Genomic DNA, 144,179 nt, shown 5'->3' with positions numbered 1-144,179 from the left:
AAATCCAAATAAAGCAGGAAGTTTAGTTAATAGTTATTTACAACGTTGTTTTCTTAGTTGTTACAAATGTAGCAAAATAGTGTAAATTGTTAACAATAGAGAAAATTTGGTCCAAGATAGGTGGAACTCTTTGTTTTGTTTTGTTTTTTTCCTGAAATTATTAGTTTATTAGTATCATCCAGAACTCATGTTCAGTATTCCTCCTGAAATTACATAAATGCAAATGGAAAGAATCCAAGTCAAAATTATATAACAAAACAGCACTCCATCACAAAAGCGTGTAAAATTACAAGAACACTGTTTTAAAACAATGGCACTTTAAAAGAATGATAATCTCAAAAACCACAAAACTGCCAAATTGCTCCCTAAACTACTAAGCAGGTAGACATGACTCTAATGAATGAGTTTGAGTTTTGCAAAGACAAATCAGTTTCAAGTAAGTCGGATAATTTACTGAGACGCAAAGTTTACATGTCTTCTTTCCTCATGTCTATTTGATTTATAAGGGGGCAAACCACGATATAGGTAAATATACCTATTTTAAAAGCTGGCCCCAACAATTAAAAAATACTTTTAATGGAAAGTCTCAAGTTTCCTGAATAGTCTGTATTTAGATAAACGGGAAAAGAGATTTACAGCCAGCACTTTCATAGCCTTCACTGGGACTAACAGTAACAAAAATATTATATGGCAGTCTTGTATTTTAAGCTCACACTTTTGGGGATACATTCTAAGGTCTTCTTTAACTGGGAACGGCAAAATATAATTGCCATTACATGGTAATGGGAGTTAAAGAATAGAAAGTCCTCATGTAGAGATTAGAACATACTTCTCTATTAGTCCTTTGAAAGACTCCCGCAGTGGGTAGTCAGTCAGTTCAGGGAGACCCTCCCAAGGAACAGCGAGACCACGGCTTCGGATGCAAAAACAAGAGGTTTATTGAACACACAGGTACCCGGGCGACTCAGTCTTTCGAAAGACTGGCGCGCCGAGTAGAGCTCCTGGGTCCTTTTTATAGCAAAAAGCGCGGGTACAGAAGCGAGAAGCAAGGTAATTGGTTAGTTTAAATCAAGCCAGGGGTGAACTTCGGTCAAGTGGGAGTCCTTGAAACAGCTGAGGGGCACTCTTGAAACTTTAACTGACTTGTCTATTTCTGGGAACTATCCGCCCTTTGCCTCGGGCCGGGGCCCAGGTGCATAACCACAGATATCCTGTTTGACTCTGTTCCCCTTGTTTCTTAACTTGACTTTTTGGCTGTATTTTCCCTATACCCTTGTAAAAAGCACTTCCTTCATTCCCCCATTTCTCTTGTGGATCGCTCTAATCTTAGAGCGGAATTAAAAGTTATCTTCGCCATTTAAGGTTTGGTATTTTTGCCTAAGGACCAGAATCTTAACTGCACTTACCCTATCATTGATGAATTGGACTAGTCTATTGATGACGTAGGGCCCAAGGGTGAACAACAGAAGGAGGAGTAATAGGGGCCCGGCGATGGTTGACAGTAGGGTGGTCAACCAAGGGGAGTTATTTGATCTGGTTATAAGCATTTTCATAGTTTGAGTCAGGAGGCCTGACTCTTTTAGAGGCCGGTGCATCAATTTCTGGAATATCCCAAGCCTCGAGACCCGCCGCCAGGGCACATATATCAGGGGTAAGGGAGGGCCACCAAGTCCAAAGGGGGTGGACTTCTGTCTTGAACCAAACAACCTTTCCAGTTTGGGACAGTACCTGCCAGGTGAGGGTGTTGGGCTGGTTAGGGTTATTACTTGGTAGGCTTGCTCCGCCGCCGCCGAATGCGCAACTTAAGAGGATTATCAGTCCTCTCCAGCTCCCAGGATTCATCTGGTACGGAGGGTGGCGCAGGCTTGAGGTGAGAAGCATGTACCCAGGCTGCAATGCCATCAACTTTTACTGCGGTCGGGGTGGTCAGCAATACCAGATACGGGCCTTTCCACCGAGGCTCAAGGTTGCTGGGTCGATGGCGTCTGACCAGCACTTGGTCTCCGACCTGGAACGGATGAGGGATGGCCACGGCACCTGGCTCGTATACCTCCTTGATCTGGTCCCAGATCTGGGTTTTTACAACTTCTAAAGCCTTTAAGTGAGTAAATAAGACAGGAAGAAAGTTATCATCGGGACCCAGTGTTCCTCCCAACTCAAGTATGGGGGGGGGTCCCCCGTGGAGGATTTCATAAGGGGTCAGACCAAGCTGGCCAGGGGTATTCCTGGCTCTGAACAGCGCTAAGGGAAGGAGGGCCACCCAGTCTTTTCCACCGGTCTCTAAGGCCAATTTAGTTAAGGTCTCTTTGATGGTTCTATTCATTCTCTCTACTTGACCTGAGCTCTGGGGCCTATACGCACAATGTAATTTCCAATTTATTCCCAGTTGTGTGGCCAGTCCCTGGCTTACCTGAGCAACAAAGGCTGGGCCATTATCTGACCCGATCACCTTAGGGATCCCGAAACGGGGCAGGATTTCTTCTAGTATCTTTTTACATACAGTCAGGGCCGTTTCAGTTTTGGTAGGGAAAGCTTCTACCCATCCAGAGAAAGTATCTACAAATACTAGCAGATACCTGTTCCCATACCGGCCAGGCTTTACCTCTGTAAAGTCTACTTCCCAGTATACGCCGGGTCGATCTCCCCGTTGTCTTTTTCCGGTCTCTCGGTAGGTGGTAGTCGCATTAGTCATGGCACAAGCCGGACACCGATTGGCGACTTCTTGAACGGTGGACCGGAGATTCGGGATGGAGAGGCTGGTGCGGCTCGTTAGTTGAAGGAGCTTTTCTGGTCCTAAGTGTGTTAGCTGATGTAACCGCTAAATGAATTCTTTTCCCTGGTCAGGAGTGAGCTCTCTTGGCTTGGTCCTAGCTTGAGCAGGCTCGATTGGCTCTTGAAGCTTTATAGTTTCTGCTAGCACCCTGACCGACAGGGCGGCTTGTTTTGCAGCCTCGTCGGCCCTCCGGTTCCCGGCCGCCACAGGGTTATTTCCTCTCTGGTGGCCCGGGCAGTGGATAATGGCGACCTGCTGTCCGTGTAGATGTTGATGTTTTTTCCTTCGGCTAGGCGTAATGCCTGCGTCAAGGCGATTAGCTCGGCCTTCTGGGCTGATGTCCCTTCTGGCAGGCTGCTTGCCCATACCGTCCGTTTGCCATCTACGATGGCGGCCCCTGCTCTCCGCTTACCTTCCACAATGAAGCTGCTACCGTCTGTATACCAGGCAGGCACTCCGGGCAATGGCTGGTCCTTCAGGTCCCGTCGAGTCCCAGCTTCTTCAGCAAGGATTTCTGAGCATTGGTGTACTGGGGTGGATTCTGACTCGACTGGTAGTAGGGTAGCTGGGTTCAGGACAGCAGGGGGCGCGAAAGATATCCTTTCGTTTAGCAGCAAACTCTGGTAATGAGTCATTCTGGCATTGGTCATCCACCGATTGGGGGGCTGCCGCACAATACTTTCGAGGCTGTGGGAAGCAATCACAGTCACATTTTGCCCCAAGGTTAACTTATCAGCGTCTTTGAGGAGGAGTGCCACTGCAGCAACCGCTTTTAGGCAGGTTGGCCACCCACTGGCCACTGGATCCAGTTTTTTTGATAGATAAGCTACTGGCCGTCGCCATGGTCCTAGGGTCTGAGTAAGCACTCCTCGGGCTACACCGGCTCTTTCATCTACGTATAGAGTAAATGGTTTGGTGAGGTCTGGGAGAGCCAAGGCGGGGGCAGACAGCAAGGCTTTTTTTATGTGGTCAAAAGCCTTTTGATGCTCCTCAGTCCAGGTAAAAGGAATGTTTTCCCTTGTCAGGGGGTACAAGGGTGCAGCCAGGGAAGCAAACCCAGGAATCCAGAGCCTGCAGAATCCGGCAGTACCCAGAAATTCGCGGACCTGCCTGGGGGTGGTGGGAGTAGGGATCTTCATAACTGTAGCTTTCCGGGCCGGGGTCAGCCATCTTTTTCCCTCCTTGAGCAGGTACCCCAAATAGGTGACCTCTTTCTGGCATAACTGGGCCTTTTTAGCTGATACCCGGTACCCCAACTTACTCAGTTCCTGCAAGAGCTTTTGTGTCCCTCTTTTGCAGCCTTCATATGTGGGAGCTGCCACTAGGAGGTCGTCCACATATTGGAGTAATATGACCTGGGGGTTGAGAGCCCTAAAAGGAGTTAAATCCCGGTGGAGGGCCTCGTCGAAGAGAGTGGGTGAGTTCTTGAACCCCTGTGGCAGCCGTGTCCAGGTCAGCTGACCAGCGTTACCTTTTTCTGGGTCTCTCCACTCGAACGCGAACAGTGGCTGGCTGTTGGGGTGTAGTTTGAGGCAAAAAAAAGGCATCCTTGAGATCCAAGACTGAGTACCAAGTGTGACTAGGCGGAAGGGAACTCAGGAGGCTGTATGGGTTTGGGACTGAGGGATGAATGTCTTGCACCCTTTTGTTAATTTCTCTCAAGTCTTGGACTGGCCGATAGTCATTGGTCCCTGGCTTTTTTACTGGTAGCAGAGGGGTGTTCCAGGGCGACTGGCAGGGCACTAAGACCCCTAGGTCTAAGAACCTTTGGATGTGGGGTCTGATGCCTTCCCGGGCTTCTTTAGTCATTGGATACTGTCGGACGGCCACCGGTGAGGCACCCGATTTCAGCTCTACTACTACTGGTGGGACGTTATTGGCCAGTCCCATACCTGTCTTTTCTGCCCATACGGTGGGAAAAAGTTGGAGCCAGGATGGGTCGATGGAGGGAGAGGCCGGCTTTTCATACAGCCGGTATTCTTCTTCTAGGTTTAGGACCAAGCACATGGTAGAGTGATCTCCCCATGTTACTTGTGGGCCCTCTGTAGAAAACTGGATTTGGGCCTTTAGTTTGGTCAGAATGTCCCGGCCCAACAGAGGAGCAGGGCACTCAGGTATGACCAAAAAGGAATGGGTCACTTGCTTATGTCCGACCCTTAAAAGTCTCTGTGTGGTCCAGGGGTAGACTTTGCTGCCGGTCGCTCCTACTACGACTGTCCGCCTGGACCCTACCTTCCCCATGGGTTGGGTCAGTACCGAATGTTCAGCCCCGGTATCGACCAGAAACTCGATGGGGGTCCCCTCCACTGTCAATGTTACCCTAGGTTCGGGGAGGGGGTCCGAACCTTGACTCCCCTAGTCGTCTAGGGATAGAACCCTAGCTTTTTTGTCGTTTTTCTTTTTTCGGGGGCATTCCCTTGCCCAGTGACCCTTCTCTTTACAGTACGCGCACTGGTCCCTGTCGAGAGGAGGCCTTTTGTCCCTAGGTGTCGGTCTTGCCCGGTTGCTCAGGGTCCCTTTCTGCTTATCTGTAAACCCTTTATCACTTACTACTGTGGCCAAAATCCTAGTTAAATTTTTTTCTTGGCGTTTATCACGCCGTCTCTCTCTCTCTTCTGTCTCTTTTTTTTCTCTTTCCTGTCTTTCTTCTTCTGTTTCTCTCTTGTGGTACACCTTTTCTGCCTCCTTTACTAAGTCTTGTAAGGAAAAGTCTTGGAGCCCCTCTAGTCTTTGTAACTTTTTCTTGATATCTGGGGCTGACTGGCCGATAAAGGCCATGGCAACTGCCGCCTGCTGTCCCTCAGAAGAGGGGTCAAACGGAGTGTATCTCCTATATGCCTCCATCAGGCGTTCCAAGAAAACCGAGGGGGGTTCTACCGGTCCCTGCAAGACCTCTCTTACCTTAGCCAAATTGGTGGGGCGCCGGGCTGCCCCTTTGAGACCTGCCACTAGAGTCCGGCGGTAGACCAGAAGACGCTCCCTACCTTCGGCCGTGTTGTAATCCCATTGAGGTCGATTGAGGGGGAAGGCCTCATTAATGAGGTTCTCGAGTTGTGTAGGGGCCCCGTTGTCCCCGAGAACGTTCTTGCGGGCCTCCAGAAGAATCCTTTCTCGCTCTTCAGTGGTGAAGAGGATCTGGAGTAGCTGTTGGCAATCGTCCCAAGTGGGCTGGTGAGAGAACATAAGGGACTCAAGAAGTCCCGTGAGTCCTGCTGGTTTTTCAGAAAAAGACGGGTGGTTAGACTTCCAATTGTAAAGATCTGCTGAGGAAAAAGGCCAATACTGTAGAGGGACCAAGCCATTAGGCTCAGCTGGGGGCCCTATGGCTCGGAGGGGCAAAGCTACGGTGGAGTCAGGACCGGAGCCGTCTCTCGGACTGCGAGGTTGGCGGCTCCTAGTCCCCGCAGCCGGTCCCTCAGGGCTAGGATCACCGGGCGCTCGGCCTGGTGCCGATCTGTTTCCCTGAGGGGCCAGAGGGGGCAGCGGAGCCGCCGGGTAAGGTGGGGTTTCAGAGAGAGAAAATAGGTCATCTGGTGTCGGGAGGACGGGGGGTTGGGGAGGGGCGGAAGGCTTCCTTGTAGGTGGCCTTTGAGTATTTTCTGATCCCGAAACAACAGCGACTTTGCTGGAGGGTGGCACCCAGGGAGGGGGATTCTGGGCGAGGTCTTGCCATACCACGACATAGGCAACCTGGTCCGGGTGTCCTCCGGTCTCCTGAAAAACAATCTTTTTAACTGCAAAAATGACAGTAAGATCAAAGGTTCCCTCTGGCGGCCAACCTACGCCGAATGTGGGCCACTCAGACGAACAGAAAGTCTGCCATTTTCCTTTTTTGATCTCCATGGACAGATTGTGAGCCCTGGCTTTGACATCTTTCCAATGATCTAGAGTAAGGGAGAGGGGCGTAAGGGCACTTTGCCCCATCTCGAAAATTTCCAATAGGGGAACGACGACGCAAAGACCTATCACAACTAAGACAAAAAGAAACCAGAAACGGCGACGAGACCGAGTGCCGTAGAAATAGAAGAAAGAGTCCGATGGCAGAGCGCGCCTCCCGAGACGCGGTGAGACCAAAACACAATAATCCTCTGCCAAGGGGTCCACCAGGCGTCCCTGGTCCTCCCCTGATCCTGGGACGTCTCCCAGGATTGCCGGGTGGCGAGCCCCCGAACACGTCTGTTCGCTACCCGCACTTCGCTCCCAGAGCGACTAACCCGGAACAAACTGAAACCAAAATGCGCGCGCTCAGAAAAGACAGTCGAAATCACTGAGTCAGACACAGAGACGAGACACAGAAACGAGACACAGAACGACTGCTGGCCAGCTTACCTCCCGTTGGTGGGTCGGTGGTCCCTGGGTGGGGGTCTCCGATCCCGGACGAGCCCCCAAATGAAAGACTCCCGCAGTGGGTAGTCAGTCAGTTCAGGGAGACCCTCCCAAGGAACAGCGAGACCACGGCTTCGGATGCAAAAACAAGAGGTTTATTGAACACACAGGTACCCGGGCGACTCAGTCTTTCGAAAGACTGGCGCGCCGAGTAGAGCTCCTGGGTCCTTTTTATAGCAAAAAGCGCGGGTACAGAAGCGAGAAGCAAGGTAATTGGTTAGTTTAAATCAAGCCAGGGGTGAACTTCGGTCAAGTGGGAGTCCTTGAAACAGCTGAGGGGCACTCTTGAAACTTTAACTGACTTGTCTATTTCTGGGAACTATCCGCCCTTTGCCTCGGGCCGGGGCCCAGGTGCATAACCACAGATATCCTGTTTGACTCTGTTCCCCTTGTTTCTTAACTTGACTTTTTGGCTGTATTTTCCCTATACCCTTGTAAAAAGCACTTCCTTCACCTTCAAGGACAGACTTTCAAAATATTTGATTCTAATAATCCCATGCTGTGACTACATTGGTTAGTCTTCACTTGTTAAATGTAAATGGGCTATGTGAAATTTATCAAATGATCAAGATTTTAGAGTTCAGTTATGAATGAACATGGTCTCAATTTAACCTTTATTACCCCATGATGATATGCAGGGTGTGTAGACAAAAACTTTTTGTCAGCTAACTATACAAAAAGATAAACACTGTAATAATTCATGTGACCCAAAACAGGCCAAAACAAAAGATTAGCTTCCCCTCAAGAAAAATTTCAGACCTATGAAAAGGATAACAATACTAATTTAAAAAATTGTCTTCACTTAGAAGCATTCAGAATGTCAACAAAACAGCTGTAACTTTTTTTTTTTGTAATTACAGAGTGGTATTCAGTTAACAGAACATTTATTTCATATAAGCTGCATCAGAGACAACTGAAAATGAAAAAACTACCTTCCCCATATATAACTAATTTGTGCTGTGCACAAACAAGAACTGCTTTAAATTTCCATGCCAATTTACAGCCCCCATACTGTACCAGGTAGGTCAGTGGCTATTGAAAATACCACCAGGACAGGGCTAGCTAAAGACACACTCAGTAGTGTGTTAATATGGGGAAAATAGCATAATTTAGTCAGGCTCCCTCAACATTTCTTGTAAACAAGTTGTGTGTGGGTGGAGTTAGTGCGCATATGCACCATTGTATCTTTTTAGTTAATTGCTTTTGTGTGTTCTTCAGTTTGTGAAGCAGGAGCTGGTGGGCAGAGCTCGTGTCTAAAAATAGAGCATGTTTACTCTGCTGGCAGCGGCTCAGTTTCAGTTTCTCTTTGAACTTTGCCCTTAGCAGTTGAGTTTCTGAGTTTCTCTTTGTACTGCCTAGCTCTCAGACGTGTGTGAGCTGAATAAAGACTATTCCTACTTCAGCCGAGGATCCAAGGACTGTTTTGTCTGGTTACCTAGCTCATAGACCTGTGTGTGAAGGGTCTGTGAACGGGCTGGAGGGGTCTGTGAGCTCCAGACCCAGCTCTAGCTCTACAGTTAACTATACAAAAAAAGACACTATAGTTTAAAAACAAATCTTACACAGCCTTATGTTTCAATTTTTTTCTTTAAAAGGAGTGAGTTGTACACAGGGGAGTTAAATGCTTTATAGACAAGGAAAAAAAATTGTGCTAGAACCAACATATTCATCATCATTATCTTCCTCTTCTTCATCTTCCTCCTCATCCTCTTCATCCTCCTCATCTTCTTCCCCTTCCTTCTTTTTCTTGCTTTTCTCAGCCTTGACAACTCCCTTTTTTGCTGCATCTCCCTTTTCTGTTGGCTTCCCTTTAGCTTGGTATGCAGCAATATCCTTTTGATATCTTTCCTTCAGCTTAATAGCCTTCTTTGCATAAGGCTGCTTATCATCTGCGGCAGTGTTGATCCACATCTCCCCCAGTGTCTTTACAACATCACCAGTGAATAGGCTGGGATGTTCTTCTTTGGTTTTGGGACAATACACAGAATAAAACAAGAAAATAGTTGAAGGAGGCCTCTTGGGTGCCTTGGGATCCTTGAACTTCTTTTTTGTTTCCCCTTTAGGAAGGATATTGGTTCTCTTTCATAACAGGCCTCTCTGCCTTTGCCATGTCTTCAAATTTTCCTTTCTCTTTAGCAGACATGGTCTGCCACCTCTCTGAGCACTTCTTAGAAAACTCTGAGAAGTTAACTGAAGCATCTGAGTGCTGCTTCTTTGCTCCTCCTGACAAGTTTGCACAAAGAATGCATATGATGACATTTTGCTTCTTGGCTTCTTAGGCTTTCCTTTGCCTGTGTTTAGTTATTTTTGCACAGTGCGGCACAGTCGCCTAGTGCCTGTCTGGTTCTCACTTGCCCTGGTGCTGTCTCTATGGAGTTTAATGTACTGCAATGGCTGTCAGGTGGAACTCTTTGTACTATCTTTGCTACTTTTCTGTAAATCTAAAATTATTCCAAAATAAACTTTTTATTTTTAAAAAGGGTTAAAGTAGGTTAATCCAAATGAATTTTCACTGTTGAAAACATCAATAATAATATCTGTGGGACTATAAATCTATATTTAATATTATTTATAATTAAATTATATACATTTAAAATGCTTATAAATAGAAACACACATAATTATATAATAATATTATGTATATAATTAAAATACACAACAATAATAGCACCCAAAAAAGGGATTAATGGAGTTAGGATATTCTAAGACCCTTGCATTGTCTGGGAAATTGTAAAAATATTTATTTATATTAGATCATAATAAATCAAGAATACATTTTGTAACTTCTAGGTTCATCACTGTAGAGCTAGGGCTAGGGTCTGGAGCTCACAAACCCCTTGAGCCCATTCACAAACCCTTCACATGCAGGTATATGAGCTAGGTAACCAGCAAAAAGTTCCTTGGAGCCTTGGTTGAAGAAGGAATAGTCTTTATTCAGCACACACACATCTAGGAGCTAGGCAGTACAAAGGAGAAACTCAGAAACTCAACTGCTATCAGCAAGGTCCAAAGAAAAACTGAAACTGAAGAGCTGTCAGCAGAGTAAACATGCTCTATTGTTAGATGCCAGCTCTCTGCTGGCCAGCCTGCTTCAAACTGCAGAACACACAATAGCTACAAAACTAAAAAGATACATGGGTGCACATGTGCACTGACTCCACCCACACACAACTTGTTTACAAGAAATGTTGAGGGAGCCTGACTAAATTATTCTATTTTCTCCACAATCACTAACAGAATAGTAACTGAATGTGTAACTAACAACTAGTAGAGAAGAAAAATAGAATAGTAAAAATACTTGATATAAAAGAGAATAAGAAAGGAAATGGAGAATAAGAGAAGTGGAACAAATAAAAAACAAATAGTAAGTTGCAAGGCTTAAACTCAAATATTAGTTGTAACATTAAATATAAATAAAGAAAATTCTCCAATTAAAAGTCTAAGACTAGATTTAGAAACAACAACAGCAATAATCAAATGTTGCTTTAAATGTAAGGATGCAGAATTATTAAAAAAAATAATAGAATGCAAAAATATTCTGTTCAAACACTAATTAAAAGTAAGCTAGTGTGTCTAAAGGGACTCCAAAACAAAGCATTACTAGAGATAAAGAGGGATAATGTTAAAAGGATCAATCTACCACAAATACACAGCAATGCCAAATTTATATGCACTTCATAACAGAGGCTCAAAATATAAAAAGCAAAATTTGACAAAACTAAAAAGGAAAGAGACAAATCTACAACTATAATGGGAGATTTTTATTTGCTCTCTCAGGAACTGATAGAAAAAACAGAGAAAAAAATAAGTAAGGATTTAGAAGATTTGAACAAGAAAATTATTAAAAATTGACCTAATCAATATACAGAGAATGATGTTGTGGGTTGAATTATGTCCTCCAAAGTCCAGGTGTTAGAAATTTAATCCCTACTGTGGCAGTGTTAAGAGGGTGGGAAGTCCTATTATGGTAATTGAAAGATGGGGCCTTGAAGAAGTGATTAGATTGTGAGGACTGTGCCTTAGTGAACAGATTAATTCATTGATGGTTTAATGGTGACCATGGGCATGGTTCTGATGGCTTAAAAATAAAAGCACATGAGAAACTCTCTCTCTCTTGCTCCACCCTCCACCATATGACATCCTGAGTCGCTGAATAAAGTCACCAACAATAACAAAGCCTTCACCGGATGTGTTCTCGGGACTTTGGGCTTCCCAGCCTCTGAAACTGTAAGCAATAAATATTGTTTCCTTACAAATTACCCAGTTTGAGTTATTTTGTTGTTAGCAACAGAAACAAACAAATACAAATACCACCTTCCAACAATGAGAGAATGAACATATATTCTTTTCAAGTGCATATTAACATTTGCCAAAATTGAACATATGTGAGCCATAAAACAAATTTCAAAAAATTTCAAAGAACTGAAATTATTCAGATGATATTCTCTACCTACAGTGGAGTTAAGTTGGAACTCAATAACAATAAAATCACTACAACATCCTCAAATGTTTGGAAATTAAACAATATACTTCTAAGTAAATCATGGGTCAAAGAAGAAATCACAATGGAAAGGAGAAACCAACTGAATAATAATGGAAATACAACATACTAAAATTTGTGGGGTGCAGTAAATCTGGACTTAGAGGGAAACGTATATCCCAGAATTCATGTAAGGGAAAAGAGGAAAGAACATCTATTTCCAGGAAGTTAGAATTATAACAGCAAGTTAAAGAGTTCCTCTTTCTTGTAGATGAAGTATTTTACAGCAAGGCAATGCTCCCACTAAAATAACCTAGAGACATCAGACAACTTATAAAATCATGTATTCAAAAGCAACAGAGAACAGCATAGGCATTGGAGATTAAAGGAAGTAAAATTCCACTAAGCGGAGAATGTTTCAGGGTCAACCTGAAGATTTGCTTCTATCTTCAGAGTATTCGTAGATCCTGGGCACAGGTCATAAATGGAGAATCTGGGCGAGGCTCTGGCAGAGAGGGCTTCCAGGAGCACAGAGAGCTGTGGAGTTTCAAGAAGTCACATGGAACTGAATGACACAATTGGAGCCCTGAGGGGCCTCAAACACATGGTTGGTTTCCTTCCTGAGACCTTAGCTAGAGTCCTAAACTGCACAGGTCAGGAGGCTAAATAATTAATTCAAATCCTGGAAAGGAGTAGAATTTTCTGCAGTCTCAACATGCTTAGTAGACAAAATTTGGTTGGTCAGCGAGAGATGAGGAGATAAAGGTAAAAGCCCTAGGAATGATGGGAATTGACAATGATAATCTCCCACGCCCTCTCCTGGGAACACTAGCAACTGGACATACCTAGAGGCCAAGAATGCAGACTTGACCTCTGGCAGAAGGCTACCTCTGTGGGTCTGAGAAACCAGCCCGTGGGTATCTGGAGAGCCTCAAATACATCATTGTTATCCCCTTCAGAATCATTGCAAAATTCTGAACACAGGAATATACCCAGGTAAGAGGCTAAAAATTTAAGCCAAAAGCCTCTCAAAAGCAGAGTGAAAAGCCCCCATAGTCTTTGGAGACTGGGGGGAAAAAAGACACAGCAGTGTCTCTCAATTGAAAATTCTGGAGGGCCACAACCTAGGAATAGGTACAAACCAGAGAGGTAAAACGCACTGAACCCGATGTGTGCTATGAGTATACCAGAGTGGCATGAAAGGAGAACTGTAGCAAATGCGATTAGTGATGCTTAGCTTCCTCTGGCCGTATTACTATAGTGCAGACTGAGCTGACTTCCTACAGGTGGGTGGCTTTCTCTGTGTGCTGGAGCCCACTCTGCTCAGGCCAGAAGGGCCAGAGAATTAATAGCTCCTGGGAGCAGTCCTCAATCAATGACAGATGGGAGTTAGTCAATAAATATCTCAGCTCCCTCATTCCTCAGATGGGTAAACTCTTAGCCTGTATTCTGCACTGACTGAGCATTTCCAACCAAAATACTCACAGTGGAAACTTGCTTGATAATGGACCTTTTTTGGCTGCCTTTGCTTCCCTGTCTCACTCACCCATTCCATTGCTGATGTTTTCTGGTATTACATTTTAAACAAACTAATTGCTCTCAAATCTTATTTCAGGGTCTTCTTCTGGAAGGAACCCTAAGTAAGAAAGCAGAAGACAGGACTGATAAACTGGAAGACAGATTAGCAGAAAATATCCAAGCTGAATCACAGAGAGAAAAAGAATCGGGGGTGGAGGGGAAACGAGGACCAAGGGTGAGAAACCTGAAGAATACAGTCAAAAAGCCTAACATGTGTAATTAAATTTAAAGAGAGGAGAGGGAGAATGGGGCAGAAGCATTATTGGAAGAACGAATGGCTGAGAATTTTACAAGCCTTATGAAAGTATCAAACCACAGGCTCAAGAAACTTAGTAAAACCCAAGCAAGATAAATACAAAGAAAATCACACCTAGGTGCACTATCATAAAATCGTTGAAAACTAAAGACAAAGAGACATGAAAGTAGACATTGAAAATAGACGTATCATCCTCAAAAGAGCATCAGTAATATGGGGAGATGAGTTATTAACAGAAACGAAAATCCAAAGACAATGGAATTACATCTTTGAAGTGCTAAAAGAAAATAATTGCCAACCAAGAATACTATAGTCAGTCAAAATATTCTTCAAAAATGAATGTGAGGAGTTCTGGCTTCTGGGATCTTTTAAATCCAGACAAATTTTAAAATATAATTATTTAAAGGTATTGGAAAGCGAATAAACCAGACAGAAACTAAAAAGACATCTACCCTTGAAAGATGAACTGTAACAGATGAATAGTGAGTTCACTCAATCTATGTGTGGTATACGTGGCAGAAATCCACAGCCCTACGGGCTTGGGTTGCTAGAGAACTAGTGACTAATCTTCTCAGTTTTCCCAGAACTTTCTATCAGAGCTAAAACAGGCACAGCCCTCAGCAAACCAGGACAGTTAGTCACCTTACAGACTTCAGTGATGTCAAAATACCCAGAGAGGTAGATAGAATCTTCAAAAGAGGGATTCACAGAGGAGGTGAGCCCCAAAATGTGCCCATAAAATTAACCCAAAATCAAATGAACTCCTTGGCTGACTGTCTATCTGTATATGGACAGGGAATCCCTAGAAGACCCAAAGAAAAAAGCAGCAGTTGGAATCTGAAAAAAGTCAACAGAGATTCTAGATGCTGTCTAGCATAGGAGAGAAAGAGTTTGGAGTCTGAGCCCAGCAAGTTAACTGTTTTCTAGAAAAAAATTAAAATCTTCAGAGGAATATAACAGAATTTCAAATCTCTACAAAATACTAATTATTTTGTTCACTGCTTAATCAAAAATCAATAGACCTGTGAAGAAACAGAAAAATAAGACCCACAGTGAAGAAAAAGATCAGTTTATAAAAACCAACCCTGAGATGACCCAGATGTTGCAAATGATAAAGTCTTTAGATAACTATTATAACTAAATTTAAGGATTTAATGAAGATGACAAACAAATGAATGGAGAATCTCAATAGAGAAAAAGAAAATATGAACAATACCCAAATTAATATTTTGGATCTGGATAGTACAATAACTGAAATGAAAAAATATATTGGATGTGCTTGGCAGCAGATTGGAGATGGCAGGAATGAGGATCAGTGAAATTCAAGGTAGAGCAATAAAAGGCATACAATCTAAAGAAGAGAGAGATAAAAGAATGAAGAAAATGAACAGAAATTGAGAGACATCATCGTAGAATATCAAGTGGTTTAGTGGTTTAACATACACATGTCATGTAATAGGAGTCACTTTAATTGCTTACATTTAAAAAAAAGAAGAGGAGGGCTTCCAGTGAAGATGGCAGAATAGACAGTCCCCAGTGTCACTCTCTCCCACAAATCAACCAACTTACAGCATTGAAAAGCAACAACAGCCAAGCTGGGGCGGCTGGAGCTCTGTGGAAGAGGAGGAGAGACCTATGGAGTTCATGAAGGTGGGAGAAGCCACGATGAGAGAAAGAAAGGATCACTCCCATCATTTCAAATCCCAACTGCTTCGGGGTTGGAGCTGGTGAGCACATGGAGCAAGAGCTGGCAAAAGCCACTGCTGTGCCCTTCAGATGAAGTTGCTTGGAGGCGGCAGGGAGAAGAGTGCCTTGGTGCTCCTCAGGCCAGCAAGATCACTAACAGGTTTCCTGTGGACCCATACAGGAGTGAGGTGCCACAACAACTGAAAAAGGAGCCATTCAGAGGCTGGTGAGGGATCGGCACACAGTTGGTCCCATGGGAAGGAACTAGCACATGGCCCATCCCATGGGAAGTGTTTGGAGTATGGGAGGTGGGGGAGACAGGCCCACTGGGGTAACATTGGGGTACAGCAAAGACAGCTGATCTGCCCCCAATCAGCACAGGACCACTCAGTGGAGACTGGTCAGGAATATAGAACTGCAGGGGGGGCAGTTTGCTGAAAAGGCTCAGGCTTAGACCAGAGTTTCCACACAATTCAGGTGTACCGGACCTCACAAGACCCAGAAGTACATACAAGGTCAACAATTTAAACCTGAACAAAAAGCCTTCCCCAGAGAATCAGCAGCAGAGCAGCAATTTAGCTCAACCACAGGGCTCAAGTGCTGGTCCCCACAGGAAGTTCCCCCATTTTAGAAGTAAGCAAAGGACAACAAATTGGTTCCAGTGTAGAGTTTAAGTGGTAGGAACAGCAAATAATCCAACACAGAACTGAAAGAAAAAACAAAATACCCACAGACCTGAGACAAAGTTTGATATTAACTAGTAAAGGTCTCACATCACCAAAGAACATCTATGAAACCTAGAAGGACCAGATGATCGCTGAGCTTCCAGCCAGGGAGAGGGAAGGGCTGGAGGCCTCAGTTATGTTTCTGACACCCACAACCAGCTATGACCACCAAGCCACTGTAGGAAGCACCCCAGGCTCCTGAGCAGGGGTGGTGGGTTGCTGAGGGCTTCCGCCACACACCCCTGACATCTGCATCCAGCCCAGCAACAACCTAGCCACTGCTGGAATCCCCCTGGTCTCCCCTGCAGGAATGAAGGGGGTGCCATGGGCCTCAACCATGACCTGTCCTTTCTCCTTCTCCCACTTTCTCCTTCTCGCATTTCCTTGCCCCGTCCCCTTTCCCCCTCCCCACTAACTGCTCTGCAACAACATCTTAGAATGTAAAAAAATATTAATAAATAAAATTTTTAAAAAAGGAATAAAAACTTAAAATAAGTGATTTAAGTTTCTACTTTAAGAAACTTAGAAAAAGGACAAGCCAATAAAACCCAAAGTAGGTAGAAAAGGAGATGATAAAGACAAGAACAAAAGATCGATGGAATAGAAAACAATGAGTAGAGAAAATTAGCAAAGCCAAAAGTTGGATCTTTGAAAAGCTTTCAAAGTTGATAAATCCCTAGCCAGACAGATGACGAAAAAAGAGAGAAAGCACAGTTACCAATGTCAGGAATAAAAGAAGAAACATCACTAAGTTCTTATAGACATTCAAAGGGAAAAAAGGAAACGTTATGAATAACTTTATGCAAATAAATTTGATAAGTTTGATAAAAATGACATGTTCTTCATAAAATACCTTATGCCCAAACTTTCACAGAAACAAAAAAAAAAAAAGAATGGTGTTTGCCAGCGGCTGGGAGGAGGGGGAGCAGGGAGTGGGAAACTATTGAATTGCACTTTGGAAAGATGAAAAGTTCTGGAGATAGATGGTGGTGATGGTTGCAAAACAATGTAAATGTATTTAATGCCACTAAACTGTACACTTAAAAATTGTTAAAATGGTACATATTATGTTATGCATATTTTTCCACAATTTAAAAAATGATTACAAATAATGACACAGATCAAGTTTAACATTTTACTACTCTGTATCCGTCAAAGTGGTTGAATTTGTTATCAAAGCCCTTCACACACGCACACGCACACACACACACACACACACACACGTAAACACACGCATGCTCATGCACACATCCCTCTAGATTGAAATGATTTCACTGGTAAATTCTATCAAACACTTAAGGAAAATATAATGCAAATCCTGCATTAACTCCTTCAGAAAGTAGAAAAAAAAGAAACACTTTTGAACTCATTTTATAAGGCCAGAAAAATCTTGATAACAAAACCAGACCAAAATATTACCAAAAAATAAAGTTATAAATATCTCTCATAACAACTGATGTTTAAAAAAAAAGTTAACATAATTTTAGCAAAGCAGATCCAGTGATATATAAAAAGGATAATACACCATGACAATGTAATTTTTTTCCGAGGGATACAAGGTTGATTTCATATTCAACAATCAGCTAATTAATTCTATCATACTAACAGAATAAAAGAGTGAAACCATGTGATGATCTCAATTAACATAGAAAAAGCATTTGACAAATTTCAACACCCATCCATATTGAAAATTCTCAGAAAATTTGGAATAGAAGGGAATTCCCTCCACTTGATAAAGGTCATCTACATAAAGCCTACAGCTAACATCAAAAATTTTCCCTCTATAATAAGGAAAAGGTGAAGATGTCTTCCCTCACCAGTTTTAAAGACGTAAAACTGCCCCATTCTCAGAGGACATTATTTTTTACCAAGAAAAATGTAATAAATTAATAACAACAAAACTACTAAATATGATAAGTCAGGTTTAGCAAGGTTTGAGTATGAAAGTTCAATATACAAAATCCAATTGAATTAGCAACAAATAATTGCAAAATGAAAGTTAATTGCATTAAAATAGTGTCAAAAACTTAAAATACATAGAAATATATTTAACAAAAGATGTGCAAAACTTTTACCCTAAAAATTACAAAACACTGCACTGAGAAATAAAAGACCTAGATAATATGATAGATATACCACATTCATTGGTTGATCAATTTAATTTTCAGTTATTAAGTCTCCTCAAATTGGTCTATAGATTCAAAACAATCCCAATATAATACCAGGCTATTTTTAGAATAGAAATTAAAAGCTGATTCTATAATGCATGTGAAATTCAAAAGGCTTAGCATAACCAAAATAATCTTGAAAAGATGAACAAAGGACATACATTACTTGAACTGAAGGACTTATATTACTTGACTTCAAGACAGTATAAAGTTATAGCAATCAACAAAGTTTAGTGCTGGTACAAGGACAGACAAATAGAACAATGGAACTGAACAGAGCATCCAGAAATAGAATCACATTTATATGGTCAATTCATTTTCAATAAAGGTACCAAATCAAGCCTATGGGGAAAGAGAAGTCTTTTTATCAAATGGTGCTGAAACAACTTTATATCCACATGGGATAAAATACCTAAATATACCTAAATCCCTACCTCACACCATACAAAGGATTGAATTTGCAATGGTTCATAGACCTAAATGTAAAAGCTAAAATTATAAGCATATTAAAGAAAAAAATACCTTTATGACCTGAGACTGAGCAAAGATTTCTTAGATAAAACCAGAAAGTTGTAACAATAAAGGAAATCAGTGATAAAATGGAATTTATCAAAATTAAAAACTTAGGTCCATCAAAATATATAGTAAAGAAAATAAATAGTCAAGCCACAGACTGGAAAAAAAATATTTGCAAGATACATAACTGGAAAAGAACTTGTTTACAGAGTACATAAAAACTCCTACAACTAAATAATAAAAAGGACAAATGAACCCATAAAATGAGAAAAAGGCCTGATAGACACTTCACAAAGGAAGATATGTGAATGGCCAATGAGCTCATAAAAAAGTGCTCAACATTAAAAGGCATCAGGAAAATGGCAAGAATGTGGAGCAACCAAAACTCTCATGTTGCTAGTAAAAACATAAAACAGTACAACCATTTTGGAAAAACTCTTTGGCAATTTCTTATTAAGTTAAATATGCACTTACACTTTGACCCATCTATTCCTATTTATCCAAGAGATATCAAAACATATGTCCACAAACTAACTTGTGCAAGAATGCTCATCTCACCTTTATTCACAATAACCAAAAATCTGGAAAAAATAAAACAAAAACTAAATATTAATTAACGAGAGAATGGATAAACAAATGATGATATATTTATACAATTAATATATTCAATAATAAAAAGAAATTAGCTATTAATACACACAGAAACATGGACTGATCCTCCAAACATTTCACCGGGCAGAAACAACTGAGCACAAAAAAGACATACTGTATAATTGCATTTATATGAAGCTCTAAAACAGGCAAAATTAGTCTAAGGTGAAAAACATCAAAACAATGGTCACCTCTCTGGGTGGGAAGGGATTCAAGGGAACTTTCTGAGATGATAAATATGTTCTATATCATGATAGAGGAGGCATTAAATAGTATATCTATTTGTCAAAATTGTACTGCTAAAATGTGTGCACTTTCATTCATGTACATTTTACCTTAAAATAAAAGAACTGTTAAAAATTATCATCATCAAGTTGGGGAGTGGTTGGAGTATAGAAGATGCAAGAAGGGCAGAATTTGATAATTGTATAGCTAGTAAATGAATACATAGGAGTTAGTTATACTCGCCTCTTTATTTTGTAAGTGTTTGAATTTTTCCATAATAAAATTTCTTGTCAACAAAGGTAAAATGAAATTTTCAGACAAACAAAAACTGAGAGAATTATTTGCCAGCAAGCCTTTATTAAAAGAAGCATTAATAGTAGTATTAATTAGGAAAAAGAAGTGTAATTCACTTGGAGACATAGATATGCAAGGGGGTAATAAAGACCATCAAAAAGAGTAAATATAGGGGTAAACATAAACTTATATAACTGTACAAAGTAATCCTAGTAATGTCTTATAGAGCTTACAATATATGTGGACTTAAGGTTCACAGAAACAACACAGAAGTTGGGAGAGTAGTTGACAAAGTTAAAATATTTTAAAGTCTAGAAATTATTGAGGAGATGAGGAACACAATTTTTTGGTAAATTATCAGGGATGCATCTGGTAATATCTAAGGTAATCACTATAAGAACAGTAGCATATTGTACAGTGACAAATTGATAGAAGGAAAAACTGGGATAATAAAAACATTTTATTCATCCAAAAGAAGGTTAGAAAAGAAGGTCAGTTAGAAATCAAATGGTTAAACAAAAAAAGAGGGGGAATCAAATGGTAAGATGGTAGATATTAACCCAACTATAAGAGACAGACCTAAATATAAGGACCCCAAATTTTTAAACTAAGAATTGGAAAAATATACAAATCCTAAAAGAAAGCTATTAAAACAATATTATTATACTGCAGTGGATTGAATTGCATCCCCCCAATCTCATTGGAGCTTAATCCCCACTGTAACTGTGAAGGTGGGAAATCCTCTTATCGTCATTGAAATGTGGGGCCTCAAAAAAGTGACTAGATTCTGAGCATCATGTGCGAGTGAGTGGATTAATAATGGTGGTCATGGGCATGGTTCTGAGAGCTTTAAAAGGAGAGCACATGAGAGTCTCTCTCTCTCTCTATGCTCTGCCATTCTGCCATGTGAGACTCCTACATTACTGCCAGTGAAGACCAGGTGAGGACCAGATGTGTTCCTTGAACTTTGGATTTCCCACCCTCCAAAACTGTAAGCAATAAGTTTCGGCTCTTTGCAAATTACCCAGTTTCAGGTATTTATGTAATAAGCAAAAGAAATGGACTAATACAGAAAATTGGTACCAGAGAAGTAGGGTGTTCCTTATAACAAATACTTGAAATTTTTTAAGTGGCTTTGGAACTGGGCATTGAGGAGAGTCTGGAAAAATTTGAATGAGCAGGCTAGAAAAAACCTAGATGCTGGTGAGAGTTTAGAAGGTAAGAAAACCGTGGAAAATTTGGAACTTCTTAGAGACGGGTTAAATGGTGGTGAGCAGAATGTTGATAGAAATATGGACAGTAAGGCCATTCTGAGAAGATCTTACATATAAATGAGAAGGGACTTATTGGAAACTGGGGCAAAGATCACCCTTGCTATGAAATGGCAAGGAACTTGGTTGCATTCTGTTCATTCCCAAAAGTTTTATGGAATGTGGAACCACAGGTCCTGACCCAGGGTATTTGGCAGAAGAAGTTACTATGCAGCAAAACATTCAGAAAGCTACATGGCTACTTGAAACAGCTTACACTGAGTTGGCAGAAAAGGCATGACATAAAACCAGAATGTATAATTAAAAGGGAAGCAGAGCATAAAGATTTGGAAAATTTGCAGCCTGGCCATGTGGTAGAGAATCAGAGAGCATTTTCAGGAGAAAAATGCAATGGTTCAGCCCAGTGACCATTTGCTAAGGAGATTAGTACAAAAGAAAGGGATCATCAGGAGAAGGGGGAAAAGGCCCCAAAGGCATTGCAAAAGTCTCTGGGGTCAACCCTTCCATCACAGGCCCAGAGGCCTAGGGAGACAGAATGGTCTCAGGGAACAGGCATGAGGTGCCCTCCATTGGCTTGCTACCCAAGGCCACCTCAGGAAGCTGCTCCCTGCTCCAGCACCCTGGCTGCTTTGGCTGCTCTAGCTGTAGCTAAATTGGTTCCAGGTGTGGCTGGACCTGTAGCTTTGGAAAATACAAGCCAAATTCCAGAGCTGTGAAGGCTTGGGAGCCTCTACCCCAATTTCAAAGGATGTATGCAAAAGCCTGGGGGCCCAGGAAAAGATCTGTCACAGGGGTGGATTGACCACGTAGAGCCTTCACTAGAGCAATGCTGATCAGAAAAACGGGGTCAGAGTTGCAGCAGAGAAACTCCATCAATGCCATATCTAGTGGAGCTGTGAGAATGGAACTGACATGTATACCCCAGACTTGTAGAGCTACCAGCATGCAACACCAGCCTGCAAGAGCTAAAAAAGCATGGCTGAAGACCAGGAAAACCATAGGAGGAGAGCTGCATGAAGACTAGGGGACCCAATCCCCACATCAGCATGCAGAGGATGTCAAACATGGAATCAAGGTACATGTTTCACCAGCTGTAAGATTTGATGGCTACCCTGCTGGGTTTTGGATTTGTTTGGGACCTGTTACCCCTTTTTTTGACCTATTTCTACTTTTTTGAACTGGAATATGTGCCCTATGTATCTTGGAAGAAGATGACTTGTTTTGATTTCACAGATGGGAGGGACTTTGGACTTTTAGTTGAAACAAGTTGAGATTTGGGGGATGAAATGAATATATTTGTATGTGAAAAGGACATGAGTTTTGGGAGCCCATGGGTGGAATACAGTGGATTAAATTGTGTCCCCCCACCCCCACCGTCTCATTGAAGCTTAATCCCTACTGTAACTTTTGAGTGTGGGACATCCTGTCAAGGTAATTGAAAGGTGGGGCCTCAAAGAAGTGATTAAATTCTGAAGACCATGCCCTAGTGAATGGATTAATAATGGTGTTCATGGGTGTGGTTCTGGGGGCTTTAAAAGGAGAGCACATGAGAGTCTCTCTCTGCTCCACCAGTCGGCTATGTGAGACCCCTGCCTTGCTGCCAATGAAGACTCTCCCCAGATGTGTTCCCTGGACTTTGAACTTCCCATCCTCCAAAACTGTAAGCAATAAATTTCATTTTCTTACAAATTACCTAGTTTCAGTTATTTATGTTAGAAGCAACAGAAATGGACCAATACACATACCAAATAGATTTTAAGAAGCATTGTCAAAAATAAGAACGAATATTTCATAAGAATAAAGGGATCGGTTTACCAGGAATAGGTCACAGTCCTAATCTGTATATAATTAATAATATGGCTTCAATATATATAAAGCCAAAATTGACAGATCTAAAAGAGAAATAGACAAACCCACAGTCATAATGGAAGACTCTAATATATCATTCTCAATACCTAATAGAGTAATTAGGCAAGAAACCAGTAAGGACATTGAAAATCCGAAAAGTCCAATTAATAAACTTGACCTAATTGACATATATAAAACACTGAACCCAAAGATGATAGAATTCATAGTATTATCAAGTGCATATGAATTTTTTAAAAAGTAGACCCATGTGCTGAACCAAAAAGAATCTCAACAAATTTCAGATGCTTATGATCATTCAGATATATTCTGTGAGTGCAACAGAATTAAGCTACAAGTAACAAGATCCCCAGGTGCCTAAAAATCAAATATGTATTTCAAAAATAATCTATGAGTTAAAGAAGAAACTACATGTGAAATTAGAAAATATTAGGAACTGGATGATAATGAGAATGCCACATGCCAAAACTTGTGGAATATAACTAAATCAGAGGAAAATTTACAGTTCTAAACACATATATTAGAAAACAAAAAAAGTTTAAAATCGATGATCTAAGAAGCTTCTGTCTCAATAAACTATTTTTTAAAGTATGTTTAATGAAAGTAGAAGGAAGGAAAGAATAGAGGCGGAAAATAATTAAATAGAAAATAAACATTAATGGAGAAAATTAATAAAGCTAAAAGCAGGTTTTTTGAAAAACTGATAAACTCCTAGAAATACTAATTGAGATGAAAAAGAGAAATCCCAAATTATCAGCATGAAGAGTGAGAAGGGAGATATCACTACAAATGATATATTGACTCTGTTACTAAGAATCTTTCCACAAAGAAAACTCAAGACCAGATGGCATCACAAGAAATCCATAAAAGCCATTTAAAGAAAAAATATTCTTAATCTATTCTCTGAAAGAGCTTAGGAGCAGAGGAACTTTCCAACTCCTTTTATGAGGCTGGCATAATTTTGATACAAAATCACACAAAGACATTACAAGGAAGAAAAAATACAGACCAGTATTTTTCATGTATATGCAAAGTATAGCAAATTGAATCTACCAAATCATAACAAGAGAATGCATCATGACTAAGTGAAGTTTATTCTTGGGCTATAATAGTGGTTTAACATTAAAAGATTAATCAATGTAATTTACTACACTAAAGAAAAAAGAACAATTATGTGACCATCTAAATATATGCAGAAAAATCACTTAAATAAAATTCAACAGATATTCTTGATTAAAAGAAAAAAAATAGCACATTAGGAATAGAAGATATTTCCTTAATATAATAGACAGTATTTGCAAAAAGCTTACAATGAACGTCATACTTAATAGTGAAACATTGAAACCTTCTCACGGAGATTGAGAACAAGATAAATAGGTCCACTATCATCACTTTAACATTGTAATGGAGATTTTAGCCAGAGCAATTAAGTCAAGAAAAATAAAGGGCATGAGACTGAAAAGAGAAAAATAAAACTCATTGTTCTAGATGACATAATTGGGCAAATAGAATTTTTTTCAAATTTACAAACTAAGCAACAAATTTAGCAGCATTGCTAGATATAAGGGCAACATAGAAAACCTAGTTGTATTTCTACATGCTGGAGAATAAAAAACAGAAACTGAAAAGTTTTTAAATCACAGCAACTTATAATAGTATAAAAAGATCAAATTCCTAAGAAGAAATATAACTTAAGACATGCAAGAGCTTAGCAAAATTTTCTAAGCAAAATTTAAATTTTTTAATTTAAATTTTTTAATTTAAAAAACTTTAAGCACAATTTTAACACACCTACTGAAATGGGGGGGCACTATAACAATTGCATAGATCAGAAAACTCAATATTGTGAAGATATTGATCTATTTGGGAGACAAATAGATGTAATTCTAGCCAAGTAGCCAAGGCAATCTTGAAGAAAATTAAAATTTGAAGACTTACACTACCAGATATCAAGACCTATTATAAAGCTATAGTATTTAAGAACATGTGCTATTGACAAAATAATAGAAAAATAAAACTAAGAAATAGAGTAATGTTATGGACAGAACTGTGCTGCCCTCTCCCCCTGCCACACCTTCCCTCCCAATTCATGTGTTGAAGTTCCAACCCACAATGTGACGATGTTTGGAGATGGAGCCTCTGGGAGATAATTTGGCTTAGATGAGGTCATGAAGGTGTGGCCCTCATGACAGGATTAGTGCTCTTATAAGAAGAGACACCAGGAAGCTTGGTCTCTCTCTCTCTCTCTCTACCATGTGAGGACTCAGTGAGAAGGTGGCCATCTGCAAGCCAGAAAGAGAGACTTCACCAGAAATGGAACTGGCTGACACCTTGATCTTGGACTTTTCAGCCCGAGAAGTGTGAGAGATAACTTTCTGTTGTTTAAGCCACCTAGTCTATGGTATTTTGTTATGGCAGCCCAAGCAGACTAAGACAAGTAGAGAACCTAGAAACAAACACACAAGTAAGTAGTTGTTTTATTGGTGGCAAAGGTGACAGTATAGTGCAGTGGGAAAGAACATTTTTTTGTTAATTGATACTGGGACAGTTGGAAAAAATTATATCTTGATCCTATGTTGTATCATATTTTTGTATTCCAGATGGATTGCAAATTTAAATGTGAAGATAAATTATTTTAATTTCTTTTCTAAAATTATTTTTTATTAAGGTGTAATTTACATATGGTGAAGTACACAGATCTTAAAAGATTGATGACATTTTACATATACCCAGCAGGATTGCTCATGATCCCTTTCAGATACCCCAAAGTAACCACTCTTCTTACTCTGTCAAAATAGGTAAATTTTGCCTGGTTTTTAATTGAGATTTAGAGGGTCTCTATCCCCTTAGCCCTAAAAGACTGTGGGAGTTTCACTTTAGCTCTTTGAAGGTGTGGGGTTTAATTCTTTATCCTCCTGCTCCATACAACTTCAAAATCTGACAATTGTCTTGAAGCCTTTTGAGACTAGCTGGGTTTTTGAGACAGGATCTCTTCCTTGGGCAAGATTTTGTCTCTTGAGCACCAAAATACAGGAAATTTTGTTTTGCCTTTTAGAAACACTCTGCTTAACTCCTCAGCCTCCCATATACAGCCTCAGAACTTAGCAAGTGTTGCATGAAAAATCTAGACATGTGTGGGGTGCTGCAAATTTACAATCTGCCATATAAACACCGTGCAACCATCAAAAAGCCTTGCTGGGTTCTTATTTCCTCAGTAGCATCCCTCTGCATGAGTTAGGTTCAAACCTCAGTCTGAGCCCGTAATCAGCAAATGCCCCTAGGAAAGAAAACTGCTAGTGATCATCAGCTTACCCTTGCTTGCTGCAGTTTAAGTTCATACAGTACTTGTTGCTTCCAGAACTCTTTGATGTTTTTTTATTTTTATTTTTATTTTATTTTATTTTTTGCCTTTTTGTGACCGGTAAGGGGATCGCAACCCTTGGTGTGGTGTTTCCCTCACCACGCTCAGCCAGTGAGCACACCGGCCATTCCTATATAGGATCTGCACTCTCCCAAGTGCGCCACGGGGCCAGCCCTCTTTGACGTTTTTTTTAAAAGCACACAGCTTTTACTAGTGTCACAGTATGACTGTTGAGCTGCCATCACCTACTTATCCTACCCAAAGGATGAAGACTGATAAAACTTTTAGAAAAAAGCATACAGCCTTGGGGCAGGCAAAGACTTCTTAAACAGGACACAAAATATGCTAATCATAGAGGAAAAAACTATAAATTGGACTATACTAAATTTAAGAATTTCTATTTATCAAAAAAAATTAAAAAGCAATTAAGTGGTAAAAGAAATCAAACAATACCTAAATAAATGGGGAGACATACCATGTTCATGGACTGGAAGATTCAACCTAGTAAAGATATTTATTTTCCCAAAATTGATCTATAGGTTTAAGACAATTTCTATCAAAATTCCAGCAAGGGTTTTTGTATATATAGAAAGCTTACCCTAAAATTTTGGAAAGGCACATGTCCTAAAATAGCTAAAACAATCTTAACAAAGAAGAGTAAAGTGGGAGGAGCCACTCTACTGATATTAAAGCTTAGTATGTAGCTCCAGTGATCCAAAACATTGACTGACACTGGCAAAGGGATAGATGCAAAGATCAATGGAACAGAATAAAGAACTCAGAAGTAGACCCTCACCAATATGCCTAACTGATTTTTGACAAATGTGCAAAATCAATACAATGGAGAAAGGATAGCCTTTTCAGCAAATGGTACTCAAGCAAATGGGTATATGTAGGGGGAAAAATAAAAGAAAGAAAGAATCTTGACCTAAGCCTCGCAATTTAAACTCAACTCCAAATCAGTCATAGACTGACATGTAAAACATTAAATATAAAACTTTTAGGAAAAATAGGAGAAAATCTAGGAGAGATCTAGGGCTACACAAAGAATTCTTACTGTGACCAAAAGCATGATCCATAAAAGGAAAAACTGATAAACTGGATCTCATCAAAATTAAAACTTTTTGCTCTGTGGAAACCCAGATGAACAGGATGAAAAGACAAGCTACATGCTGGGAGGATATATTGGCAAATCACAAATCCACAAAGAACTAGAATCTAGAATGTAGAAAGGGCCCTCAAAACTCAACAATAAAAAAATCAGGTCAGAAAGTGGGCAAAAGACATGAACAGACATTTCACTAAAGGGAATATACAGATGGCAATTAAGCACATAAAAATATATTCAACATCAATAGCCATTAGGGAGATTCAAATTAAAACCACAATGAGATAGAATGGTTAAAATAAAAAGTAGTGACAACACCAAATGGTGACGAAGAGGCAAAGAAACTGTATCCCTCTTACATTGCTGAAGGGTATGTAAAATGGTATGGTCACTCTACAAAACAGTTTGGCAGTTTCTTATAAAACTAAATATACAACTACCATATGACTCTGTACTCTGGGGTCTTTATCTCAGAGAAATTAAAACATGTTTACACAAAAACCTGTACGTGAATATTCATAGCAGCTTTGTAATAGACAAAAACTGGAATCATCCCAGACATCCTTCAACAGGTGAATGGTTTAAACAAACTGTAGAACATACATACCTTGAAATACTACTCAGCAATAAGAACAATAAAAGGGAATGAACTATTGATATTGATATTGATAGGACGAGTCTTCACATGATTATGCTAAGTGAAGAAAGCCAGTCCCAAGAGGTTACATGCTATGTGTTTCTAGTTATATAACATTTTTAAATGACAAAATTTTAGACATAGAGGAGAAGATTAATGATTGCCAGGGGTTAGGGATGGAGTGGAGGAAGGTAGGAAGGAGGTGGTTGTGGTTATAAAAGAGCAACATCAAGGATCCTTGTGATGTTGGGACCATTAAGTATCTTGACTGTACTGATAGATACAGAAAACTACACAGGTGATAAAACTGTATATAACTTATATTCACACAAATGAACAGAATAAAACTGAGACAACTGAATAACATTGCAATTTGTATGAATATTGTACTATATTAATACAGTATTTGTATCAGTATTGATACAAATTGATCATTAATTTGTATTGATGCAAAATGATCATTAGTACAGTACAATATTTGTATCAATGTCAATATCCTGGTTGCATGACGTTGTATTGATGTGTGACATTGTATCAATGTCAATATTGTATCAATATTGATACAAATTGATCATTAATACAGTACAATATTTGTATCAGTGTCAATATCCTGGTTGTCCCATTCTGCTATAGTTTAACCAAATGTTACCACAGAAGGGAACTGAGCAAAGTTACAAGGGATCTGTTTGTATTACTTCTTAAAACTGCATATAAATCTACAATCATCTCAATAAAATTTTAAAATAAAAAAAGATATAAAATTGAAAGACAGAAAAGGCAGAGGCAAGCCACAGAGTGGGAGAACATAGCTGCAATACATACAAAAGTCTTGTATCTAGAATATATAACTTCCTCAAATCAATAAGCAAAAGACAACTCAACAGAAAATATGGCAATAGCCCTTAACAGACACTTCATAAGAGCATGTTCAAATAGCCAACAAACATGAAAATGCAAATTAAAGCCACAGTATGGTAGCCCCTACGCACCCAACCAGAATGACTAAAATGAAAAAGACAGACAATATCGAATGCTGTAGATGATATATAGCAACTTGTTTGTCCTGCTTGTGTGAATGTACAGTGGTAAAACCACTTTGGAACATTGGCAGTATCTACTAAAGCCAAAAATAAAAATGATCTGTGTATATCATCTATTGCCCAATTATGTTCTATAAAGAATGACTATAAAACTTCAGAGGTGTACAACAATAAACATTTATTATTGCTTATAAGTATATGATTCATCTGCTCATTTCTATGGTTTTGGCTGGACATACATGGCTTATTCATGTTGTACTCAGCTAAGGGTCAGCCAATCAATTGCTTTTCTTGGTTGGGCTTTCTCAGATTTCTGGGGCCTCTGCTGAGATGCCTTTCTTCTGCTCCTCATGGGATCTTGTTCTCCAGCAGGCTAGCCCAGGTTTTGTCTCAGGCTAGCTGAGCGTGTTTTCGTGGCAATGACAAACAGAGGAGAGACAGGGAACAGAAGTGCAAAATGCCTCTTGAGGCCTACACTCAGAACTGGCACACTATAACTCTATCATATTCTATCAACCAGAGCAAATCACAAGTCCAGCCCAGAGTCCAAGAGTAGGGAATGGAACCAAAGGCACAATCTATAAAAGAAAGAATTGATAAGCTAGACTTCATTAAAATTAAAAATTTCTTCTCTGTGAAAGAAAGATACTGTCAAGAGAATGAAAAGATAAGCCAGAGACTGGGAGAAAATATTTGCAAAAGACATATCTGATAAAGGATTGTTATCCAAAATATACAGATAACTCTTAAAACTAAACAATAAGAAACAAACAATCAGATTTGAAAATGGGCCAAAGACCTTAACAGACACCTTGCCAAGGAAGATATACAGATGGCAAATAAGCATATGAAAAGATGTTCCACACCGTATGTCATTAGAGAAATGCAAACTAAAATGAGATTACAACTACAAACCTACTAAAATAGCCAAAATCTAAAACAGTGACACCACCAAATGCTGGCAAGGATGTGGGGCAACAGGAACAATCATATACTGCTGGTGGGAATGCAAAATGGTACAGCCACTTTGGAAGAAAGTTTGACAGTTTCTTACAAAACTAAACATACTCTTCACATAGGATCCAGCAATTCTGCTCCTTGGTATTTACCAAAATGAGCTGAAAACTTATGTCCACACAAAAACCTGCAAACAGATGTTTATAGTAGCTTTATTCTTAATTGCCAAAACTTGGATGAAACCAAGATATTCTTCATTAAGTGAATGGATCGACAAATTGTGATACAGCCAGACAATGAAATATTACTCGGTGCTAAGAAGAAATGAGCTATCAAGCCATGAAAAGATCTGGAGGAATCTAAAATGCATATTACTAAATGAAAGAAGCTTATATGAAAAGGCTACATATTGTATGATTCCAACATATGATATTCTGGAAAAGGATATGGAAACAGTGAAAAAATCAATGGTTGCCAGGGATTGGGGGAAGGGAGGGATGAATAGGCAGAACAGAAAGTATTTTTAGGGCACTGAAACTACTTTGTATGAAACTATAATGGTGGATATATGTCATTATACATTTGCCCAAACCCATAAAATGTACAGCACCAAGAGTGAACCCTAATGTGAGCTACTGTCTTTGAGTGATAATGATGTGCCAATGTAGGTGATCAGTTGTAACAAATGTACCATTCTGGTGGGAGATGTTGATAGTGGGGGAGGCTGTGTATGTGTGGGTCAGGAGATATATGGCAACTCTCTACCTTCCTCTCAATTTTGTTGTGAAAATAAAGTTGCTCTAAAAAATTAAACTCTTTTTAAAAAATAAAAAATAAGAGGAGAGTAATATATCTTAACTCATTTTATGAGCTAGCATGATTTTGATACTAAAACCTGACAAGGATATTACCAAAAAAGGAAAATTAAGGCCAGCGTCTCTCATGAAAACATTATTGATCTATAAAACAGATAATACATGATACCAGATTGATTTAACACTGAAAAATCTGTGTAACTCACTATATTAACAGAATAAAAGAAAAAATCATGTAACCACCTAAATATACACAGAAAATTCACTATCCATACATGATTTTTAAAAACTTTTTATTTAGGAACAAAAGAAATAGCTATAAAACTCTAATAAAGTATATTTACAAAAACCTACGGCTAACATCATACCTAGTGATAAGATGCTGAAGGCTTTTCATGAAATCAGGAACAAGGGTAATATAATCACTTTTATTCATTATTGAACTGGTGGTTCCTAACCAGGGCAATAAGGCAAGAAAAAGTGGGTATAAGAATTGGGGGAAAAAAGAAATAAAACTATTATCATTTACAGATGACATGATGTGTGCATATAAAAAAATGAAATTTAAAAATGATATTATTTACAATGGCACTAAAAGTATCACCTAGTAATAAATGTGGAAAAGACAAGGAAACAGACAGACACCTAGTAATAAATGTGGAAAAGACAAGGAAACAGATTCTCCCTTAGAACCTTTAGAAGGAACACTGCCCCAATGACACTTTGATTTTAGGACTTCTGACCTCCAGAACCGTGCATTAATAAGTTTGTTTTGTTTAAGCTACTAAATTTGTGGTAATTTGTTACAGCAGTAATAGGAAACAGAGTATCTACTGGTGATTTTTGCCTAATCCAGTCTTCACTATGATTGCAAAATGCCATTTTCCAACTCCAATGCTCCCTTCACATTTACCAGTTGCCACTTAACGTTGTACTTCAGCAAAAAAACTCCTCCCTGCTACCCACTACATATGTATGTACATAAATTTATCTTTCTATTATCAGTATGAACTCATAAAATCTACAAGTTATCCCAGATTTGGCCCATGGGGGTCTCTTCAAACTGGCTCCATTGTTCTTGTAACATGCTCCCATCAGTGTGTTTGTGTGGGTGTGCGTGTGTGTGTGTGTGTGTGCATGTGCGTGTGTGTGCATATGCATGTGTGTGTGTGCGTGCGTGCGTGCGTGCGTGCGTGTGTGTGTGTGTGCGTGTGTGTGTATACTTCCCGACTTTCTAGCATAACAAGATATCTCAGGCTCATCTTGTATACTTCCTGCCCCAGCCCTACAATCAGCCATTTCTCCAAGCAGGTGTGGCTCCTTTCAGGAGAGAATGGTTTTAGAAACCAAGCTCTAAGAACTAGATGTGCTTATTTCTACAGGGGATCTTTCCTTCTTGGCCCTTTCAGCAGACAGAGCTAGTAAATACATGCATGCATATACATGTATGTGCACATACATAGGCATATACACCCACATATTTATATATACCTATTTTAGAAATCATGAGTTCACACAATAATCTCCAATTCCAGTTCATTCCTGTATGGGATTTTCTTGCCTTCCTCCATTCCATAGTTATGTGTCTCTTCTTTGACAGCGAGAACTCTAGCTCCCAATAACATCAACTCATTTACTCCTTTGCCGAAACCTATAATACATCCAAAATCGTTTTAGAACTGATTTTCCCATAACACTATATATAAAAAAAAAAACCTCAATAAAAATAGTTCAGGATTTGTTTGTAATTCTCCCCTGACCCCCTTCCCTACCACAGGCTAAGAGTATCAAATACTGTGTTCATAAATTGGGTGGATTATTTCTTTCTTTCCTCTGCAGTGGGACTATTGTATTCATTAGAAGTACAGATTGGGTTCATGGTTTTACTTTGCTTTCAGTTTTAGGCATTTTTTCCTCTATCTATTCTTATGGATGAAACTTTACTTTTGTCCATGTAGGACATTCACATACTTCAAAAGTCAAAAGTATGCAAAAAAGAATACTTGGGGAAGTGTCGCTCATTCCCTTATTCCTTCTGCCCCTCACCCTTTACATGTAACTTCATTGTTTTACACTCTATCCTGCCTGTGTTTCTAGTTGTATTTATAAGTGGATATATGTATGTTTTCTTATTTTCCCTTTTTTCTTACAAAAAATGTAGCAGACTATATATGCTCACTTGTACTTTGTTTTTTTTTTTCACCTAATACCTCCTGAAATTCACTCTGTATCAGTTCATAGAGATTTTCATCAATCTTTTTTTACAGCACATAGTATTCATTGTATGTATCATAGTTTATTCGATCAGTCTCCTATGCTTATACATTTATGTAGTTGCCAATATATTGCTGTTACAAATAATGAAGCAACAAATAATCTTATGCATATGTATTTTTGTGTTGTTGGAGTTGTATCTTCAGGGTAAGTTCTTTTACTTCAATATTAGAAATTTATACTAAAGAAATAATTAGATATGCACATAAAGATTAAAGTACAATAATGTCCATGAAATTTAAATTCTACAGGCAATATCAGTAATATCCAAAATGCCCTGAAACATGGTATCATCTAAATAAATTCTGTTAGATCCATGTAATATTATGTAGCACTTAGTATCGTTTTTCAAAGAACAATAATGACATAGAAATATGCTTGTGAATTTTCAAATGAAAAAAATTGGGAATAAAACAATATATACAATATGATGTCAATTTTGTTATAAAATTGTGATATATATTTTTAATTAATTAATAGATTGATTAATTTTACATTCTATGATGTTACAGAGCAGTTGGGGGGGTCGGGGGGAGAGGAAAGGAGGAGGGTAATAGGGTGAGAGGAACAGGAAGGAGGGGGAGCGTGGTCGAGGCCCATGGTACTCCCCTCATTCCGGCAGGGGAGACCAGGGGGTTTCCAGAGGTGGTTCAGTCATGGCTGGGATGGATGCAGATGTCGGGGGGGTGGGGGTGGCTGAAGTCCTTGACCCCCACAGCCCCAGCTTGGGAGCCTGGGGGGTTTCCAGCCCTTCTAGGTTTCATAGGTGTTCTTTGGTGAAGTGAGACCTTTACTGATTAATATCAAACTTTGTCTCAGGTCTGTGGGTATTTTGTTTCTTTCAATTCTGTGTTCGATTATTCGCTGTTCCGACCACTTAAACTCTGCACTGGAACTAATGTATTGTCCTTTGCTTACTTCTAAAGTGGTGGAACTTGCTGTGGGGACCAGCACTTGAGCCCTGTGGTTGAGCTACATGCTGCTTTGCTGCTGATTCCCTGGGAAGGCTTTGTGTGCAGCTCAGGTTTTAATTGTTAATCTTGTAGGTACTTCTCGGTCTTGTGAGATCCAGTACAGCTGGGTTGTGTGGGAACTCTGGTCTGGACCTGAGAATTTTTGGCAAACTGCCCCCACCTGCAGTTCTATATTCCTGACCAATCGCCAATGAGTGGTCCTGTGCTGATTTGGGGGCAGATCAGCTGTCTTTGCTGTGCCCCAGTGTTCTGTTCCCCTGGTGGCCCATCTCTCCCACCACCCACACTCCAAACACTTCCCACAGGATGGGCCACGCGCCAGTCCCTTGTGATGATTCACAGTCTCTGAGTGGCTCCTTTTCTCAGTTATCTGTGGCACCTCACTCCTGTGTTGGCCCATGGGAACCCTGTTAGTGATCTTGCTGGCTTGAGGGCCACCAAGGCACTTTTCTCCCTGCTGCCTCCAAGCAACTTCCTCTGAAGGGCACAGCTGCGGCTTTTGCCAGCTCTTAGTCCATGTGCTCAGCAGCTCTAGACTTGAAGCTGCTGGGGCTCAAAATGGTGGGAACAATCCTTTCTTTCTCTCATTGTGGCTTCTCCCACCTTCGTGATCTCCATGGGTCTCTCCTCCTCTTCCCCTGAGCTGTAGAGGCCCAAGCTTGGCTGTCATTGCTTTTTAATAGTTGTAAGTTGGTTGATTTATGGGAGAGAGTGACATTAGTGACTATCTATTCCACCATCTTGACTGGAAGCCTCTGGGGTAAATTCTAAAAGCATAATTGTTTGGTTAAGGGCAAATGCAGAGGTAGTTTTATAAAATGTTATCAAATTTTCCTCCATAAGGTTGAGGCAATTTTTATTCCTACCAATAGCATATGAAAGAGAGAGTTTTTTGTTTTTGTTTTTTTTATGTACAATTTCTTTTTTCAGTCTTACAGACTCCCATCATTTCCAAAGTTACTTATGTCAGCACCACCCCCTTCAGTGAGGTTGTTTCACACATTTGTAAGACAATATTGGTCCATTTCCATTGCTTATAACAAAACACCTGAAACTGGGTGATTTACAAAGAAAACAAAATTTACTGCTTACAGTTTCTGAGGCTGAAAGTCCAAAGTCCATCTGGTGTTGGTGACAGTGACCCAGGGGTCTCACATTGCAAGATGGTGGAAGCAGAAAGAGCAGAGAGAGAGAAAAACGGACACTCCTTTTCTTTTAAAGCCCTCAGAACCATGCCCCTGACCACCATTTTTAATGGTTTTTAATCCATTCACTACTACATGGTCCTACAATCTAATCACCTCTTCAAAGCTCCACCTTTCAATTACCATAATAGGATTTCCCACCCTCTTAACAGTCACAGTGGGGGCTAAGTTTCTAATACATAAAACTTGGGAAACACAGTTCAAGCTTCAGTAAACTTTAGGGGGACACAATTCAATCCACTTCATTAGTTAGATTTTGTCATGGTTTGCATTTGTATCCTGGAATCCCTCAACCTCCTAAATGATAATTTTAAAAAAATTTACATACATCAAGTTTTCACTCTTTGTACTCTAAAGTTCTATGCGTTTTAACAAATCCTTAACGTTATGTGTTCATCATCTCAGCATCATACAAAACATTACGCTGCTCTAAAAAATCGCCTGTGTTTCACCTATTCAACTCTACCCTCGCCTCTCAAACTCTGGCAACCAGTGATGTTTTTGTTATCACTATAATTTTTCCTTTTTACAACGTCAGGTGGTTGAAATCATATAGTATACAGCTTTTTCAGAACTAGCTTCTTTCACTTATTAATATGTATTTAAGATTCATTCATGTCTTCCACGACTTAATATCACATTTCTTTTTATTATTGAATAATTTTCCACTGTATGGATGTACCATGGTTTGTTTGTTCACTCACCTACTAAAGAACACCCTGATTGCGTCCAGTTTGGGGTCATTATGAATAAAGCAGCTATAAACTTCCATGTGCAGGTTTTCATGTTGTCAAAAGTTTTCAGCGAGAGTTTGTTTTCTACAGCTTTGACAACAGAGTGTAGTTTCAAGCTGTTGAACTTTTGCCAGTCTAGTAAATGAGAAAGTTTCTAGCTGTAGTTTTATTTACACTTCTCTTATAAGTGAAGTTGAACATCTTTTCATATTTTAAGTATGATTTTTATATCTCTTCCTGTTAATTGTTCATATATTTTGTGCAACTTTCCAATAGGACTTTTTATCTTTCGGCTTCAATTTTCAAAAGTTGTTTGTTTTTTTTTTTTGTTGTTGTTGTTTTTTTTTGCTATATATTAGGGACTGCTATGAACTGAATTGTCTTCCCAGAATTCATATGTTGAAGCCCCCACTGACTGTATTTGGAGATGGCACCTTTAGGAGGTAATTAAGTTTAAATGAGGTCATAAGGTTGGGGCCCTAATCTAACAGGATTAGTGTCCTTACAAGAAGAGACATCAGAAAGCACACTTTCTGCCCACCCCACCCCCACTCCACACGCCCACACTCAAGGAGAAAAGGCAATGTGAGGACAAAGCAGCTGTCTGCAAGCCAGGAAGAGAGCCCTTACCATGAACCAAACCCTGCTAGAAACTTTCTAGCCTCCAGAATTTTGAGAAAATTAATTTCTATTGTTTAAGCCACCCAGTCTGTTATTTTGTTTTGGCAGACCTAGCAAACTAAGACAGGGACAATAGAGTTTATCTGTGCTATATTTTGCCAATATTTTTTTTCCAGTTTGTTTTTTGACTTTTGACTTTCTTATGGTGTTTTTTGTTTTTGTTTTTTCCACGCTGAAGTTTTGTTTTTGTTTTTAATGTGGTAAAGGAAGGAGTATTACAAGTCTTTTCAGATAATTGTGGATATTGTCCTCTGATTCTATGCTAAAACTCAACAAGTGGCCGGTTCTTAAAGGTTAGTAGTTATGTAGAATTTGAAAACATATCAGTAACTTTTTACACTCTGTGACATTAAATCCATTGGTTTATCTTGCACTTTGAACATATCTTTTTACCAATGCATTATTTTGTGCCATCATTTATTGGTCATTTAGAAAATATTGGTTTACTAAGTTATGCAGATTTTCTAAATGTTGACAGATTTTATTATACAACATTATTAGTTAATACTATCACCGATCTCATCAGAAAAACTAAGTATTGGAAAGCTGTCAAGTTTATGGTGGGCAATACAAGCTTTTAAAATCTTTTAAATTTGTTTCATTAAGGATATTCTTAATTCATAAGTGAAACTAGCTGTGTGTGTGTGTGTGTGTGTGTGTGTGTGTGTGTGTGTGTGTGTGTGTGTGTGTGTGTGTGTGTGTGTGTGTGTGTGTGTGTGTGTGTGTGTGATGAGGTGAAGGATCCCAGGTCTGCTAGTACAGTTTGGGGCTACTGCTTTGATTCATGTTAAGGCACTAACCCTTTACCCACCAGTGCTTATTTTTTACTATCAGTGCAAATGTCAACACAGTGAAAAAGGCAAATAAGGCTTTCATATTATTATAGAAGAGGTTTTAACCCACAGGCCCCATGAAAGAGTCGCAGGGACCCCACATTTGTCTTCGGACCACACTTTGAGTATCACTGCTCTGCAGGTAGCCTAAATCCTTCAAACTGTGTTTTCAATCTAGCTCTACCTAACCTCAGGGGAAAAAATATTTAAATCTAGAGACCCCTATAGGCATGAAAAGAGGTAAGACAGCCCTCTTCCTTCCTACATGCACTCTTAGATGGGTTTCCTTGGCCCTTTTGTTATTCCTCATTAAGGGTAAGTATTCACATGTAGTTCCCTTCTCTAAAGAAGGGCATTAGCTGTTTAACAAAGACAGGATGGGGTGAATGTTGTTGAAAACAAGGGAAAGGATCAGATGTTGCCGCCAATTGCAGATCAAAGAGAACCCATCTCTGAAGTAACCAAGTGAGGAAGAAAGGCTTCAGCCTGCAGAGATGATGAAGATATCTGTTATGTGGATACAGAACTTCAGTTTGTCATTGGGGGCAGATGGTGGTGAGAGAGAAGTACAGAGGTTTCCCAAGGGTTTCTTTCCTAGGATCCCCTGTCCCCTCTTGCACACACTCTTCTTGGTTTGATGTGTGTTGATCAAAAGTTTAGAAACTAGCTAGAGATCCACCCCCTGCCCTTCCACAAATAAGGTCAAGGTAAACAGAAGGAAATGGTGACACCTCCATTGTTTGACTCTCAGATCATCAAAGGTCTTGGGGAACACTCTGGGGGGTTGGTCAGGAGGTAGTGGGGAAACCAGGAATGCTCAGCCCTGCCCATTGGCCCAAACACAGTCTCCACTTCGCTGGAGGGCCATTCTGCCTGGGTTAAAGCTTTTAAACTGGAATCTTTGATCCAGCACTTCCACTTCTAAGAACTCATCCTTGACAGCCAGGTGTACACAGAGGTGTTATCTCTAAGGATAGTCATCATGTCTTTATAATGGAGTTGAAAACAACCTGAAAGAAGAAAGCAAAACAAGATGAAACAATAAGGAGTTGGTTAAATAAATGATGGTGCAGCTCCAGGATGCTGTGGAAAAGTGTTTCATTCTCAAAACCGGAGTCTGCAGAACCCCAAAGGACACTGAGACCCTTTCTGGGGATCCAAAAAATCAAAACTATTTTCACAATAATACTAAGTCATTATGTGACTTTTCACTGTACTGATCTTTACACAGATGATGCAAAAACGATAGCAGGAAAAATTGCTGGTGACTTGGCACAAATCAGCAATGGCATCAAATTGTACAAATAATCATTTTATCATTTATTGCCAAGTACTCACAGAAAAAGAAAGAGCCAGTTTCACTTAAGAATGTCCTTGATGTTAATTTTATTAAATCTCAACCCTTTAGGACACATTTAGAAATATTCTGTGTGACTAAACGGGAAGTAGGCACTTCTGCTATATTACCAACTAGGATGATTGCCTTGAGAAAAAGCTCTCATGTGATTGCGCTGTGAGCTAAACTAGCTGCTTTTCTCATGGAACACCATTTTTACTTGAAACAACCGACTGCAGGGCTGTATTATATTTTTATATTATATTTATATTTATATTATATTTTGCACTTTTTATATCATATTTTTATATTATCTTATTTCTAAAAAGATAGAAAAATTGTATTTTACAACTGTGTTTGTTGGTATAAAGATAAATATATTAATATTATCTGTTAAAATATTTTCTTCAATCTGAAAGAACTTTTCTTTTTTTTCTTTTATTTTTAATAATCTTTGTTTGCTACTTCTGATTTTATTTTATTTCTATTTTTTTGTTTTTGGTTGTTTTGTTTTGTTTTGTTTCTGGTGGCTGCCTGGTTTAAGGATATGAACCCTTGACCTTCTACTTCTGATTTTAGAAGAAATTAAGACATTTTAGTGGGTCCGTGAAGTCCTGTGGGCCTTGACACTGTTCCTAATGGAGAAGTTGGGCCTGACCCACAGATAAACTAAGATTATTCAGAATTACGTGTGTGCAAGACTGAACCCTTGATGAGGTACCGTACAGTTTTAGTATATAGTATATATTTGTCTTTACACTCAAGTGGGGTTTTTTTTGTTTGTTTTTGTTTTTGGTTTTTTTGTTTTTTTAATGGAGGAAGTGGCCAATGGAGGCAAAAATCCCTAAGGTCCCTGAAAGTCATAATGCTGTCCTATGTATGTGGTAGATATTTTCTTGAAAATGAGTGAAATGAAGCCATCACTTCAAAGTGACATATATTGCCACTGTGACATATATTGCCAAATTTGAGCTTTCAAGCAAAAATTACAATTCTGGGAAATGTGTATGTGCTACCATGAACTTGACAACTTTCCAATACTTAAAAACCTTTAGATGAAATTAGTAGTAATATTAATGGATGTGATTTCCTAATATTGCACAGTGAAATGTGTTTACATCTGGGAGAACTGTATAACTCAGTAAATCAATATTTTCCAAATGACCAATGTATGATTTTACCAAATTATGCATGGCTAAAGGACCCACTCAAAATACAAGAAAAACCAATGGATTTTAATATAAATGAGTTCAAAAGTTTATTGACTGGTTTCAGATTCTACATTGCAATTAAATTTTAAGAAACCACGACTTCTTGAATTCTGGTGTAATATCAAATAAAAACATCTGTAATTATCTGAAAAGGCTATTAAAATCCTCTATTCTTTTCCAAACACATATCTGCATAAGGCTGGATATTCTTCATATACTTCAAACAAAACAACATATAGCAGCTGATCGAATACATGCAAGACATGGGACTCTAGCTATCTTCTGTTACACCGGACATTAAAGAGGTGTGCAAAATTGTAAAACAATGCCATTCTTCTGACTAATTTTTTTTGTTCGGAAAACATAATTATTTTTATAAAAATACATTATTTATGTTAACATATAACTTGTTTACATGTTAACTTTTTTAAATGAATAAATGAATTTTTAAAAAATGAATATTTCAATTTTTTTCCTGCTTTAATTTCTAATAGAGAAAATATTGATAGATACAGCCCACATAAACAAAGCTCTTCAGAGTCCTCAATAATTTTAAAGAGGGTCAAGGGGTTCTGAACCTAAATAGTTTGAGAACTGTTATTGTAAACACATGGCAAAATGTTCATAAAGGACCATCAAGTTTAAAAAGCATGTGACAAGCACCAGATAGAGGAGAAACTCATCTATGTTTAATACTAAATGGATATGAACACAAAGGCTGAAAGGGAACAGTTGTTCTCTCCTAGTGGTGTGCTTAAGGTGATCTTAATTTTTCCGAGTATTTTTATTTTCCAATTTTCCCTGGTGAGTATGCATTTATTTTGCAATTGGAAAAAAACAAAAGAACTTTAAAAAAAAAGCAGCAGTAGCAGAAGCTGGTGTACCTCCCTGAGCCAGATTGGGAGAAAAGACAGGTCACTGAGGTGGAAGAACAGGGCACACAGAGTGCAGGAGGAGAAAGGAGAGAGAGAGAGAAGGTGGGGCCTTCTGGAGAGAGGTAGGGACAGGGCTGCTGCATTAAAAAGCTCAAGGGGGGGCAATATTCCTAGTATGTTCTATAATGGCACGCTTTGGAGAGGGATGGGGGTGGAGATGGCACCAAGATCAGCTCTTGGAGGACGGCAGATTCTAACCTCACCTGGTGGCCCCTACAGAACTGAGGGTGCCTGCCCAAGGACCCAGGGAAAAACACAACAAGGGGGAGGGATGTCCCTGTACCTCCTCTGACACCCTTCCCTGGGGAATCCTTATACATCCTTAATACTTTGTTTTGGGATCCAAAGCATCATCATTTCTTGAGCTTCATCTCCTGTTACTTTTCTTCTCACTTATTACACTCCGACCTCACACTCACTGTGCCTTGATGATGTTGGAAATGCTCCGCCTCAGGGCCTTTGCACTTGCTGTTCCTCAGGCTTGGAACATTCCTTCCCCAGATATCCACATGGCTTCTTCCCTCAATTCCTTCAGGTCTTTGCTTAAATGTTACCTCCTCAGGGAGGCCTTCTCTAAAATTTGAAACTTCATTCCTATCTCACACTCCCTATCTCCCTTTCCCGCTTTATTTTTCCTCACAGCATTTACACCATCTGACATATCATCTCATTTGTCTATTGTCTTTCTTTTCCTAGTAGAACTGCAAACTCCAGGAGGGCAGGGATTTTCGCCTGTTCTGTTCACTGCTTGGTATCCAGTACCCAAATTGGTGCACAGCACAATTTGTCCTCAGTGCTTAATAGAATTCATGAATGCATGAATGGCATGTATTGGACACTGCTTTGCAAACTTTTAAAGAGGGTGTGAACCATTATGATGAGGGGAAGGAGGTTACCCCCCTTGCTATTCGGGCGCAGCCTGAGGGCTGGGGGGAGTCTTTACCTCCATAATCCCTAGCAGCGGCACATTAAACTTCACAACAAACCTGAAGGATGTGTATTATTATCCAAATTTAGGCTGGTCGGTTGGCTCAGCTGGTTAAAGCATGAAGTTGTAACATCAAGGTCAAGGGTCCAGATCCCCATACCAGCCCGCTACAAGAAAAAAAAAGAAAAAGAATGGAGGGCCATAACCTAGAAGGGAATTGTCATTCTGCAGTTATGTCCTTTCAGTGTCACTCCAGTGCCTTATTGATGAAACCTCACCCCCTCCCAGCTGGCAAAGGAGAAATGTTTACAGGATCCAGCTCTGGTATCACAAAACCACATAAAGAAGGATAGTCTTGGAGCTGAGAGACAACAAACTGACAACTGGCACAGGCCCTGACCAGTCAGTATAGCTTTACCAGGTGGTTCTAGTTGAATATCTGCCCCCTCACACACACACAAGTTGCACAGATTTTGTATTTCTCCAGACTCTGTCTCGGCTTTCTGATGTATTCTTAGTTTTGATGGTGGAAAAGATGGGGGTATAGGATATAGCCTTTACTCAAAATCAGAGACCAAATATGGGGACATGATTGAGATGGGGTAAAGGCAGGGAGTTGGAAGGATAATTTGTATTGCAGCCATTTACAAAGTACCAACGGTGGGCCAGATGTTGTACTGGACAGCTTATGTGTATTATCTTATTTAAGGTTCACAGCAATCTTAGGAGTCTGATGTTATCACTACTGTTATGCATATAACGCTGTGCTTTAGAATCTAGGTAACGATGAAATCAAACAGCTAGTAAGTGCTAGAAAAAGGATATGAGCTCAGATCAGCTTGATCGTCACCAAAGCCTGCTTGATTTATCTATTTCTTAGGGGGATGTTTGAACTCCTATCATTCTGTAAGTTGTTGCTTTACATGTTTCAAGGCTGTCTTATTAGGTGCATATTTATTTATGATTCTTGATCTGCAGTTCTTTTAACCAACATTTAATGTGCCCCTTTTCCCTTACGATCATTTTTCATCTTAAATTCTATTTTATATATTGTTGAAATTACTACCTCGGCTTTCTTGGTAGATGTTGCTTGTGATTTTCCATTTCTTATTTTCCAACATTCCATTCCCTTTTGTTTTAAATATGTGTCTTGTAGACAACATATTACTGGATCGAGTGGGGGAGAATGTTTTGTTATTATTGTCATTTTTGTTTGGTTTCTTTTTGAATCTGAGAATCCCTGTCTTTTGACCTTTGATTCTAAGGTCTGTGTACTTTAGAATCAAAGAACACACTACATTTCCGCTCAGGCAAGAAGCTGGGGAGATTCAGAAGCAGGGAAGGAGGACCCAGATGTGAGATCAGTGTCTGGATGCCATGCCCTGCAAGGCCTGTGAAGAAAGGACCAAGGTAGGACCTCAATTCTCAGAGAAATAGATACTATACAGGAGAACAAACTAGAGCACAGGACCTCTTCTTAGAGCAGAGGTGAAAGAAGGGAGTTGGATCACGGGGGCACAAGCATCATTAGAGTTATTAGAGCCAGGGACAAAGTGAAATAAAGTAAGAATGTGAAAAAACATGGTGTTCACAAATATTAAAATATTTTACGATTCTATAAAAAAAAAAAAAAATTAGTTCACAGCTGGGTAGAGACGTGGCTTCCCTCTCCACACTTTGGAGGGAGGGGGGTAGAGGGAAAGCACCTATTAAGTACCCAGGATGGGGCACTAATGCCTTCAGGCAAGAAACCAATTTAAGAATACAGAACGCAGATAGGCTTTGTGGCAACCCCTCCCCTTTCTGCTTGTCTGTAGTTTAAAAAAAAAAAAAATGTGTGACGATAAAGAATCACTGCTTCTAACAGTAAATCCTAACTTGGGTCCAATACCGACCTTTCGCTTTACTTAAGTAGTTAGCTTCCATGCGCGAAGCAGGTCCAGACTTAGGGGTGAGGGATCTACTCTAAAGAACCTCAGGGGAGCCGAGCGTGCAGACAAGGGCTTAAGAGTGGCTTGTATCTAAAGACAGCGATGTCTCTGAGGAGCAGGAAGTTTGCATTGATTAGGGAGGGAAAAGCGATCACTGGTAACAGCAATTGTGCCTCCCTCCCTGGGTTAATGGGAAGTTGGTAGGGATGAGGCTGCGAAAGTCCCCTGCTCGGGGGCAGGCACACAGTAGGCGTTCACTCGGGACGTAGAGCCTGGGACGCGCCCTGAGGAAGCGCCTCTCCCGGGGGTCTGACTCCTCCCAAAGGCCCAAGGCGTTGGGTCCCGAGGGCCAGACGCCAGGGCCTGGGTGCAGCGCGGGACAGACCGGCCCGCGTCCAGGGGCAGAGCGCCGGGCCGGGGTCAAGGCCAGGGCGGCCGCTGGCGCGGGGAGGGGTGGCCGGACGCGCGAGGACGGGATGGGATGTGACGAGCGGCGCGCTGTGCATTGTGGGAGCCCCGGGGCCGCGGCGACTGGTTCCAGTTCACTCGGCATCGGAGCCGGGCGGAGGGGGCGAGCGCGGGGCGCGCGGGCGGGAAGCGAGGAGGCGGGCGGGCCAGCGACGAGCGCGGAGAGAGAAGGCGCGAGCGGCCTAGAGGGCTCAGGCCGAGACACCTCGCTGCTGCCGCCGCCGCCGCCGAGCCGCCGCGTAAGTGCCGCGCGGGCCCGCGTGCCGGGTGCCCACCGCACGGGTCCGGTCGCCGTGCGCCTTCCGACCGCGGGTACTGGGAGCTTCCCGGCCTGGCGCGCAATGGAGCGGCGCTGGGCTGGGCTCGGGCCGCGGGGCGCGGCGCGGCCCACACCCGGGCCTCGCGGGCGCTCGGGCCCTGCCCGGGCCGCGCGGGATTCCCTTTGGTTTTGTTCAAAAGCAAACCAGGAAACCAACTTCTGTTCGAAACGCATCCTCTGCCCGCGCCTGGGCGCTTCTGTGGGAAGGAGACAGTTCCGGGGCGGGCGCGCGGGCCGGGCCCGAGGGCGCAGGAGGCCCCGCAGTGCTGGCCGGCCAGCTTGGGCCTGGGCGCCAGGAGCTGTTGTGTGCGGAGTTGTACTTGGTGAAGCGCCCGCCGGACCGCGAGTTGACGCCCCGGCACAATAAGTCCGGCTCGAGCCCCAGGGGGCCGTGGTGTAGGATCAGCTGGGATCATAGGGCTGGGAGTCAGGGAAATACTCATGGGACTGAAGCCAGGCGGGGGCGGGAGCAGGGGGCCGTCCAGGGATGGGCTGGAGAGGGCCCACGGGAAGCCCCGTTGCTGTGGCTCGGCTTGGGATCGGCCTTTTGTTTGCTTTCTGGTTGGGAGGTTGTTTTCTTCTAAGGTAACTGGGGAAGGCCATAGACTCCCCGGGTGGAGAGGGCCAGCAGGGAAGAGACGCGCTGGGGGTGGGGTGGAGTGTGGAGGTGAGTGCGCAGGATGCTGCTGGCTCTGTCACCTGACAACAGGTGTTCGAGATAGCACACCCCACCCCCACTCCTGCAGGGACCACAGATTACTCAAGGAGCTGGTCAGTTCTTTTAGACAAGATGTCAGGGAAAATATTTTCTTGTTTGAAAGCAAGAGACTTCTGTACAGACATCTGAGACAGACCTTGAATTCAACAATTACAATTGCCATGAAGTCCTTGTAAGATTTTAATGACCCAATAAAGAGCATACTTTAAAAGTAGACAATTAGAGGGGCACTCCTGCTAGCTTCCCCCTTTACTTCCACCTTCGTGGTTTGAGGTTTTACCGTTAAATTGGAGGGGGAAATGCTTTGTTCTAAGGCTCCCTGTTCCAGGTTGCTGGGGAGTTTTGAATAGCCTTAGGTTTGACTGGGAGACTCAAGTTGTAAATTAGGTGGAATCCACCTACTGCAGGCCACCTTTATGTTGCTAGTCTGCTGTCTGAAAAGTGCTCTGAAAAGGGCACCTCATGGCTGCAACTGGAATTAATACCCCTTATACACGATTAACCAATGTCGGGCAGCAGCATCTGAATCGTGCAAGAGACCAATGAGGATGAGTAGTTAAACTTTTTTTTTTCTTAAAAACAACAGCAAAAAAACTCTTAAGACTTCACATTCCCCTCCTCCCTCCCCTACAGTTTTACAAGGAGAGAAGGAAATCTTCAATTCTTTTATTTCAACCTGTTACCATTGATAATGCTGATCCCTAGATAACCCATTGAAGGGGAAAGGATATGTAAGTGAAAATTGAGACAGGGCCTTTAAAATGAAGCAGGGATTCCTCACATTTTATTAAACTTTGAGAATTGTCTGGAACTTCATATGTGACAGTCTAATACACAACCATGTCACTGGCTTGGTTTTTGCCAAATGGGCCAGGGTAGGAAGTGCCCCATCTCAGTCTGCTGTTTCTTATGGTCCTAGAGGCAGTAAAACTTGAGGAGAGCCCCTCATTTCTTCTCCATTGAGAGGCTCGGTGTACATGTATTCTGGGACCTGCCTCTAATATCTTCAGAGATAATGCTGTCCCAGGTCACTTAAAGGAGATTTATTTAAATAAAAGCATAAACTGAAAACCCCAAGCTGAAAAACCAAAGCGGTGTTTATGCAGTGGCCTCTGGATCTTATTTGAATGACCCCAAGTATTTGTGATGAACTTTTCGGAGCCCCATTCCTGGAACGTGGGCAGGAAAAGGGCAGGAATGAGTGGGGCTCATGCCTGTCATATAGGTCCTTCCCACCTTCTGTAGGTTTAGAGGTACATTGGGCCCCACCTCGTCTCTTATGAGTGAGCCAGAGTGGGTCAGCTTTTCATTCCAGAGTTGTATAGCTTGTTTGCTTGGATCAAGCCTGCCAGGTCAGTGTCTGCAGTCTTTCAACAAATATTTCCTTAGAATCAATTCTGTTTAGGCACTGGAAACACAGCCATGATCAAGAAATGCTCAGTCTCTGCCATGGGGAGGGTGACATTAGGAGAAGACAGGCTGTTATGAGGTCAGTACAGGAGGCCATAGTAACCCCTAGCAGGGACAGTAACCAAGCCAGGAGTGAGCCCTAATCTAGAATGGAAAGGTCGAGTAGGAGTTGGCTGGGGTAAGGAGGGCAAATGGGGACAAGTGTTTGAGGCCTGGGGAGCCACATGTGCAGATCTTATAAGAAAAGAACAGGGGTCATATGGGAAACTGCCAGAGGCTCAGGATGGTTGGATGCTGGTGGGGAGTCAGGTAAGGCAAGAGGGACAAATGGGCCAAACCAGAAAGGATCCTAATCAGAACCATACTTTGTCTTAAGAGCAGTAAGAAGCCACTGAAGGATTCTGAGCAGGAGAGAGACATGATTGGGTGCTTTTGTTGTTGTTGTTCTTTTGGGGAATGCTTCATCTGTTCAGCATATATTGAGTGGCTCCTAGATACTAAGTCTGGTACTGCCCAGGTCCTGCCCTCTGTAGCTCCCATTTTCACTTTTCTCTAGATGACCTTCTACTGGAGTCATCTTAGAGTCTGGCACAACTTTTAAAAGAGAGAAGAGGTATGTAGGAAAGTTTCCTTGTGAAGCAGGCAGACAGTGACTTGCCATTAAAATGTAGTGCTGGTCCCTTCAGCGCAGCTCAGGAAGCACACCACAGAGTGGGTTTGCAGAGGTGAAATTTCAGTCCAGACTTAGCTTCCCAAAAACAGTTTCCTGCTTGTGGTGAATGACACTTATGTTTGGGTTTGAGTTTTGTTTTTTTCTGCCGCCAAAAACCTAACACATGAATAAGATTCATCTGCTGGAACAAAACACATGGTTTAGGATTTACTATCTCAGTTGGTCTGTCTCTTCTGTTTGCAATCCCTTGGTTCACTGAGGGTGGACTGTAGGTTCTTTAATCATCTGGCTCACTTTATGATGTAGTGGTTTATGAATGGAGACTGATGTTCTTCCTGATTGGCTGTAGTACAACAACTGGTCTCTGTTCCAAGCCAATCGGAGTGCAGCTTGTGAACCCCAGCTCTGTGAGTGATGGTTGTGTAGTATATTCACATGCCTCTGGGGACATGACAGCAGTGACACCGTTAATCATTTGGTGTGATAGAAGTAAATGGAAAAGAATGCTGTAAACAGGATTAGTGTCCTATCCTTCAGAATTAAGTGTCTCAGGCTTGCCTTCATGATTGGAGTTGATGGGAAGGTGACAAATGCATGTGGATACATGGGCACTTATTCTGCTGCAGGGAATGGATGGGGCAGTCTTCCCTCATCATCAGCAATTTGAGCGCCGATAGCTCAGATTGCTGCATCCTCAGGAGCTGGAGATAAGGCTTTCTGACTAGTAGCTCCTCAGTAGTTCTAATAAATATTTCATTCAGAATCAGTATGCATGAATTTGTTGTTTAGATAAAAAAGACTTCACGATTCACCATTACAGAGGTTTCACGAGTACCCTGATTTTTTAAGGGTTTTCTGTGCTGCAGCTTTAACCGGGGTTAGTCTCTTGCAGATGTGAAGAAGGTAAGTATTTTCCTCTGCTCTGTGTTACTGAGCCAGTCCTATGGCAAGAGGAGAGGTCACTGGAGCCATAGAATTGTCACAGAGTCATAAGGCCTCTGTGTGACTCATGCCCAGCTATCAGGAAAATTGGAGTGTTTCCTTCTGGGGAATCTGCACGGTGCCTCCACAAGCTCCCTGAATTTTGAGGGTCTGGGCTCCTGCAGGGATTTGGCCAGGTGTATGTACACGAATGGTCCCAGGGTAGATTCCTGACCTAGTGGTGTCCCACTAGCCACAGCTCTATTTGGAAATGCTGCTCTCTTCTTTGTCAAGGAAACCTCATTTACTGTAAATGGCAACTAATCAGCTATAATCCAGCCAGCACTTGAGTGTCTACCAGGTACAAGGCAGGGTTCTACATGCTTGGAGATACAGTGGTGAGCAGCAAATTGGTCCATCCCATGAAGACAAACAAGTAAATGAGCAATGATGATGTAATGTACCAAGTGCTAAGGATGGGGTATTGGAATTTATATATAAATTGGATCCAGAGTGGCAATCAGGTTGGAAGGAAGGGCTGGAAACTGCATTTGCAGAGTACTTTACATACAATCCAGAAAGTAATTAAATATATTAAAGGGGCAGGCTGAGGGAGATTATAGGCATTTTTAGCTGGGCCCCAGAGGCTACAGCAGACATGTCCACTGAGGGAACTGGGAGTGATTCAGCTTGTGGAGGTCTGGTTGCTGAAAATAAGGGAAAGATGGGTTGGAGATCAGCTGGGCCTTGTGTACAAGGTTGGAATCTGGGCGTGGGGCTACCCCAAACTAGACTGTGACTGGGGGACAGAGGCATAGCCACAGCAAGAATGCAGAAGAAGGGGCTCCTTGATGGGTCTGCATCACCAGAGAAGGCATAGGAATACTAGGTAGGATTGCTGCAGACACAGGGCTGGAGAGGGTGTTCCAGACTTAGTGAGCTGCACGTGCTAAAGGGTGGAGGTGAGAATACAGGTGGTTTGCAAGGTAGTGAGCTGCCTGTTAGGGTGCCTGTTGGGGAGGAGTAGGAGGGAGTGGGAGGACCTCCAGGGCACTTCCATTCTTCACCCCCATTGTCCCTCTGTTCTTATGCCCATCTTATTCACAGGATCCTTCTAGCCAGCCTTCTAATTAGCGCTGTGCTATGAGGACAGATTGCATTGTCCCAGACACATCTTGGTTGTTAAGGGGCCTGTGATCAGAGACTTGCTTCTCACTCACCGCTAGCTCATGTCTCCATATAGCCCCTCTCCAACAGTTTTGTCTTTGGCTAAGCTTTGAGGTTCTGCAAACAAGGTTATGTTTATTGTGATTGATTTATAGTTGGAGGAGTTGCAGAGATAAAGACCACAGAGATCCCTTGAGGATCAGTAACAGAATCTTCATTTCCTAGGCTGATAACAGCCAAAAGGGCAGCCAAGCTAATGTACAAGGATGAATGGACAAAGGGTTGCCTAAAGACCTATCATTGTCTTCAAAGCACATGGGACCCTCAACAGGGGTGAGGGCTTCTGGTTTACTGAACAGAGTGCCTTCCTGGAAGGAAGGACACATCTCTGTTTATTTGACTAGATAGTATAGCTGTTCTCCTGTGAGCAACTTCAGTGCCCTGAAGAAAGCTGAGTGCTTAAGAGGCTACTTTGTCTATGTAGGACTGTCCATCCCTCAGATCAGGCTGGATGTGGGAAACGGGTCAAACAGGGCCCAGCAGGCTTTGGCTAGTCACTCGTACCCTGGCTTCCAGGTCAGATTTCAAATTGGTTTGTCATGTGACAGAGACTGACTGTTTCCTCTTTTCTTCTGCACAAAGCTAGAGTACCTAGCTCTAGCTCTCTTGCAATCAGATGTGGCCAAGTGACCAAGTTCTAGTTGATGGCTTATGGTCAGAAGTGCCCCACTCTCAGGCCTGGTCCCTGAAAACTTCCATGGTCTTTTTCCCTTCCATGGCCACCCTGTGAATCATATATTGAGGATGTCAGAGTCACAGGAGGAGAAGTCTGTATCTATGAGTCACTGTGTGGAGGAGAAGCACCAGCCAACCATGGAAACTTCTTTTAGACCTTTTATGAGTGAGAAATAAGTTGTAGGGACTTACCTTTTACAGCAGCTAGCAATACCTTCACCAGTACAAATGTATAAGATCTGGTCTGCAAGAGGGTGGCTTTTTTTCATCTTGTACACATCATCATTGTTTTAGTTAACTACTGAGCACTTGCTCAGTGAATGTCAGACCTGTTACCTGCGTGCTTTGGTTCAATTCTCTTACCAACCCTTTGAGGTCCCTTCTATCATCATCTCCACATGACAGATGAGGAAATAGGTTCACAGGGGTTAATTCACTTGCCCAAGGACACACAGCCAATAAGTGGCAGAGCCAAAATTAGAATCAGGTCAGTCTGGCTTTGGACTTCTACTACTTAATCATGATGCTCAATAGCCCCTCGCCTCAGAGCCACTCTCTTTCCCTGCATTGGTACTTGGGTGGAGCTTCCCACACCTGCCTAGACCTCTGAATAACAGGATGAACCAGGCACATTCTTGGGTTTATCTGGATAAGGCACATCTACGAGGTGATTTTCGAAAGGATGTTTTAAAAACTACCGTGTGTTGTTGGATGTCATGAGGCTGCATGGCTTGGTCAGAACTCTTTCATAGCTGTGACTGCAGCTTGGAGAGCTGTAGTTAAAAGTGCAGAAGGAACATGCAGAGGGATAAAGAACAGAATCTCTGCAAGGCAACCCCCTTAGCAGGATAAAGACTTGAGGTTGCTTTGTTGAAGAGAAGCCTGACTCAAAATGAGAAGTGAAGTTGTTCTTCTGCCAGCAGGGTGGCCCTGGAAGACCCATGATCTCTCACACCTCTCCTGGGACCCAGGGGCCTAGGATGATTTGACTACAGTGCCTGGCATCAAGGAGCTTGTGGTTCAGTGGAGTTGGGGAGGCAGGCACATGGCATGTTCCAGGATAGATGCTGTGGAAACACGGAGCAGTGAGCAACTCCAGGCTATGCTCAGGCCTAAGCAGCCTCCATGGCAGAGGGGGCATGTAAGCATCAGTTTGGCAGGTGGACAAGAGGACATAGCAGGAGAAACAGCATGTTCAAAGATATCCTTATCCTTGACAGGCTCAGAAAGTTGGGTGGCCCAGGACATCTGAGCCTGGGCCAGGGTAGCAGGAAGCAGTGCTGTGGAAGTAGTTGAAGGATGCTGTTTGTGGCTGGCTTGAGAACTCAAGGTGATGGGAACCATCAGAGTAGGCAGAGGTGACTCTGGTGACTATGGAGAAAGCTGGTGCTGGCGAGAATAGGTGAGAAGTGAAGAGGCTGACTCATGGCAGGAAGGGTGACAAGAAGTGAGGAGGCTTGAGAGGTTTCTGCAGGAGGTTCAGCAGGGCATGGCTAATGCTTGGGTGCTCTGGGGTGGCAGAGCAGTAGGGGCCAGGGGACTCCTGCTTGGGTAGCTTGGTGCATGTTTCCACTGATGGGGCTGAGAGACCCAGAGGAGTTCAGGGTGCCCATGGGGTTGTAAGTGGTCCCTTATCCTAGGCAGTCAGGACAGAGCTCTGGGGCTCTATAAGTCTGTGTAGCCATGAATGCACTGGTATAGAGACTGGGAGTGACTAGCATATTGATGAGAAGACTCTTGGCTAGAGTCAGGAGTGAAGCACAAAGGAGCATCACTTTTAAGGAATAAGTGTGTCTAGGACCTGCCAGGTTCCTGGGTGTTAATGGCCCCCCTCTGGAGGAGAGCACTGTCTAGTTCCTGCAGAGACAGTCCCAGACATACCCAAAAGGTCTTCTGGGGGACAGAGCTGAAGTCTGTGCTCCAGTTAGAAAGGGCCTCAGTTGCTGTTAATAATCACTGACCACAGACCTCCCCTGCTGAAAGAAGGGAGATGTTCAGATTCAAAAGCTCTTAGTCCAAAGGCATTGGGTTGTTGGTCTGGGAAACACATTTGTAGTAAAGCAAAAGACTGCCAGGAAAACCAGTGACAGCTTTCCCTGAAAACACAGGCAAACACACATATACACATACCATTTCCTGCAGAGTGAGCACGGGCACCTGTTTGCAGGGAATGTTTTTTGAATGGAGTTCATTATAGCGAGAAATGGAGCCAACTAATTGTTTCAGAAAAACTCAGACTCTTCTGGGTCTCTCTCTAGCACTTAGTGAGTAAGCAGTTAAGACTTGGTGCCCCTTGACAGGGTGTAGTACATGGTTCTCATGGCAGAGGCCTTGAGCCCCTCAAACATCTGTCCAGAGCCAGGGCTTAAGCCGCCTTACTCTGTTGGGCCTGTTGGCACAGCTGCCCTGGAGTGCCTAGAATTCTGCTGTCTGCTGCCCTTGCAGCCATCTGTTTGTCAGGCAAATGATTTGAGATGCTTTTGGGGTCATAGAGGTGTTAGGTGTAGACCATGGCATATCCCAACAATGTCCCCAGTATAGTGTTGAGTGCCACAGCCCTGTGGCCTCCCTGGTTATAGAGCCATGGACTGTTGGAGCTGGAGGGGCCTACACACCACAGAGCCTGACCTCAGTTTATCAGTAAATGGGAGACCTGCCCATTTGGTTCAATGGTCTTAGCATAGGCGTTCCATAGGGAAGACTTTGAGGGGGCTCCGGAACAGGTGGAGGCACCCTGCACCAGCACCCTGCACTGATCATTTAAATGACAGTGAGGTTATTTATTGTCTCTCTCCCCACCAGCTCTGGGGAGGAGGGACCACATCTGCCCAGCATAGTTCCTGAAGTGAATGCATGAATGAGCAGAATGCCTTCAGTAAACATTTGAGAGCTTACTGGGTGGTGCTACTTACTGGTGGTGGTGCTTGGAATACTATCAGGGGCAGCCCTTCACCCGCTTGCAGTCTGATAGGAGAGACAGATCTGTGCATATCATTGCTGTGGGGTGAAGCACCTGGTGGGTTGAACAGCTGGACCTGAGCACTCAGGGAAGGGTTGGCAGAGGGCAGAGAGCAAATATAAGGGGTAAAGAAGGTCCTGGCACAGGGGCAGGGAGAAGAGAAGTAGAGCACTTGGGGGGGACCTCGTGTGGCTTCCTGTGTCTAAGTTTAGACCATAGGTGGCACAAGGCAAACCTGGGACAGGTGTGCCGGGCCTAGATTTCTGGGGAATTGCAGAGCAGGCCAAGGGTCCTGGTTTTATCTTGGAAGCCATGGTAGCCACATGGTTCACAAAGCTTTTGGACCAGGCCAGGGTGAATTCAGATGAGTGTGTACAAAGACTGCCCTGCCCACAGAGTAGAAAGTAGAGTAGAGGAGAGTGGAGCATTGGTGGGGAGACTTCTTCAGGAGAGTTTTGTGACCCTTTGGTTGAGGTAGTGATGACCCCATTCACAGTGGGGTGGGGAGGAGAGGACCCAAAAGAGGTGTGGAGGAGAAAGTTCCTCTGGACTGAGTGGCTGTTTGGATGGGGTCTAGGGGAGCAGCAGGCAAGGAAAAGCACCTCTCCCTCTTTTCTAAAGACAGGCCCACCCAGTGGACTTGGAAGTGCAGACGGTTTTTATCCAGCCTGGCTAGACTCTGGACTAACTCCTATAAGCTGTTCTTGCCTGTCACAGATAAACAGTTATAAGGTAGAAACGGTGGTTTCATCAAAGACCCTAGGTATCTGGCTTTACATATTAATTCTAGGGGCAGGTAACACAGTTTTCTTTTATGACAGCTTCGGCAAATTTATCAGCCCCAGTCTCAAGTGTAAAAATGCAATTATTAAACAGGTATATAGAACATAGCCAAGAAATCCCATTTTCTTTTACATCATGCAGCATAAAGGCAAGGCACTTAAGAGCAGTTATTGTCAGTGTAACATTTAAATGGAAGTGGCTGATAAAATTGATGTCATGGTATAAAATGTGCAAAGCTGAGCCTTTCTCTTTTCAGGGGCCAACTACTCCAGCAGAGCACGTTAAACGGGGCTCGGAGGGTGCAGCAGCTGCAGGCAGTGGCATCTGCCAGTGGGACTTGTGCCTTCCAGGGACAGGAGTATACCTGGAAAGGGGGGCTGCACTGTCCCCAGCAGACCTGACAGGTGTGCCTCTTGCCTTCACAGTGTGCTTACTGATCCACTTCCAGGACCACCGCCATGTCGAGCCGCGGTGGGAAGAAGAAGTCCACCAAGACCTCCCGGTCTGCCAAGGCAGGAGTCATTTTCCCCGTAGGGCGGATGCTGCGGTACATCAAGAAAGGCCACCCCAAGTACAGGATTGGAGTGGGGGCGCCCGTGTACATGGCTGCCGTCCTGGAATACCTGACAGGTGAGTGCTGAGTCAACTACAGACACCACTAGCTCAAATGTGGCAGTTCTGACAACCTTCCAAGGACTGACAAGTTTCAAACCTACAGAAAAGTTACAAGAATAGTACAATGAACACTCTCACCTAGATTCACCAATTGTCAACATTCTGCCCCATTTGCTATATCTCCCCCTACCGTGTGCATGTGTATGTGTGTATATGCATACACGTGGATGTTTCTATATTTGGTTTTGGCTGTTACATATTATACAGTACATTTTGAAATTTCCTGGATCATCCCAATAATGTCCCTTATAATTTTGTTTAGTTTTATTTCCCAATCCAGGATCTATCTCAGGATCATATACTTGACTGTCAGGTTTTGCTAGTCTCATTTAATCTTGAACAATTCTCCAGCTTTCTTTTTTAATCTTTCATGACATTAACATTTTTGAAGAGTCCAGGCCAGTTGTTTTGCAGAGGCCCTTCAATCTGGCTTGGTTTCATGATTGGATTCTGGTTGAACATTTTGGCAGGAGAAGCAGCAGTGATGTTGGGTTCTTCTCTGGGCATTACGTCAGGAGGCCCTGATGTGTGTTGGTCCCACTGTGGGTGATGTTCAGGTTGCTCATTCAGTTAGGCTGGTATCTCCTGGATTTCTGCATGTCCTGTAGCACAATATTTCACCCAATGGCTTTAGCATCCCTCAGTGATCACTTGAACCTGTTGTTACTTTATGGTATAAAATAGTGATTTTTTCCATTTTTTCATCTCTACCTTTCTTAGTTGGCATTCTTCAGTAAATAAGAGCTTTCCCTCTGCCTTTCCCTTCTTTTTATTTTCTGTGCTATCAATGTTGGCTCATGGATTTTATTATTTAACAGGTTATACTGTATTCATGTCATTACTCATTTTAATGCTCAGATTATCTGAAATTTTACCTTCCAGCTGGTTCTTATGTATGTCCTTTTGCCATGTCTCCATAAGTTTCTGTACATTCCCTTGGTTTCCAACATAATAAGGTGTTCCATTCCCGCTCTGGACTTTCCTTGCCCCAGTCTTGGAATCAGCCATTTCTACAAGGGGTCTTTGGTCCTTTTCATACGTATAGTCTTATTTGTGGCTCTGTAGCAGTTCTAGAAGGCCAGCTGGGCAGGGATGGATGGACACTATCCCCATTTTACATAATGAGCAAACCAGGCCGCAAGAGATAAAGGGACTTGTCTGGGGTTGCACACATCCATAAGAGGTTGAGAAGGAACCCAGATCCTGCTGTGCTATTGTAATACTTTTACCACTTGTTGCTTGATACATGATCAGGTAAGTTTGTTGACAATAGGAGGGAGCACCCTGGATTCTTGCAGCCACCTCTGCTATAGCCAGAAAGGGGAGACTCAGCAAGACAGAGTGCCTCTTCCAAAGTGATACAGCCAGGCTACAGAAGAGCTAGATTGCTTCCTGCTCTCTCAAGTCTCTCAGTAAGGCAAGGCCAAAGGTTCTCCCATAGTGGACACAGTCATGAGGTAGGTGAAGTTTCATGTTCTGTTGAAAGCATCCAGGTATGAAAAGTAATTGTGTTATATTTATAAGGTGCTTTCACATACTGTGGGACTTTGGGCTTTCTGCTTGGCAGAGACTTACAGGTGGCGTGGCTGGTAGTGTCAGCTTCTCTTCTGGTAGTGATTCTTCTCACGTATAGATGAGGAAACAGGCCCAGAATTTAGGTGACACACCCAGAAAATCTCTGTATAGCATTGGCAGTCAGCCAGGGAGACCAGAAGAGAAGTAACTAGATAGGAAGCAGAGGACTTTCTAGTTCTTGCCTAGCAGTTTACATGATGTGTGACCTAGAGTGAGTCATTTAATTTCTCTGGGCTCCAATTTCCTTACAACTCAGATGGAGACAATTGTCTCTGCTCCATCAACTCCAGGCTGCTGTGAGAGCCAAATGGGCTTTAAGCATAATGGGAAAGCAGATGTGCTTGTAAACCCAGCTAGGCCATGATTTTTGGCTCCTGAACACCATGATGCCCCTGTCACTGGGGACCTCACAAACACTATCATTAGGTCAAGTACATCGGTTTTATTTCTTCCATTTAGCTTCCTCGTTTTTGTTTGTGGAACATGAGGGGGAATACCATTGCTCCATCATATCTCAGGCAGTGACTGCCTGTGCCACACAAACAATCTGTATGTTTCCCTTGTCTGTGCCTGGCTGGTTCTGAATATGAGCCCAGTTCTCATGAGGTTGAGGTCAGAAAGTCTGTTCTCTTGGGGGCTGGGGACCTTGACTCGGTCGTACCCACACCCATCATTCCTATCCCCAGCTATCACGGGTGTCTGGTAGTAGTCACAAAGGGGAGTGGGAATGGTCAGGGCAGCCCATCACTATAGCTGAGAAGTAGCTCAAAGTAAATCCTTACCCTGATCATTACACATCAACTTTTGTATATTAAAGAATAATATATATGTTGTAAATTTTATGAAGTCCGTCCAACACGGTGATAGTTAGCTAAATCTGAGCCACTTCCTTTGCCTGCACGCAACTCTAAGTCACTGGCATGCCCAGTGCCTGATGCCTGCCCCTGACATGGAGCCTGGCCCGAGTGACCTCAGGAATAGTCCAAGCCGTTAGTGCTGTGTCCAGTCATTGCTGTGGTCACTTGTGTCCAGTGGCTCTGTGGCCAGGTCCATTGAGAAGGCTGCTCTGCCCTGTCCCTCAGGACAGTGCTGCATAACCTTGCTGACTGCTCTCAGAAGGGGACCAACCCTCGGCCCGCTGGACTGGAATGTGGGAGCACATGGATGTTTGGAAGCTCTGGGCATATGCCCGCTCAGAACTTTGTTTTTGGCCCCTAAGTGAAAAGGAAAGATGTCCAAGTCCTTTTTCTGCTCTGCCCTTTGCTTTTGTTTCACTGAAGGCCTTTTCTCACTCATTCTACATACTTATTGAGCACCAACTGTCTGCCAGGCACCATGCTAGGCTCTGTCTGAGAGCACAGGAGTGAGCAGGGCAGAATGGTCTCTGCTCTATGAAGCTCACAGTCTCATCTGGGAGAAAGAATGACAGCCCAGCCAGTTACAGACTGACAAGTGCAGCAGGAGGCATGAGCAGGCCAAAGCAGGGCTCAAGCAACTGGGAGGCCTGCAGATGGCTGGCCAGGGAAGGCTTCTCAGAGGGGGAGATACCAGCTGAGACCTGGACAGGGAGATGGTGCCAGCCCGCCCTGTGAGAGCTGGCAGGTAGCTCTGCCATCCACTCACCTGTGCTGGGGAAGCTACAGAAAGAGGGAGAAGCTGGAGCACCAGCCTTCCAGCAGCTTAGGGTCTAGTCAAGGACATGACTCAGACATCACTTTCTAATGCGAGACAGATGTCTAAGGGAAGTCCCACCCACTCAGCAGGTCCTCACTGAGGGCTGTGATGTGCCTGGCACAGACACACGCCAGACCCATCCCCACCCACAAAGAGCTTCCTGTCCAGAGACAGGTACAGGCAAGAAACAGGTGGTGATTATGCAAGGCCACCTATGCTGCGAGGGGGGACATGAGACTGCAAGTGGGTTTCAGAAAATGCTACCTGGTGCCTTGCTCATCTGATTGTCATGGGAAAGCTCCAGAAGAGGGTTGCTTTCTTCTCTGCATGGCCCAGACTCTTACAGGTGGCAGGAACAACTGCAGGCCTGGTGATGGGGGTATGCCACGTGGAGGCCCTTTGGAAGGAGCTGGGCCAGGCCTCCTGCTTTCGGAGGCCCCCAGTAGGAAAGATGGATGCTCAGGGGTTGCTAATAGGACTGCTGAGCTGCAGGGCCCACCTAGGACTAGGTGCTTCTGAAGCAGGGAGCTGACATCTCCTTGATGACCAGCCCTGGGGACCACTTGAGGTTCCACTGTGTCCCAGACCTGGGCAGTTAAGAGTGTGGACCTTAGTGCCAGGGCTTCCATTTCTTCCTTGTGGCCTTAGGCAAATCACTCACATCTCCGTGCTGCAGTTTTATCATCTGGAAAATGATGGTCACATAGCTGGCTCATTGGGATATTAGAAGGCTACAGTGAGAGCATGCATGTGAAGTACTTATTCCAGGCCTGCACACTGTAAGTGCCCAAATGTTAATTACTAACACCAGGGTTAAAGTACAGAAGAGGAAGGGAATCCCCAGTAATCCTTTTCTGGCTCCCAAGGTAACTGGGAGTTGCCCACTTCCCTTAGAGATGGTGATGGCACCTGTCACTGCCCACTCATGCGTGTCGTCCTTTCAATTGGTCCAAACCTGCCAGGCTTCCCTGGATGTAAAGAATGTCTTGGCAGCTTCAGGGCCACTCCCTCTGGGCTATTTCAAGCAGTCACTTGACCCTCATCCTAAAGTCTACATCACTGCAACATTTCAGGGTTCACTGTTGCCAAACTCTTCTGTCTGGTGTTGAAGGCCCCTTCTGTCCTGAGCTCCTGGCACATTTGTGGAAACTATGAAGGACTTTACAGGTTAGCCAGGAGCTGAGCATGCCCAGCCTTGGCCCTGTGTTAGGCCAGAGCTGAGGCCAAACCAGCCCAAAGCTGTGTGAACCAGTGGCAGCCCTGCAGGTCAGGGACTGTCAGAGCCCAGCTACATGGTCCCCTGTGAAGAGCATTATTTTGGGGGTTGGGGACCATGCAAATGCTCCTCCTTAGGGCCTGCTCAGGGCTGGAGGGATCTGGGGAGGAGGCTGTGGCCTTGTGTCTTGCTCTGAAACTTGAAATTGGCCTCTGTTTCTCCTCTTGGGTACAGAGAAATCACCTATCAAACTTAAATGGAAAAGGCAACATCTGGAATGAGCTTGGGTCTGGTGACCAGACAGCTCCTTTCCCACATTTCTGTGTGTCTAGCTCTGGAGCCCTACCAGACTCTTCCGAGAGCTCTTCCCGAGGAATGTGGTGCTGCCTTCTTGTCTCCTCAGTGCTCCAAGACTATCTGGGCCTTACTCTGTTCTCCTGCCCCCCTGGCCCTTGGCCTTCTAGTTTAGGGGACTATAGCAGCCCTACCTTGGGGTTGCTGTGAGGATTGATAATGCATTTAAAGCATTTAGCCAGGGCCGAGCCCGTGGCGCACTCGGGAGAGTGCGGCGCTGGGAGCGCGGCGACGCTCCCGCTGCGGGTTCAGATCCTATATGGGAATGGCCGGTGCACTCACTGGCTGAGTGCCGGTCATGAAGAAGACCAAAAAAAAAAAAGCATTTAGCCAGCATTCACAGTAAACAATAAATGGTAAATAGAAACGTGTTGTCATGGGGGAAACTGAGGCAGTCAGGACCAGCCTCCAAACAACCATCATCTTGGTTCCCATAGTACCGTGGTACTTTATTCTTCAGTGATATTTTAAGGAAAGCTAATTCTAGTTCAGTTTAGAAAGCTTCCTTGGCACTTCTCTCCTGCACTTGGCGTGGCACTGACAATGCTGGGGTGTGGGAGATGTGAAATAAGAAACATGTGACATGGCTCTTGCCCCACTGGAGTTTCCATTGATGTTGGGGACATACAAGCCCGTAGACCAGGAAGGGAACAGGCAGAACCAAGGGATAAGTTAGAAGAACCTGTGGCCCATAGTGGGGGAGGGTACATGAGAAGTGTGTAGAAGAGCAAACAGCAAGCATACTAGTGATCTCATGGTCTCAGGTTATGGACCCAAGGCACTCTGGATTGGCACTGCTCAAACTGTACTCAGCAGAACCTAGGAGTTTGGTGACATTTAAGTGGTATTCCACCAAAAAACAGCATTCTATGGCTGAAACTAGGGGACGACCAGATTCACATTCCCTTTTTTGAGATGGATATATGAATAACTTTGATGAGTTCCTCAGTAAAGGAACTTGTTTTAGTTTGGGAACCACTGAGTAAAACAGCTTTCTTTACTGCAGGGCTTATCAGAGCTTTAACATATTGACATCACTGTGAATCCCCAAGGGAAGGAGATGTGCTATGTAGTAGTTTCCAAACTTTTATTACAAAAACCTTTCAAGGAAAACCTATATAAATACTATTCATGATATAGTGTAGTGGACACTGTCATGGCTTAAGCCCATGAAAAATAACACTATGAGGAGGGTTAAGTAAAGAAACAAAATTAAAAGTCACCTTGAAGAATGAACTTAGGTCTGGTTTGTTGTGGCATTGAAGGACAAAGCTTGACTAATAGGTAAGAATATCTAAGTCTTCCTCCTCCATCCAGGGCCTAACACATAGAAGGTGCTTAAATATTTGATAAGCGAGGTAGTTACCTTGGGAAGCTTATTCTTCTAAGTTGAGTCACTCATGCACTAACTTGGGGTGGGCCTGCCATACTCCAGGCCCTATGCAAGACACTGAGATACAAGACAAGCGTTCCTGCCTTCAAGGAACTTACCCTGGAAGGAATTACCTTTGGAGTCATTTGACCGGACCCCTGAGAGAAGAGACCTGGTCCCTTTGTGATGACATCTTTTTTCTGGTTCAGAAACCCTGTTACATAGCCTGACCACATGCCTCGTTCTACCAACTTACCTCCTGGTGACTTAGGCCTGTTTGCAAAAGTCAAATCCACCTGCAAAGGATCTCTTGCCATTAAGGAGGATGGAAGCACTGGCTTCCAGCTCTCAAGACTGAATGTTGACACCTTTGTAATAAGCATGGACACTCCCAAGGTGGCCACTGATTTTGATAGCTAAGCTCTGGTCTGTTTAAAAGCTAGTGTCGTAAGTATTGTATTTCCTCTTCTCGCTGGATAAGATTATGGCTAGAATTTTTTTTTTTTTTCTGTTGCTTGGATCTAATCTACAAAATGATGAAGACATCTGGATTTGTATTGTCCTAATCCCCCACTCCTTCTTTTTTATTTTCCCAAGCCCTACCTCTCCCATCCCCCATGTTTCAGACCTTTGTCTTCTATCTCCTGTTTCTTGTCAATGTCCAGAACCGCTACACTCCTCTAACAGGCACCCAGCATCCTCTGATAGCAGATGCTCTAATTTGAAGCTGCCTGAGGGTTCTTGCTAACCATTGTGAAGTTTACAGGGCCAGCTCCTGACCTGGGGAAGAATGAGGGTCCCCTGGGTGATCTTATGGCCACTTTAAAGATTGGATGAGGCCCAGCCCTTGGGTCTGACTGCATCCTGCAATAAAACCACAAGGAAAAACAAGAGTTGTTAGAAATACACCTTGCCATCTGGTTTTGGCTAACAAAGTGATCATCCTTATCCCAAGTTTCAGTTTGTTTGACTTTTGATCTCTAATTCGGGTCAGATGTTACATATCCCTTTGGTGTTAGTTGTTGGTCCATAATCCATCCCTGCCCCCATCTCCTTGAAATCCTGTTATACAGACATTCATTTCAACCAACATCTGTCACACTTGGCATTTCGGATGTGGGAAAGAAAGAATCCTACTATCTTGAAAGACTGAGTGGGGAGCCTGCAGTTAACCCTGTTACTTACCTTAAAAATAAGTCCCAAGCCTCTTTACCACTTTCCTACCTGGGATGCCCAAGTGCATCCTCGACTCACATGGCTAAAAATAGAGCAGAAGGAAGAGGACAGTCAGGCTCAGCTCTCTGATGCTCTAAGGCCTTCTGAATTCCTATATCCCTTGCTTGTTGTGCATGACTGCCCTTAACTTAGACTAAGTGACCCTTCAGGCCAGGACCCAGCTAATGCTTGCTAGCACTTTCTTGGGCGTTCATGCTGCCCTGGGGCTCATGCAATAGTGTTTACTGTGTTCTTCATAGTACTCCAGCAGTCTCGTTTTTGTTAAATTAAAATTAAAAAAAACAAAAAACACAGGAAAGAGAAAACTAAGAATTTTAAGGAGCCAGAGTGTTGCAACTGGAAAAAGTTGGAAACACTGAAGTTAACACTGTGCTGGGTACCCAGTGTGTACAGGCTGTATTTAAATGTTTGTGCCCTTTTCTGATCATGTGAGTAATTTGTGTTTGAAAATTTAAGAAGCTAAAATTCATTCATAATCCCACTACCCAGAGATAGCATCTGGCAGTGAATGCCTTTTGTGTGCATATGTGTAAAAGACAGTTAGATTTTAGTCTAATTATTTGTTTTTATTAACGTATGTTATTGATGATCTTCACTGTAGCTAATCACAGAAAATCATCACTATACATAATCTTCAAAAGCAAACTGTAAGGAGGTGCTCTCCACATACACTACACTGTCAGTTTTTCTTCACTCTCCCAGGGGAATAGACGATTTTATGGTGGATAAACATTTAAGGAAAACTTGAAAAAGAATGAATCATTTCAATACTATGTGTCTTTGACATTTCCCTGATGATGTAGTGTCACGTGGCCATCAAGTTAACAGACCTAAGTGGGTCAGGCCTCAGGGCTGTGGCTAGATCCTGGAAGCCACCAAGGGGTGCACTTGCCCCAGTTCTTTACCACCTCACCCAGCATGTGCAGGTTCGGCACAGCTTGAGGTTGTGCTTCTTCCAGGACACGTGAATCTGCTATAGAGCTCAAAAACTGAGTTTTTAATCTAGTCCTTTTTTTGTTCCTTTGGAAGCATCCATGAAGTTGTCCAGGAGAGTGTAAATGTGACCGGGGCCCACTTTGTGAAAAAATGGCCCCACTTCCCCCTGTTCTCCCAGGGCCAGGGATCCTACCGCAACACTTGTCTCAGGGAGGGAGAAGGCCTCATTTCTTCTTTTAGCAAATATTTTATCCCAGTCTGTGGCTCGTCTTCTTATTCTTTTAACAATGTCTTTCACAGAGTAGACATTTTTAGTTTTAATAAAGTCGAATTTATCAATTATTTATTTTATGGATTGTGCTTTTGGTGTTGTGTTTAGAAAGTTATTGCCAAACCCAAGGTCATCCAGATTTTCTCCCATGTTATCTTCTAGGAATTTTATAGTTTTGCATTCTACATTTAGCCCTATGATCCATTTTTAGTTAATTTTTGTAAAGGGTATAAGTCTGTGTCTAGACTCATTTTTTTTGTATATGAATGTCTAGTTGTTCCAGCACTATTTGTTGAAAACCTCATTGCTTTCTTGAAGATAAGCCATGTTGCATAGAAATCCTTAATGGTCAAGGGAGTCTCACTGTTGTCTCACAATACCCTTTTGAAGGGCAATATGTAACTTTCATTTCTGCCGTCAGGGGCTGTGGATGGGTAGACCAGTTCCATATTAAGGGTTCTGTTTTTGCTTGGGCTGATAGACAAGCATGCAGCACCACAAGACCTATTTTTGGAATCAGGCAAGGAAGAAGGTGTGACCAAAACTAAGTGTGCCTTCTTTCAACTAGATCTTCCATTTGGTATCAATTTACTTCTGATTGTAGTACATTCTTTAGAATTTCATTTAGTGAGGGTCTTTCGTAGGTAAATGTTCTCAGGTTCTTTTTTTGAACATGTCTTCATCTTATCCATAAAATTTTCAGCCATCATTTCTTCAAACAATGTCTGTATTCTAGTCTCTCTGTATGGACACAAATTAAGCATTAGTGTTTTTTGCTCTATCTTCCATTTCTGTTAATCTCATTTGTATTTTTTATTCATGTCTTTCTGCACTGTTTTCTGGATAATTGCTTTTGATCTGTTTTCTAGAACCATCTTCCACTTTACTAATTTACTCCTTAGCTATATCTAATCTGCTGCTTAATTCAGTCACTGAATTTGTAATTTCAGTTACTCTACTTTCATTTCTAGAAGTCTTACTTGGTTCATTTTTGAATGGTCATTTGGTCATTCTTTATAATCTGTTGTTTTCTCTTCATTTTTAGTTTTCTTTTTCTTCAAATATATTCGACATAGTTGCTGGCAAATAGGAGGGCATTAGCAGTGTTTCAGGGGCTGATTTTGGCTCTGCCACAAAAGCCACTGAGGATGTCTCAGCTCTACTTTGAAAAGCAGAGGAAGCCAGGAACTTCCGAACTGACTAAAGATCGCAGCTTCCCAGAAGGGGTGCTAGAGGTCCCCCAGGGTCCCTCTCTGGATGACCATCAGGAATGGCTTCTAAAGGAACTACAGTTGACCCTTGAGCAACATGGGTTTGAATTTTGTGAGTCCACTTATACGTGGATTTTTTCCAACCAACTGCAGTCAAAAATACAGTATTCATAGGATGCTGAACCCACATGTAAGGAAGGCCAACTTTTCATATCTGTGGGATTTGAGTGTGTGTGGATTTTGGTATACTCCAAGGGAGTGTCCTAGAACTAGTCCCCTGCAGATACCAAAGGACATCTGTACTTACTGAGAGAAGAAGGAAGTGGGTAAGAATTCTGCAAATATCTCCTCTCCCAATATCTTCCCATTAAAATATCAGCAACTAATTGAACATATTTACAGTCCTTTTGCTTTCTTTCCCCTGCTTGAGGGCTTTCATATCTAGTCAACCCAGAATAAAAAATGAAAGCCATAAGCTACTCCTCAGAGCTATAAATAATTTCTAGCAAGAAGACAAACCCAGAGGTTATTAATCACAGTGAGCCTCCCTCTGTCTCTTCCCACCGCCCCCTTCCGGATCTGTTTGCCAAGAACATGACATAAACTCTCCTTAGGTTTGCCAGGCTGCTTGGCTTAGCCTTCTGCCCTGACCCTGGCACCCACCTGCCCACCCTCACTTTCTCCCTCTTTCTTCTCTTCCTTTCCCACGCTACCCCCTTCCTTTTGAGGCAAGCGTGTCTTGCATATAGTGGTCAGAAAATGTGGGTTCCCTGGTTGGTTATTTCAGAGGCCTGTAATGGTGCCTCATGCTGCCATGTCCTCTTGCAGGGTTGACATCACCCCCATCTGTTTATGGGGGACACTGTGGGTCTTTATAGGAGGCTCATTGCTGGCAGGGCTGTGGGAGCCATGTGGAAACCCAGACTCTGGAAATGGCAAATCTGTCAGCCTCCCTTGCCTGCTGTCGACATCCTGATTGATGCTCACTGTGCTAATTGGTAGCTGGGGTAGCCTTTGGTTAATGTTTATCTGTAAACTCTAGAAATCTGGATGTTGACTGCTAAAAGTCAGTGTCTGCTATTCATTCAGAAATTGAGGGCACTTAACTGGAGTAGCATTGTTTTTCTTGCTCTGCTTCCCCTACCCCAGGCCACAGCAATCTCTCTTCCAGATTCAGATTGTGGCTTGCTGTAATGTTGGTTTTGGGGGCATGGGACAGTGAAGGCAGAGCAGTTTAAGTTCTAAAACATCTGCTGTATATTGAGCACTTACCATGTGCCAGGCACTGGTTAAGTGCTTTATATTTAGTAATTCACTGAATCCTCAAACCACCTATTTTGCTTAGGAGGAAACTGAGGCTCAAAGAGTTTGAATAACTTCTCCAAAGTCACTCAGCACAATAAGCCATCTCTAGAGAGCATTTCCTACAGGCTCTCTCCTGGGGCTGAAAACTTAGCAGTTAGAGAGAATCAAGACCTGGAAACACTTTGTCCACTTGGCACTTCCTTTGTCTTGAAGCAGCCAATACACACCTCAGGAGGCCTGGTGTATGCCCAGTCCCCCAGGGCAAGCTCCTGTCCTTGATGATGCCACAGCTGGAGCGGACAGACTCTGAGGCAGTCACAGGTGATTGCCAAAGAGTTCATGATGTGGACCTGCAAAGGCCAGAGACATTCCTGTGGCCTAGTGGGGGCAGGGAGAGCAGGGGTCCCACACGATGGGCCTTGAAGGACAGGTAGCTGCAGACAAGGCTGAAGAGAGTCCCAAGAGCATGCAGGCGGGAGATGGGTGAGCACACAGGAGGGGCGATGGTCCTTGGAGTGACGATGGTCCTTGGAGTGATGCGTGCTGGGCTGTAGGAAAGGGACAGTCTGGTCAGTGTTGGAGGTGCTGGGGAAAGCACCTAAATGTCCAGAGGGCTGCCATGAGAGGCCTCAGAGGGGAGGGCAGTGTCCCGGCAGGTGTGGGGAGGTTGTATCACATGGTGCTGAGGAGGGATGGGGGTTGGGAGAGAGAAGCTTTTTGGCCAATGTCCTTTCATTGTCCCTTCAGTGGAGGGAAGGTGGAATCCTGGGTGAATCCTTAAGTGAGTCCTTAGACAACTGGCCCTCAGCATTGAGAATCCACCTGGGCAGTCAGGACAGGGGCTAGGCTGGTAAAGATGACCCCAGGAGCTGCAGTCCCTCAGGGGACCTCCCCTTCTATGAAACACTCATATTGCTGTAAAAACAGTAACCCTGAAAAAAAACCTAAAAAGTTTTCCTGTGCTCTGAACCTTTTTGAGAAGCGGGGTTAAGCAGGCTGGGACAGATGCCTGAGGGCAGGGGGTGCTTGGGACATGGATAGCAAAGACCAGCTGAGGCAGCATATGCCACAACTTTGTATTTGTTCTGCTGTTTTAATTTTACTTCTTCATTTAGACAAGAAAATGTAAAGAAGATAAATTCAAATAGCACAAAAGAGGGCAGAGCAGAATGTCTCTCTGACCTAGTCCCTGATTCCGCTCCCAGGAGGCAAAGCTGGTCCCTCTCTCCATGAATGCATGTGTAGCCATGGATTGCAGGCACTGCTGCCCCACACATAGCAGCCCACTATTCTCCTCCTTGTCCTCCCCCCTTAAAAGTCCATCTGGGTACCGGGACCATGACAGAGCTCCTTAAATGAGTTTCCTCTTTATATTATGCTCTTCAAATCATTTCATTTCAGCAGACATCTGATTGTTCACCCCTTCCTGAAATGAATTAAGAACAAATGGCTGTGGTTTTCCATATCAAAACAAACATACATATTAGCCATTTCCTTATAAATTAGAGTCCTTGAAAGCAAGTATTGGTGGGTAGAGGGCCCTGCCCAGCTGCCAGCCAGGCCTTGGATTGGAACAGGTTTATCTGAGCCTTCCCCAGGCACCTCCTCTTTTCCTCCCTAGGGCCTTTACTTCTGCTTCCTCACCAGCTGGCTCTGGTTCTGCCATGCCATGGCACACGCTGCTGGGGTCAGACAAAAGACCCAGACCCCATCCCAAGGCAGAGAGTGCCTGTGGGACCGCCCTGGGTGCTGTGTTCCATCAAGGCATGTCTGGCAGCTCTGAGGTTAATCAAGTTCAAGTGCATTTTTCAAACATATGTAAACTGTTAAGTGTACCAGCAAAGAGTAAACTATTGGGGGAGGAAACACCAGATTTCTGTTGCTTTTCTGCTCCTTTTGGTACTCACGCACATCTATCCATCCATTCATCCATCTAGTTATTTAAGTGGAGGAAACTGAGGAAAAGAAAGCATAGTTTTCTTCCCCTAGTAATCAAGCTTGCTATACTTTTTTTTTTTTTTTTAATGAAGGGTACAGTCATAGCCTCACTAATAGTAGCTTGCATTTACTAAGTGTGCTAAGCATATTACTTGGTAACCCATTAATCTTCACAAGCCTAAGAAGTGCAGGAGCTGGGATCCAAATGCAGACTGTCTGACAGCAGACCCCAAGTTCTAAGCATGGTGCCCTTCCTGGCTGCTGCCTTCTGCTGCAGAGAGACAGAGGAGGTAGCTGACACAGAAGCACTGGAGATCTGGGGAAGGTAGAGGAAGGCTCTCCTACGAGGAAGATAGTCAGGCTCATGGCTGGGTTGGTGGGTGAGATTAAGGTAATGTTTGCCAAGAATCGTTTCTCCATTTTGTTAATGTGTATAATATAAAATTACCAGTTCTTTACTTCGAAATATGAAAAACAATTAGCAGCCAATGGAACTTACTTTAGAGATTCCCAAATTAACCTGTTTCTGTCATAGTGGGAGACTTTGTGGGAAGGCAGGACACTGGACCCCTGGCTCATGGCCCTTAGGAGGAGTCTGTAATATGGGCTTAATAGCAGTGGACAAATTTGTGTCAGACTTGGAACCATCTAAGGAGAAGCAACTAAGTGGCTCATTCTTACAAAATATCTTGTATTCAGCACAGAAAATACCACCTTTAATTATGCTGTAGGTTTTATTTTCTCTGTGGTTCTCTTGGTTCCTTTGAAGCCTCTGGGACAGGCAGACTGGGGAGTTCTGTGGCCCAGAGCTCCGAATTGACGGCTCAGCAGGCTTCAGACCCTGCCAGTCACCTCCTGAAAAGGTGGGATTCAGGGCAGTGGATTCCAGGATGCTGCTGCAAACACTTGGGGCCACTGAGGGAACTGGAGGAGGTTGTGGTGTGGTCAGGACTCAGGAAGCTCTTAGCAATCACCCTCCGATTGGGGTTGATTGGGTTAAGGCCTTCCGGAATGGTGTAAAACAGTTCTGAACTCAAAGAACTGCTGATGGAAGGATGATGAATCGAAAGAAATACAATAAACAGATTCCTTGTCGTGTTGTTGGCTTTGTAGCAAATATCTGTTTTCTCCTTGGGATTACATGAACATTTGCTTTTCTTTGATTTCTGGTTGTTATTTTCAATATTTCTTTTGTTAGATGAGATGCTTCAAACAGCTCTGTGAAAAGCCCCTGACTCTGCCATTGCAAGGTTTGTGTTTAGAGTTTGGCTCAGCCTCAAAACATCACCTGTTAGCTGTTAGGAGTCTAATTCTGCAAACCATGACTTCATCTCCCTAAAGGAAGATAGACAGAATGCTTCAGTAAAACAGATATGGTTTAGTTCAAGACGTTTGGGGTGGGGGGGGCGAGTTCCTAAGCCTTTGGTCTCTGGGTGAACTTGGAAAGCAGACCTGTCAAAGGTATTCACATTGAGACAGTTGGTCTATAGTCAAAAAGACTGCCAAATCATGCTGTTATTCAGGGCTGTGGGAATTTTGTCAAGTGGCCTTAAAACGATCATGTTCAATGAGGCTGGGGAACATGTGGCCCAGGGGTGACTCTGCAGTGCTTGCTGTTCTGAGGACAGAGAATAAGGTCGCATTGCTGAGCCAGACCACTACAAATGATGCAGCCAGCCGCTAACTGGCTGCCAGAGACTGGCCCTGGCCAGGAGTGGGAGCCAGAGATGCCGAGGTGTTTTGCAAATTAGGTTTTAAAACAAACTAAAAAAATCTTCAAAGACTAGCTGAGATGGCCAGTGTTGCTCATCATTCAGCTTGTCCCCTTTGTGGTGTGTGTACTTGGGGAGCCTTACCACACTTATGATCCTCTCCAGAGCTGACCCCAAGCGCATTGAGTCCCAAACCAGTGCGGTGTTGGTCATTGGTAACAAAAATTAGACTGTCACTGGCCAAGAAGTCTTGGCTGGAGAGGATGGAGAACCTGGTAAGGGATTCTGTTTCTTCTCTTCATTGCACTTTTCCCAGTTTCCTCCTGTGGTTGCTTATGGATTCCATTTGTTTTGATTACAGCCTTCAGCCCTGTGGCTCCTGAAAATTCCCTCCAAGGGAGGATCTAAGGGTTGAGCTCTGGAAGCCGTGGTGAAGGGATTTTGTGTCTGTAGATCTGATGTTTTCCTGGTTCTTTTTCTGAGAATCCCTTTACTTTTAGACTAGCCAGAGGCAAAAAAAAAAAAAATCTAGGGATGCACAAAACCTTCCAAAATGTGAAATGAACTGAGTGCAGGAAGCCCTCCCTTGTAGGAAGGCCTGGGCTCCTACAGGTTGAGGCAGAGGCTGAAGTGACTCTGGTCTAGCCTAGGAGGCAGCCCCCGTTGTGGTGGGCATGTGGGGCCCATCCCAGTATGCATGGGTGCTGTAGCAGGAATCTCGCCACACCTCTGAGCCTGGGGCCTCCAAGACTTCACCCTCCATATCATTTGCACAGCAGTGAAGCACTTATTGAGAGGAAAACTTCATCAGGTCACCTCCTTTGGTGGTGTGTGCCCTGCCCCAATTCCTCAGCAGCCAGCCCCCCTCCCTCCCCCTCCTTTGAACACAAACGCCCCTGGAGAGCAGGTGGGAATTGTTCCATCTTGCTGAGCTGCTGGCATTTTGCACCTCTCCTCTGCCTTTCCTCTCTCAGCCAGGAAAGCCCTTTAGGATTGCTGTTTCACCCCTTGGCAAGTGGTAAGTGTGTGCTCCGGGTTCCTGCTTTTGTTAGCAGTCAGTGTGTGTCCTCCACCTTTATGGCTATTATAAAGTGCCCCAGCCCTCTTCCTGCTGCAATGCAGGGGAGGAGCAGGGCATGGAACACCTTTCTTATAAAAGGTGTGTCTCTGAGGTGCTCTGTCTTGTGTGTCCCTTGATGATGTGGTTGCTATGGTAACTATCCATCTGGAAAAAATCCAAGAATAAACGGAATAAAGCTCTTGCCCAACTGGCTGAAGTGTAAGTCTGTGCCCTCTTTGATATACCTACTTGACACAGCTCCCGCCTCCTTCCCCACAGGGCTGAGAGCCCATTCTTTGGCAGTAGGGCTCCGGGGTGGGAACCAGTTATCTTGGCCTGCACAGATCAAAGGTGAGCTGGGGTTTTGCAGAAAGGAAGGAGTCCTGGATTTTCAGGTTCCTTGGTAAAGAGGGCAGCAAAATGATACCTGCCCTCATCTTTGTGAGGAGCTCAGATGGCCCCCATCCCTGCCCCTCTACATCCACCTGCTACTCATTGTCACTTCCAGGTGGATCCAGTCTGGTATCTCTGAATCAATGCTGAATTAGCAGTATGTGAGCACATTCCTTGAAATTTTCCAAATGGAGAAACCAAGGCCAATGAACTTTCACAAAGTGAACACTTGGGAGAAAAAAAAGCTTGTAGAAGCCAGGGAGAATGCCCTCTAGCTCCTGGAGAATTGATCTTCAGATTTCTCAGCCTGGGGTGCTTGCTTCTGGGTGACTCCATTGCTTTCTTACCTTGTTTTACATACTGCCTGCCCCCACCCAAATCAGCAGCCCAAACACACTCAAGAGTTTTGCTTTCCTCTCCCCTTCCAGGACTTTTCATCCATCATCATCATTTTCCCTGCACAAAAAAAGTTAGGGCAGCACTGCCGAAAGTAAAAAGACAACACCTTCCCCTCCTCCCCCACCACCAACACCACTGAGGCTTGTCTTGCAGAGGGCCTTCCACTCACGCTCCAGGCAGGAAGGGGAAACAGGCCACCTCCACCTTCCTGAGAAACTGTACTTTCAAATGATTTTCTTGACAAAGTGGTGAGCATAGGACTTAGCAAAACAGGTTACCACTGTGGGTGTTTCTCTCCGCTCCGTCTGCCTTCTTCCCATCCCTCTCTCCCTCTCCCATTCTCCCTCTCTCCCACTCTCCCCCTCTCCTCCCTCTTCCCCCTCCCCTTCTTTCCCATCCCCTTCTCCCCCTCTCCCTTGCATGTATATGCCGCCTCTGCGGATCCTGATGGTCCTGTGCCTCCTTGTGACCTCAAAAATGGGAGGAAGGCTGGGGAGGGGAGGGGATGGTAGAGGCCAGGAAGCCAGCAAAGTGGGCTACAGCTCCATGGTAGGCCTTCCTGCTGCATGGGTTCTGGCTCTGGGACCGCAGTGGCTTGCTGTCCTTCCTGCTCCCTTACTCCCAGGGTCTGCACTCTTGTGGGCTTAGCCTCCTGCTTTGGCTTCCTCTAGGCATAGGCAGGATAGTAGCATTGCTGGACAGTAGTAGTGCTGTCTACTGTTTGAACTCAGGAGAACAAAGGCCCAGTTGACCTGGTCAGGCAGGCATTTCTGCATTCATAGCACCTGGGCCTGAGGTCACATAGGCAAGATGGGCCTATCTCTGCTGGGCATTGGGACACACTAGCACAATCAAATACAGGGAAGTTTCAGGGAAATTGTGAGGTGGGCCATCTCCCCCCACCCTTGGTAAACGAATCTGTATTGAGGCTGTGGGGGGAAACAGAAATTAATGAACAAACAAGGGAAATGTGAGCCCCTCCACAGTCATTCCTTTTAAATACCGACTATCTGGCCTTCCTCCCACATGTGTAAGGGACCCTGTGGCACTCTGTAGCAATGGCATGTGCAGCCCAGCAGTACTCTCCCTGTTGGCGTGGGAACATTGAGAAGGCAGGGCCCTCACGGTGCCTCTGTGTCCCTCCTGCCAGGCACAGGGCTGTGTGTCATCAGTGTGGTGATTACTAAGCAAATAAGTTCCTGCTTTGGATTTGGGGGAACCTGCTGTTTCAAGTATTACTGATTCCCCCCTGCCAATATGAGAGTTTCTATGGGTAGCCACACAGTGTTTCCACTTTACACACATATAGCAGATTTTTGCATTGGGTTCAGCTGTTAGTACCTCTTAAAAATGTATGCCATGTAATAACATAAATTTTAAACACATGATTTTCATGCAGCTAGAATTTTGTCATTAGTTATCTCATAATAATTCCAAATGTTGACTTTGTTGGAGAAATCTAGTGTTTACAACATAACTAGAATATTAGAAATTCTTTAGTACTAGGAGGTCATACTTGAGTTGGGCCCAAAAGGGTGACCTAGAAGGACATGGCAGGCAGGGCAGAATTGCAGAAGTGGGAGTGTAAGATACATTCTGGAACAGTCTGCACACCTCATGAAGGAAGTGAGGAGATGGTGATGCGGTAGACGGGTTACCAAAAGAACTGTATTGCCAAGGAGAAAAAAGTCTCTCGCCAAAGGGCACTTCCTAATTCCTACCCTCTTTGGTCCTGTGAGGCTCTGCCCTGAAGGGCAGGCAAGTAAATCTAACCTAGCATCAACTATGGGCCATACTCATAGCCTTTTAGGTTTTTTTTTCCCCTCAAACTTTTTATTTTGAAAAATCTCAGACATACACAGAATGCTGAAAAAAACCTCTTCTTTATTTTTTTTACTTTTATTAATATTTATTTTTAATTGACATAATGATTGTATATATTTATGGGGTATGATGTGATGTTTTGATATATGTGTACATTGTCAGATGAGTAAGTCAAGCAAATTAACATATCTATCACCTCACATTTTTATTGCTTTGTGCTGAGAACATTTAAAATCTGCTTTTAGCAATTTCGAAATATACATTATTATTGACTATAGTTACCATTCTGTGACATATATCACTAAAACTTATCCATCCTGTCTCACTGAAGCCTTGTACCCTTTGACCAACATCTCCCCTTTTCCCACTTCCAGCCCAAGTAACCACCATCCTGCTCTCTACTTCTATGAGTTCAACTTTTTAGATCCCACATATAAGTGAGATCATGCAGTGTTTGTCTTTCTGTGCCTGGCTTATTTCACTTAGCATAATGTCCTCCAAGTTCATCCATGTTGTCACAAATGACAGGATTTCCTTGAAAGGGGAACATTCTTATATTGTATACCTAGATTTAACAGTTGTTAACATTTTGCCATATTTGCTTTACTCTATAGACTTTTCTTCAGAATTATTTGAGAGTAACTTGCAGACATCACAATGCTTCACCCATAAATACTTCAGCATGTATCTTAAGAACAAGGATGTTCTCTACAGAAAGGCAATACCATTAACACATTAAGGAAATTCATAATTCCCTAGTGTCTGATATCCAGTCCACATTGAAATCTCAGTTGTCTCTGAAATGACTTTTATGGCCATTTAAAAAAAAAAATCAGGGTCCCATTAAGGATTGACACATTGTATTTGGTTGTCATGTTTCTGTAGCTTTTTTTAATCTACAGTTCCCCACCACTTTTGTTTTATGTTTTTATGACATTGACTTTGTAGAGTCCAGTTATATCCTTCTAGTTTTGAATCCCAATTCAACACTGATTCAGTCAACAAAGATTTGTCAAGCCCCCACAATATCAAGCCACCGTCCACTTCCACCTCTGTACCGTCAGATGCAAGCAGTGTGCTCTCGGGGCCACAGTGCTGACTCCGCAGAGTTGGCCCTGGTGACTTTTGTAGTGCTGACTGCATGCAGCCCTTTCTGGGAAATGGGAGCTGGAACTGGGTTCAGATCTCAGCCCAGCCACTTACTTACTGAGTGATCTTCAGCTGGTCCCTTCTCTGTCAGCCTCAGTTCCTTCATCCCCACAACAAAGGGGTTGGACCAGGCGCCTCCTGGGTCCCACTCGGCTTTGCCATTCAACACCTCTGTGACTCCATCCGAAGTACTGCCAGGAAGACCCGCCTGCAGCTTCCCACCTCAGGGCAGCTGCTTCACGGAGCAGATGCTTGCGCCCATTGCCAGCACTGCGAATGGGGGGTTGGACAGGAGGACACACTTGGACCTCTGATGCTCTAATGTGATCATATCTTTTCTCTGCTCCCCACAGCGGAGATCCTGGAGCTGGCTGGAAATGCAGCCAGAGACAACAAGAAGGGACGGGTCACACCCCGGCACATCCTGCTGGCTGTGGCCAATGATGAAGAGCTAAATCAGGTATGGGGCTCTCCAGGCACTTGAGCAGATGGTCATACCACCCAAGAGACAGAAATGTCTGTCTGTCCAGAGGGCTTTGGTGTTGGCTGGTTCTCAAAGGTGTAAACTGTATTTGGGACTACTAGCTGCTTCTCTGTCTCCCATGACAGTTTTTCCTCAAGGCCATAATGGGAGTGTGTGTTGCGGGGGAGGGAAGTGAGAATGAAACAAGGTATTGGGCTGTCCCTGGAGGAAAGTTATTATCTAAATTCCATCTGGGTGATGGACTCTGAGACTTGATCCCTGTGCAGTGAGCCCAAGTCTTGCCACCATCCTTGTAGATGCTGTGTATATGTGTGTGTGTGTGTGTGTGTGTGTGTGTATATATATATATATATATATATATATATATATATATGGAGGAGCTATACAACCAAAGCAAGGACATGCCTGGCCAGGGCTAGTTTTGTGCAGATCAGGAGCAGGGTGGTCTGGCTCACCATCTGCCACTTTGGTTTTCCTGCAAGCTGCTAAAAGGAGTCACCATAGCCAGTGGGGGAGTGTTACCAAACATCCACCCTGAGTTGCTAGCGAAGAAGCGAGGATCCAAAGGAAAGTTGGAAGCCATCATCACACCACCCCCAGCCAAAAAGGCCAAGTCCCCATCCCAGAAGAAGCCCGTGTCCAAGAAAGCAGGAGGCAAGAAAGGGGCCCGGAAATCCAAGGTACGTGATTTGGCAGGGATGCATGGATTAGGGCAGGGTGGTGTTCAGGTAAAGGGATCACAAGGGACCCTCTTCCCTCTGAGGGCTCAGCTATCCCACTGAGGGGACTGAGGAAGGAACATGTAGGAGCTGATTACACAGGAGCTAGTCCAGCTCAGGTGGCCAGAGTCAGGAAGGCTCTGAGTCTGCACACAGCTGGAGAGCTGAGCTCCTGGGCAAGCCTTCCAGGGAGTGAGGAAGGCAGTGATAGTTCTAGGTGGAAGGACCCCTGTGCCTGGCTTGCCAGGGATATCTGCATGCCTGTGGGAAGGGGCTTCCCTGTGCTAGGGGACAGCCACCATCCATTCCTGCCGAGGGGACTGATGCTTTGATGTTCAGTGGTAGAACTCTCTCTGTGTGGCCATGGCTGCAGGTCGAAGTATTTTCCAGCAGGGCCGTGCAGGCCGTTTGCTCTTTGGAATGATCGCCTCCGTCAAGGAAGGAAACAGATGTATCACTCAGGCACTTCCTGCTGGACCTAACTTGGACTGAAGGCTAGGTCCTAGGTGCTAGTCTTTTTGTGGTGAGGGAAACCCTCCCATTAGTGTGACTGAATTTCTTCTTGGGTGGGGAAGGCCAGCAAGTCCTGAGCCATGATCTTCACAGCATGGGGAGCAGCGCCCCACCCTCAGGAGGCCTGGGCCTTTGAGTGCTTGTGCTCACCTGTCTGAGCCACCTGTCAGCAGGAGAGCACAAGGCAACTGGAACACAAGTTCTTTGTCCCTCCCTTGCTGGGCCCCTGCCTATCAGCTATTGACATAGTCTCCAGGGCCAGCAAACAAGGGACAGTGCAGTCAAAGCATGGTCTTCAGTAAAGTGTCATCATGGGGCTGCCCTGCCCCAGGGACCCCCCCTGAGTTCTCCTCCTCTCCTCTAGCACACTAGGAGGGAATTACCTCCACAGAAGGTGATCTCTACTTTGTAAGACCCTCAATGACAAGTCTTTAGAAATGCTTTGGGATCTAATGATGCAGTATCAGGAAGTTCTTCCCACATGAGCCACGTTCTCTCACTGGAGTGAGATAGTGAGGACCCCTGCCCAGGACAGACTTGAGGAGTTGTGCACATAGGGATGGTCGAGTCCCCGTGCTATCAGCAGTCCCTCTTCTGAGCCTACCTGTGCCACAGGCAGACTGGCTTTTCACCCACAAGGGGGGCGGGCAGCCACATTCTTCGACCTCTAACCTTCTAACCTTCTTCTCCTACCCATACTGTATGTGGGGCCTTCTTTAGTTGAGGTGGGAGAGGCTGCATGTCTTTGCATGCCCTTCTGGGTGCACACAAACACTTCCCTGAAAACAAAATCTAAACTCCTCCTGCAAATGCACCACCACCCCCAGGCCCAGAATCACTCCTAGCTCTTTGAGAGAGAAACCTGATATTGAAGAGTGTCCTGTAAGTTATTTCCAGACACTTGTTCACAAGTCCTGGAGGAGGCTTGTGGCCAGGCAGGGATTTCACAGAATGCTCCATTACTAGTTCCTGCTAACTATAAAATTAGCAGATTGTACTGTTTCCCTCTCCCCTTTCAACATTTGCTATTAGGAGGAAGGGCAGGACAGGGAAGCAGGGGAAAGTGCCTCTGCAACCCTTTTCAAATGTCAAAAAAGTTGATGAAGATGCCAAATCCATCATCTCTTGAAAATGGGCCCCAGGGTCCCAGCCACCCATAGAGCAAGGCACCTGGAACTGGGGACCAGCAGAGGTAGAACTGCTTCCTTGGCTTGGCCTTTGCTCTGACCATGTCCTCAGCCATGGCCCTCTTCTGTGGTGTACGCTGCCTGTTGATACTTGAACCCATCTCTCAGATGCCAGTGTCTGCCTGCAAACCTGGGCTGAACCTCATTCCTGTGTTACCCTAGTCTTCTCCTAGCAGGTTTTGCCCATGACTTTCTGAACTTTCCAATTTATGAAACACTAGGAATTCTGTTGCTTTCTTTTTGGACTTGAAATATAGGGTGTGTGTGTGTGTGTCTTTAGTTCCTAGTAGCTATATTTGGAACTCAGTGTTTCTAATAACCATATGCCAATAATCACTCGAACACTCAACGTTTCCCTTGATTACAAAAGCAGGAAGTCTGTTATGGTGGTCTGTTTTTCTTCCACACAATAAAACACATTGTCTGCTTACTGTACCAGTATTTGGCTAACATTAAACCCTGGGGGAAGCTGAAATTGGAACCGTGAACAGCTAATTTTCAAAACATTTGTTTAATGTAAATTGTGGTGTCAGCTCCCAGAAACAGCGGAGAACCCTGCATCTCCAGGTTTAAGTGGAATGTTCTGAAAATAACCTTTCCAGGGACATGCAGAGAAAGCCTTAGTAACATGCTAAAGCACTTGTACTGAAAGGGAGTTGGTATTTTTCAAGTGTCAACGCTTGAATTCCAAATCATAATTTTTCCCCCAATTCTATATAATTTGAAGGTTTTGAAAATCTCCAGTTGTGACAGCTGAATCAGCTATAGTAGAAACAGAGAAGGCCACAAACCCCACCAGGGGCTGGAAGTCCAGAGCCCTCTCTGTGCCCTGGGGCTCCTCCTTCCTACCTGGGTGGCCTCAGGCAACTCTATTCCCCTCTCTGTGCCTTGGTTTACCCCCACCCTATAACATAATGGGATCCATTCAACCTTTACAAATCAATGGCCTTATACGTATTGCACAATGTGTTTTTGAGCAGGTAATATGTATAGAAGTTTGGACAGCACAAAAAAGTGTGCAGTAAAAACATCTCGCTCCACCAGTGCCACCTTTCTCCCCAGAGCAGCCTCTGTAGTGAGTTTTTATGTATCGTTTCAGAAAGTCTATGCGTATGGAAGTAGATAGATATGTAAATCCCTTTCCATCCTACTTATTCTCTTTTTTTAATATAAATTACACAACCTATTTTGGCAGTGTGGTATAGTGGTTAAGAGTGCAGGCTCTGGGGTCAGTTGTGGACTTTGTATTCCCATTCTGATGTTTCCTAGCTGTGTGATCTTGGCAAGTTGCTTACCTTCTCTGGTGTTTGACTTCCTCATCTGTAAAGCGGGCATATAATACAGCGTAGTTGTGAGGCTTAAAAGAAATTTCACATAAAGTGCTGAGAATAGTGTCTGGCACAAATGTTAGATGCTGCTGTTATTATCTTGGCAGTCCTTCCATACCTTTGCATGTAGAGCTACTTTCGTATTTCATAGGATGACTGCAGTTATTCATGCAAAACCTATGTAACCAGTCCTCTATGAATGGACGTTTAGACTGTTTCTAGTATTCATTTTGGCAAACAGTGCCACAGTAGCCGTAGATCTCTGTGCTCATATGCAAGGATATCTATAGGAGGAAGTCCTCAATGTGAACTTGCTAAGGCAGAGAGTGAGTGTATTTTTACCTTTGATAGCTATTATTCACTTAAAGAGCATTTGACCCCATTAAGAAATTTCAAAAGCTGCCTCATTCTTTTAACATTTATTACTGAGTTATCTAAAGAAGAATGATTACTCATTCAACCAGTATTTATCAAGTCTACATGTACTAGTTACTATTCTCAGTAGTGGAGATACAGCAGTGAACAAAAAGTCCCTGCCCTCCCTCAATGCTCAGAGAGGGGCACAGATTCTTTATAGAAGGGGGAGGGAGTAGATGCTATAACAAAATTAAGTGGGTGATGGCATAGGCAGTGTTACTTTATGTAGGTGGTGAGGTGAGGCTACTTCAGTGGACACCTTATAGAGTACGGTATCCAGTCAGTGACATGGCTCAGAGCAGAAAGCTCCAGCAGAGGAACAGCAAGTGGGCCTTGAGGTGGGAGCGTGCCTGGCCCCTCACAGAGAGAACATGACAGGACTTGCATGTGGGGTCCCTGACTTTTCCATAACATGGACACCTTTGGCAGTGGGGGAAGCCTGGGACCCTTCTTAACATAAGATTTTCAAATGCATAAAATACCTAAGACTCAAAGGAAACCATTTATGCCTAGATACCTCAGGTTAAGCCTCCCTTCAGAGTTTTTACTAAGAATCATAGGATAATCTTGAGGGGATCTCTAAGAAAATACTTTTTGCCAAAAATTTGGATAAAAAATGATCTCACCTAGGATCTTTCAAATATAAACCTGCACCATCACCAAAACCCACCCATCCCCATGTGAAAACCACCCTCCTGGATCAGAAGTTATGTTTTCTCCTCAACACCTGGCAAAAGCCCACGATGATTTTGGTAGAATGCTTCTTTCTTTCTTTCTTTCTTTTTTTTTTTTTTTTTTTTTTGAGGAGTATATATTTAAACTGTACATTAAGTGATTAATGTTCTGGTAAGGGATGCAAAAGAAAGGAATTGGTTCTTTTGAGAAGCTGCCATGCTTACAAATTTTGTTAGTCTTTTAATGAAATTTCAGGCAGTTCAAACATCAGAGGAAAAGAGACTAGGCATAGGTAAACTTGGGTTGATGATTTCACATAAGTCTTTTTGGACACTCAGTTCTACAGATTCTTAAGTATGTTTCCCAGCAGACTCTGACCTAATAGGTTTTCTACTGCTCCAAACAAAGCTGGGTGAGTGTTCAATACATGGGAACTTTTGGATTTGTAGAACAATATAAAATTCTAAAAAGTCAATTATTTTGGAGATTGACAAGCAGGATTGCTTCTAACTTATTTTTTTCCCTCAAGCTGGGATATTAAAAAATCTACCACTAGTATCACCTTTTCATAAAAGAAAGGACATTTTAATACCAAAAAGTTAAGGGCATAATTTCAGACAATAGGCTTTATTAAAAACTTAGGCACAGTTGTTACGATTTGAATGCAGTAACATCTCACAAGACAACTGTGCTGACCTTAAGCACCCGCATCATCCTGTGGGGTGGGAACCTTGAAAGGAAGAGGCAGAAGTCCTCTGCCAAGTAAATGGGCTACAGAGGACCAGGAAAGAATGGCTTGTCTCTATACAGCACTTTTCTGTATATAGAGGATCTATACAGCACTGCTTTCTGTCTTGGACACTTTTTTAATCACGAGTTCTCCAGCCTTAGTCTCATTTTCTGGATGAGGAATCTAAGGCTTAGGGAAGGTGAGCAATTTTCCCAAGTTCACACAGCTGGCAGAGCCTAGACTCAAATGCAGAACTTCAGAGTTAAAACATAGTATCACTTGTATGTCCATGACCCTGAGCCACTTCCCTTGGCAGAAGCCCCTCTGTTCTGTGGGTAGAGGGCTGCAAAGGTGAGGGGGCAACAGCTTTAACAATTCATTGCTGGAAATCGCCAGCATGATTAAGCATAGGCAGCTGCTGACTTGTATGGGACACAGGGAAGCTCGAATGCCTTCCTCCTCCCAATAAAACCAGCTCCAACTTCCAGAGGTCTGAAATCCTATCATCTAGGGCATTCTCACCTCTCAAAATCCAAGAATCTTGGGAGGAAGCACTAAATCCTTATCTTCTTATCCCTTGGTGAATACCTTCATCCCATTCCCGATCATTTACTGAGTACTTCCTATAAGCGTAGTGTTGCACTGGGTAGAGTAGAGCAATGGTTTCCAAAAATTTTGCTTGCATACCACCTGAAAGAATTTTTTAAATGTCTGTATTGTATACTTTTAAAATTTGACAGCTAAACTTTTCACAATAAATTTAAATAGCTGCAAAGGGTATAATTTTTGGTATACTGTAAATATTGACATTTTTAAATAAAACATTCATATTTAGAGGTAAAACAATCACTATTTTAAATGTATCCAATGAAATGTAAATACTGTGATGATTTGATACACCATCATCCACAAGCTCTTTAACAGTTGGAAAATTTACATTATTTATTTTCTCCTTATTTCCCTTCTACTTGCCCCACAAAATTTCATCCCAGTGTAACACATTTTAATGTTTATATTATTGATTTCTGCAACAAGATAAAACTAGATTAGTTTCAAATAATTTTGAAAAAATTTCTTGTGACCTTTCTAAAAGCACTAAATGATATTGATTCTACAGGATTGGGTAGTTTTCACATTTATGAATAATATACAATTGCTCAAGCCAATAAATGCACTACAAATTTTAATACCTATTAAGGAAAAAGTAAAATTTTATTGGAAAGTTTTATAATGGAATGGGTAGAGATAATATTTTTCCCAATTAGTTTATCCTAAGGTGAGTGTTACTGCCAAAATGAGACAGGGTTTAGCATCCTGTTTTTATATATTTATAGACATAAGTGCCTGGAAAATCTTGTTCACTAAAATAATTAAATGGTAATGGAAAGGGTTTTATTAAAGCAACATCATTCAATCCTCTGAACTCTTTCTGATATATGCCAATAATCATGTAGTAATCTGTTATCAATTTATTTTATAAATGTTTTATTTTAGAAGAGTTCTAGATTTATAGAAGGGTTACAGAGATGGCACAGAGTTCTTGAACATCCCTCACTCAGTTTTCCTATTTTTATCTTACATAACCATGGAACACATGATCACAACTAAGAAACCAACATTGGTACATTACTGTTAACTCCATCAATCTGTTTTTTAATGATTTATTAGCTGTTAACTCAATTAGGTGTTTTTTCAATTTTGTTGAAAGCACAGAATTAAGCACACCTGACTTGTGAAAGGCTTTGTTATCTAGCCTTTTCCTTTCTTGGTTCCTGGAAGTTATATCAAAAAAGGTTTTGCTAAGACTTACCACATAATTGTGGGTTATACCTGCTTCTCTTTCACTTGTCAAATCTGAAACACTCAAAGTATTAAGAAAATCAAAATAGCGATAATTTTAACATAGGTTTGCCAGTACCGTATTTCTTGATAAGATGCTTTTTTTTGGTCTTATTTATATCAAAATCTTGGAGCTTTAAATTTAGCTAATTTAATTAATGGAAAATGTCAGACATATAACCTAATTGCCTAAGCAGTCCTTATTGTTAAAGCAATCAGTGAAATTATACCTTATTTTTCAATGTACGTAAAAATGTTAATATGTTAATGAATTTGAATCCTAAACAGGCAAATGGATATGGCCCAGGTTCATCCAGGAAGGCACAGCCACGTATAGCATTTCTCACCTTTCTTAATTTGCTTCCACTGGACCCTCCCTCGGGAGTGATGTACTTTTTGATAATTATTGGGGCAAGGAAAAAGGTGAAGTGTCTAAACAAAAATTGGCATATTTTCTTCTATTCTCACTCTGCAATATATCTGAATGCAGAAAATCCCAAAATGAGTCAAAATATCCATTTTTAATACCAGCTCTGTCCTTAATAGAAATATGTAAAAAACATGCATCCCTACTCTCAGGGTGGTGCACCATACTAATGTTCACTCTGGGAAGTGGGAGGAGGGTGGTTATGAAAGGAGCTCCAGCATGGAACCTCGACCACATATGTAGATCCCTCTTAGGGCAATCAGTTATAGGAAAAAGTACATTAGGAAGTTGAGGATCTGTAAACAGCCTTACTTAATACCTTTGATGCCATGTACCCCTTGGAAGGCCCTTGGGTACTCCAGCATGTGCATACTTCAGTCTGAGTGATGCTGGGGAAAAGGTTGAAGAGCATGCCGAGACCCCTGCCCACTGTGGGGTCGGGGTCCCTGGGGAGACAGACGGGCTCAACGACAGCCACCACACGTATCCTTCTCTAAGGCAGGTTTTAATGAAGGAAAGTGGAAAAGTAGGGGTGGGAAGGATGGAGAGTTATGGTCCTAGGTCTGCTTTTGGCTTTTTGACAACTAGTGACCTAAAACAGTTTTTTTCTTCTTCTTAAACTTGAATAGTATACAGACACATCTTGAACGGAAAGACACTTGAACATCCTTAAGTAGGAGACTTCGACTTGATCTCAGTTTATGAAAATGGTTTTATGTAAATGATCACTATAAAGTGAAGTTTTGCCTTTAAAGTAGCTTTTTTTTTTTTTTTGAGATTATAAGTGATGAAAATATAATTTAATGCTAGTCACAGAACTCCTAGACTTCAAAATAAGTCTGTAGCCTCCACTTTGAGATATGCTGAGAATTGGTTGTGATTTAGTTTCCTGTTTTCTCTTGAGTGTTAGAAAAGCCTGGGCTTGTGGGGCCTCTGCCTGTGTGTCCCACATTCTGACTTCTTTTTGTGCAAGAAGAAGCAGGGAGAAGTCAGCAAGGCTGCCAGTGCCGACAGCACGACTGAGGGCACGCCCGCCGATGGCTTCACCGTTCTCTCCACCAAGAGCCTCTTCCTCGGCCAGAAGGTAAGCAGACGTGCGGCTTCAGTCTGCTTGAGGGCCCCGGGACGGATGGCAGGCCTGGGGATTCCTGGGGCCACTCCCAGCCTCGTGGGTGGACAGAGTGGCTTTGAGAGTGGCCTCAGGGGAGGTGAGGTGCTGAGGAGACCACAAAGCTGAGAGGGGACTCTGGTAGGTGGGGAATGGGAGATAGTGGTAAAGAAGAGAACAGGGGGATTCAATAGGGGATCGGGACCCTTGGGGTTAGCCTGGAAAAGGAGCTACTTCTGTGGGGTAACTTAGTCATCAGATAGCACTGGCCAGAAAACTAGGCAGAAGTCAGAACCCCCCTTGTGGAAGGTACATGATCTGGCAGGTGGCCTTACCTGTTCTGGTGGGCCCTAAAGGTAGAGCCCCCTATCTGATCCCGGGCGGGATTGTTTCCAGATACACTAATGGGTACACTGGGTTTCTTCACTGAACCACCAGACGACTCTTCAAGCCAATTGTTTGTTTGTTTTAACCACGGGCAATATATTTTCAGCCGCCCCAGTGATGCACCTTTGCCAGGACGCCATGGTTTTGTAAAAGATGATTCACTTTTATTGAAAATAAAAATGATGCAACAGCTTTTAAGACCTGAGAATGACAGTTAATTAATATATCTCTATTAACACCAAAATAAGGGGTGGGGAGAGAGGGAATTAAGTTTTTCTCAATTTTTTTTTAACCTACATTCAAAAAAATTAAAGGAATGAATTGACCTTCCTTGTAAATTTGAGTTTAGTTTGAATGGTAACAATTTGGTTGTGAAGCTGCATCATTTTTAAATCCTCACTGTCAGTTTTCTTTTGCATCACAGTGACACAGCTCTCTGCTCACATCATCGCAAGTCCTCCCCCACCCCGTTCCCTCTTCCTATCGCTAATTGCACTGTCTCTCATGATGCACTTCCTGTGGTGGACTCTGTGTTCCAGAAAATAACCATTACTGTTTACATTTTATAACCATTATCTGTATTTTGTATGCATTTTTCAAAAGAAAAAAAAAGCAGCACTAGTTGTCATCTTAAGGTCTGGGGCTTTAAAAGGTTTTGTTTAAAATATTTTTTATTCATTTAAAAAATTCTAACTCAGCAGTGAAGGCAACCACCTGGGTCTACTTTCACACCCTTTAACATGTTTTTGAGTAATATATTGAAAGTTAATGTGACCTGTCATCCAAATTGCTTCAGTCTGAACTAAAGTATGAAAACTGCCCTGCTACTTAGTACTAGCTCCAGTGTGTTCTGGATCCCCAGTGCAGACTATTAGCCAGGAGACTTGGAGGCCTGTTTAACAGGTAGAACAGTTCAGCCCCATATGGTCACTCTTTCCCTCACTCCTGCCGCACCCTGCCCTTGGGTGCCCCCAGCTCTGGCCTCTTCCTTCCCTGTGTTCTTCTTGCTACCTCCTGCTGGTCACCCCACATCCAGCCTACAATCAGAACTCTTCACCCTGCTCTTTGCTGGGTGAACTCAGATTTTCCTAGACTAGCAGCAATGAGCTATGCAAATGTCCATGTACAAATGGGTACCCCTTTCTTGTTGCTCGGCTCTTCAGAAAGAAACGGGATCAGATCTCTGTCTGGGCTCTGTTGCATGTGAGCCCTGGAGGAGAGGTGGCCAAGGGCTATAGACACCTTGCTGGCTGCTCTGCAGAGCTGTGTGCACATTAGCTTTCAGCGACTCTTCTCTGACATGTTGGGTACATCTCAGGTCTCAGGACCAGGTGCCACAAGACTAGAAATAAAGTACAATAAAGTACAAATCTGGCTAATACCGACTGTCCCCCACTCAGGGTTGGGAGGGAGCATCCAAAAAGCCACAGAGATTTATTGATACTCAGTAATAATTTACAGACATATCATCTAGTGTTATTTAAGAAACAGAAGAGAATGAAAGCAGTGGGCTTGATAACGAAGTTAATGTGCCTGTTTGATATCTTGACTTTTGGAGGGAGACTCTGAAAAGATTGGTTGAGCTGAAACCCAGTATAAAATGGTCAGCTGTAGGAGGAGGGGCTGAATGCAGGCACAGGCAGACCCCCCTGCCTTCTTTCCCAGATCATACATTCCAGTCTCTTAGTGGTGAAAAGAAAATACAAAGCTGCTGTGAAACTGCCCTTCCTGTTAAATGTGCTTGCAACTTAATAACCCAAGATTCACATACCCAGGAAGAGGTACCCCCAAATCCAACACTACATATGCCTTTTAGCAGAGTAAACTGTGGCTTCATAGAATAAAGCAGCATCTCAAGTCAGCCTGGGCATAAGTGTTAGAAACTGGGGTGCCAGCTGCCCTTTTTGGAACCCTGCATCCCTGCAGCATGAGATGGTGTGAGCATTGATATTTCAGAGCGTTATTTCGAAGCAGTATTTTCTGGCCCTTTATTGGGTATTACTGTCAGGTAAAAATCATGGTATATAGTTCAAAAGGGGCAAGAGTAATAAAACCAACACATACAGATTTTACACAAAGCATATTATAATGTTATTACAGAAATTAGTTTTGACTTGGATTTTAGGAAATGTTTCAAAAAGTGTACTTTAGAATAATGACTGTATGGTACTCTGTGTTCTATGAATCTTATTTTTCCATCTATGACAGTGAAACCAATGCTTCAATATTGTAAGCAAGCTGGGGTGGACGAAGGTAATATCTGCTTGCTACAGCCCTGTAAAGGCCTGGTTACTAAGCTACTCACAGAAGGAAACAGCCCAGGGCTTAGGAGCTGGGTCTAATTGTTGTTGTTAATGATGTATTTCACATAATGAAGCCTCGGGAGTAATCACCCTCATTACTCTGATTTTTCCCAGTGTTCACACACATTTTTTAATTGTTTTAAAAAGAAAACAGTGTTGTGAATCTGAGTCAACTAAATGTTTTTGCTTTGTGTTTCAACTGAGATTTGCAGTTTCTTTGGAGAGGTAAAAACCTGATGGTTTTATTTCCAAAAAAATCCCTTCCAGTGTGAATACCTATACATCTGTCTGTGCCAATAGCAGTAAATGATTTAGGTCTCCTTGGTAGAGTAAGTGTTTGAAGCAGCTGGCAATCTCAGGAGGGTATAAATGAGTCTTCATGCCTCCCAAATGATAAGGGTCATGGCCAAGCACTGGAGGCCATCAAAGGCAGACACGGCTGCTGTGGGTTTTCTCCCTGTGATCCACACACCCTTCTCCTGGGAGCCGAGAGAATGTAAGAAGAGAGGGTTTGAAGCAGCAGTGAGGGAGAAGAGCCGTGCACCCCTTTCCACCATTGTGGCCGAGCACTGGCCGTGGAGACAGTTCCGAAAGTGGATGAAACCAGGAGGAATGGCTCAGCTAGCAGGCCTCCAGCAGTGCCCACACTCAGCCTTCACTTTGTGAGGCACTTTCTAGCCAAAACCCTCCAGATGTCACCACTAGGCCAAGGGCTGTGGAGAAACTGAGGCTGGGCATGTATACAAGGTGGGCAGCATAGCACAGGGTGTGAGGGCAGGAGTGGCCTTGAGGGGGCCATAGGGAAAACATGATTCTTGTGAGGGAGGAGTCTGTGGAAGACATCACCCTTCCAGCCCCACTGGTTGGAGTGGATTTGAAGGACAGGAAAAGAACTGCATTTTATGTGGCTAGCACAGAGAAATGAGACTGGCCAGGCTTCCTTACTTGTCCATTATGAAGGAATGAGAGACACCAAAATTTGACAATTACAGGATATATTCAACATTATCACTCAGATAATCTTTAATATCACTTTCATTGCTAAAATTGAATTTCTGATTATATTTTTTTGAAAATAGAAGAGATTGAACTGTGTGTCCTATAGCCAAGTAGGTCAGGTCAAGGCAGTCTGCATGTCCCCCAGTAGCTTGAAGCCACTGGTTTCTTCCCTTTCAACGACAAACTGCCTCTTGACCTACCCTAAATGGTGGGTGCCAGCCTCCTGTCCAGGTGAGGCCAGGTTGGCTCTGAGCTACCTCAGGTCCAAGCCAGGCCAAGGTCCCAGTTCCTGAGCTCAGGCATTTTCATGAACCCTGCTTTAAAGGAAGGGAGGGACGTTCATTTTATCTCAGAATTATGTCTGAGGATATTAGATGTTCAATTCCAACTCTATGTGCCTACAGAAACCCTAGCACTATTTTAGGCATTGTGTGGCACTTAGGTTTAGGAGGCAACACACTCTCTGCCTTCGAGAAGCTTATACTCTAATGAGCTCACATCATGAGTAGAGAACAAGGATTAAAGTGGACATAACCTCTGTAGAGAAGACTTGGGTACTTTAGACTTAAGAGAGTGGCTACAGGAGAGCCAACTGGGATTAAAATCATAAGATCCCAGTGATGGAAGGGATCCTGAAGGTCCTTTGGCTAAGTTCCTTTCTCCCTACTCCACAGCCAATTGCCCCCCACCCCGCTCTATAACTTGCAATACCCTGTGGTCACTTCCTCCGGTGGCTAACAATATTTACGGCTGCTTTACATTGTCCAAGCTGTTGTTTAAAACTTGGTTTTCTATCTTTTCCAATGATGGGGACAAAGAAGTAATCACCTTTTCAAATTCTATATATACTATTAATGATCCTCTTCTTTCCTGGCAAATCAGACTAATCTGGGAAATTTTCATAGTTCCCCAGAAATCTGATTTCCTAACCCCCAAGTACCTTCTCTGTCACTTCAGATGTACTTCAGATGGCCACATGGCCTTTTGACTGAAATGCCCAGTTGGATTTGACCCCGGGTGGAGAGAGGGGCCCTGGGACCCCCTCGGACTGGGCATCTGCCTTGGCCCTGCCATGCCTGCTCACATGTGACCAACTGGACAGCAAGGTTCTTTCCACACATGTGCAAACATGGCCCATTTGCACCCTATGCTTGTGGGTTTTCTTCTGTTCAGGGGCACCACTGTTTTTATTCGTGATCATCTCACTTTCAGCTTCTGCTCATTGGTCCAGGCTACCCAAGCCTAGTTGATTATCCATTTGTCTTTCCAAAGTGCCTAAATCAATTTGTCTCCTCCCCTCCCCATTCCACACACGCACCCCAAGTACACGGTTTCTAGTCTAGAGAATTTTTTAAAAATACATATTTGTACGTATTTTATAAGCATTAAAACTATTTTGTGGCTCAGCCCCACTCCTGGGGACTTCTGCTGAGCCCTAGTGCATAACATAGCATAGTTGGAAAATCACTACTCCAGTCTCCATCCCCTGTCTGAGGGGTAAGGGGAATTAATTGGCCTAGGACTACTGTCCTGGATTCTACTCTGCCTCTTCTTTTTATTTAGGTACAAATGCCTGCAGTTTCATCCTCAGCTGTGTGTGAAAGAGTGAAATAGCACTTGGTTGGCTGCAAAGTCTCAGTGTTAAACAGTGGTGGCTCCCTGAAGTATAGTAGTCTGTGCTTCCAAGAGCAGGGCTGCCTCTGGGCAGAAGGGAAGGCCATGAGTCCAGAGAGAAGTGGGAATTCTCCAAGGAACTTCAATTCTCCCTCACTTCAGCAAAGCCAAGAAACCCCCCAGTGTCACCGGAGAATCCCTTTCCCTAGACAGAAGGGTTGTTCTCCCGAGAACAGAGTCAGCCACCGGCTACTGGGATCTTTCCAGCTAGTTGAATCGGATCTCATGAAAATAGCTGCTTTTCCAATAACACATTTCTGAATACAGACCCAGAAACATCTGTACAACTAAAAAATAGTGTGAATTTTAAGGACTGAACATGTATAATTTTTAAACAAAAAAGGAATCTTATGTCTTAAAAGTATACTCATCCATGCCACACCAAGTGAAGTATTTCTTTCCTTTTTTTCTCCTTTGTCTTCCTCCCTCGCCAACCTCTTGCCTTTTCACACAGTGTAAGGTTTTTTATTGGTGGGGACAGGGAGTATTGGCTTAATTGGTTTTTATAAACAGCATTTGCATGGAGTCAAATGCATACTAATGATATCACAATAAAATCCTTTACCTTGTTCTTAATCCTGAGCATTCATTTGCCTTACCCTCTGGCCTCCCGTCTGTGCCCCTTCTCCCTGAGGGTGGCAGTCAGGACCTGGCCCTGGTGCTGACCATTTCTTTTCTGTGCCTCTGCCCTGGCACCGTACTTGTGAGAGCTCATTATGTGAGATCAACCCTGATAGGCTTCTTTCAGCTTTGGGGAAGTGGGTGGCCCCTAAATCATCCTGTAGTGCTAGGAGCAATAACCTAGAAAGTCCAAGTGGAGAAAGTTTGTTCCTCTTTCCTCTTTGAATACTTAACTGAGGCCCACTACCCTTTGGCAGGGCCTGGCCAGAGTCCTTCCTTGGACATGCAACCAAATTTATTTCCACAACTCCTTTCTCCCAAAGAATGATTTTAGTCTAAGCAGGTCCCTTTTTTGAGAATCTGACTGCTTCTGAGAATCAGAAATGTGGGTTTATATTTCTGATGCTTGTAAACTGTCAGGTTTTTTGTTTTCAAACAAAATGTTTGGCCCCAGAAGTTCAGCAACTTCAAACTCAGTTGCTAGGAGCCTCCCTGCCAGGTGTCTGCACACAACAACCATCTCCTCTGAGTGAGGCCTGGACAAAGACTGGCACTGCTGGGCCCTGCAGACCATGGTCACCCCCACCCTCAGCCTAGATCATAGTCATTCTTGGGCACTAGCTACTTGGGGCTGCTTAGGCATTGCACTTTGCTGCAGCTGTTATGAATTGATGTCACTGAAGAATGAGCATTCATTAAAAGAGAGTGCAAACTTTACTGAAGGCACTTGTACCTAAAGAAAAGGAAGGGGCAGGACAGTAGTCCTAGGCCAATTAATTCCCCTTACACCTCTGACAGTAGAATCTGGAACTTGGGATTCCTCTCTTACTCAAATGCTGGGGGTTGCTATGGCAACAGAGTAACAGTGAGGAGAGAGGACATTCCAGTGGCTTTTCAGAAAAAGCAAGTTGGCTGGATAACCATAAAACTGACTCAAGGAAAATGCTCAATAAGCCACCTATTTGGGCCTCACAGTAACCTGACCAACAAGGTGTTTAAAAGACATTTTGTCTTGCTGGAGAACTGCTGTTTTTCTTCCTGGGTTGAAGATCTTCAATATTACGTGACTAATGGGCACATAAAATTAGGTATTACTAAGAATCACACTGTTCTCACTCCTTGCCACTCCTGAGCAGGGCAGGGGAGCCAGCCAGCAGTCACAGTGATGGGGACAGCCTTAAAGACCCACAGCCACTTGGAGGACAATGGCAGAGTTACTAGGGGTTTACCCAAGCCAGGGAGGACTTCTGCACAGCCCTGGAGCTCAAGGATGAGGACAGTCCCAAATACAACCACCACCCCACCACATCCCCAGCACTGAGTACTATGATCCTAGATCCTGACAGCTACTTTACTTTGGCCCCCAAATCACAAGTTCCTTTAAAGGAAAGTCAATTGGCCAGTACAATGTGGCTTGTGCTTCCCTTTTGCCCCAAGCATCATCCAACAGGTTCTGAAGACAGCCTAACTTGCTTCCTTTCAGTATCCCAAGCAGCACTGGAACCTTATGTTCAAAATGGATTCATTTTAGCCAGCAATTCTCTGTCTCCCTTTGTTCCCAGTGCACTTGGAGTGCCCACTGCCCTTCACCTGTATCCCAAGGCTCCCTTCTCTGCAACTTCCCAGCTCTCCTGTTATTTCCCACCTCATGCTTTTCTTTTCAGCTGAACCTTATTCACAGTGAAATCAGTAATTTAGCCGGCTTTGAGGTGGAGGCCATAATCAATCCTACCAATGCTGACATTGACCTTAAAGATGACCTAGGTAATTGGGGACGGGGTTTGGCACCACCAGCTGTCAGATGAAGTTATGGAACCCAGAATTTAGGTTTTCTCACCTGCCCAGATTTCAAAATGGTCAGCCCAAATTTCTAAATCCAAGATTGATGTTTGAGTGTAGATACTGAATATCTACTTACTCAAGCCATTCCAAACAGAAACAGTCTGGTATGCTTCATTAAGTGCAATTGGCTATTTTCCCCTTGATTGCAAATATATTGTTATCTAAATTCTTTTCCATAATGATCAAACTGATTGCTGGTTACTTGGGGGGGATTTTTACATGTGTTTCAGTTTTTTAATTTTTGTTTCTTTTTAGAACTGAAAAATCTCAGGTAACTACAAAATGATAGTTTCTCCATTTAAGCCTTAATTAAAAATGACACTCAAAGCTTGAAAGGGAAGACAAGCCACATCAGTATACCATTAAGCTGTCTTTACTCCACAAGCAAATTGGCTTCCCCCAAATTTACAAACCTACTGTCACTTCAACTTTTTCTAGACCTGAAAACAGTATATGACTGAGTGCCGCCTTCATGAATTCTTTGGCTAGAGGACAACATTAAACAAAAGGGCAATATCTCTCTCTGAACAAGTTCCTATGGAGGAAAACTGCCCCAGAACCATGATTTCTCCCCACCTAGAAGAGCAGACGGTTTAGAGCAAGCTGAGAGGTACCCCTCAGGTATCCCACCTCTGCGGCTTTGTTTTTGCAGATGAGGAACCGTCAGCTCAGGGACACAGTAAAGGCTCCTGGGAAGTAGGCCACATGGTTGCCCACAAAGGCAACCTCATCCCTAACACTGACATTGGTATGTTTCGTGTGCCTGTAGCTCCAAGCTTCAGCCACTTTGTGAGATGGCAGATTTCCTTATTTCTCTCTCTCTGAGAGTCTCATTCCAGAACCCAGGCCTGACCCACAAAAATTGGGTACAGCCATGGGCTAAAGACATTGGGACTGGGACTCAAGAATGCCCTATTTGAACTTGTTTTCCAGCTGTTACCCAGGTACTTTCGGGGGTGGGGGGGCAGGGGGGAACGCCACAAGCTAGAAAAAGTAAGAATCCTCTCCAAAGCATATTTTATATTAAGGTGTATACAAATAAGATTGGCTAGAATAAGAGGTAAGCCTAGAAAAATATTTTCACACACTGAGGGGAAAAATAAAGGCAATCCTCTACATGTATCTATACTGTTTTCTCAGTTTTCCAGAGTTATCCCTTGAAGGTACACAAAATATTGAATGTCACAAGAATAAAAGTTAAAGCGTGCAAGTTGACTGCTGCAGATAAAATGGAGAAACTTGTTATTTTGGTTGGCCTGACGGTCCATATTTTTTTTTTAAACAGATGCCATGTTTAAGTAGCCTTCTCATTGGGATGCCAGTTTTACAGGCTTTTGCGAAGTGAAATGGGGCATTCGTTTTGTTATTTCTTTTAACCTTTGGAAATGATCTCATGTGTGTGTTTCTCTTTTTTTGGACTTGTCATTCAAATGTTTAATTTAAACATGTCACATTTGATATTCCTCCTCCTCCTCCTGTCCTCACCCCCATCCACATGTGCGCACACTGCGTGGACTGATTGCCCCTTTGGCCCATATGTTGGAATCGACCAGGTAGGCCAGCCCTGCCACTGGGGCATTAGTAAATGTGCCTGTGCGTGGGTCTTGGTCCAACACAGTTGATATACATTTGTTTACCTGTTATAGTTGCAAGTTGTACAGGCTGACATTGCCTCGATCGACAGTGATGCTGTCGTTCACCCGACAAACACTGACTTCTACATCGGTGGTGAAGTAGGTAATGCCTAGCCGGGTGCTGCCGAGTGTGTGTGTGCATGGTCAGTCGGCCGCCGCAGACAGCTTGATTCTTTGACAGCTATGCAGGGCTGCATTCATTTCACACTTCCAGCCGTCCTGACCTCCCCAAGATCTCCTGTCCCTGGGTTGTAACCCAAGATATACAGCTAGCTGTCAGGCAGCATGCGTCATGCAGCTCATAGATGGGCACTCCTGGTTTGGAAACTGGTTCAACAGCAGCATTTCTTCACTTGCTTCACGAGGCACAGCTTTGGTGGAGACTGGGTTCAGAAATGGTTTCAGCTGCAGGCAGGATACAGTCAGCTGGGCCCAGTGATATCCAAGACAACTTCTGTGCCCTCTGAGGGATAGACATGAACAAATGCCTGTGCACAGGTCTCTGCCCCCAAACATCAGTCTCCAGGTTAGAAGCACACTCATTTCTGAAAATGGCTTTAAAGCCTCTGGTGTGCACTAGGAACCCTTTTCAAATGCTCTCCCACATTCAGGATTCTCAGACTTTAGGTACATAAAAACTACCTCATTCTGATGTGGTGGTCTTAGACCACTCTTGAGAAACACTGTCCTAGACCCAGAAAGCACCGACCTCTCCCTGACAACGCATTGTTGTCAGCTGACAATGCATTGTTGTTGACTGCTGGCCAAATATTGTGCCAAACAGCCAAGGCTAGCTGAGCCAAGAGCACTGGGGTGCCACATTCTGTGGCTGCAGATTTGTGGCAGGAGCTTCAGAAGGTGCCCTGCTTTAAGAACATGCTGAGGGGCTTATATAGTGTGATAGAAAAAAGCACAGCTTTGGAGCTAGGTAGAAGGAACTTGAATTCCAGCCTCGCCATTTACTAGTTATGGGGCTTATCTCCTCAATGCCTTGATTTCTCTATGCATAAAATAAAGGTAATCATGAGAATTACTTAAAATGGAAGCAAAGCACCTTGTTTTGTGCCTGGCTCCTGACTGGTGCCTACTATGTAGTCGCTCGTGCGTGTATATGATTTTTCTGGTAGACGTGATGGTCCTGAGAACAGCATTCTGAGCGTGGATTCAAATACCAGCTTCCAAGGAGAATGGTTACATTTCTAATAAGCACCATTTGAAGTTATCTTGAAGGATGAGGAGATCATGGTTTTCACAAGGGTCCCAGACACTGGATGTGCAGTAGCTCACCAATCTGTGGCTGTCCAGCTCTGTTTAATATCACTAGCAAAGCTGTTCACAGTCTTCCCCAGCCACTGTGATTTGGGCTAATTACTCTCCTGGGCATTTTGGATTTCGGACATGGATGGAAAGACAAACTTGATGGAAAATCAGGATTGGCCAAGACTGCCAGACCAAAATGAAACCAGGCTATAGGCAATTAAAATAAAATCCCCTTTCACAAGATTTTAGAAGAGTTTAAGAGCTCCTAAGTCAGGCAGCTTAAGAGGAAGATGCTTCCTTTCATAACCAAATGAAAACTTGATGAGAGAGAAGTATTTATTTAAAGAAAAGTAAACAAAAGACGAAGGCTGAGTGACTAAGGCCTAGGTTTATCCTGCCATCCAGGACATTTGGTGAAATGGAAATTATGAAAATTCCTAGGCAAAAGTATCTGAACTGAGGTCCAAGTCTAGGAGAAATCTGGCCAACCTGCTGTGGCTGTGGAAGGCATGTGTTCAGGATTAGCCACACCAGGAGGTAGAACTGGAGGCTTTGAGACAGGGCTGCAGCCTTGAGGGGTAACAGGCAAAGCCAGCAGTGCCACCCAGAAGAGCCCAGTTTCTTCCTGAGCTGTGAATGGACTGGTCTCGTTGGAATAATAATGGTGGTAATGCTTTTCCTCTAACATGCCTGCCCACAACCCACTGATATACACAGGGCAAGGATTATTAGCCTCCGTGGCAATTAAACAAGTCACACACCACTCACTGACACCGTCACAGTTGGAAAAATCTCAGCAGGAGCAGACATCCCAACTGGCAGAGGAGGAAAGACTGAGCCAGGGCCAGACCCAGTCTTCCAAAGCCCACCTCAGTGCGTTTTCTGCCCAGCGAATCAGTCCAAACTAGTACTGACCCCAGACATCTTTTACAATCCCAAAACAATGATAAACCAGATTCATACATGCCTCAATTGGTTCCAGCTCCCACTTTGATGTGTGAGAGGGGAAAAGAGGAGCTAGTAATCATTCCATCTCTCATATTTGGTGTGAATTCCTGAGTCCCGAGACTGCTGGAAGAAGGAATCCGAGTGCAGGAATGCTTAGCCCCAGTGATTAACTTTTACCCATCAAAAGTTCTTTCTAACAGTGAAATAGACCACAGGCTTAGCCTGACATTTGTCCAAGCCTAAATTTTTGCTTAGGCTGTTTTGAACACTGATACTTATGCCTGCTTTCTAAGCATGAAATAATGTTTTTGTTCTCATGGGAGTAACACATGTTTATGCTTGGGGGCAAATAAACCAATTGCTTTATGATTAACCCTGAAGTAAAGCCTAAAAAACAAGAGTCTTATAAGTGTTGACAATACGGTTGAAAATGGGCCTGTTTCTTGTTAAAAAGTACGCGTGTGTCTACATGAACATGTGCATACATATGTGTGTGAAGGAGTCAAGTCCTGACTGGGTTGATTGCCTGCAATGTAGGGTTCAATTTTTAAGTTTGGGAAATGCATTAAGTGTATTTTAACTTGCAAATTTCACTTCTAATTAAAGCAATATTTAATTATAAGTAAAAATTTTAAAGTAAACACTCTTCCTAAGATAAAACACCTTTAATTATAAATCAGCTCATTTTCTTAAACATTTTATATTTTAGAAAGGAGTTGATAGTCTTAATACAGCACTGAGTTTATGTTACCTTCCAAATTTTCCAGTTCTCACCAAAGAGTTGATATGATAGAGAATGAGAACCTTAAATAGTCTGGCCGATAGCATATTTGTTTTCCTCCCTCAAGCTTGAGAATGGGTCTGGAGGGAAAGCTAGACCAGGGGAGCTACAGCAGAGGCGTATGGGATCCAGCTGATTTGGGCTCCAGATTCCTTTTTCTCAGCTGCATGGATATTTCAAGTGAACCTGTATTGGGGTCTCACTCACCTGGGTTGTATTCTCAAAATCTCCACTTCCTGGTGGGTGAAGTTGGGCCTCCAGGCCCTGAGCCTCCTCCCCGAAGCACACAGCCCATTCAGCTGCCATATCTGCTGCTTAATTTTATCAGAAACATACAGTAGCAGCAGCAGCAGGTGAAAGTCTCTGGAAGGAACATTCTGACACAAGGGCAGTCTGAACTAATGAGGAGTGACACAGGAACTCACCTCAAGGATCCTAAGTTTCTATCGCTCCAAAAGCTCAACCTTCTCTTAAGACAGCTGAGTGCTCCTTGAGGGCGATGTGCTGCTGGTCACATTTACTCATGTACCGCAGACTTCCTGCAGGTCCAGTCCCGGCCATTACCTTGGTTCTCTCTTATTTGTGAGAATGCCCAGGCTGTTCACTTTTCTTTCCAGACACTTCCTGGTGTTAGTTTACCCCTGCTGAACAAACATGTGAATGAGGCAGGTTTTCCTAAGATAATTAGTCCTAGTCATTACAGGGTGAATCCAAAGAGAATTTGGGCTGGTGCATTCCTATACACTTTGAAAGACCCCTACCATAATCGTGCCAGATGAACCTTGAATTTTCTAAGACAAATGGTGAATCTTAAGGGGAGTATTTTATCCTCTTGTGAGGAAAAGTACTTTAAAATGTGCAAAACTGAGGAATCAGAGCTTAAGGAAGAATCAGACCCCATTCTGGCCAAACTTTAAAGGATGATATTGTCACTAACTATGATTGTTGCTTGCTATCCCACATGATGTATTTAACCCAAAGTTCTTATAAATATTGGTGATCATGTATGGGAACTTGGCCTTCATGGCAGGAATTGATTACTCAGCAAGTACCCTAATTCAAGAAAACATAGTGCTCCCAACCTCCACTGGATCAAAAAAAAAAAAATCTGGTCCTGAACAGTTAGACATCTTTCTTTCCATGCTTTTATAGAATATAAGTTAATCTTTAAGCTCTGCTTCTGATGTTGCTCTCCTTTATATAAAATGAGTCTGAATCATTAGTGTGATTAAGAAAATACTGAGACCTTTTTTTTTTTTGTATTCGCATATGACACCAGAGCTGCAAAATAGGAACTAAGCATGGTAATAATGCTGGTCCAAAGGTGGCTAGATAAAAACCCTATCTTCTGGGCCTGCTGCCAGGAGGAGAGCTAGCTGCTTGGTGGGAGCATGATATGCTTCCTCTAAAACCTCCTTATTTGGGGGTTCTCTCCAGAGACAGAGAAGGAAACCCATGGCAGGCATTAGCCTTGGAAGTCAGCGCCAGCTGGTTTCTCATGCCAGGAAAAAGCACACAGGACAGGCGCTTCCTGTCCCCTCACATCTCTGGTGCACCAGCAGTCACCGTGGGTTGTACCCAAATAAAGGGCAGCCAAGACAGCAAGGTGAAGCCACAAGGCCAGAGAGGCACCTGGCAGATGGTAACTCCCTCCTACGTTTCACTTCATTGACTCAGCCAAGGCTTAGTTTCTGTTTTGCAGCCTTATGGAAATTTAGCTGGTCAGATCATTTGAAGTATGTAATCACCTGACATGCTAAGTGTCTGTGTGTGCCAGAGACACAGGATGGCATCTGACCCCACCCTGCCCTTGTCTAGGAAACACGCTGGAGAAGAAAGGTGGCAAGGAGTTTGTGGAAGCTGTTCTGGAACTCCGGAAAAAGAACGGGCCCTTGGAAGTAGCCGGAGGTGAGATGGGGAAGCCACTGTGCTCACCTGGGTGTGGCACATGCAGAGTTAGAGGAACCCTTTTAGGAAGGAGCTGAGAATCCAGAAGGGTGTGGCAGTGCAGACATGGCTCTGCAGGGCAGGCAGAGGACAACCGTTAGCTTTACAGCCTGGAAATTTATCACCTGCTCATTGTCGGGGGGTTAAAGCTACTGAAAACCACCTTTGCAATTTTCTTTTATTACTTCCAATAGCTGCTATATGTTTGGCATCTAGACCACAAATTTTGAGGAATTACAGAAGCCAAGTTTGGCAAACCGGGCGATGAGAATTATAGATAGTGATAGTGAACCATCTGCAAAACTGCTGGTAAGAGAAGCGAACTAATAATCTTCATTCAGCCGTCTGTATTTTTAGTGTGAAGCATGCAAATACACATTTTTCGTTTGCCAGTTACACCTTCCTGGTATAAGGAGGAAGAAAACGACCTGGCATCTGATGTGGGGAGGATTATTGCTAAGACCTGGAGACAGGGCACTTCTTACACAACTGCAGGCCTGAATTTTGGAATTTTAGGTGGTCAGTGGGGCAGGGCAGAGGGCCTCCTGAGGGTCTGAGAGTCTGTACAGCAGGGAAGGTCCGGCCCCACCATCTGTGTGAGGACAGGCCACCTCCTTCCTCACTTGGTGTTCTAGTTTTCTCTTCTTACTGTGTGGTCCCCGATGCCCATTCTGTCTTTCAAATTCTGTCTCTGTTTTTAAAACAGATTTTAACTTAAATGTAAACATCAATAATAATGAGGTAACATCTGCACAAACCCACCAGATTTTGCCCCTCTTTCCCCAGTGACTACACATAGCCTCCATCCCAGGCTAGTCTCAGGGCCCAGTAGGAATAGGGCATGGCATTCTCTCGGCTGATGTGTGCCTTTGACCTCTGGTCTACTGGCAAAGGATATGCCATGTAGGCACTGATTATAATAAAGTTCCTGCAGGCAGTTCTACCACAGTCCCACATTGTACAAGGGAGAGCATACACAGCCTTTCCCACCCAAGCGGGGGCTGCTGGCCTTGCTTCAGCCACCGTCTGCACCAGCCCGCAGGTCCCTTTCCTCAGTGTTCCAGTTTGAGCCTGGATGAGACCCTCACACGTGTGTAGTCTGATGGGAGGTGGCCCAGTACAGCTACACACCAAACTGCAGGTGAAGCCTGAGCCACAGTGGATGCCATCCCATTAGATTAGCATGGCCCAAGACATTTTTTGCTTGATTTAATAACACATTTTGTTCTTTATTTTAAGAGCTATTTTAGAAAATGTTTTAAAATACTTTAAAAAGCATAAAGAGAATAAAACTTGCCCCTGCTCCACTGCTCAAAGATAATCACTGTTAATATGTTTCTTTCCAGTCTTTTTTCATTCACAGTTTAGCAGTGACTTTTTGTGTGGACAAACCAGTGAATTAAACCCCCCATCTCGGTTCTATACGCCAGCACTTCAGACCAGAGTTCTCAAAGCCAAGACTCAAACTCAGACCCCGTTACTCTTAGTTCAGAGCTGTTTCTCCTGCACCACGAGATGCTACCCACAAATCACTCCTCCCCCAGTACTGACTAGTGACACAACCATAACAACCCATGTTCCTTGGATGGTGCTGACAGGTGTTCTTCAAAAAATGGGTTTCAGAAACATCCAACCAAACGAGTTTGGGTGTCCTGCTGTAGCGGTGGTTTTGTAGACATACAACATGCAGTGCTCACCAAGCCCATTGGCCCCAGAACCACCTCCTTTGCAGAGCATCCTATGGACAGGGAATCTGGAACATGCTCTGGGAGACAGGTGGACTTGTCACATTTCCTGTTATGTAGCAGACCCAAGGCCTGTGCATTATATCTGACAAAGGAGAGGGGTCCCCCTATGGAGATATGTAGCTGGAAGAGGGCTCCTCTTCCAGGAAAAGAAACTAGTTCCATCCTAAAAATCCAGTCTAATTCGGCCACAGTGAACAGATCAGGCAGTCAAACAGTGAGGCCGCCCTCAGCAGAGGTGCGGCCAGGTGGCTCAGCCACTCATTTAAAGGGGTTGCTTTCCTAGTAGGCTTGTCCTGAATTGGGCCTAGGAGATTAAGAGATACGTCCTAGTTATCTGCACATGAATTCACATGAGGAGAGTGGTTGGAGACCCAAAAAGGCAATTATTTTGAGGCAGCAAACATTCAGACACATTCAGTCAAGTGAGATGGACACAGCTCTGCCTTCCAGGAGCACCCTGGAGGGGGAGCTCATTGCAATCTTGGCTAAAAATCCTGGTGGTGATGCACCCTAATTGCAACTTTCCAAGGGTGGGTTGTGGCTTGGCTGCCCAGAGAGAGGAGACTAAATGGTAAGCATTTCCCAGCTCCTGCTTACATTGGAATCACTACATGGCAGGCAGATGCGTTCCTCCTCAGACAAGGGCCCTCAGAGAGCACGGGAAAACACACTGGTAGGAGAATGGGTCTGTGTTTGCATCTTCTGACAGGTGCTTTGCACAGGAATATATGCACTGTTTCTGTCTTGTTCCTTCCAGCTGCTGTCAGTGCAGGCCATGGCCTGCCCGCCAAGTTTGTGATCCACTGTAACAGCCCAGTCTGGGGTGCAGACAAGTGTGAGGAACTTCTGGAAAAAACAGTGAAAAACTGCTTGGCCCTGGCTGATGATAAGAAGCTGAAATCCATTGCATTTCCATCCATTGGCAGCGGCAGGTAAGGAAAACACTTGCCACCATGGTGGTCATGAGTGTACTTCTCTGCGTACATGGCCTCCGGGTCTGGTGCTCTCACTCTGTGCAAGGCTGCTGAGGCCACCTTCAATCACTTGCCTTAGTCAAGGAGACCAGAGCACGAAAGAGGGGAGAACACAAATGTCAGACAGTGGTGAGGGGCAATTGAAGAGAGAGAGGCACGAGCCCAAGGACAATATAAAGCTTCAATTGTGACAGCAAATGTCATTACAGAAGGGGACCTCAGTGTGCACTGGGACCACAGAGACAGTGCCTCAGTGAATGAGGTTTGACAGGCACTGAGACTTAGATGGGTGGAGAGGGACAAGCAGGTGCCAGTGCAGGGGTTTTAGTTAAGAGAGTGACCTTCCCAGCATGAGCCTGCAGCTCTGTTCCAGTTCTGCGTCCCCCAAGCATCCTTCACTTCGAGAAACCTGCTTGCTCTAGTCTGTCTCACTGTGTTGCTGCCCTAGGTGATCCTGATGGCCTGCTCATGAGGGAACTGAATGGAGAATTATGTGATAACAAACAGGGCTGGGCCCTGCCCCACCTCCCATCCCTGAAATATCCCCCAAGTAGCCTCCCCAGGGCTTTCAGGAGCAGAACGATTGCCCTGAGGCAGATGCACAACCCAGAGGCCCCACTGGAGGAGTGTAGTCCGCTACAGCTGATGATGCAGGCAGGTCTCTGATTGTGCACCCCCAGTGCCAGCAATTAGTCTGTCAGCTGCCTGCCTATCAGAGCAGCACTGCACTCTGGCTTGAGGGTCAGGCCCTGAGTAGAGTCCTGGCTCGGCCACTGACCAACTGAAGGATGGCACATAAATTAATCCCCACTCTGGAAAATGCGTGTAATGATCCCCCTGTGCCGTGATATAGACACATGGGCCTGTCAGGCAGCACCACCTCTGAGAAAGTCCCAGCACCCATCACCCATCACATTACCAGGGTCCTCCCTACCGAGGGTCAAAGGCTCAGGCCTCTGGAGGGCTCGGGATCTTGTTGGGCAGTGAAGCCAAGGGAAACTGGACTTTTGAGGCTGCAGCTGTTAGAGTCTTGGGCCCACAATCTGGGGTTCTATAGTGGCATGTGGCTTGGTTTGGACAAAGTATCTGCCACTGCTCCTAGAGCTTCCCATCACTGTTTGTGAGCCTTCTGGGGTCTCTACCTATCAATACATCCCATGACCCCAGAGGCTACGCTGCCATCCTGGGCCCAAGCGACAGTCCACAGAACCACACCTTGTATTTATAGAAAGCTGCTCTTTTCAAAGCACTTCCTTCCAAACTCATGAGGAGGATAAAGAGTGGATTTTACTATTTTCAGCCTGGGCAGGACTCATAATTCTGCTTCCCCAAACACTGCCATCACTGAGGTCCCATGCCTCAAGTGACAGTGACAGAACCAGCACTGGAGGGGCTTCCTGTCACGTCACTCAGACAGTGTAACCAGCAGAAGGCCTATTCCCCAGGGCTCTCTGTGGCCAAGGAAGTCACTTGTGATTAGCAGGACCTACAAGAGGATCTGAGCACGGGGAAAGATCTCTGGTTTTGCCTGCACCTTCTCTTTTGGAGCCTCTATCACGGCCTACCTCCAGCAAGGGCAAAATGGTACAGCGAGCATTTCCCCAGCAATCCCTCTCGGGTTTGTGAGCTGTGAGCCTCTTGGACCAGAGGCTCCTTGAAGTGAGGTCCCTTAGTCCTCAGCCATTCAAGGAGGCTCTCTTCTCAGGCCCAATGGCCAAAGGAAGCTGGAGCAACAAAACCACCACGTCCCTGGTCCCCGCAGTGTGTGTACCACATCCCTGCAGTGTGTATTTGTTTGGGGGAGAAGGGATCCTGATCAGAAAACAAGTGAAAGCACATGCCGGTGCCCACACCCTCGTGCATACCGCATGCACACCCAGCTCCACATTCTCTGAGCTCAAGTCATTGCCAAAGGCAGGACGACCACAAGCACCAGTCAAGAGCTGACAGACTCCTGATGACATATGTGGTGTTTTGGATTGCCCTGTACATTTTCAGTCACTACTTCTTCATTCTAGTCTCTCTTGCCAAGAGCGTATGTGAATCATCATTCTTAAAGTCAACACCATTTAAATGCATATTGAAAGCAAAAGCTAACAGAGATAGAGTATCTAAAAGCCCTTTCATTTTGTTCTAAGAGCACCTGGCAAAGATGAGCATCCTTCATGAGGTGGTCAACAAGTAGCCATACTTCATGCTTCTCCCATCTCCCATAAAAGGTCTGTTCTTTGGCACTGTGCTGTGTGACTTTTGGTAAGTGAATCAACCTATCTGCCCCTTGCCTGCTTTATCAGCAAGCAAGGTTTTAGGGACTGCCCTTCCTCACAGATGGTTCTGAGGCTCAGTTAATTAGTGCTTCGTACACTTTGATCTACTCTGATGAAAGGTGCTTCCGAAGAGAGAGGCAATAGGAGTCTTTATTGGAGGTAATAATTTCACGCCCTTTCATATGGCTATTGGGAAATTTTAAATTGAAGCATAAAAGTAATTCCCATAAAAGAGCATCTGTTATTACAAACTTATTTACATTTTTCATGGAGTGAAAAGTTTTAAAAAATAATCAATTGAAAGCTTTTAAGAGGTAGAATGGCCAAAGGCAGTACATGTGCACTGCTACCTGGCCACATCTGCCAGGCAGACCTCACCCCACAGCACCATGTAAACAGCTGCCCTCTCTTTCATGAGTAAAACATGGGATTACTCCAGAGCTGGCCAGTAAATCACAGTGAGTTTTAGGAGGGGAAATAAAACAGCTTGTTTGTGACATTTGGTGTCTCCAGCATAGAAGTCATGTTGGAATTAAAACAGTGTCAATGCAGACATGCTGGTGAAGAGCGTGGGATCACTTTCCCTCAGCTGGGGCCTGGCATCTTGGGCATGTGGGAGGATGACCGCAGCCCACCTATATGGCCACTTGCTCCCTCCAGCCCACAGTGTAACCTGGCCTTGGGAAACCACCTCTGGCATCTGGACATCCTGTCCTCGGCCATTCCAGTCACAATATTTATGGACACTCCCACTCCCTTGGCTCTGTTTGACATTAGGGGGTGACCCCTTTCCGGAGGGGCAGTACATTGAGAATAGCTAGTTTGGGGTTTTGATTAAACTTTCCTTAGATTTATGAGCTTAAAAGGAAAACTGGTTTTTTGGGTTTTTTTTTTTCAATCTACCATTTATGGTGTTTTTTGAGCCCCAGCCCTATGGTAAACCCTTTATCCGCATTATCTCACAGTAACCCAGAGGTGAGCATTGTTATTAATTCCATTCAAAGGCAAAGAAGCCCAAGTTTGGAGGGGTTAAGTCACTTACTTGAGGTCACACAGCTTGTACTTGGCAGAGCCAGAATTTGATTGGAGGCCCTTCAGAGCTTATGACATTAGGCATATGGAACTCATGTCTCCGTTGGTCAGACAGGTTTCTGCTCCCACCTCTTCTCATCTTGTCAGAGGGCATGTCCTTGCTTGTGCACTCTCTGTGTGTGTTGATTTCTACAGGGAACCCTGGAAACACCACCTTAGAATTCCCTGACCTGCCCAGGCACAGCCATTGGCCTCCCTGTGCCCTCGCCATTGGCCTTAGAGGAAAAATAGAAGGATGGAAACAAACTCAAAGACCTTTGAATTGGGGAGAACTATTTATTAACCCACAGCATGTGAGCCTTGGAGCAAAAGAAGATGAGAGGCATTTCAGGCTGCTGTAGGCCAAAGCTGGGGGGCAAGAGTGGGGGTCACCTTCCCTTCTGAGTCTTCTCCCTCCTGAGCACTGTGCCTCTCGGCAGAGAGTCCTGATGATTTGGTCTTTCCTTGTGGATTGAGTAGCCTTTGACTGGGGCAACTTCAAACAATCAGGCAACAACTACTCAAAAGCTGGACAGAACATGGAAGAACGGTAAGGGCCCAGGAGCAGCTAGCAGCACAGGGAGGGGAACTAATTCTAACAGAAGAGTGTCGGCAGACATTTTCCCCACATCACTCAAGCTTCCAAGACATCCAGCCCTAAACTGTCACCTCAAAGCCAACTTGGGTCATTAGACTGGCGACTGGCCCAGCAAGAAAAAAACCAGAGTCCACCTAGAATCCAGCTCTACTCCTACCCAGCTGTGAAGAGAGAGCTCCCAGCCCATCTCCTCCAGAAAATCTACCTGGACTCCCTCCATCCCCAGGTTATACCCTTTCCCCGTGTGACTCTCTGGGGTCCCTAATTGGTCTGCTCCTCACAGCTCTAATCCTGGGCTCCCTGCATGCCTAACTGGCCCATTGCTAGAGGGCAGTACACCAGGAGCAGGGGCAATTGGGGAGGCGCCACACAGGAGAGGATCTGCAGAACTGGAGGAACTCAAGCCTTTTCTGGGTTGCAGCCCTTGTGAACCCAGAATCTCTGCATTTCCAGGTGGGATGGTGGGACAAGCATCCAATGTGTATACCCGGCTTCACTGAGCAGGCTAACCCAGGAGGGCACTGGACTGAGAGGGCCCTTGAGGTCCCCTTGTCCTAAACTAGGGAAACTAGGACCCTTGGGAAAAGCTGTTCCAGACACAGCTGGAGTGACTGCAGAAGAAATGCAGATGTCTCTTTAGTCTTCTCAAGAAAAGGTCCCAGCCCTGCCAGTGAGGGGAACTTAAGGAACATGCTGTAAACACACCCACAGGACAGGTTGAGGGCTCCAGAGGGTGGGGACCAGTGGTGGCCGCAGCAGCATCCTTATTCCCACCTGTCATCATCATGGATACCCCTGAAGGACCTACTTTCCAGTCGCAGAAACTGATGCTCAGAGATGTTAACACCCCTAACCAAAGGCAGCTGGGACCCTAGAGTGGAAGCCCTTAACCCCTCTTGCTCTGTGGCATCTGCTCTCATCTAAAGGAAGACAGTACAGCTTCAGGACAGAGTGACTGTCACAGTGGCAGTAGGGTGGAAAGTGGGAAGCCTTGGCCTTGCAGGGATAGCCATTCAGAGGGCTGTGCAACCAGCGAGGGAACCTAGCCACCCAGCAAGCCAAAGATAAGTGAGACGCCAGCAGGCAGGCAGCTCCCTTGGAGGCAGTCAGCTGCACCAGGAGCCTCTGGAGCCCCTGCCGTGCCACCACTCGCTAGCGCAGGTTGGACAGCAGCTTTCTGGGAGTCTGGGGCCAACATTTTTACCACAGTGTAACTGCAGTGACAACAGCAGTCACCCAGGCACAGCTGTCATGGGGCCTAGTGTTGGGGAGGCCATTTTCCATTGTGTGAGCCCTTGGACACCACCCACGTGATTGAGGACTCTGTGCCATGCCCTGGTGCTGAAAGTGCATGATCTCGTCCAATACTCTGCTAACCCCGTTGCACAGGGTGGGGAGAGAAGGCACAGAGAGAGGGCTAGGTCTCAAATCCTGTGTGGTTCCAGGAAATCCTGAGCTCTTAACCACTCAGGCCACCTTGCATCAGAGGTAGAGCTGAGACTGGCCTGCCCAGGCCACTGCATGTGCCAAAACTGCCCCTGTCTTACAGGTGTGGGGCTGTGTGTGCAAGAGCATCTATTCACACAGTCCATTGTGTTACAAACATTCTTCACTGCAGCAACTAGGAAACAGTTTGGGAAAGCCATTACCTTTGCTGTTCCTTCCTGGTAGCCCGCGTGCTCCAGATCAGCCACAGTCCCATGGCAGGATTTCTTCTTTAAGCTGTGGCTTCTTCGGACAGATGGGTAGGTGTGTCAATAAGAGGTTTTCCTGGAAACAACCCAGACTCACATTCACCCAACAGCAACCTTGAAGGACAAGGCCAGGCACGTCTGGCAGAAGAGCAGCCTACTCTCTATTAACAGGAGAGTATGCAGGCACGGGCACTATGGGTCTAAAACCTTCCACTACTACCTTTCTTCTCCACTTGCATGTCCTTAACCTTTGGGTCCACCCTGAAAGCTCAGATTGTAGACTCTAGGCTACATAAAGGAGAGAGGTTCACGAAGAGTGGCCCCAGACTTGCTAACTCAGAAACTCTGGCGGCACCCCGCGATCTGTATTGTGACCAGCTCTCCATGATTCTGATGCAGGCTAAAGTTTGAGAACTACTGATGTATAGGAACAGGAAAGAACATTCTCTCACTGAAAGTCACACAGACTCTCAAGGGTCCAAGGCAGAGGGATGGAAAGCCATGGGAGGGGTCTATGTCAGAAAGTGCCGAGCATAGGCAGGAATGATGGGCACACTTTTGGTCCTCCAGCTGGCAGGGCATGGGCCAGAGCCACTCACTGTATTTGCCTGCCTAAAGCCACATCTCACCCAGCGTGTGCCAGATGTAGCTAAGTGTTGGTGATGCAGTGGCCTGGCGGTAGCTACCAGGTGGCATTATGTCCAGCTCAGGTGGGGCTGGACAGCCACAAAAGGAAACATGCTGTGAGCACCAGGCCACACAACACACTGCCATTCCAGGCAGTTCCACAGGCCCTCACCTCAGCCCAGCTTACCTGTGCAGGTGTGAGGCCAGGACAGGTAGGAGGGCGCCCTCACTGGAGGAAGCTGACGGAGCATGGTCCCAGGCTTCACGTTCAGAGAGCAGCTCCTCTCAGCCCCGCTCACCCAGGTCAAGTCCACAGACTGGCCTCTGCCCGCTCAGAGCCCTTGGAGTTCCTTGGCCTGAGTGCAGCCACAGCTGGAAGCAGCTGCACAGCTAGGAAGACACCCCCAAAATGGAAGGTCTAGTCTACCTCCTCAGGTGATTCCCAACATGGATCTTGATCTGGATAACCCATTCTCTGCTCCTTGACTCCTGTGAAAATAGTCAAGGCAGCAGTGCCAGATGTGGTCTGAACATCTGCTTCCCAGGCCAAGCTTTCAGATTTGCAAGTGGGCATGGGTGCCAGGGGACGATCTGCCCACTCCCTGCAAAGCCCTTCCTTAACTGGCCCCGCACCCTCCATTATGGCTCACCTGTTGGTCGGGAGCCTCCAGTGTCTCCTCGGGGAGGCTATGCACATCTGATGACCCTCTCCTGGCAAGAGCGGCTCTGAAGTGCTGAACCGTTCTCCACAGCAGAGGCACTCTGTGCAGTGGCAGCTCCACGGGGGCGCTATGTGGTTGAGGAGGAGCACCTGTGTGTGAGGGAAGCCCAGCCCACAGGCTGAGGACATACCCAGGGATGACACCCCTTGTCCTTTAAGAATGAGCTCCTTTCCTGAAGCATCCAGAAGTTCTTAGCTCTTTATCATTGAGCTGGGTGAAGCCATGTTTGATCAAAAGCAAGTGGGTTTTCTCCTGTGGCTGTGGCATGTGCTGAGCACTGAGGGCAGTGAGATGTGCACGGCTCTGCAAGCGACCAGCCAGGTGCTTCAAACCTCACAGGCACGGAGTGAGTGAGACTAGTGTGTTGTAACAAATTCTCACCTTACACGTTTGAAAACCTCTCCTCCTGGTGGCAGATACCCACCTGAAGGAGAGTACCAGCCCAGACAGGCAGGTTGGCTCAACACCTCGCAAGCCAACATGTCCACAGGCTCAGCAGGCAGATTGTAGATCTGCCAATGAACAAAGAAATCCTCATGAAAAACGGCCCCAAACTCTCACCCCCAGTGTCCTTAACTGAAGATTAGGATCAGTTAAGGGATTCAAATCCAGGGCCACTGGTTCCAAACCCAGGTTATTTCCAGTGGGCCAGGCAAGCTGCTGCGTTCCTGCCACTCCCCTCCCAGGTCCCCTGGGTTATGCATGTACCATGCTGACCAGGAACAGCCTCAGGAACACCGTATAGAGCAATGAGTGCCAGCCTTCCCAGTCCTGACTCCAGGTGCTTAAGTTCTGAGCACCTGCCTTCAAAAATTGACACAGACATTTACTTTAAATGGAAACATGGATTCAGATACATTTGGCTTGGAGACTTGGATGATATCCCTGAGCTAAGGAGCCCACTTGGTCCAGAGATCTTCCTCTGCACCCACAGCTCCCTGACACCCTGGCCTTTGTAGTGGTACAAGCTGGTGTGTAGTAGGGCTGGATTCCTGGCTAGGAGCCCCTGCACCCATGAAATCCAAAGGCTGGTGCAAAGGGTGTGACCCTTCTATGTGTGTGGATGAGGTCAGCATGTTCCCAGAGAACCTCCAGCCTCCAGTCATCCCCTGGGGCTGACACCCACTGGGAGCATTGAGGGCCTGGGCTGTGGCTCAAGCCCCATGCTAGTCATAGGGACGATGGGCAGAGGAAATGTAGGAGCTCACACTGCGCTTGGGGGACTTTTAACACACACCACCAGACGCTATCCTGTCTGCTTGCTGGATGCCTTCTCCAAAGGCACTGAGCATACTCTCCTGCAGATCACAGCTCTCTGCCCAGTTGTCCTTTGTCTTGCGAGCACTGGGTTTTCTCACACCTGTGTACAAGCAGCCAGAGGGCTCAGTGGACACTGTGACCCGACATGGGGTGAGCTGCAGCAGCCAGCCTCGAGGGCGGTGACCCCTGAGGAGGGCGGGTCCCATGGCCACCTTGGTTGCTGAGCACATTTGTTCTCTCCTGTAGGAATGGTTTTCCAAAGCAGACAGCAGCTCAGCTGATTCTGAAGGCCATCTCCAGTTACTTCGTGTCCACAATGTCCTCTTCAATCAAAACAGTGTACTTCGTGCTTTTTGACAGTGAGAGTATAGGCATCTATGTGCAGGAAATGGCCAAGCTGGACGCCAACTAGGCTGAGGAACTACAGAACCAGCCCCTGCCTCCAATTTGAAAGAGAAAAAAAATCCCTTTCACTCCTACTGGGAGGCGGGAACCTTTTCATTTTCAATTTTGCTCATCTAGGGAAAATAAGGTTTTGGTTTCCAGTTTAATTGTTTTTGACCTTCTAAAATGTTTTTATGTTAGCACTGATAGTTGGCATTACTGTTGTTAAGCACTGTGTTCCAGACCGTGTCTGACTTAGTGTAACCTAGGAGATTTTATAGTTTTATTTTAATGAAGTCCTAATTGACGCAGAGCAATGGGGAGAACAGTGTCTTTTACATGTTGCAGAAGCCAGGAAGCCCCGTTTGTAACCGTGTGTTGTGGTGCTTTATTGTACACCCAGTGGCGTTCTTTTTACTCTAATGTTCTTTTATTCTCAGAAGAAAAATCATGAATTTGCAACAGATCTAATTTTTGTTTACTTTTTGTCTTAATGATGGATTTGAAAATGAAAGATTTAAAAAGCAGAACAGAATCTGTTGTCCTTAATTATATTTGCAATTTGGAATTTGTGTGAATTGATTTAGTAAAATGTTAAACTGTTGTGACTGGCGTGTTGCAAGTTATTGTTCCCATGAGTCCTAAGTTAGCTTCTCTAGTCACACGATGCGGGGGGCAGGGCATCCTACCCCAGGAGACTCCATGGTGGCCACTACATCTGAGTGGGTGGGGGCATCTACTAGCCCCCAGTGGTTTATAGCAAGAATTCATATAAAGTCTCTCCTTCCAATACTGTGTCCCTTGGGCAGAGGTGTGATCTCTTTCACAGATGAAGGGAATGTATCCAAAGCCATGCAGGTGGCAACTGGCAGGCTGGTACAGAGCCTAAGGCTTCAGACTCTGAGCCCAGCTCTCTCCTACCATCCTCTCCTCCTGACAGTCTCTCTGGCTCATGGCTGGGCCTGGGTACCCCGGGACCTTGCTGGATGGACCTGCAGAAGCCTCTCGCCCTTTGGTGGGCTGTGTTAGGCCTGTCACCCCTGCAGGACAGGCTCCTGGTCAGAGCGGCACCTGGCTGTGCTGCCAGCTCTTACATGCCTCCTTACAGCCCAGGCCATTTTGGAACGTAGATTGTTTAGAAAGATCCCAGGTGGACCACAGCAACTAAAATATGTTAGCAAAACATGGACACTTTCCTTCAAAGGACATTTACACCTTAATCTAAGTTTGCCTAAAATGCACAGAAGACTCCTTCTAGCTCTTTAAAAAGTGCCTTCTTCTAAAGCAGATTTTAGCCAGGAAGAAATATACAGTACAGTGCATGTCAGGGATAAATGTTAAGGATCATTTTCCTTTCCAAACTGCCTAATGAAATCAAAACAGAAGGTCCTAGACCATTATACAACCAATCTTTTCAGTGAAAAGGCAACTACTAACTCAAACCTGAAAGGTGATTTTTCCAAATTTCTTCTAAATATAAGATATTATTAAGACTTATAAATTTCTTTTTCCAAAATCTTTACTGGGTCTAGATTATGTATCCCCATTTCTTCATGAGAGTTTGGTGAAAGAGAGAGAGAAAGTTTAGCATTGTCTTTTCAAGAAGATGCATCTTAAAATGATATCACTTCATAGATAATCTCTGCAAATTGTTTCTACAGGTGGAGTCTGCAGTGTGCAGGGAGGGTGACAGAAAAATAGTGGCTACAGTTAGCTGATAATACTGGTGTTTACTGTGTGCCAGGCACTGAGCTGAGTCCATCATGGGCCTCATTTCATTTGGTCCTTGTAATAACCCTAGGTCCTGTATATTAGGTACATTTTATAGCTGAGAACACTGAGGCTGAGAAGGAAACTGCCTGTGCTCATACTGCTAATAAGTGACAACCAGAGATGCTGAACACGGTGATAAAGGGTCCCTGATGGCACACTCTAAATAGCAACAAAAGAGAATCCATTTAGCCTTGGTGGTATTTGTAACTTGATATTGAAAAATATAAACATTTAGCTGGAACGAAGGTTTAGTAGCTTCTCGGTGAACTGGATTTCCTTAATTTTGGCGGTACACCAGATGCAAATACTGTATTTTTCAAAGGTCTTCCACTAGATGTCGCTAAAAGGATTGGGAAGTAAGTAGAGACAAGAGCAGCCAGTTTCTGCTCTTCCTTGTGATTACACAATAGAATAAATTGCATTTGCCAGAGTTTGCATGAATTATTTACCATAATCACCTAAATGCTTCTAACCTTTGGATAATCCAAAGTGTGCTGTGCCCCTGAGGTGCGGGTGACTGAAGAAATTCTTTTCAATGAAACAGCCCACAAACCTCCTGGGATTCCCTTCTTCTCTAAACCACCCAGTTAGTTTTAAAAACCAAAATGAAGAATTGTTCTCTGATGTCAGCCTCATGTTTAGAGGAAGTAAAAAGCTCACTGATTTACAAAATTGGTGCAACTGCAAGGTACCTCTTAAAATGCAAACATGCCTCTATTCAAAAGATGAGTTTGCAGTAGTAAAGTTACCAAAAATGCAATTATTTGGTGAGGAGGGGAAATCCTGAAGGTTCTGGAGAGGTAGGTGTTGTTCCCCAGCCCAGCCCTTCCCTTCGCTGTAAGCTGTGCTGCAGGCAGGCTTGTAGTGCATGCTGTAGAGTGCAGCCACCTCATCCCATGGTCACCGTGCCCAGGTCCCCCTACCTCCATCTCAACCTCAGGGACATGCAGCCCTGTGATCCCTTGCTGGCCCTATGCAGACAACACCCGCTCCCACTTGTTTCTGAAAAACAATCCTTGCCCTCGGCAGCTGGGCTCTGCCCTGAATAATCCAGACTATTTTTTCAGTGCTCCTCCAGGAGCCCCTTTAAATGATATCTGAGATCTGATACAGCACTGTGGCTTCAACTGGGCCTAAACTGACAATAACAACTACTGTGTGTGTCCTCTACATACATCATTTCATTTACCTCTCACGGCAACCCTATGAGGTAGGTAGCTATCCCTATTTTACAGATGAAGAAACTTATGACAGAGGTGAAACATTCCCTAAGGTCACACAGCTATGAATGATGGAGCTGGGATTTGAACCCAGCTCTGTCTACAACCAGAGCTCTCCCCAGCCTCCCTGGAGCTGAATTCTTCTTTGGTATTCACCCCAATATTTTGTTTTCTAGTTAGGTGAGGTTCCTTGCCTATTCACTGATAGGTCCTGTGTGGCCCACCCTGGGGGCACAAACAGAACCTATGGGATGACAGACAAATAGAAATGTGTATTTAAAGCAATCCAGTCGCAAATAAGGACTTGTGGAGTGCTTACTATGAATGAGGCCTCATATGGGGCCCTCTTACAAAGGCAGGTGAGACAATGCCTCTGCCCAGCAAGCGAGGGACCCAGAGAAGTACCTGCGCAACAGGCAGGGGCTCAGAGCAGGGAGTTCTGCTCACTGGCTCAGAGGGCACAGGGAGGGTTTCTTGGAACAGATAACCCAGCGCTAGACTTTGTAGGAAAGGTTGGAATCTTCTAGGCCAAGAGAGCAAGGTGACAAGTGGAAGCTGGCACATAGTCTGCTCCCTCAGCCCCTGCTGGGGGCTCCCTCCGTCCCCTCTGCTGGCTGCTGGGAATCGTGGATCTGCTCCCCCCACTCCCACCCAGGACAGCCACTTTAGCCCTGGCCTCTGCCCCCATCCCCTGTCCCCAGCATTTGGCGCTGTCCATCCATGGATTTGTTTATGTGGCAGAATTCCTCCCTCCATTCAGGGTCAGCTGGCTGTATTTGGTCACAGCTACTGCTAGCCCTGATAGAGGAGTTGGCTTACACTGAGGGGAAAAAAAGCAAGAGATGGACAGTAATTTCCTTTTCTCACCCAGAGTCCCACCCTTCCCAATCCACGGCTGTCCCTGCTCAGCCCTTCTGGGGAGGTCTGGGCTGGGTGCAGGAGAGCCTCTCATTTCCTTGTTTGTCACTTGAGCTGTCTCGTCAGTCACCCTGCTGGTCGGGGGGATGGCTTAGCCAATTTATTCATTAGCAGTCGTGATGTTTAATTTTCGCTGTCGGCGCCACCAGACAGCGTTATCTTGGGAGCTGGCCTTGGTGCCGCCTTCCTGCAATCCACCTGAAGGCGCTGGGCTGGGGTGGGGGTCCTGGGGTCCTGGGGCCCACTCCCGGCTGAGAAGAAAGGAAAATGCTCAATGGCAAGGGGTGAGGCCACTTTTCTTTGGCTTTTCTTCTATTTATAACCTAGCCTGTTGTGTTTGCTTCTGGGGCCCCCGATATCAAAATAATATCACATGACCCTCCTGACAGGTGAGGCAATAACACTGCTCATTAATCCCAGCCCCCATTGCCCCCTTCATGCTCCTCACCAAGGTGTGTAAACAGACTGGCCTTTCGCTGACCCCTGGAAGCCAACCCGGCCTGGGCTGCTTTGTCAAACTCAGAGAATGTGTGTCTTAGAATCGCTCTCTCCACGGGAGGCATGTTCTTCCTCCCCCTCTCCCACCCAAGCAGCTCCACCCGTCCCATGCCCACCCCATGCCCATGCAGGCATGCACAACGAGACTCCGGAGCCCTCTGTGTTGGCAGAGTGCAGAACTGAGGAACATGCCGTCAAACACCTTTGAACTTGAGCAGAAAGCACCGGGGACTCTGTCTCTCACAAAACGTAGCTGAAATTTCTCCTCAAGAGGCCCTGTGAAGTGACCAGAACTGCCTGCAGATCTTCTGCTAACAACCCCCTTGGAGTACTTAGGACAGGGCACCTGGGACCCTCCCTGCCCTGGAACCTGCTGGGGAACCAGCACCAGCAGTGGAGGTCAGTGGCCACACACCACGAGGACCCACGCACATTCAGTGTCTGTGTGGATGTGCCCTGGAGCACCCCCCTAGGTCATGTGTCCCTGGCAAAAAAGCCTTCTGATTGCCCTGCTGGGCAGAGGAGGAAAACTGTCCCAATGCCACAGTTTGAAGGTCACCACCTCAGCTTCAGGTTCATAACTGCACTTTAGGGAGGGCGAAAAGCTCAGAGACTCGGAACAACACCCTCCAAATCTTATGTCGAAAGCCCTGAAACCAAATCAATGATCACAGGTCAGAGTAATGTGGCCCTAGAATGCATGTAAGCAAGAGGTCAGATCTGCCTTGCTGGCAGGAGCCTCTTCCCACCCTGAGCTCTTGGGCAGGAGACTGATCGCAATGACATGGGGTGTCATGACATCCCCGTTCCCACACACAACCTTCCTGACAAGCTTGGTCTGCTGGGGAGAGCCCTGCTTCCCCTAAACAGCCTGAAGGCATGTCCCCTGCTAAAGACCAGGGCTTGCCCAGGTCGGGTCCCAGGGATGGCCCTCTCACGTGTCTGCCTGAGCGCTCCCAGCCAGGCTGGCTGGGAAACCTGATATTTCTGTACCTAAAAAGACAAGGCTTCCTAAGCTTGAGAGAATAAATTAGAGCTGAGTTCAAGTAGGCTCAGCTGCAGTGGATGGGCAAATTGATTTGCTTCCCATCTGGGAGATTAAATTCCACTGCCCCAAAATGGCAGCGGGGTAATGAGCTGTCAATCAGACAGCGCAGAGCCAGGGCCGGGCACATAATTGAAACCCAGCAGCTTCTCATTAGGTCCCACGGAGGTCCTGGCTGTGGACCCCCACCCTGAGGAGCCTCCAGACCCCGTGAGAAAAGGCACTCGGCCCTGCAGCCACATCCTCTAGAAAGAAACACCACCTCGGGCAAGCACTGGGCTGACTTTACGAAACTTTCACTGAGCTCAAAATGCTTCTAATATATTTGTCCACAGTCAGCAACAGCCACACCAGGATTTAATTAGGGGCAAATCCAAACAACTGGGAAGATATTGATGACTTCCACTGAGATGACACCCACAGGGAACTGCTTCCCAGGGGGCCCTTTCCTGAATGCTCCTGTGCCTCTTCGTGGTGTCCCCAGTCCCCCCAGGTCTTCCCAAAGGTCAGCAGCCCCAGAACCACTGCCACAGCCCACTCAGCCCTTTACAGCATGCAAAACACACCATGCAAATCCTCACAACACCCTGAGACAGTGGTATCAGTGTGTGGTGTTTCCATTTCATGGGTGTGGAAACTGAGGCCCATGGAAGTTCAGAAGTTCCTTCTCACACCTTGGTAGGCTTGGGAGTGGAGAAAGACTGGTCCTCCTCTCCAGCCTCAGCTCACACCACCCTTCTGACACTCTCCCTGTGGACCTACTCTGTACAGGCCACTCACATCTTGCTTTCAGGCCTTTGCTCGTGCCAGTTCCTCACCAGAACACAACTCCACTTGTTTCAATCCTGCTCAACCCTACAGGTTTCCAGGTCTCCGCACACCCATCAGCCACAGCACTGTGCCTACTGGGCAGCTGTCATGTGTTTTCATGGCTATCTTCCCCATCAGACACTTGAGTGCCACTCATGTACACATTCCCTGTGCCCTCCTGGCCAAGCCCTGTAGGAGGTGCTGGGGACATAAGCAAAGGAGACCCTGCCCTTCAGGAAGGCAGGGACCAGGGCCCTGGTACATGCTGTACCCTTGCTGCCTGGCCCAGAAGGCAGGGGGCAAGGTGGGGGCAGAGGACCTGACTCAGAGAAGGCAGAGGGGAGGTTGGAGGAACTTGGTCTCCCCCCATGCCCACCCTCAAGGACATTCCAGACACCCCAGCCCTGTAGGAGTCAGGCCAGGGTGACAGCCAGGGGTAACCCATTGCACTGGATCTCCCTCTTTGTGTGAGCACAGGGTGGCTTCAGAATGGAGCCTGATGCTGGCAATAGGCCCTGGCTTGGCCCTCTCTTGCCACACTGCTAACTGCAGCCTGGATCTCACGGCATCTGATGCTCCCCCTTGGCTGGCTCCTGACTTGAAAGGGAGTGGACATGGGACCTTGCTGGCTAGATGCTAAATCCTCATATCCATAAATAGGGAAAACAGTGGGAAATGTTTGCTGAAAAGCCCTTGCCTGCATGCCAGTGAGCTTGGGTGAACACATTTTACAGGCCAGAGTACTGGCCACAGGCATGTGTCCTTGGTGGGCCACGGCAGCATGTCCTGGTGACCCTACATGCAAGCTTGAGTCAGGAAGCTCCTTCTCACAGCCCAGCCTTGGCACAGAAGGACTAGCTCCTGCTGCCAGCTCAGTCCGTAGCTTGCGTCCTGGCATTGATGGGCTCCTCCACTAGAAAACAGAGGCCTGTGGTTGCAAGCATAGGTAGAGAGGCCTGGGGATCTCCACATGCACCTGACAGATGCATGCCCAACCCTCTGCTGGGCAGACCACCGACACAGAGGCAGAACCGCAATAGCAACAGGGCCTTCAAGATCCCGTCGCAAGACGCAGAGGCATCTTCCACCTCCATTCTCAAGTGCAAGAACAACAATGACAGCACAAGAGATGCTCCTGTGCCCTGAGAAGTGGCAGTGGTGTGACTACAAGGGGCACACACACTCCTCACAACCCTGCACAGTGGACCTCATACTCTGCTTTCTAGGTAAGAGAGTTCAGATCAGAGAGTTGAAGTGACTGCCCAGGCCACACAGCAGGAACCTGGCAGAACCAGGATTCAAAGCAAGGAATGAGTCACCTCCTGTTCACTCTGTACGCTGCCTGCCTCCCATTAGCCTCAAAAAGTATGTTACCCTGTTTTACAGATGTGGAAAAGTGAGGAAAGGAATGGATCCGCACTTTGTCCAAGACCACAGCTGGTGAGTGGAGGAGCCCAGGTCTGCGGGCCTTGGGCCCCTGAGACTTGGTGCCTCCTCCTGGGCCTCCTGAGTAGAGACTCAGGACTCCAACAAAGCCCAAAGTGACACAGGAACTGGCCCCAAGCTCTGCTCCTGCCCAGGTTGGGTCCTGGCTGGGGCCTTCCAGTAATTAGCAGGCTCTTGTTAAGACTCAGTCGCGCCGTGCTTGGGCCAGGCCTTGTTTTTGTTCCCGTGTGGAGGCCCTCGCAGGACGGCCAGGCGCACGTGCGCAGCCCCATAAATCCAGCCGGCGTCGCTCATTACAACGTTCTGCTTCACGACTCCGCTGGCCCCAGCCCGTGCAGGCTCCACCGGCCGGCGGGCCTCCCTGCAGCCAGGCTCGGCTGCCGGGCCGCCCCAGCCTCAGACATGAGCTCATCCAGCACGCGGGGTGCGAGGAAGGGGCCGGGCGGCACTCACGGCAGCAAGGGGACAATGTGCCTATTAAGGCCCAGCAGCCCCCCTGCCAACCCACCCCACCCTCTGAGCAGGACCACCCCACTCTGGGACCCACCCAACCTCTGAGGACTGTACTTGGTGAGGCCAGTTCATGTGGATCTGCCCCGTGGGTGTGGCCGTCCACGCAGCCAGTGGCCACAGGAAGCTGAAGCAAGGCAGGGAGGACTTGGGTGGTGGGAGAACTGGGCTCAGAGACAGAAAGCCCCTGAGCCTGTCCTGCCTCCCAGCAGGCTGGACCGCTCTCTGTGGTATCACGGGCAGGTCACTTGACCCCTATGAGCCTCTATGGCCACAACTACAAGATAGGAAGCTACTTGCTGTCCTGGCCTCCCTATTGTCAGGAGCCTTGCCACAAATGACAGGGCAGAGGGGCAGGCATCTCATCAGGAGGAGAGCCCCAGGCGGGAACAGCACTGCTCTGCAGCCCATGACCTTTGGCCTCTGAACTTGGGCTTTCCTTCAGTACAAAACCTGGCTGGTCCTTTACTATTGATCTGAGGAACTGGTAGAGGCATGAAGCAGTAAGCCACCACCATATGATCTTGGAGGAAGTCACCTCAGTTCCTCAAGGTGCAGTTTCCTCTTCTGTAGAATAGAGTTGGCAGCACAGTGTTAGACGTAAATGCTTAATAAATGGGAACCATTTCTGTTACTTGTATTCCCATATAGGTCAGAAGCTATGCACCTGCCACGGCTAAAATCCAAACTCTGGCTGTGGTCAGTGTGGTTTATCAACACCATGTGTCATTACAGCCCACCTGTACTATGTGTGACCGAGGGTGCTGAGGCATCAGCAAGTCTGCCATCATGGCTCAGAGAGGAGCTGGGCAATGTCTGCTTTGGAAAGAATGTTCTAGAACTGCACTGTAGAAAACAGTAGACACTAGCCACATGTGGTTACTTAAATTTAAACTAATTAAAATTAAATAAAGTTAAGAATTCAATTCCTCTTTACACCAGCCACATTTCTAGTGCTCAGTAGCCACACATGGCAAGTGGCAGACATGTTGGATGTGCTGATTATAGAACATCTCCAGCACTCCAGAAAGCTGTATTAGGGCAGCTCTGTTCTAGAACACTGAGTCCATGGGGCCTTTCAGAGTGGTGCCCCAAGTTGTCCATACCATGTGGTTCCGTGTACAGAGCAAAGACCACAACCAGGGCATTTCCACAAGCAAATGGTTCTATGCTACTAATAATAATGACAGTGACAATCATGATGGTGGAAACTATAATACCCGTGTAGTGAACATTTCTGTGTTCCAGGCACAATGCTGGGTACCTGGCATTCATCATTAAATTTATCTTCCCCCAGTACTTTACCATTTGTGGCATATCTCCATTTTACAGACTCAGAGAGGCTAAGGACTCCAGCAAGGTGGTAGGGCAAAACCAGCTCTGACTTCGAAGCCATCCTGCCTCTCAGATGCAGAACATCTCTAACCTTTTGCTGTGTTTTGAATAGATTTGCACCCAAAGGGATGATTGTCCTTTCCAAAAGGTGTCTGTGCTTCCCTTCCTGCTGTTCATTTAGCTATGAACCCTTCCCCCTTGCAGGAAAGCTCAGACTTTTTGAACCTGGGCTGAGGGTCAATCAAGTCCTTGGTGTGTAGCTTCATGCCCCAGACAGGCCTGTGAGGGACCACTCTTGGCCAGTGGGGCTGCCCTGACCCTACCAACTGAACCCACTTCCCCCAGAGAAGCCTGCCCACTACCCTGTTCCAGCCCCGCTGGGTTCAGATACCATGATGGGAGACGACAGACCGAGGCCCCAGCTGTGCTACCAAACCCCTTCAGGACCATTGCCCTCTGCAGAGCTAAGGTCAGCAGAGCTAAAAGGGACGGCAAGTGTTAGGTGGACATCCGACACGTGCTTGTGAGCAGGAGTGGCCCACACACTCCTCAACAAAGCCATGGCCCTGGCACACATCAAGGCACGGAGGGCAGGACAGGGTGACTGTGACCAGGCTCTCAGAGGGAGCCCTGGCACCTCCACTCACTCATCCACTCATTAGTTGTTCACTGAATAAACAAGTGTCAGTCACTGGTCTCAATGCCAGAGTCACCTGGCTGCCCTGCGGTAACCTTCTACAGACCGGGTTGCTCTGGGCCACAAATGCCTATCTCACCATCCCAAACCCATCTCTCTCACTGTCTCCTCATGACAACCACAAGGGGCTGGCAGGCAGAGCAGGGACTACCCCCCAACTTGGCAGATGGGGAAACTGAGGCTTAAAGAGCAAATGTAGTTTCCCAAAGCCTGCGAACTGCCTCCCAGGGCTTGCCAAGAAGCACATCTCCTGCTCCCTCAGTCATCCTTTAAAAGGGGCATTTTCCATGGACAAGATAGATGGTGGGTTCTATGGCTCAAAGGCCAAACAAGAACACCAGAGGTACAATTTCAGGTGCCCCGCTCTGCATCCCGGGCCTGCCAGGCTCTCCCTCTGCCCACAGGCCATCCAGGACCCAAGTCACCAGGGAAGGTGACTGCTGAGCTTACTTGCTCTCCCACAGACACCTGCTTCTTCAGAAACCCAGAATCTCAGGCACCTCAGCAGCCCAGGGGAATATTCCTGGGCAAAGAGAACTCTCTCACTCTCATGCCCCAGAGGGTCATGCAGGCCAGCCAGCCTTCAATCAGGGACTCACCAGAAGCAGTCTGCCTTACCCCGCTGGCATGAGTCTGCCGTGGTCATGCTGGACAAGCTGAGGCTCCAAGGCTCCAAGTTGAAGCAACATCTTATACAGGCCCACACCTCCATGCTGAGGGTGGAGGGAAACACTGTGCCCTCCCCAAAGCCCAATCCTACGTTTGTCTTGCTGAAGCCCTAGGACTCCAGTTTAAGAGCCTTTTTATAGACTCCTATAAAGGAGAAAGTGAACTTTTAACATGTTTGCACTCCACTAAGTCAATATGCATAAAAGGGACAACAGCTGAGCTTCCTCTGCCACTTGCAGTCCAGCAGGGCTGGAGGGTGGCAGCGGTACCATCCGGCTCCGGCGGGCATCCTGTGGCTACTTCTCCTTGCCCATGGGCCTGGAGCATGGCCCCCAATTAGCAAGCCATCTGTCCACCAGGGCCATGGTGGGCACTAATGAAGCCGGAAAGCCCCCCTCTCAGCTGGGCTAATGGGTGGCCCCCGCCTTCACTCAGCCGAGACAGCCCCCCAGACGCACGATTTTCATGGGAAGATTTAGAGACGGGGAACCGTGGAGGCTGTAAAGTTTTACTGGGAATTCTCAACCGTCCTCCTTTGGCCCCGACATTCATGCTGCCCTTCATTTTTGAGTGCTTCCTTTTTGCTTTGAACATACCCCTTAAATGTGAGCAACCCTGTGCCCACCTTCCAGGACCCACGATCCAAGCTCAAATACCACAGATGCCTGCCTGCCCAGGAGGAAGAGTGAGAGACTTCTCGGGCACCCTAGAGGGCATTCTCCTGCCCAGCCTTGCCCTGAAACAATCCATCTGCCCCCCTCCCATCCTGTCAAGGTCAAAGGAATCAGGGATTTATGCCTGAGACCCAACACATTCCTTGGGGCTGGGTTTGCAGACATCGGTGCACAGCTCTGCACTCACTCATTTGCACTAAGCACCCCCTGCGTGCAAGGTAGGGATGAGGGATGCCAACAGCAGCCACACTGATCGAGGCCTTATTGGGCACATGGTGGGTGTTATCGCAGAGGTTAAGAAAGCAGACCTTAGAGTCATTCTTGGGTTTGAGTCCCCGCTCTGCCACTTACTAACTGATCTTGGGTGAGTCACTTAGCTTCTCTGAGTCTTTTAACTTACCTCTAAAATAGGAACAATAATAACTCCAAACACATACACACACACCACGAGATTGTTGTGAAGGTTAAATGACATAGTATATGTGCCTAGCATATAGCAAGTACTCAATGAATAAATGGTACCTTAGAGCTCTAACAACTCTGTGAGGATAATACCATTATCCCCTTTTTGAGAACAAGGGAATTGAGGCTTAGAAGGTTAAATGACTTATCCAAGGCCACACAGGGAGAAAGAGACACACCTGGATTTGGATCCCTGGTCTCTTATACTCCAAAGCCCACAACCTTAAGTGCTATAGTGCAAAACACTCCAGGTTTGAGGGCAAAGCAGCTCCCTAAACAAATGAGAAAAAGTTAGTGTCAATAAACTTACCTGGAATATTCCATCAGCAAATCTACAAAAGAATTATTTTAATTTCAGCATTATAGTCTAGTGTTGGTTCTTACCGTGAGTTGGCGATGCTGGGGGTGGTAGGGGTAGTTATAATGTTTTCAGTGCTTAAGGGAGTCAGTCTAGCATATAGGGCCAACTTTTTATATACTGCAGAAGATCAAATACTTGTTCCATGGGAGGCTAACTAAACATGGCCCCTGAGAGGCCAGGCGGCCAGCAGCTCCCTGGCTGGCTGTGCCCTCGGGGAAGGTGGGGCAGGGAGGCATGCTGGCAAGAGTCAGGGCTGCCCAGCACCCCCCTCACAGAGCCAGCATCTCCGCCACATCCCAGTTTGGAATTCTCTGGGGAATTAGTATTTCCTTGCAAATTCTGAAGACTGTCTGCTAACTACCTTTACAGAATTCGTACTTTCTCAGATAATTTAGGGAGATCATTCACGAAAGAGTTTCTCCTTGTTTCTGAATGGATCAAGAAGTCCTTGGTGGTAAAGTAATGTAAAGCTAGGACTGGGATGATGTTCCAGCCCGGAATCAGCCAATTGTACAAGTCAGAAGTGGATGAATCATAGAGAACATATGGATAGCAAGTGGGGAAACCGAGGCCCAGGGTGCAGAGAGGCTTGCCCAATAGCCAGTCACCAGATTCCTGTCATCACCAGGGAGCCAGATGTCATTGTCTCCATCTGTCTGCCTTTTTGTCTTTGCCACACCCTCCTTTATAACAGCCTTGAAATGCCCAAATCCCACAGTATTTGTCTGTGCTAAATTCCTCTTTGGATAAAGAGTCGACTTGTTTCTCTAAGTTGTTAAAAGGCCTGGGGATGTGAGGATCAATCAGGTTCTGGGAGGAGGCCCCTGTGAGCAAAGGCTGACTGTCCCCTACTGTCCTACCACTTGTCCCTCACCACAGCCTGCCGGTTCTTCTCAACAAAGTCGGTTGCCAAATCACACACTCTCTTCCTTAAGCCGTGGATGAAGCTGTTGGTTTAGTGCTCGCTCTGTGAGTAGACAAAAGCCAAAAGGTATTTCTGCAAAAGCTCTCAGGTGCCACCATGAAAGTGAAGCGAATCCTCCTTGCTGTTCCCGTCTTCTGGCTGGCAGTCACTCTCTGGAAACCTCAGTTCTCTCATCACAGCCACTGGGCCAGAAACCGTTTAAGAAATGCAGCCGAATAGAGAGAAATTGTCACAAAACTCACAATCATGACTCCAGCCGAAAGAAGAGGCACCATCCATTCAGCAAGGCAAAGATTGTCCCCCAGTGACCCAACAGCCCTCTGCTCACTCCTAATGTGAGGTTACAAGTAATTCCAAAAGGAATGAATGCTGAGATGCTGGAAGATGCCTGGGAAGACACACCAGCAAAAGTGCCGCTGGCAGCAAGGCGAGAGACAGGAACCACGCAGAAGAGCAGCGGTCAGGGGCGTTCCAGGCGTGGCAGCAGGACTGGAGGGGCAGAGCTCTGGTGTGCATCCAGGACCTGGCCCTCTGCTCACTGTCTCATTCAGCCTAATCTCAGGTCTTAGCATCTGTGCTAGTTTCCTGTTGCTGCTGTGACAAATTACCACAAAATTAGAGGCTTAAAATAACACAGGTTATCTCACAGTTCTGTAGGTCAGAAGTCCAAAATGGGCCTCCCTATACTAAAAATCAAGATGCCAGCAGGTCTTTGTTCCTTCTGGAAGCTCTGGGGGAGAATCTGCCTCCTTGCCTTTTCCAGCTTCTAGAGGCTGCTCACGTTCCTTGGCTCGCGGCCCCTTTCTCCATCTCCAAAGCCAGCTGCACAGCATCTTCAAACTTCTCTCTCCCTCTGTATGACCTCTGCTTCTGTCATCACATCTCCTTCCCTGACTCTGACACTCGTGCCAAGGTGATGACATTAGGCCCAGCTGCATAATCCAGGACACTGTCCCATTTCAAAATCCTTTACTTAATCACACCTGCAAAGTCCCTTTTGCCATGTTCATGTATGGGAACATACACACAGGTTCTGGGTTTAGGACAGGGACATCTTTGGGGCATTATTCTACTTATAAGTATGTCCTCACAGACCTTGAGGCATACGTGCTCCTTACACCACCAGAAAGACAGAAAGATGAACTATTTTCATCAGGAAAGGGTTAATAGAATCAAAAGGAAGTCCAGCACATGATGCTCAGCTTCTCTACAAAGAATTCGTTCTCCCAGTGCCACCCACTCCTGGAGGGAGCACCCTGAGCCCCAGGATGAACATGACTGCAAGGGCACCTGCTGGCCAAGGGGGCACAGAGCCCCCCTCCTGGAGCTGGACCAGCCCCCGAGCCAGGCAGGCCCTTCCCCTCACAGGAGGTGAGGCCTGGCCCTCCACACTTAGCCTGTGTCTTCCAAGCCCAGGCTGCCAAGCCCCACTCAAACCTCGCATAGCGCCACCAAAGAAAGCTTGACTGCGGGCTCCCGCCACTTGCTCACCAAGTCAGTTCTTGCTACTGCAAGGCCATGGGGGCGAAGCATTGGTGATGCGGAGCCACAGACGGCCTGGGGAGCAGGCTCCGGGCTCTCGCCCGCGGCAACAAGGGCAGCCCGCTTATCTGTGTTGCACACTGCACTCCCCCCCCCGGGGACACACAGCATGCTGGGTGACAACAGGGCTCGGAGCCCACATGTCTGGTTCTACTCCTGCCTCTGCCGCTGTTTAGCTGTGTCGCCTTGGGCACCCAGGCTTGAGCTCTCTAAGATGCAGATTCCTCAGCTGGGAAGAGGGGGGTTAATGGTCCCCATCCATAGGGCCACTGTGAGGACTCAGTGAGGGAGGAAGCATCATAAAGCAGAGCAGTGGACAAACAGGCAGCCCTCGGTGCAGGGAGCGGTGGCGCTCCTTGTTTTATCTTTAAATCACGACATTTGGGCACAGGGCTTGCTGTGCAGTGCACACTCTTCATGTTATCTACCACTCTTGAAACATATTCCATTTCATTCTGAGGTGTCCTGTCCCAGATGAGCAGTGGTACAGGTGGCCCAACTGTGCCTTCTGGAAAGTGGCACTTCTAGAAAGTGAGTACCAACCCCTGAAAGGGGTCTCTCATAAGAAGACACGGTGGGTCTCTTCTGCCCCTCCATCCCAGGTCTCCTCAGCTGCTGCACTGCCTGACTGAAAGGCAGGAGGTAGGCTTACCTGGACAGGCCCCCTGCCACTCTCCATCTGCTTTTCATGTGTCCAGACAAAGGTGGTCATTTTTGTCCAGCAGGTCAAGCAACAATCTATGAGACTAAAGCTGCCTGGGATGGGTCCTGTGTGGGCACCCCAAGCCCTCTGTGGGAGCCCTCCTTATGGTCTTAAGGCAGCTCCATTACCTCCCCAAGCATGCATCAGTACACGTCAGCAGTCCTCCCTGGCTGAGCACACAGCGCGACACCACTGCGTCACAGGCACAATGCAGCCCAGAGGGTGAGAATCTATCCTCTTCCAGACACTGGGCTTGGAGGTTTCCCCCAATTCTCTCTGGGATCTTAGGATGCCCACCTTCTCTCCAGATTCCCATCCCCAGCAACCCAGGCTCCTCGCAGCCTTTGTGTCAGCAAGGCCCTCACAAACCCAAGCCGTGTTCAAGCACTGGCATGTGACCACAGCCTCCCAGAGGGACTCGGCTGAGTGGGGGCAGGGGACTCACTTGCCAGGGTCCTTGAGGAAGCCCTGGGAAACGGCCCTCCACCTTCAGGCTCCTGCTCCTGGAGCTGGAGGGCCGTCACCCAGCCAGGACTGGTAACTCACCTTCATGTTGGGCTCTCCACTGGGCTTTCCTCTGTCACTCAATCCAGACCCAGCAGCGCCCAGCACCGTGAACTCCAGGGGCCTTCCACAACAGGTAGCACTCTTAATTGCTTACTGTGGATCAGGCACTGGGCTAAAGGCCCTACAACAACACTGAGGTGGAAACTTTTATTATCCCCACTCTCACAGGTAGGAAAGCTGAGACTGTGAGAATTTAAAGAACTTGCCCAAGGTCACATGGGCAAGTGACAGAGCTGGGATTTGAGTCCAGGTCTGTCTGACTCCAAAGGCCACTTTCCTAATCACTATGCTCCCCTCCCTGTCCTGGAGTTTTCCCTCCTGAAACAGAATTCCATCCAGAGGTCCCAGCTTCGGGGCTGCTGTGCTCAGACAGTCTTTCTGCACCTAACCCCAGCTCGACCAATGCGCTGCCTACAGCTGCTGTTCTCTCCTGGGCCATTCTGCTGCCTGAGCAGAGCATCCTGTCCCTGCCGGCCTGGGAGAGCTGAGGCTGAACACAGCAGAAGGCCCCCCTATGCCCTGAGGCTGGAAGTGAAGTCAGCTGTCAGGCTGCTCTGCCAGTGACACGTGCTAGAGCCCTACCTCTCAGCAATGAGGACAGAGGTGACCAATGCAGAGGAACAGAGGGGCAGTGCTAGGGGAAAGAGATGGAAATGTGACTTTCTCAGTGGAAAAACGGTAAGCAAAACATACTGGTGGGGGAGAAGATTTAAGACCAAATGTGTGATAAAGCTGCTGTCATCCTGAGGAATGAATCCTGATTCAAAACATCACAAAAGCAAGCCTGAGGAGCCCAAGGCCCATGAGTCCCACTGATGAGCGTTTTGGGAGTGACTCAACAAGAGGGCAGCTGGACCGTCTGCGGAGCTCTGCAGCACAGCGAGGTGGCCAAGCCCCCACTACACACCCCTATCTCTCAACCTTCAGTCACCAGCAGCTCCAGACACCAACTTTAACACCCACACAGCCCTCTGCCCACATGTACAGCATGCCACACCCCACTCCAGAGGATCCACTTGTCTGTATCATTTGAACATCTACAACCATCTTGAAAAGGGCAGGGGGGAATCCCCTGAGAACCCACCACTTGATACCCACTACCAGCTTGCACACACCACGCCAGACACACAGTTGCAGAGCCATGGATGGAGTGGTCCCTTTGTCCGCACGGCCTGTCTCAGCCAGTCGTGCCACCCACACCTTGTTTTCTGAATAAACACAGGATGGGGAAGAGGGGGTAGACTTCAAAGTCAGCTGACCTGGCTTTGCACCTCAGCCACCTACTACATGTGTGACCTTGGTTACATCACTTGCTATTTCTGAGACTCAGTTTCTTCTTTTGTGAACATACTTCAAAGGGTGGTTGTGAGGATTAAATAAGATTATATGGATAGGCATGATGCCAACACAGTACCTTGCACACAGTAGGTACTCAATAAATGCACAGCCATTACTTCTTCTTCCAACTCCTTATGTCTGTGTGTCCTGTCCTCTCCTTGAAAAGAGCCCCCATAAAGAGAAATTGGGTCTTTTCCTTCCCCTGTATGGTCCCTGGGCTGAATCCAGGGCTGTGACCCTGAGGCTTCTTGAGAAACTGTACCTACTGTGTGCCAGGGATGAGTGAGATTAAGGTACCGTGGAGAGGAGACCTTCTGCTCCTGGCAACATGGCAGGGCACCCTCCCACCATAAACATCTAGAAATGCTGGATAAGACACAACGAAAGTAACTTCAAATGTGTAACTCAGATAAGAAAAGAAAACAAAAAAAAAAAGGTATGGGAATCCACAGTGCTAATAGCTCTAGCTGAGGCCAGACTCACATGAGCACTGAAGCCACAGGCTGTCCCAGTTGCATGATCTGCCAAGCCAACTCCATACGCCAAGAGCCAGACCCACAATCCATCTGAGGCCTCTCTCTTTTTCTCTTTCTCTATTTTGACTTAATTATAGGTATTTTGAGTTCATTATACTTCCATGGGAGCCATTTTATCCTGTTAAACAGATTATTACCAGGTATGACATTAATCTAATCAGAGGTTTTAAGGTTTTAACAAGTGTCCTGTGATGGCCACATCTGTAATTTGATTTCTGTTCTAAGACAATGCCTTAATGGCTGTGCCTTAATTTGGTCTTTCACCTATGGCTATCTTAATGGCCACACCCTTAATTTGGTCGGGAGACAGTTCTATTTTGCAACTCTGAAAGTCTGAATTTCTCAATTCTGAAAGTCAGGACTCTTAATTCTGTCTGCCAACTTGCCAGTTCTTTACTGAGTTCATTTCTTTCTTGTGGCACCTTATGAAACACAGCTAGTAGCAACCAACTAACAACGAACTCACACGAGGAATCCTTGGATCCCAACTGTCTAGCGAGGGAGTAGGCTGAAAAGTTACTCAGACACTCCAGGGAGGGCATATTTCCTATTGTCCTCTGGAAGAGAAGAAGCAGAGAGCAGAACCAGGACCTAATCAAGGAATATTCCCCACGCTCAGGGTAGAAGGACCTCAAGGTATTCTCCCAGAAGGAAGAATCTGCGATGGACCACTGCTTTGTGTCCCCCATTCTTCCCCTTTTCAAAGGGGGTAATAGTTGTGCTTACGTAGTCCCAGCTCTTCAACTGTACATTGTGGTTGGGGTTTGGGGCAGATTCTCATCTCTCTAGTTTATAGGCCTCCAGGTCAACAGGAACTGAGGTAGATAACAAGACTTGGAGCCTGATGCTATGACTACATGAGATTTTAGGACTGTTTAGGGGAGAGAATAAGTGTATTCTGCTTGAGGGAAGGAATTGAATATTTGTGATTAAGTGTACTGACTGGGGTAGACTGTATAATTGTTCAGCAAATAATCATCTTTCCCAACCCCGCCACGAGTGAAGTAGACTTTCCACTCCACTTATTTTGGGCTTCACCATGCGGCTTCCTTTGGACAATGGGATGTGAGTGGACAGGATGCATGGAGAGGCTAAATGTACTTCTGAGGTTTGTATCGGCCCTGCAATGCCTAAGAATTCGCCCAGGTAACCGCCGCCCCTTCAGCCTGGGTCCTGGAAGGAGAGTCACGTGGCTCAGACGTGAACCCCACGGCTCAGGAGGGAGCAGATCCACCAGAGCCAACCCACACAACTGTGAGCAAAGAGTAACTGCTTTGTTGTAAGTGCCTCTCTCAAAAACTTAACAGAAGATAGAATGAGAAAGTTTTTGATTATTATTATTATTATATATCACTGATTTCCTGAAGTTAGTAGAATGGGGGAGAAGGAATATGTAAAGAGATAGGGTAGATACTTATTCAGAATTGGTAAAAGGTGTTAACCTTCAGATTTAGAAAGGCCAACAAATCTCAAGTAGGATAAATAGAAAGAAATTTACACTTACACATATAGTAGTGAAACTGTAAAACTCTAAAGACAATGAGAAGATCTCGAAAGTTGCAACCCCTCCCCTGCCCTGTGTGAGCTTCTGCCTAGGGAGCTACACATGGGACAGACACTTACACCCTTTACTGAGGACAATTGCCAGGCAGGTGGCTTTGTAGACGTTATGGTATCTGGAGGAAAACTTGGAGGGCCTCTAATTTGGCCCCCTCAATGACAGATGAGGACACTGGGTTCAAAAAGAGAGAGAGAGAATATCTGCATATGCTGACTCATTCTCTTAGCAGATGTGGCACTTGATGCTAGAGCACCCACCCAGACTGTGTCTCCTATTACAGAAGGCTGAATGTTCCTCGGCCTGGTGCAGGTGGGCACACAGAGAACAGGTACTCCTCAAACCCATGTGACAGGGCTTAAGAAGAAGGCAAGAAGAGCCACAAAGTCCCGGATGCGTGGGCCACAGAAGCAGACCCTCTTTGGCCCATGATGGCTGTGTCTTGGAAGCAACTGCTTCCTACATGATGCACGCTGGCTTCAGGGCCTCTCCCGGCACTGCACACGGCCACTACCATTCCCAGGAGAGCACTCAGCCCACATCAAAACCAAGCCCTGCCAAGAAGAGGCACTCCTGAGCTTGTCAGAAAAGTCCCCAGCAGCCACTCGTCAGTCTTGGAATGATCTTCTCAAAGTCGACGCAGCATAATCTCTCTCTTATTCCCCAGCTGGCCAAGGTTGTTCTGAGGAGAGTGGCCAACGTAAACAGCACATAAAAATGAGTCCAGAAACCAAATTTCCAGCCCCAGGATGATGAACATCTATTTGTGGGTGGCAGACCAAACTTCCTGGGACAGCTTCCCAGAGCCAAGCCCATCTGTCCTATCCCATACCCCTAATCCCAGAGGTGTTACCTGCAATGTGGTCTCATAGACAACAGTTGTCCTGGGGATCTGTCCCCACAAATATCTTCCTCCCAGGCCCCAAGAGGGAAGGGAAGACACAACTGCAGGTTTTACAATGGCCCAGCCAACATGCAAATGCAGGGGCTTGTGGAATGTGCGGACTGGCAGGAGAAGAAATAGCTCTTGTCTCTGAGCAGTGGCGGCTGGGCCTGGAGGTGCGGCTGAGGCCATTACTCAGCTAATTAACAACCAAGTGCTTGCTTATTTTCATTAAAAGGATCATCTGGCTGCTGTTTTCCTGGATGGCATCCCTGGAATCACCTCGCATGTGGCTGCCTATGGACAATTCACTCTGCAGATGGCCTTGGCCAATCCATTAACACTTGGCAACCTCTGGGCTCCTGCATTGGCCAGAGGGTGCAAATTCTCACATTAACCAGTTCAATATAATGCCGAAGAAACTGCTCTAAGAAAAGAAACTGGATGTCCCTCCAAACCAAATGTGGTCACAATTTATAATGTGGAAACTAACTCCTAGGAAATCTTACCTCTTCAGAATGTTTTAGGAGCCAAGAAATGGGCTGCAAGGTTTTTGAACAGCCACAAGAGTTGTCCCAACTTCCACGCACAGAAAGCCTGTTCTCCTTGCTCAAAGAACAGCTCCAGTGATACTGCCCCAAACAGCCTATTCGTGTGGCATCCTAGCCATTACCGATAGCAGCAAATTAGAATATTAGGCAAGACCACCTGTAGGCAGAACACTGACAACAGTGAAAAGCAATAGACAGCAACTAAGAGCAAAGACACAGAGAAAGCACGCAGAACCATGCAAACGGATAAAAAGAAACTTTGAAAAATGTAGCCTGCGACCACTCAGAACGGGGACAAGCAGTGCCATATATCTGAGTAGGCTCTGAATTATAGCATGGAACAGGGTCTGGCATATCACAGCACGCAAACATCCATTTTTTAAACTTTTTGTTTTGAAACCATTTAAATTAATTGTGTGAATTAATTATTATTACAACGACTGCCTAATGGAGACTTTTCAAACCCCATCACGCCTTCCACACCAATCAGCGGGCATTCATCTACAATGAGAAGCGTCCTCTCCTTGCACACGTTTATTTACACCAGTGTGGGCTCATTGGACCGTGCTTTAATGGGTTTTAATCCATTCCCATCATTATATATTTTGATGCTCAAATGTCCCAGCTTGGGCTAGTGGGAGCCCCTTCGAACTGCTTCTATGTTCCTTTAACATGTCTGCATCCTTCTTGGAGCATTTCCTTACTTTCTGTCAGAATGAGATCCTGCAGGCTCATCTTGTATGAGTGCTTTTTCTGCCCCAGCCCTGGAATCAGCCATTTCTCCAAGGAGCTCTGGTTCCTTTAGTAGAAAATGGTATGAGAAACCATTATCTGAGCAAACTAGGTATGGTAGAAGTTTATGTCAAAAAGCTCATGGACAGATTTGTATTATCTTTTAATTCTATATTTCTACAAACTTTGAAGTATCCTCGTATTTTCTACATAACTTTCATGGTCTCCAGACCCTCCCAGCAAAAAGAACTTAGAAATATTTGTGTGTGTACGTGTGTGTGTGTACAAGTGTGTGTGTGTGTGTGTGTATCACACATATTCACCTATGCTTATTTCTATATTTGTCTGTATTGAAAACCACGAGTTTACACCAATACCTCTAATAACACTGGGTTCATTCTAACCTTTCCCTTCCATATCTGTAATTTCCCTTCTCCACCAGTGAGAAAACCCAACCCCACTATTCTCAATACGTTCTATCTGCTCAGTTCCCCTGTGTGTAACCAAATTCTCAAATCCATCAGGCTGCCACCCCCTCAGCCACATCGCTCACATGGCTTTCAACCTCTGCCAGCCCGTATTCCCTGTTGGGCTTGCATAAATGCTTTCTTATTAAAATAGCTTTAGTGATGTATAAACCACTTACCATAAAATTAGCCCACTTTAACTGTATGACCTGATTATTTTTAAGCAAATTTATGGAGTTGTGTAACCTTCACCCCAATTCAGTTATAGAACACTTCCACCATCCCAACAAACTCCCCAGTGTTCATTTACAGCCAGTCCCCATCCCCAGGCAACCTCTGGTCTGCGTTCTTTCTAGGTAGATCTGCCTCTTCTGGAAATTTCATATAAACAGAATTATATGCCTTTTTTGCATCTGATTTATTTCACTCAGCATAATGTTTCTGAAATGCATCCATGTTGTAATGTGTATTAGTAGTTCCTCCATTTTTATTGCTACGTCATATTTCATTTTATGGATATATCACACTTTATTTATTCATTAAGCACTTGATGGACATTTGAATTGTTGCAAGTTTGGGGCTATTTTGTACAACACTTCTATGAACACTCATGTATAAATCTCTGTGTAGACACGTATTTTCACTTACCTTGGGTAGTGCAGTAAATGGAATAATGGGCTCCCAGAGATGTCCAGGTTGCTAATCAGCTGAGCTTAAGAAAGGAAGATTATCCTAGATTATCTGGGTAGGCCCAGTGTGATCACAGGATCCTTAAAAGTGAAAGAGGCAGAAGAGAAGGTCAGAGTGAAAGGATGGGAGAAGGACTTGACCACTGATGCTGGCTTTGAAGATGAAAAAGAAAGCCAGGAGCCAAGAAATTGTGGGCAACCTCTAGAAGCCGGAAAAGGCAAAGAAAAAGATTTTCCCTAAAGCTTCCAGAAAGGAACACAGCCCTGCTGACACCTTGGCTTTAGCCCAGTGAGACTCTGTTGGACCTCCAGCCTCCAAAATTGTAAGATAATACATTTGTGTTATTTTAAGCCATTGAGTTTGTGGTAATTTGTTACAGCAATGATAGAAAACCAATACAGGTAGATAGCCAGACATGAGTACTGGGTTGGACAGCAAGTTGATGTTTAACTTTTTAAGAAACACCAACCCGTTTTTCAAAGTGGTCCTACCATTTTACATTCCTACCAAAAAACATATGACTTTGATCAGTTTTCAAGCCCTGAACTGGTGGGTTTTGACAATTTATCCAGTTTTCTCATTGCTTTTTGGGAAGAGGATTTGCCAAGCTTCTCATTCCACCATACCAGAACCCAGTGGCTTTTTGACTGAATTATTAAAGAAGGAAAGAAGGAGGAAAAGATGGACGAAGGGAGGACAGGTCACATAAGTGTTATGGACTTACTGGCAGTACTGGAGGGCAACGGATTCCAGCGGTTCAACCCCTACCCCCTTCTTAGTAATTGTATTGCTCTGGGGAAGGCGTCTCATTTCTGTGAGCCTCAATTTCCTCACTATAAATAGTATTAATGATCACAGGATCTGCCTCCTGGGTTTGTGGTGGGGACTCAATGAGACAATTCAGTTAAAGCACATACTCAGTGCCCGGCCTCTAGCAGCTACCAATTGCTGATAACGTTCATAATCATCAGGTGAGTAAGAACAGGTTAAATTTTGTCTGCTCTGTTCCATTTAAGAACATAGAAAGATGTGTAATTATTATAAAAACCACAGAGTACGGTTTCCTAGAAATGTACACAGTTGTCTTAGTTGGCATATTTTCCAAGTCTCTCACAGATTTCAGAAACCTAAAATTTAACTATAGAATTTTACAAATCATCTGTTGCCTGTGATTATCCATAAACCACTATGCTCTTCCGTCAATAACAATTCTATACAATTGTATGCGATTTTATACTTTTTAACATCTTTTCAGTATATACTTTCACGTGATCTTCAAATCAGCCCAGTGGGTAGACAGAACAAGAATGATCCCATTTGACAGATTAGAAAACTGAGGCCCAGAGCTTTCAAGTGATTCACAAAAGCCTCTACAGAGAGGAAGGAGGTAGCAGAGCTGCTGCCATTTCCTCTTCCTCCATGAATGTCACTGTTTCCACCCACGAGCATGGTTCCCTTCTCTCCTTCACTGACATTGTTCTCTGACTGAACGTGGAAAAGATTAGAGTACATCAAATCCAAAGATGCTAGTTACACAGTCAACGTCCATGAACACATGGTGATTTCATTATAATTCTGCTCATCTCGCTGGGAGCAGCCATGCGTGGCTTGGTGGAGATTCAAGACTCTCCATTACCGAGAGAAAGCCATGCTTAGGTTAAATTGGCATTTGTTCAGAGCCCAGTGGCATTTTTAATGCATTTGTAAAAATGGAAATGAGTCGAGGCACCCAAGGCCAATTACACAGGGCAAGTCAAACGCCTCCAGATCCCACAGCAAAGACCTTGCCAGTGGATTCGCAGCCCTGCCAACAGCTCCCATGCTCGGCCTCCCCAGGATGAGCCCTTCCAAAGGGCCAGCCCCTCCTCTCACAGCCCTAGCGTGCCTGCCACCTCAGACAAGTCTTCACAATGGCCTCACAACTTAAGTTCTATCACTCTCCCCATTTCACCAGTGAGGAAGCAGAGGCTCAGAGAGGTTAAGTGACTTGTCTAAGTCACACAGCTGGCAGGTGGTGGATCTAGGTCTCAAACTTGGGTCACTAAGGCTCAAAACACTATGAGCTCCTCATGCCCCAATGTCCCTTGCCATAGAGACCCCTCTTCCCATCCAGCCCTTGCTATGCTCCCTCTGATCCAAAGAGCACCTGTACAGGCTGGATAACTGTATAATACAGGGGAAGGGGTGTACAGAACAATTTCAGCCCACCTGAGGCCATCTCTGTGCAGCATCTGCCCTCCCATGTTCACGTACAAGGTCAATTTCTGATTTGAAGCCCTCAAAACAAAGATGACTTGGAGGTAAAAAGCCATTTGTATAGAAAAGCAATGGCTTAGTGTCTCACTGAACTTGTAAGTTTGGCTGTTGCTATTGTTTTTTGTTTTGTTATGGTTTTTGGTTTTGCTGCTCTCGGAAAAGCTAATTCATAAATGAGTGATGCCTTGTTCTCTGGAGCCAGGTTCTCTTTCACTTTGTCAGAGGGCACGGGGGAAAGGTAGAGAACAAGAAAGTAATGTGAAATTACATCAGAGCCTGTTTCAAACCCAAGATAGCTGAGGTAGAAAATGATGAGCCATGTCTCTTCATGTCTCACACGCACACATGCACATGACCAAAGTTTACATTCCGCCCCCAAAGGATACTTCCTCAAGGCCCCTCTCCAAGCTCTGTTCCAAAACCTGAGGAGGGCAGGCCCTGCATTCAAGCCCCTCCCACACTCACGGCCACCTGGGCACAGCAATATCTGAGTGGGAAGTCATGCCTGCATGTCCCCAGGATGCCACTGAGGGCTGGGGTGTGTCTCCAGATCATCTTTCAGGAAAACTGGAGAGAGGGGCCATACCTGCAGCTTCCTATCCCTTGCAGCCTTGGGGTGAGACTGCTGACAGCACCTGCCCCTGGCTGTTCCCCACATTCCTCAGGGTCAGGGTGGTTTAGGGAGGTGGAGGGGGGAGCAGACGAGACTCACAATCCCATCTCAGAAGAAGGGTTATTCAAATTCATTTTCATTTATTCATTCATTCATGGCCAATTCTGTGACAGCATGCTAGGAACTAGTAACTACTGTTGGCATGGCACTTCCCAGTTTCCAAAAGCATTTCACACACATTCTCTCCAGTGACTCACACAGTGCCCCTGTTGCCAGGGTAGGTATCATGCCCATTTTACAGATGAGTACACTGATGTCCAGAAGTGACTTGTCTAGATCACAGAGCAGGAAGTAGCGAAACCTGGCTAGGAAGCCAGAACTGTGGCAGCTATGTAGGCAGGCCATGCAGCCCAAGTCTTCGGAGGCTTCTGGGGCCTCTTGTGGTCGGAAAGGTGTGCTGAAGAGCAACAAACATATTAGAAATGTTTTTACACCCCCCACCCCCTGCCAAGTCCAGAGATGACGGGGTCAGCACACCCCTCTCTGCCTGTCCCCTCAGCACTGGGACAGTCCTTTCTCCACCAACCAATCCCTGCTCCATGTTCCCAGGGTATCCCCAATGACAGGCCTCGACTCAAGTCCCAGTTCCACCACGTTCCAGCTGTGGGTTTCACCTTCCTGTGCCTAACTGTCCTCATCTTTAAAATGGGCACACAGGAGTGGCTGCCTCAGGAGGGCACTGCAGGACAAAGCACACACTGTGCTCTTCACTGCGCAGCAGTCAGTGCTCCAGGCACCTCAGCTACCCATCGTGGGATCGCTCAGGACCCTCACCTGGACTCGCCAGGGCCCCTGGGTCAGTATGCTGGTATCCTCCATGCCCTGGCCCCCATGGAGGGAGGTGTGAGGGGGTGTCCGGCGGGGATCTGGGCCCGCCTCGTGGCCGGGCATTCCCGTTCCTTGCCTTTGTCTGCACCCCTGTAACTGAGAGGCCTGTCTAGACTGAGCGGCTACTAGAAGTAATCCCAGGAAAATCTCCCTGAAACTTGATCCCTCCCCTTATCGAGGGGCAGGCAGATTAGCCTGATTGATTGAACAATGGACGCTGAGGATTTAACACGATCTCCATGTGCCTCCCATTCAGGAGAGGCTCTGGGCAGGCGCGGGCCGCCTGGTGGAGGAACCTGTCCTGCGGGGTCAACGCCTGCCTGCCCCACAGGCCTCACAGGCTGCCGGTAGGAGAGCGCTGGGGGACCCACTTCTACCATGGAGACATAGTAACCCCACATCTACCTCCAGCACGTAGGGGCTGCTTTCCACCGTCCGGGGTCGCTGCTCGGCGCACGTGCACCTCACCATGAGTGCCTATCATCATTCTCATCATCACCATCATCCCTGTTTCACAGGGAAGGACACTGAGCCTAAGCAAACTCAGTGTCACACAGAGAAAGTAGCAGTCTGGAGCCAGCCCCAGTCTTCACGACACGGGGGCCTGAGCCCTTGGTCACGCTCCCATCCTGCCCTTTGCTGTTCACGCAGCTGTGGTCAGGAAGCCATGGGTCCTGGTCATTGTTCCAATGACCTTCTAACATCCTTCAGCAGACAGTCTTCAAGACAATCACAGGTGTGGCAGTGCTCTGCAAGCCAGCACACCTGCCAGCCAGTGTCGTGGCCAAAGAATGTCATTGTCTCTTGTTTGTACCTAAACCCTCAAGCTTGGGAACTGACATGTAAACAAAGGCAAGGCTGCCCCTAGCTGCCTCTACCAAGAGCCTTCCAGAGTGAGTGTGATTCACAAATAGTGGGCAGGGCCGCTGGTCACACCTGGGGACCATCAGGTCAAGAATAGAAGGGCCATCCTGGTCACCATCTGCCAGTCTCCATGAGGGTTGGAGGCAGGAAGCACGGCTTAGACATTCTGTAACCCACGTGATCTGGGGGGTTGGGGAGAGGACAGATGGACCAGTCAACGCCAGCCCACGTGGAGTACAGGTGAGGCCTCTCCTGTCGCTGAGGTCAGAGGGAGAAGGCAGGCAAAGCAGAGAGCAGTCCACAGCACTAGCGCTCAAGTGGGCCACACCTGACTTCCACTTTCCTCCACCACTCACGTGAGTGGCGTTGGGATGGTCACCTGCCCTGCCCAAGCCACATCAGCTTCATTTTACAAACGAGAGTACCAGCCACCCATCCCGCCCAGCGATCCAGGTGGTTAGGAATTAGATAAACTAACCTGTGCCCTAAATGTAGCTTAACTTCTTCCAATTACAAGAGACTCAGCTCCCTAAAACTGGAGCCCCCCCACCCAGAAGCTTTTATTAAAACTCAGAATTGATGTTACCTATCAATGAATTGGAAGCATCTGGTAGCAACGAGGCAGGACAGTGGCGTGCTGCCCTGTCCTAGGAGTGACCACTGACGTGCTCAGAGTGAAAATCCAAGAAGTCTGTGTGTCCAGGTGGCCCCTTCATCACAGCCCACAAAACAGGGTGGACACCATGCCCATGTGGCACTCTGATGCCACCTGAGAGGAGGGCTGCTCTGCCCGGGGCCTCATGCCACCAATGAGGAAACTGAGGCCCAGGGAGATTTCATCAAAGAAATGATACAGATTTCCCTTTAGGACTCAGGGAAAGAGTTCCCATGGAAACGTTATCAGCTCATTAACTAGAGTGGGTAACACTGATCCCCCAATAATACCTCTTTGAGATTTTTTGCAACCTGAACACCCAAACGGGTCCTAATTCATTTCAGCAAATGGCATCCATGCTTTTTCTGTCTCTGTGATCTCGAATTGGATAATCCCTGTCCTTCTGGTTTCCTGTTGGCCAGGTAACACCTGTGCTCCCCAGCAGCCCCCTCCCCACCTTCTCACTGTGTCCCTGTGTGGGTCTGATGTCCCTCCCCGGCCACCTCCACATCCTACCCCAGCATCTCCCATTACTGTCCAGAGCCAGCTAGGCCCACAGCCCAAGACCTGACCCCATTCCACCTTCTGATTTATGGCTCCTTGGGTCATTTTTTTCCACCTGCCTCAGCCAGCCAGCCTGCACCTCTTGGAAGACGACTGCCTGCTAGGCCAGAGGGCGATGCCTTTGCCTCATATAACTGGCCAGTTTCTTCCTGTGACTTTACTATAGGCAGGGAGTGCCCACTAAGCCCAGCCCTCCCTCAGGGATGGTGCTATGCCAATTGGGGGAGGGGCCTGGAACAGTCCTGACACCGGCATGATACAGGGCAGGGCATGGCCATGAGGGACCTTAGGTGTTAAGGGCAAATGTGGCAAAAAGCTAGGTGTTTCCATGAAAGTCACCAGACGTGCCAGCTCCCACATGGTCGGTGGTGGTGGAAAGTCACATAAGATGCAGCCCCTGCCCTCTGGAACCCCATCTGACCAAGGCCGAGCATGCTTGGGCCAGAAAGAGCTGGCAGATGAGCTGTGATTTAGGAGGTGGCTCCCTACAGGAACGGGCTCTGAGTTCTGCTTTAAGAGACAGGCAGGAGACGCAGGTAGCCTAGAGGAAGGCAAGGTGTAAGGGAGGAAAGCCCAGGTGGAAAGGGCACAGCTTGGTGGGACTACTGGGGGAAGGATACGCCAGGCTCAGGTCACAGTGTGATTGGTGCACCGGGAAAGGGGAAGCCACTGAAGACGTGAAACACTCTGGAGACAGAGGAGCAGGTGGATTGGGGGGTGTGGGGCAGAAAGAGGAGAGCAGTGAGGGGGCTATTGCAACAGTCCAGGTGAGAGAGGGCTCAGGTAGGAGAGCGGCCAAACACTTTACCATCTATAAGCTGTGTGACCTCGGGCAGATTATTTAACCTTTCTGAGCTTTAGTCACCTCCTGGGTTGAATGGAGACTATAACACTAGGGCTGTCACAAGGATTGAACCCAATAATGCATTAAAAGCATTTAGCATGGTGCCTGGCACACAGTAAATGCTCAATAAATGTTTGCTTAGAAAAACAAAAAGGCAAAAGCTAACTTCTAGAGCCCCCTCCCTCCCCCAGTCTCCCCAATCAATAAAAGCAGCCCTTTTATCTAAATCCCCGGGACCAAAGGGAAACCAAACACAGCAGCTGCAGCTCTGCCTCCCAAGACCCGCGCCCCCGCCTGCCTGGGCTTCTCTCATTGGGGGCCCACCACTGCCGCCGTGGCCAAGGAAAGACTGCTGGCGCGGTGACCTGGCCGTGAACCTTACCCCAGCCTCCAAACACGCACAAAAGCATTTCTTCTGCCTCAGCAACGCGGGCACCACCCACCCCAGTGTACCCTTCCCCATCAGAGAGCCCAGGGAACTGGGCTGATCCGTGCAGAATTACACACCTGCCTGGGTTTTGCTGCCTGAGACCAACGCTGGGGCACAGGAGAAAAATGAAAGAAAAATGTGCTCTTAATATTCATGACTCTTGTGGTATTTTTGTGCACCGCACTGAGTTACTGCGTAAAGAAGAGAAATTCAATCCAGTGTAAAATGTGCTTCATAGAGGAGGAGGTAACACAAGCTCTTGAAACCCTGAGAACTTTTTGTTGGTCTTTTCACAAGAAAATTGTGGGGTCTTCCAGGTGGGCTGAGAGGTTGGGAGGCCCACATTCTACAAAATTAGTGGGGAAATAGATCAGCCCAAACTCTCAGGGACTTCAGAGACAAGTCCTGCTGGCTGCTTGTTAGATGTGACGTGGTGGTGGCCTGTTCCCTAGCGTGATCTTTGGTGGCTCACATGCCATGGGAACACTAGGGCAATTTGCCATGGGCAAATGCAGGCAACATGGCATTTCAGATTTGATAAAAGTGAGGCTGTCTCCTTGGCTATCTTTGGATCCCAATTTACTTCCTGTAGTGAGATGAAGCAGAAAGATCCCAGGTAAGGTCCCAGGTTTGAATCCTATTTCACAACTTAAAAGCCACATTGCTTAACCAATCTGACCCTCAGCCACAGGAAAGAATATGAAGGTGATGGGAGCTGCCTGAGAGGCCTGTCGTGAGGGTAAAATTAAATATGATGATGCTTATAAAGCCCTGAGTCCCATGCCTGACACATCAACGCACTCCACAATATCTGTCCCTTTCCTCAACAACTGTCCATTTCAGAATACAGCACAGCCACACCACCACCACCAAAGAAGCCCAGTGGATCAGTTATCTAGATAAAGCAGAACAATTTTTTTAATGGCTAACAGTAGATAATTGATATATTAGGGATTTATTTTCCCCATGGAAATTATCTAAATAAGCCTCAAATTTCTTGTGGGTGCAATAAAAATAGACTGATAAACAAGGGACTCACTGGCCCTGGATGAAAGACTAACCCCCTTGTCACATTTCCAGAAAATGGAAGGGCAACTTTGCCTTTGCAGAAAATGGGATAAAATGCAATTCTCTATCTCAAAATAATTGTTCAGTGCAGAGATCCAAGTGAAAGGGAATCCCTGGAAGGTACAAGATTTGTGTTAAAATGAAAGGAACTAAAAGTCCTAATATACTTGTGCTTAGCGTACCTTTAGATACCACCTTTTTAAAACAGAGGTTTTAAAATCAATATATGCTTTCAGTTTTTAACCCATAATATCTAAAATCAGACCAGAGGGATCTAAAATCAGAATTTCCAAGTTAGGCACCAATTCTAGTAGCCTAGTGAAACTTTCTGTCAGCTGTTGCTTGGCATCTTTTTCTCTCAACGTTGAGGCACAATTTACATAAAGTAACATGCAGCCATTCTGCACGTACGAGTTGTTGAATATTGACAAATATAAACATGTGTGTAACCCACAGCAGTCAAGATCTAGAACATTTCTATCTCCCCCTAAGTTCCCTCATGTCTCTTTGCAGCCAAATCTCCCTGCCCCCACCCCAGCCAGCAGTTGTGCTTGTTCTAAAATGGCACAAAAGTGAAATCAGGAAAGAGATCCTCTTCTTTTACTCTGCATGTTTTTGAGATTCACGTACGACATTGTGTATATCAGTAGTTTATAGTTTTTTTATTGCCAAGAAGAATTTTATGGTATTACAATTTGTCCATTCACTTACTAGTGAACATTTGGGTTGTTTCTAGTTTTGGCTCTTGTGAACGAAGCTGCTATTAATAATCATATAAAAGCCTTTTGGTAGACATGTGTTTCCATTTCTCTTGAATAAATACCTAGACATGGGAACACGGTAAGTGTGTATTTAACTTTTAAAGAAACTGCCAGCCCGTTTCCCAGAGAGTCTGTACAACTTTACACTTCAACCAACGACGTACGACAGATCCAGTTACTTCATATCCTCACTAGCACTGGAATTGTAAGCTTTTTTTGGGTTTTTTTTTTTTTTTTTTTGCATTTGAAATATATTCTTATTCCGCAGATTTATTGAGGTATAAATTACAGTCAATAACATTCACCTGTTTTAAGGACACAGTTTGATTAACTTTGGTAACTGTAGATAGTTGTGTAACCACAACCATAATCAAGATATTGAACATTTCTATCACCCAAAAAAGTTCCCTTGGGGCTCCTTGCAGTTGAACCCTGATCCTCAGCCACCACTGATCTGCTTTAATTATAGTTTTGTCTTTCCCAGAATCTCATGTAAATGGAATCATACAATACATAGTCTTACATAGTTTTTTTCACTTAGCTTAGTTTTTTGAAATTCATCCATTTTTGTTGTGTGTATAAATATTTCGTTCCTTTTTATTACTAATTAGTATTCCATAGTATGGATATACTACAATTTGTTTATCCATTCATCAGTTCATGGTCACTGGATTACTTCTAGTTTGGGGCTCTTATGAATAATGCTTCTAAGAATGTTCATGTACAAGTCTTTTATGACCATATTTTTCATTATTCTTGGGTGAATAACAAGGAGCTTAATTGTTGGGCTATAGGGTAAGCCTGTTTATAAACCACAGACAACAAAAATTAAATAAAATTAAAAGAAAAAACAAAGCCAAACTCTTTTCCAAAGTGGCTATATAATATTGCATTTCCCATACAAGGCACTGAATGAGTATTCCAGTTGCTCCATGCCTTCGTCAGTACTTGGTATTGTCCATCGTGAAAATTTTAGCCATTCCGGTGGATATGTTATCTCATTGCATTTCCCTGCTAAATAAGGATGCTAAACATATAGTCACGTGCTTATCATTCATTAACCTTTGTTACGTGAAGTATCTATCCAAGTATCTTGCATGTTTTAATACTGGATTTTCTTGATGAATAAGATTTTGCTGATGTATTTCCATGTTTAATATGTACATTTACCTTTTTTTAAAAAGTTGCATGTTAACCTGGTATAAAAGTATTGTCTCTGTTTTATGCTTTGAGTAAAATGAGAAAAAAAAGACATGTTAATTTGTTATGTTACTCTATTATGTGCTATTACAAATACCTTGTAGAAAGGGATAATTATAAATAATGTTTACACCTCAAAAAAAAATCCTGGATTTTCTTTTGTCTTATCTAGCTGTAAGATTGTTTACATAATTTTGCCTCAAAGTCCTTCATCAGATATATGTATTGTGAATATTTTCTCATAGTCTGTCGTTTTCCTTTCCATTTTATTAACTATGTCTTTTGATGAGCAAGAGGGTTTAATTTTTATTAAATCCAATTTATAAATTTTTATGATTATTGATTTTTTTTATGCCCAAAGAAATCGTAGCCTATCCCAATGTTGCAAAGATTTTCTGCTATCTGTTCTTCCACAAGGTTTTAAATTTTAACCTTTATATTTAAATCCATGATCCATTTATGTGTAGTTGAAGGTGGGGGTCAAGGTGCCTTTTCTCTTCCACATAGCTAGCCAGTTGCTTTAGTACCAGTTGGTAAAGAGAATACCCATTCCTTTGGAACCTCTGTTGAAATCAATCTACCATGTATGGGGGTATGTTTCTGGGCCATATGTTTTGTTCTTTGGATTTATATGTCCAGCCTTACATCAGTATCACACTAGATGTTGCTGTACATCTACAGTAAATTTTGAAATCAGGTAGGTTAAGTTCTCCAACTTTGTTCTTTTTCAAGATTACTTTGGATATTCTAGAACCCTTGTGTTTCTATATAAATTATAGAATCAACTTGTCAATTTCTATTAAAAAATCTGTGTGACAGATTTGGACTGCACTGAATCTATAGATCAACTTGAGGACAAGTGCCATCTTGACTATATTGAGTGTTGTAATCCATGAGCATGGCATACCTCTCAATACCTCTTATTGAAGTCTTCATTTTCTCAGTAATGCCTTGTAGTTTTCAGGGCAGAGGTCTTCCACATATTCTGTCAAACTTATCCCTTAGGTAGTTTGTAGTTTACAGTTTTTTATGCTATTGTAAGTGGAATTGTCTATTGTATTTGATTTTCTAATTATTTACTGCTAATATATAGAAAAAAATTGATTTTTATAAATCGATCTTATAGCCTTTGAATCAGCTACATTTACTTATTGATTCTACTTGCTTTTTCACAGATTCCTTAGGATTTTCTACATATATGACCATATTGTCCATGAATAAAGACAATTTTAACTCTTCCATTTCTATCTGTGTATGTCTCACTTCTTCCACTTGACTTATTGTACAGGCTAAGATCTCTAGTTCAACATTGAATAGAAGTGATGAGAGTGGACTTTATCTTGTTTCTAATCTTAGCGATAAAGTGTTTAATATTTCACCATTAGGTATGAGGTAAGCTGTAGGTTTTCTGTAGATACCCTTTATCAGGTTGAGGAAGTTCCTTCTGTTTCTAATTTGCTAAGAGTTTTTATTATGATTATGGGTGTTGAATTTTGTCAAATGCTTTTTCTATGTCTTTGAGATAATCACATGGTTTTTCCCCTTCAGTTCTGTTAATGGGACTTACATTAATTGATTTTCAAATATTAAATCAACTTTGCGTTCACAGAATAAACACTACTCGATCATGATATATTATTCTTTTAATCCATTGCTAGATTTGATTTGAT

General features: G+C 45.0%; 1 protein-coding gene across 4 annotated transcripts; it reads left to right on the top strand.

Annotated features, from left to right (window-relative positions):
• The first annotated feature begins 44,381 nt into the window (after window positions 1-44,381).
• Window positions 44,382-110,064, top strand: LOC134369204 (core histone macro-H2A.1). 4 transcript variants are annotated; one of them, XM_063085437.1, is made up of 9 exons: window positions 44,382-44,542; window positions 54,414-54,618; window positions 74,642-74,748; window positions 75,255-75,452; window positions 83,584-83,691; window positions 91,364-91,463; window positions 97,983-98,072; window positions 100,617-100,791; window positions 109,319-110,064. In XM_063085437.1, the coding sequence occupies exons 2-9, from the start codon at window positions 54,447-54,449 to the stop codon at window positions 109,482-109,484; spliced, it is 1,116 nt and encodes a 371-aa protein (XP_062941507.1). In that variant the 5' UTR covers window positions 44,382-44,542; window positions 54,414-54,446; the 3' UTR covers window positions 109,485-110,064. The 4 variants fall into 4 exon arrangements, with proteins under 4 accessions (XP_062941507.1, XP_062941506.1, XP_062941509.1 ...); XM_063085436.1 differs by having other exon boundaries at window positions 83,581-83,691; XM_063085439.1 differs by lacking the exon at window positions 91,364-91,463 and adding an exon at window positions 93,188-93,278 and having other exon boundaries at window positions 44,383-44,542.
• The last annotated feature ends 34,115 nt before the right edge of the window (window positions 110,065-144,179 follow it).

This window comes from Cynocephalus volans, chromosome 2 (assembly GCF_027409185.1).
Source record: "Cynocephalus volans isolate mCynVol1 chromosome 2, mCynVol1.pri, whole genome shotgun sequence".
In the NCBI taxonomy this organism is placed as follows: domain Eukaryota; kingdom Metazoa; phylum Chordata; class Mammalia; order Dermoptera; family Cynocephalidae; genus Cynocephalus; species Cynocephalus volans.
This window is presented reverse-complemented; position numbering and strand designations above follow the sequence as displayed.

Coding starts and splice junctions, on each gene's coding strand:
- LOC134369204 (XM_063085436.1), top strand. CDS start 54,447: ATGTCGAGCCGCGGTGGGAAGAAGAAGTCCACCAAGACCTCCCGGTCT. Junction 75,453..83,580: donor AAGGGGCCCGGAAATCCAAG/GTACGTGATTTG, acceptor TTTTTGTGCAAG/AAGAAGCAGGGAGAAGTCAG. Junction 98,073..100,616: donor GCCCTTGGAAGTAGCCGGAG/GTGAGATGGGGA, acceptor TGTTCCTTCCAG/CTGCTGTCAGTGCAGGCCAT.